At 44.8% G+C, this 144,179-nt stretch overlaps 1 protein-coding gene across 1 annotated transcript; it reads right to left on the minus strand.

Annotated features, from left to right (window-relative positions):
* Positions 1–28,755: 28,755 nt before the first annotated feature.
* LOC144769537 (CD209 antigen-like protein A) lies at positions 28,756–118,471 on the minus strand. Its single transcript, XM_078653679.1, has 7 exons — positions 118,378–118,471; positions 104,462–104,545; positions 91,742–91,828; positions 91,155–91,241; positions 58,518–58,669; positions 38,196–38,296; positions 28,756–28,912 (listed from the first exon to the last, which is right to left on the minus strand). Exons 1-7 carry the CDS (start codon positions 118,469–118,471, stop codon positions 28,756–28,758), a joined length of 762 nt encoding a protein of 253 aa, XP_078509805.1.
* Between the last annotated feature and the right edge of the window lie 25,708 nt (positions 118,472–144,179).

The raw sequence follows: 144,179 nt of genomic DNA on the forward strand, positions 1-144,179 counted from the left end.
GGATTGAATCTCCGACATGCAGATCTGCATGTGATGGTGCAGCCAGGGTGTTAGTGGAGAGCACGTGGTACCTCATGTGCACCAGGAGGAGAGGTGAGACTCAGATGCGCAGTGTGCATGTCGTGGTGCGACTAGGGCATTAGTGAAGATCGCCTGGGTCATCGTGTGCACCAAGAAATGAGGTGGGTCTCCAGCATGCAGGGTGCATTTAGGGGTGCAGTTGTGGCACTAAAGTGCCTGAAGATCGTGTGCACCCAGAGACGGAGCACGACTCGGACGTGCAGAGTGTGTGTCAAGGTGCCAGCCGAGGCATAGTGAGGTGCGCCTGGTCATCGGAGGCCGGAGGAGGAGTGAGTCTTGGACGCCACCAGAGGTGCTGGTGATGAGAACCGGGAAGCTGTGAGCACCGGGGAGCGAAGTTTTAACAGCGCTGGAGAGGAGGGCCACGTGATCGGGCCCTCGAAGGCAATGTGGGGTGGCACCAATGTTGGGAGGAAGGCTTTGTGGAAGGAGTTTGTGCTGAACATTGGCCGCCTGGACCGGCAGCCCCGCAGGAGCTGAACTACCGGCCCGAGGGCACCTTGCCCATAGTGACAAGGTTCTGGAGTGAGGCCAATCTGCTGCTGCAGGAGAGGAGAATGGGGTCGCACCCCCCAGGTAAAGTAGATCATCACCTTTGGTGGGGTGCGGGCTCGGAGAGACACTCTCTCGGTCTCTCTCTGCTGGCAGCTGTGTGCGCCTGTTGCTTCAGCCCAGAACTCGGCCAGTGCTGGTCCCAGATAGGGCAGTACAGGGGCCAGGGCCCGGAGTGGAACTTGAGTGTCATTGTTGATCCCTGTTGGGGGCAACCGGTTGCATAACTTCTAAAAACAGTTGCATAACACTTTGCATATTTTGTGCTAATGAACTATCGAACTATTGGACAATGTCTGACACTAGTGGTGCTTAACGAACTCAGGGATTAGTGCGCTACGCACTAAGTTATGTTTCTCTTGCAGTATACAGGATCCCAGCGTAGCACACTGCATTGTTTGTTTATTGCACTGTACTGAATTGCAGTGTGACGCATTATCTTATTCCTTCCTTGCACAGGGCATGCTGGTGGCAATATACATTGAATTGTCTTCCTATCGCACTGTACATAATTGCAGCGTGACACATTGCTGTATTTCTTCCCTGAACAAAACATGTTGGCTGCGAACCGAGTTGCATTATCTTGTGTTAACTCAGTACATGATTGTGACGCTACACATTGATTGTTTCACTGTGGCACTGTACAGGAACCCATTGTTAAGTAGTGCAGTATGTCTTGTATTTCGCAAAGTGTGTCATTCTGGTGATACGACATACATAACCTGTTGAGTACAGTAAAAAGTCAGCTTAACTGTTGGTTAGAAGGTGTGGCTGGGGATTAGAACCGCCCAACCCACCGGAAACAATATTACCCATTGTACATGTGTGGAAGTTGTATTGTGTGGTCATTCTGTATATCTTTATATATAAAGTATTCTCATTTTATACAAACTTGTGTGAGGTCCATCTGTGGTGACAGCATTCGGATTGCTGTAGGCTGGTCGCACATACTGAACCCTTGTGCCTTGAAGATAAGCCTGGCTGCTCTTGTCAAGCTACTAAGGGGGTGAGCAAGGCTGTCTTGTCTCGGACGGTGTCCTTTCTTGGCCTAACGTGGGAGCGTGGGGGTCCGGCTCGCGCACTTGACAACAACAGTTCGCGTGGGAATGCCTGCTTCTAACAGACAGGCACATCCTAATTCAGGTGCAAGTGTCAGCTCCTCCTTCTCACTCTAGCTCAGGAAGACTCTTCAGCCTGCTGATGGGCCATCAGGATATGCATGGCACATCTCAGCTCCCTTTGTGGGTGACTGTTTACAGGGAATGCCCAAAGCCCAGCTGTCACCCAACCAAGACGTGTATTCTAAGGAAAGTCAGAGGCACAGAATTGTTAAAAACTAAAAATGCCAACTTTGTAGTTTGAGATGAACCCGAAATGCATTGGGGTATGTTATTCATGTTTAATTGAATGAACTGTTATTGTATTTTACGTTATTTGAAATAATTTACACTTGTGTATGGATATACTGCATTCATGACTAATGAATTGAAACAATTAAGTGTTTTATGTTGCACATAAAAAGAACCCATACTTTTGATGAATGAAGATAACTTTGAGTATTATTCGGTATTATTTAGACACAATAGTCAGAGATACGGCAACTTCATTAAATTAGGCTTTTTCAGCCATTGTAGCTGTGCGACACGTAGTCTTTGGTTTCCAAGTACTCCCTTCTTCAAACTTATTGCCTTTAGGGAGTAGGGTACACTCCCAGTCACACGTGCACACACGTAAGAACAAACCCTTTATTGGTTTCTAAGGATTAATTACAAAATAATCATATTAACTAACTGATAAAAAATAACCGGTGTGCAGATCCATCTTTTTCAATTATCAACTTTGTAAAGGTGCCATCCATTTGCAGACCTGCAATTTAAAAAACAACTTCACTAAAAGATGTGTTTTTAAATTGTAAGTCCAGAGACATCAAACTTACTCTTCCTATCTTTTCCCGATTGGAAGTTACACTTGTAAAGTGTCACAAGGCAGCTCCAATGCTAAGCTATGGGAGGCTGTTGTGAAAAACAAATGGAACAGTTTTTCACGACCAAATACACTGCACCCTGCCCATGTGGCTAACTAGGGCCTACCTGAGGGGTGCCTTATATGTTATAAGAAGGAATATTTAAGCCTGACAAGTAGGTCAACTTGCTATGTCGAAATGGCAGTTTAAAACTGCACACACAGGCTCTGCAGTGGCAGGTTTGAGACAGGTTTGAAGGGCGACTCATATGGGTGGCACCATCAGTTCTGCAGGCCCCACTAGTAGCATTTGAATTGCAGGCCCTGGACACATGTAGTGCACTGTAGTAGGAACTTATTAGTAAATCAAATTTGAAAATCATGGAGAAATCAAACGCCTTTAAATTTTAGAGAGAGAGAACGTGCACTTTAGCACTGGTCAGCATTGAAAAAGTGCCAGAGTCCTAGAACTAGCAAAAACAAAGTTCAACATACAGTAAAAACAGATATTCAGAAGGCCAAAAGTCAGGGGGAACCACCCCAAAACATGCCAGGTCTAACAGACCCCATTTAGGGTCCAAACCTATTTGATGCAGGAACTTAATGCATTTTCATCTATCCAACCCCATGCATTTTTGTTTTATCCACCATTTCATTGTGATGTGACTTTCATTTATCACCGTATGAGAGCTTAGGCCCACACCAAACCCTGGCACTGGCTCTGTTTCTTGTGCAAATGTAATCTGGTCGTACATACAGGGCCATCTGCGTCCTGGGTTGGGGGACAGCTGCGTAGAGAAAGAATAATGGGTCTCAATAAAGAAAGGAAATTAGTGACTGCACCACATTCATGAGACTCAGTCACAAAGAGAAGTTAGGATTCAGCACCTGCTGCTTTCCCACAGCGCCTGGGAGCATGTGTTTGACTTTTTGTAATTTAGATAACTGTCTAAGTCTCGAATTTCAGACATTCTCCAAGATATATTTAGGAAATTCCATGTTCTCACTAGTAAGTACGCCTAATGATTTCATGAGAAAACTGTTTTTTTGCGGAGTGTAGTGAGAGCATACACATTGCATGCATGCTCATTTTGTTCACTTCTCAGTAGTGCACTTTGGCACTGAGCCCACTAACACCCAGTTTCCACGTTCATTGTGAGGGAGCTCACTCCCTGGGCCCTGCCCATGGCCCGCACTCATCTGCAAATAGGTCTGCGCTTCACAAGTCCATTTACACACGTGTGAACTAATGGCAGCTCTAATACTGAAGAATAAACTTATGTCACTATACTGCTGCCAAAGTGCCAGCCAGGATTGTCGAGAGTGCAGACATTCTGGAAGTGGGACAAAAACATTAACAAAACCGCCAATGCAATCACATTCCCCAAATATTTGGAATAAATCCATGGTCCTCGCACTTACACAACCCTTACAAAGTTTGTTTGACAAACCTGCCTATCAGCAATACACCTGGTTACTAATTCAAACGTTCATCTAGATGAGAGCACAGAGGCACGCCTATCAGTCATTTCCGGGAATACAGGAACACGTGCCATTTGGCTGAACTCCCAGATTGCTATGATATCTTCCAAGAAGGAGTCCTAATGAAGCATGCAAGCTCACTGTACAAACGATAATAGTTAGTCCAATGCGCATGGTGGTATAACAAACAAGCAATGGCAAAGCCAATAGCTCACACCTGTGCTAGAGCTATTGGGTTTGGCAATGTGTTTTAGCCATGAGGTAGACCACGCCCCTAATTGGGTATTCCACATTCCTTTAAGAGGGTTGCCACGCCCCTTTTAGAGCACCCCCTGGTTTTCTTCCCACTTTAAGCCCTGTGTAACCCTGTTCAGGGTGGGAAGCCGTGATCTACTTTTGTGGGGGTTCAAGAACTCATTTACATTACTACTCTGGATCGCCCATTCCCCGCCCACTCTTCATCCCTAGAGGTAGATCTAGTTACATTAAAATGTAAGTGTGAGTAAATCAAGGAGTGTAAAACCAACGTCAATGAATTGGCAGAGTGATTTGCACTTGAAAAGCAAAATTTTACATTTGTAAGTTTGAGCTCCATGTGAAAATTTGAGAATTGGTCCACCATCTATATGCTTTATCATGTAAATTGTCTGAAGTAAGTAACTGGTCTATCTGAGACATGGGAGCCACTGAGCAGACTTTTGTTGTGATTCTATTCTGGGTGCTTCTCGAGGGATGCTTCTAAGTCTGTACAAAAATGTGAGCCATATCCTTGTAACTCGCGGATAGCTCTGCTGTCAGAAGCGTAAACTGTAAGATCAGACTAACCCGAATGAAGGATGCGCCAGTAGAGTAACACAAATTGACGGGGCCCTCTTTCAGTAGGTGACGAGGGGATCCTGAGACACTTAGATCTAATGTAGGTTTCTAGGCCTCTGGATGAATAGGAGCCCCCTGAAGGGCTGCACCCGGGAGGCGCTAGCATTTTACCCCTGGGCTGTTTTGCCAATGGTGGGAACTAGTGTGGTTTTTGCAACATCCGCTCTGCTTTCAAAGGCAAACAACTGCAGGACCAGAGCAACATGAAAGATGTCTGGGGTGCATACCCTGTGGAATGTGTGGTCTTTCCGGCCAGAGTGACAGCTCTGCTTTCAGAGACATAAGACAGTGAGAGCACCTTGTAGAGCGGATCTTCAGACAAGTCTGAGATAATCTCTGAAATACTAGTCCAATGACTTTTGCAACAAACGCTGTCGAGATGAATTAACATTGTATTTGATGTGTGAGACTTATGAGCATAATTTAAATGGTAGAGTAGGGGTTATGCCATCCTTTGGTAGGAAAAAATTCAATTTCGCAGAGGTCTGTTCTGTTTGTGAAAAATGTAAGAATCTGCACAATGTTCAGCAGTTTCTATCTTACCTCAAAACTTATTTGCCCTTTTTTATACAGAAATATTAATGAAATAATCACATTTCCCCCCCAAAAATTCACAGCTTTATAAAGGCATTCTGAGGTCCAGCATCCCTTAAGCAGTCATGGGTAACCTCTCTGATTGGAAATCCCTCCCTGAGCTCTGCGCCCCTGTTATGGATAGGCTGATCATGGATGTCGGATTTAACCACTACTCCCTAAACCACGAATTCCTTAGCCACGATGGCTAAACAACGATCAATCCCAAACCATGACTTTTTTTATGACGAGTTCCTCAACCACGAAAAAATATTTACATTGCTCATTACACATTGACACCATATTTTTCTTTTAAATCATAATGAAGAATAGATTATTTTAAACATTGTATTTGTGGGGGGATACCCCTCACGCCCCCATCTTCCCTTTTTGGCTGAGACTCGAGCATTTCTATTAACCTGTGCCTCCTGACCTAGCTGGCAGGATGAAAGCTGACTGCATGACCCTGTGCTCCTCAGAGCCCGCCTGCCTGACGGCTGCAGTGCTGAGTGAATCATGCCAGGGGTCAATGAGCTTGTCAGGTCAGGGGGTGCGAAGGGTAGTGATGTACCATGCAGAGTGTTTCTCTGGAGCAAGGAGTTTTGGGAATGTGGAATGTCAGGCCTTGGCAGTCTTAGATTGTTAGTTGTTTAAAATAGTTGTGGTTCTGGAAAGTCGTTGTTAAGGAATGTTCGTGGTTCTGACTTCGTGATTCAGGTAACTCGTAATTGAAACTTCGTGGTTAAGGTTGTTTCCCTTTTTACACATATTTGTATTATAATGCTAATATTTTCACGTTGGTGCATTATTTTGTTATGTTTGACTGCTTAAAGTGCTAAAACCCATCAGGTATCAAAGAATAACTGCACGTTTATTGATTACATAAATGTGAAACTACGTCTCAACTTCATGTTTTCACAAATAACAAAATAAATATGTACAAATACAGATAAGATGGCAAAATAATATACCCACTACCTGTACTGGGTCCAGTCAGATTCGTAAGAAAAATCTTAGTTGAACCCTGGGTAGTTGTGGCTCTGAGCAGCAGGGTCTATCAAATGAACAAGTTGAAAGCCTTAAAAAGTACCAAAACAACCAAATAATAAAGAAACAAAACCCAATAAAATCCATTGTATTTTTATCTTTTATCTATGAACACGTGAACAACAAATCCACAAGAGGGTTCTGAAGATAAGAAAAGGGACAAGAAATCATTGCTTTTCATGTTTACATGATCTTGTAAATCTGGGGCAGCGTACAAATCCATGGGTGTTCCGTGGGAAAACCCACTGCAACGCCCATGTAATACCTCCCGAGCACAGAGTAAGGAAACACAGCGATTTGCACTGCCTTGTCTTACTCCATATCTATGAGGCCAGCAAAAGCCAAATATAGTGTGTTTGCGTGACCTGACAGATAAGATTTTGTAATCTGATAAGCCAGAACGTTACAAAAAAGCGAGGCTCCAGGGGCGCAGGGGGCTCATAAATAAGCACTTAAGTTACTTAAGGTGCACGATTTTGTGTGAAGAAGGTGCCATCTTGTCAGGTGAGTGGCAGGGTGCAGACCTTTGATCAGCCGTTTCCCAGTGACCTCAAACAGTGGCCTACGTGATGCATTACACTGTCAGCCTCACTACACTGTCCTGAGCATTTCCTATGGTCCTGTTTAAACAGATATCTCCTCAATTCGGGCAGATCCTAATATCAGTCCCCGCAAGAGCTGCAGCACAGCACACCCAATCAGGTCTGAACCATACTGCAACAACTTCTCATATATTTATTTGTCAAATTATATGACTTTTTGGACTAAAGCTGAGCAGTGCAATTAACCTTTGTAATTTTGGTCCATTTGTATAAATATGCATCACTTATTCTGGGGCATTATCTTACTTACTGGGGAGCAGTAGAACCTTAATATCATCCCATTTAAAGGCCACACCGCCTGTGCATCTCCTTCTTGCAGTACATCCTTTTGTACTCCATAATGGCCTCAGAATTTGCAGGTGTATTTTTGTTTGTGGAAGACTTCAGTACCTTATTGCTTCAATGTGGTTTAGCAACTCACAGCAGATACTGAATTCTGATATTTGTGCATGAATGGACTTAATTGCCACACACAAATACAACTGGTATATTTAGACCCCCAATTAGTGTTTTCCTCTGGTCTAAAATACATGATCTGTGGCTTAACGTGAGGGCAGAGTAACGTAATGACTCATGTTCTTTGTAGTTAGGATGGGATGGAATAGGCTTAAAATTGATCCTGGGTAGGAGAGCAGGGGTGCTGCTCCTAGTTGGGAAATCCTGACTGGGTGGTTATCTTTCGATGACTAGATGACAGAAAGGATCAATGCTCAAGGCTGGCAGATGTAGCTAGACTTTCCTACAGTCTGCTAAAGCAAGACAAACCTTCCAAGAGCGAGAGAGAGACTGCACACTGCTTGTTGACACAGCGAATGGTAAATAATAAGGCAGGCAGCAAAACATGGAAAAATCCTGAATAAAGATTGTGTCACTGGGCCACAACATTTGTGCCATATAATAATGTTGTATTTTGTTTTTCACACTGTTGCCTTGTCTGCTGATTTGTACTTAATAGAGCAATTGGAAAGATTACATTAGCTCCCTTACAAAACTTAACAGAATTACTTAATGAAGTGGCTTGAATATCAAAGCACGACAAATGCAGAAGTGAGTGAAATGAACAATTACATGCACATATAACATTTTACTAAAGTAAATTGCCCTTTTTGCAATGTTCTTCTTTGTTGAGATTTGTTTAATCTACATCGTACACAAAAATTGTCAAATTAGGTCGCTCATTAGGTTTCACCTGCACAGCGCTTGTGCTGTTCTTAGGAACCCTATTGTAGACATCTTGTTTGCGCTATATAAAACTTTATAAATAAAATAAAAAAATATATACCTTCTCTTCCTTACTGGTCAGTGTGCTTGCCACTTTACTTTTCCTCCGTTGTATTGGCTGTATCATTTTCTCCCTTCTGTATTTCTCTTATCAGTTTCCTGATGCCCACATACTCATTCCCATCCACTTTGAAGACTTGAACTTTTTTTTCATTTGGTTTAGGCTGCATAGCGTTTTCTGTTTACTTTTTGTTATTTTTCCCTGGCTGCATGCATTTAGAGCGTGCTTGTATTTTGTTTTTTCTCTCGTCCTGTCTGCACGCATTTCGAATCAGCTTGTTACGTTCTTGGCCTCTGACATCTTTCAACTAATGATGTCATTTTTGGGACCATGTATTTATGCCTTTGAACTACTTATCTAATTTGTTCTACTAAGTAAACTGTGAAATATTGTTGTGGCAGCATCATGCATTTTATGGGTGTTAGACCTGGCATTTTTGGGGTGGTTTCCCCCTATCTTTTTGCCTCTACCTCCTGTATTTTTGATGCTGTGCTGGATTTCGTTTTTTCTGGTTTAGATGCTCTGGACACTCTGCCACTGCTGATCAGTGCCAGAGTGTAAGTGCTCCCTAGGTAAATTGCTATTGTGATTGGATGTACATGATTGGCATAGTTGTATCACCATGAAGTCCCTAGTAAAGTGCACCTGGTGTGCCAGGGCTGGTGATGACAAATGCTGCTAGTGGGCCTGCAGCACTGATTGTGCCACCCACACGAGTAGCCCTAAAATGGTGTCTCAGGCCTGCCACCATGGCGCCTGTCTTCAGTCTGTGAACTGCCATGTCTTCCTGGTCAGTGTCCCCACTGACCGGGAAAAACCCTTCCCTTTTTGTGCACATTGGTCACCCCTATGGAAGGCCCAAGGTACCCCCTTGGGCAGGGTGCAGTGTATGTGAAAGGTAGAGCATGTACTTGTGCAGGTGACATGCTCTGGTAGTGAATTACAGCCATTTTCGTTTATCACTGCTGCAAGGCTATCTTGCTTCATAGGCTATCATGGGGGATGCTGGCTACAGTGGCTACCAGCATATCTTCCCATAGAAGCAAGATAGGACATAAAAGTCTGGTATCCCTGAATTTAATAACACATCTTTTAGGAAAGGTGGTTTTTAACTCCTGTGTTTGAGAATAACACTTTTAGAAAGTTGCTGTTCTCTTGTCTGACCTTTCTGTGTGCCTTGGCCTGTTTGTGTATTGACTGTCTGGTTTGAGAGTGACAGGGGCTGGGGATTCCCCAGGAGGCTGGCTGAGTCAGCCCTAGGCTGGATGACTGCATTTGCAACTTGAGTGGTGGGAGGAGATAGCACCTGGGCCTGAATAGGGCTGTGCCTGCCTTTCACAATGCTGGCTCCACGTCCTGCTGGGCGGCTGTCGACCCTGCTCCTCACTCTGAAAGGAAAGAAGAAGCCAGGAAAACAAAGTGCTCAAGAAACACCCAGAACTGGTTCAGACCGGGCTCAGAGCCCTCCTGCACAAAGGGATAAAAGACTTTTAGGGGTATAAGTACAGGACCCCTGACAACAGGAAATTAGATAATCCTGGAATCAAGAAGGAACCTCTGCCAAGGAGAAAGCTGACTCTGAAGAAGGAAGACTGTCCTGCTGTTTCTATGCTGGACTGACCTGCTGTTGCTTTGCTGCCAAGGAGAGGGGAAATACTTTGCTGTTGTGCTGTGTCCCCTGTCTTGAAGGAATCTCCAAGGGCCTGAGAAGAGCTGGCTCCCTGTTCTGAAGTCCCAGGAACAAAAGCACTTCAATCCCAGCTTCCCTAAATTCTCCTGACAGAGTTCTGTCCTTCCTAGAGTGCTTGGGCCAGTTGTGGTGCCTCTGGAAGTTGTACCTGTGCTGGGAAGCTGCAAACTAAGCTTGAGAGACTTTTGCAACTGAAAAGTTATCGCATCGCTCGCTGCGAAGCGCATTCCCAACAGAGCGAGGAAATTCCCGTCGCTACGGAGGTCGATATCGTCGCAGCACCTGTTGCTGCTGCCTAGGACGACGCATCCCTTGATTACGGGAAGATCACCTTCGCTGCGAGCTTCATCGCAGAGCCTGTCATCACTGAGGGAGATCGCCGCACCTCTTGCTTGTGGACCGCATCACGTCGCTGCGAGCATCGTCGCAGAGCCATCGCATCGAGGAGCTGCGAGAGAGAGGATCACCGCTGGATCGCGCATCGTCACCCCGGAGATCGTCGCAGCCCCTACGAGAGCATTGCGTCGTACCTTTGCGAGAACAAACTTCCTACGGAACCTCCGCACCGGAATCCATACAAGTGGCCTTCCTCCCCATACAGACCGGATTCGTCGCAACATGCAGCGGGGTTGTCGCATCGCCTCCCCAGGCTTTCAGGAGCAACGCATCGCTTGTTTTCCACCGCACCAGCTTCTGCTTTTGGAACTTTGTCGCAACTAAAGGTACTGTTGTCACAACGTGTCACAACTGTGAACTTTTCACGCATCTGTGAATTATCGTAACGCAACTTTAAGAACTCTATCGCGACCATATTCTTGAACTGTGTATGTTGGATTTTTAATGCAAGGCTCCCTCAATGGAGTGAGCACCTCCGTGCACTACTTGAAGACCATTGGTCTAATTCCATATAAATCAAAAAATATCAAATGTTAATGCCAAACGTAGTTTTTAAACAGCTGTCACATTTTATTCATGTGTGACCGGTGAAAATCCATGAATTTATCCACAAAATAAACTGCGTTCCATGGGTGAATGAGTTGCAATCATTAAATTATTGCACATCACATTGTGCATCCCAATGCATTTCGGGACCAGCCCTTCCTCAGGGGCCAGATCTAAGGAAACAATCCAAATGAAAACATTTCAATATCCTATACCGATAACTCCTAACTTGAAAGCATATATCTCACAAACTACATTATACTGTGTATTCATACACGTGAATAAAATAAAATACGTCATGTGAACCAATAACGTTATCACGAATGCATATATAAACATGCTGAATAAACGTGCTAATGCTGATAACAATAAAGCTGGACATAATTGTAACCAAACCAAGTTCGCCACAAACAAGAGTGAAAGTGCAGGTGCTCGAAATATCCCACAGTAAACATGCTCCGTTTTCAGGAGAAAAATGTGTGTTACAAACAAATGTAACCAGTGCGTTTAAAATACCCTCGTGCAATACAGTCTGTGCCTGTCAACAGACAGGGGCTAAATAACAATCCCCCACTCGGTACTTACAGATTGCGGATGAGCAAGCGACTCAGCAAGGAGTCGTCAAAAGCGGTGAATCGTCAAGAGAGTAAGAGCGTTAGTGCTCCTTAAATCAAAGGTCCGTGAAAAATGCATGCAAGAAATAAACGAAGGACTACCCCATGTGCTGCAAACACCAGTCATCACCATATTAGCGGCCATCTTAGAGTGGTGAAATAAACATAGAAGCACAAAACAATAAAAACATGCAAAAATGATGGATCAATCAACATATAAAAGAACGAATCTGTAACAAACATAGAGATACAAACTCCAGTACTCATATAAAGCTGATGTGAAAACATGCAGAAATAATAGGTGCATCGACAGATAAACATACAAACATATAAAAGACATGTAGATACGGAGTTAAGCAAAGATATATTTAGAGATAACACAAAAATTCCATGCGGTCATTGAGGCCGTTCGGTGCCATGGTGGACATAAAGCGAATCCAAAAGTTCTCTCTTTTCAATAGAGTGTTCTTGTTGTTGCTGGTGATTTTAACCTGCTCAAGAATTAGAAACTTCAATTGCGCCACACTATGTCTGTGTTCCAAAAAATGAGTAGCCACACTGGATTTCATGTTTTGTGTGCGTATATTGCTTTTATGTTCCAAGATTCGTACTCGAATCTTTCTCTCCGTGTGACCAATATAGCACTTGCCACAAGGGCATTTGAGCATATAGATGACATTGCTGCTATTGCACGTGGCATTGACTTTCAGTTTTATGGTATGTCCCTTCAAAGGATGAGTCGTTTTGTTGCCTGGGATACAGTTCCCACAGTTACTACAATTGTAGCAGGGCTTTAGACCATTGTAAATAAGCGAGGATGAAGTTGCTGTTGGGTGGTTCAATAACTCCTTGACATTGCGGCCTCTAGTGAATGCAAACATGGGTGGTTGGTTAAACAAACCATTGAAATCAGGTTCCATAACAAGGATGGGCCAATGTTTCCGAATGATGTGTTGAAACTGATTCGACAGTTTAGAATATTTCGAGAAAACCACCATTCTGTCTGAAGTTTTTTTTGGTTTGGATTTCAAAAGTTGTGCTCTCACACATTTGTCGGTTCGCTGCATGGCTAGATCCAAGATGGGTGTGGGATAGCCCCGTGCTTTCAAACGTTCCAATGTGTTTCTGAGGGCTTGTTTACATTCCTGTTCTTTAGACACTATGCGTTTCACTCTTAACAGTTGTGCATAAGGTAAATTGTTTTTAAGGCCAGGTCGATGAAAACTGCTGTAGTGTAATATGGAGTTCCTATCGGTAGGTTTACGATAAATCGTCGTATACCAGTCTGTGATGTCACGATGTATTTCAACATCAAGGTAGTGGACGCATTTATCACTGTATTCCCAGGTGAACTGGATACGTTCATTAACGTTATTCCAAGACTCAAGAAAGGTGGTAAGGGTTTCAGTAGAGCCTGCCCATAGCAGGAAAATGTCATCAATGTACCGAAGGTACATTTTTCCATGTAGTAGCCAGTCATTTTGAGATAGAATATGAGACTCTTCAAACACTTGCATATAGATATTAGCATAACAAGGAGCTGCCGAATTTCCCATGGCAGTCCCGTTCAGTTGGAGTACCCATTTGTCTTGTACGTTGAAGTAGCTATGATATAAGGTGTACATGGTCAATTGCATAAGAAAAACTTGTAGGTCTTGATCCAAATTGGAAGTCATCAGTGTTTGTTCAATCGCTTCCATCCCTCCATCATGGGGGATGGAGGTATAGAGTGAACATACGTCCACCGTACACATAATCAACTCGGTGTTTCTGAGGATATTCATAATCGGTTCAAGTTTGACAAGAAAGTCTGTGGTATCACGTACATGTGACTTTGATTTCAGAACAAATGGTTGTAAATACTTATCCAGAAATTTACCCGTATTCTCATGGATGCTGCCTCTGGTCGACACAATTGGACGGAATGGAGGTTGGGTCGCATGCTTATGCATCTTAGGAAGCATATACATCGTGGGAGGTTTAGGGTTGATGGGAGTGAGATATCTTCTCGTCCTGTCGTCGATGGTGCCATTGTCAAAAGATGTATTGATAATTTCAATCAGTTTCTTTGAGAACTCTAAGGTAGGGTCTCCAGGTAGAAAATCATATACATTAGAATCATTAATGTGAGCCTCAATGTTTCGTTGGTAAAAGGCGGTATCCATAACCACTAATGCTCCACCTTTATCAGCATTCATGCAGGTAATCATAGGGTTATCCGCGAGATTCTTTAGTATATCCCTTTCTTTTTTGGACCAGTTTCCATGTTTCACATGGGATTGGAAAGGTAAATGAGCTATTTCTTGTCTCACTAGATTCTCAAAGGCATCAATAATTTTGTGGCTCTGGGGAGCCAAAAAGGTACTATGCGGTCGGAGACCTCTCAGCATATCATCATCAAGTTTAGGCGTCTGGCAAATGTTCTCAAAGTAATGTCTCAAACGGATATTGCGTATCAGTTTGAAAGTACTGACTTCCAATTCCAAAGTGTTGGACGAAGTGGTTGGCACGAAGGATTGACCCTTTTGTAGTGTTTTGATTTCCAGAGTCGACAATGTGGTAGCCGAAATATTGATGACCAAATTGTCATCTGGTTTTATTTCCGTCTGTTGTTTCTCTTGGGTTTGGTTACGGGTAAGTTTTTTCCGGTTACCTCGGTGGGTTTTTCCCCCCCGGGGTCTCTTTGTTGTTGGCCCGGTTCTAAAAAATGAACCGCAGATTCAGTGGAGGTACTGGGTGTCTGAGCATCTACATCAGATGTCTCTCGGGTAGGACGATTTCTGTTTTCATCCTCAGAAGAAGAGGTCTCATTCCCTGAGAACGGATTATAGACTTTGTTAGGACGTCGGCGGGCATACACCTCTGCCCAGGTGTACACCTCGCCGAGCTTGTAGTCTATAGTGTCTCTTTTAAATTTCCGCAGTTTCCTCTCTTGTGTCTCCCTGGTGTGTTTTTCAATTTGAGACTGTAAATCTTCAAGCATCTTGGTAAATTCCTCGATTGGCATGGCTTCGTCCAGCTCCTTCTTTATGCTAGTGATCTCTTATGCTAGTTCTTCTAGTGTCTTAGAAAGTTCCTCGACGATCAAGAGGATCAAGTCGAGGGAACATTTATTGAGGATAGAGTACCAACGCTCAACAACGTCCTAACAAAGTCTATAATCCGTTCTCAGGGAATGAGACCTCTTCTTCTGAGGATGAAAACAGAAATCGTCCTACCCGAGAGACATCTGATGTAGATGCTCAGACACCCAGTACCTCCACTGAATCTGCGGTTCATTTTTTAGAACCGGGCCAACAACAAAGAGACCCCGGGGGGGAAAAACCCGCCGAGGTAACCGGAAAAAACTTACCCGTAACCAAACCCAAGAGAAACAACAGACGGAAATAAAACCAGATGACAATTTGGTCATCAATATTTCGGCTACCACATTGTCGACTCTGGAAATCAAAACACTACAAAAGGGTCAATCCTTCGTGCCAACCACTTCGTCCAACACTTTGGAATTGGAAGTCAGTACTTTCAAACTGATACGCAATATCCGTTTGAGACATTACTTTGAGAACATTTGCCAGACGCCTAAACTTGATGATGATATGCTGAGAGGTCTCCGACCGCATAGTACCTTTTTGGCTCCCCAGAGCCACAAAATTATTGATGCCTTTGAGAATCTAGTGAGACAAGAAATAGCTCATTTACCTTTCCAATCCCATGTGAAACATGGCAACTGGTCCAAAAAAGAAAGGGATATACTAAAGAATCTCGCGGATAACCCTATGATTACCTGCATGAATGCTGATAAAGGTGGAGCATTAGTGGTTATGGATACCGCCTTTTACCAACGAAACATTGAGGCTCACATTAATGATTCTAATGTATATGATTTTCTACCTGGAGACCCTACCTTAGAGTTCTCAAAGAAACTGATTGAAATTATCAATACATCTTTTGACAATGGCACCATCGACGACAGGACGAGAAGATATCTCACTCCCATCAACCCTAAACCTCCCACGATGTATATGCTTCCTAAGATGCATAAGCATGCGACCCAACCTCCATTCCGTCCAATTGTGTCGACCAGAGGCAGCATCCATGAGAATACGGGTAAATTTCTGGATAAGTATTTACAACCATTTGTTCTGAAATCAAAGTCACATGTACGTGATACCACAGACTTTCTTGTCAAACTTGAACCGATTATGAATATCCTCAGAAACACCGAGTTGATTATGTGTACGGTGGACGTATGTTCACTCTATACCTCCATCCCCCATGATGGAGGGATGGAAGCGATTGAACAAACACTGATGACTTCCAATTTGGATCAAGACCTACAAGTTTTTCTTATGCAATTGACCATGTACACCTTATATCATAGCTACTTCAACGTACAAGACAAATGGGTACTCCAACTGAACGGGACTGCCATGGGAAATTCGGCAGCTCCTTGTTATGCTAATATCTATATGCAAGTGTTTGAAGAGTCTCATATTCTATCTCAAAATGACTGGCTACTACATGGAAAAATGTACCTTCGGTACATTGATGACATTTTCCTGCTATGGGCAGGCTCTACTGAAACCCTTACCACCTTTCTTGAGTCTTGGAATAACGTTAATGAACGTATCCAGTTCACCTGGGAATACAGTGATAAATGCGTCCACTACCTTGATGTTGAAATACATCGTGACATCACAGACTGGTATACGACGATTTATCGTATACCTACCGATAGGAACTCCATATTACACTACAGCAGTTTTCATCGACCTGGCCTTAAAAACAATTTACCTTATGCACAACTGTTAAGAGTGAAACGCATAGTGTCTAAAGAACAGGAATGTAAACAAGCCCTCAGAAACACATTGGAACGTTTGAAAGCACGGGGCTATCCCACACCCATCTTGGATCTAGCCATGCAGCGAACCGACAAATGTGTGAGAGCACAACTTTTGAAATCCAAACCAAAAAAAACTTCAGACAGAATGGTGGTTGTCTCGAAATATTCTAAACTGTCGAATCAGTTTCAACACATCATTCGGAAACATTGGCCCATCCTTGTTATGGATCCTGATTTCAATGGTTTGTTTAACCAACCACCCATGTTTGCATTCACTAGAGGCCGCAATGTCAAGGAGTTATTGAACCACCCAACAGCAACTTCATCCTCGCTTATTTACAATGGTCTAAAGCCCTGCTACAATTGTAGTAACTGTGGGAACTGTATCCCAGGCAACAAAACGACTCATCCTTTGAAGGGACATACCATAAAACTGAAAGTCAATGCCACGTGCAATAGCAGCAATGTCATCTATATGCTCAAATGCCCTTGTGGCAAGTGCTATATTGGTCACACGGAGAGAAAGATTCGAGTACGAATCTTGGAACATAAAAGCAATATACGCACACAAAACATGAAATCCAGTGTGGCTACTCATTTTTTGGAACACAGACATAGTGTGGCGCAATTGAAGTTTCTAATTCTTGAGCAGGTTAAAATCACCAGCAACAACAAGAACACTCTATTGAAAAGAGAGAACTTTTGGATTCGCTTTATGTCCACCATGGCACCGAACGGCCTCAATGACCGCATGGAATTTTTGTGTTATCTCTAAATATATCTTTGCTTAACTCCGTATCTACATGTCTTTTATATGTTTGTATGTTTATCTGTCGATGCACCTATTATTTCTGCATGTTTTCACATCAGCTTTATATGAGTACTGGAGTTTGTATCTCTATGTTTGTTACAGATTCGTTCTTTTATATGTTGATTGATCCATCATTTTTGCATGTTTTTATTGTTTTGTGCTTCTATGTTTATTTCACCACTCTAAGATGGCCGCTAATATGGTGATGACTGGTGTTTGCAGCACATGGGGTAGTCCTTCGTTTATTTCTTGCATGCATTTTTCACGGACCTTTGATTTAAGGAGCACTAACGCTCTTACTCTCTTGACGATTCACCGCTTTTGACGACTCCTTGCTGAGTCGCTTGTTCATCCGCAATCTGTAAGTACCGAGTGGGGGATTGTTATTTAGCCCCTGTCTGTTGACAGGCACAGACTGTATTGCACGAGGGTATTTTAAACGCACTGGTTACATTTGTTTGTAACACACATTTTTCTCCTGAAAACGGAGCATGTTTACTGTGGGATATTTCGAGCACCTGCACTTTCACTCTTGTTTGTGGCGAACTTGGTTTGGTTACAATTATGTCCAGCTTTATTGTTATCAGCATTAGCACGTTTATTCAGCATGTTTATATATGCATTCGTGATAACGTTATTGGTTCACATGACGTATTTTATTTTATTCACGTGTATGAATACACAGTATAATGTAGTTTGTGAGATATATGCTTTCAAGTTAGGAGTTATCGGTATAGGATATTGAAATGTTTTCATTTGGATTGTTTCCTTAGATCTGTCCCCTGAGGAAGGGCTGGTCCCGAAATGCATTGGGATGCACAATGTGATGTGCAATAATTTAATGATTGCAACTCATTCACCCATGGAACGCAGTTTATTTTGTGGATAAATTCATGGATTTTCACCGGTCACACATGAATAAAATGTGACAGCTGTTTAAAAACTACGTTTGGCATTAACATTTGATATTTTTTGATTTATATGGAATTAGACCAATGGTCTTCAAGTAGTGCATGGAGGTGCTCACTCCATTGAGGGAGCCTTGCATTAGTACCTTGGTTTTCACACTGTTAGAGCAGACAGTGTTTCCTCTGTTGCACACTCAGTGTTCAAACGACATTACCCGATTTACTTTCAGCTGTGCGAGTACCCACGCCTTGATTGTCTATGTTGGATTTTTGTCATTTTGGTTTTGTGTAGTTTAGATTAAATACCTTTATTTTTCTAAACTGTTGTGGAGTCAGTTTGTGGTGTTTTCACTGTGTTACTGTGAGTGTTGGTACAAACATTGCCTCTGGTTAGCCTTGACTGCTCGTGCCAAGCTACCTAGAGGGTGAGCAGGGGTTATCTCAGAGGGTTTCCTCCTTACCCTCACTAGAAGCAAGGGTCCCTATTTGGACAGTGGTACCTACATCTGCCAACTAGAGCCTCCAGTTCTAACAATGGGTATTTGCTGAATGTAGATTTTGGTTTCTTTAAAAAATGTGCCCTCTGGTCCTTTTACAACACATTCTGTGAAATATTTTCGTGGAAGCAGCACTTGTTTTATGCCTGTTTTTTTGCTTTAACTTTGGGCCTTTCTTTAATTCATGTCTCAAACGCCTTTCAAATAAAATTTTAATTTTTTGGTACCTTCATTTTGTGAAAATATTGTCATGGCCGGAGCACACATTTTTTGCTGATTGCATGTTCTTTTCCAAATATTTTCCTCCAGTGCCTTTAAAGTACGTATTTCGTTCTTTACCACACATTCTGTGAAATATTGTTGGGACAGCAGCACACATTTTAAGCATAAGGGCTGTCTACATATTATTAACCCTGGGCGTAGTTTGCGAAGTAGCGCTACGCTTAGCTACATGAAGTGCACTTCGTGAGCTACGCGTAGCTCTAAGCGAACTGCGTAGTGCACTGTTCGCAATGATTGCACAGTGCTGAATGCTTGTCCGCACTGTGCAATCATTGAAAACGGCATCTTGTACTGTGCGAGCTGTCTTTTACTGCTGCTCGAGTAGATTTTTATTCAAGCGGACGCTTTCTCACATGGACTGGTAGTTTCTCATTGCGAGCGGTCACAAGCATACGCGACCACTCGCAATGAGAAACCTGACCTTCCCGTGATGTTGCTGATCGCGAACGAGGAAAAAGTCTCGCCGGGATGTCATTTTGCTTGCTTTCTTGCAGTCGCCAACTTGATGTTGAGGACCGCGAGCAAGCAAAAAATGACCGCTGCACCACGCTATGCGTATTTGCACTGTGCTACTTGCCATTTGCGTAGTGCGAAGTAGCGCAAACTTGGCAAACTACGCGAGCGTAGCATAGTGCTTTGCCCAGGCTTACATATTATGTTTTTTTCACTTTTTTCACTTAGAAGCCTTTAAACTAATTATTTCATTTTTTGTACCAGGCATTCTGTCAAATATTGTCATTCAGCAGCATGCATTTTATGCAAATCTGCTCTCTTTATGTTTTTACCTTGGCTTTGTCAGTTTATTTAAATTATAAAAAATTTTCCTCACACACCTTCTAAAAATGTTTCTCGTTTTTGACACCATGCAATTTGTCAAATATTGCTGTCACAGTAGCACACATTTTATGTGTGTTTGTTGCAGGTGAAGTCCACATTTGAAAGGGCTTTTTAAGCTAACCTGTGGAGAAACAGGTCCTAATAATTTCACAGTGCGTTCACCAATCAACCACTCACACTTCACAAGGATAAGCTTGCTGCCCCATTTTCCTGCGTGCATTGAAATTAGTAATAATACAGGGCGTTTACACTGTAAGGAGCCAGGTGCCTCAGCAGCCATAGCCAGTGCGTAGGGAACAGTCCCCCAAGAAATTCCACGGTTACCAGCAGAGCAAGCTTCAAAGGATTTCATTGTCTTCTTTTATTCCAGACTTGGTTTTTTTATTTAGTGTTGTGGGACTAGTAAAATGTTTCAGCTAGGCACATTTAAAATGTTAATTATGTATGTTCAAAAGCCTTTAGCCTATGTTTAGCATGTATGCACTTTGTAATAGATTACATTTCATTTTTTTTACAAAACAAAGAGGATGCGACAAGGAGTATGCAGTCGCGGAAGAGTTTGTATTTTGGTTAAAAAAGACAATAGTTATGGTACATAAAAGAGGACATTTGACTAATTTTTCAGATCGCTATCGCTGTGCATTTAGAGTGTGTTTGTTAACACCATTTATTTTATGTTGTTTGCCTCGTCCTGTCTGCAGAATTATTTTTTTGGGGTTGTTTGTACCATCCTGTATGCACGCATTCCTAATCTGCTTGTAGGATGTATATTTTCTTTAAACATTCTTGCCTCCAATGCATTTCAACTTATTGTCTTGCTTTTATGGGCATGCCTTTTGTGGAAAATTATTGTGGTAGCAGCCCGCATTTTATGCATTTTTGTTGCCTGTAGGTACTGCTTTTTAAAAAAACTGTTTTATCTCACCAATTTATAATTAAACAAGTAACAAAACAATATGTTGCCTTTCTTAAAAACAAGTCCTAACACTTCAGCACAGTTTCAATAACTTATATTACACAACTATTCACTAAGCTACAACTTACAGCAGAAAACAACTTTTTATTAATCACATAGACAAAACCCAATGCGTTTACCAGTGCTTGTTCATAGCCCCCTTTTTAATTAATATATTACAAGATTCATTTAGACATTGATAGCCTTTATTGGATTTTTCTGTGAGTAGAGGACCACCATTCCTTGATTCATTAAGATTGCTAGGCTTCCTGCAGCAAAACACCTACGAGCAGTTCAAAGGCATCAAACATAGATTCACTTAATAGAGGAGGAGGGTGGTCAGAACACTGTAAAAAACAAATTGGTTCCCAATTTTAGGTTGATGAATGCATTTTAAATGTATTTTTGTGTATGGCATGAGACTGTCATTTTTTTGTCTGTGCAAAAAAATCTCATCTTTAACCTCTAGCCTACTGACTTAGAAAAGTGGAAATATAAAGTGCATGCAGAAATGTAAAAGGTGTTTCTGTGTGTATGAGGGTATACGAAGGTATGAACATGTAGTATTTTAATAGGATGAACCTGTGCTGGACTTGGAGGTACATAGCATGATCCTTCAATATTAAATAGTATGCTTCTCTCTACTTACCAGCAGTTCGAAAGTATGCAGATTCAGCCTTTAGGAACTGAAATGTTCGATGCAGAATGAAGGGAGGCATGGGGGTTTGCCTATAAAGCCACCAACCACAGTCTATTTTATTGAGCCGATGGTACTTCAGTAGGTGCATAGTATTTTGCCCTTTTACCCTTTTTGAAAACAGGGATAATTATAGATGTTTTCCATGACTCTGGTATATTGTCATGGGTTAGAGCATTAAAAACCCTACAAAGTAATCTAGACCAAAAATTAGGAAAACATTTAAAGGCGTCAGCAGGAACACCATCAGGTCCTGGCGCCTTTTTTTTCAGAGTGCAGTCTATTGCTTGTAGGACTTCTGCAACCTCAAAATGCACTTGATTTCCATCAACTGTATGACCAACCGGGCCCCCGGGGCCTCCACTGCTGTGGTCTGAATAAATGTCACTAAAATGTTTTATCCAACCTTCATCAGTTATGTTAGTTTCTAGAGGAGAATTCACCTCTCCTGTGAAAAAAGGTTGGTTGACAATTTTCCAAAATTCTCCACTGTTTTTCAATATTACTGGTTCTGATAGTTGGGACCAAGCTTCATCTTTGATCACTTTTTTCCTGTTAGCTATAGCTTTTTTATATTGAGCACTACAGGTTGTGATATGGGCGGGAACTTTTGGGACTGCCTTCAAAGCGCTTAGAAGTGCGCAGTGTGCTTTTGTGCATCTGTTATCAAACCATCTTTGAATGGGCGTTGTCAGCTTTTTTGAACCAGCAAGCAGTCTTTGATTAATTTTGCTGCAGATGCAACCGAAAGCGAGTACCACTTCCCTATTATCTGCCTCACTGGATGAGCACACCCCAACCTCAACCGCAGCATCAGTGAGTACCTCTTGTACGAAGGATTCTGGGATTATACTATCCCATTTCAGTCTACGTCCCTGATCTTTCGCTTTGAATGCTATCCTATTGTCGCAAGGACCAACTTTACGCGAGAATAAGTCGATATTTACTAAATCCATGGTGACAGGATTATGATCACTAAACGCAGAAACCACAGTTTTATACATTAAAACTTTACCTAATAAAAATGATGAAATGAATATGTAATCAATAATAGAGCCATTGTCTGTTCCCTTAAAGGTAGAGGTCCTGACCCCCCCCTCCCCACACCCACACTCATATAAATTCCATCTTCCTAGGAAGTTTTCTAAACATTCCCCCTGTTTATTGTGTCCAAGATGGATTGGCGAGCAGTTAGGGGGGGATTCTTCTTCATCGCAAACACACGTTAATGTACAAGGGTGGATGTTGAAGTCCCCCATAAAAACAATTTCAAAAGAATGTACATTTTCACTATAGACTGACAAAAACTGATCCAATTTATCTAGACTAAACAAGGTACAGTCAGATGCATTGGCATTATAAAAATTTATAAACAAAATATTAGAATGATCTACTGAGGTAAGTTCAACAATTAAACAATGATCAGAGCCCGAGTCGCATTTCTTCAAGCGGCCTTTTATATCAAGTTTAAAAAGACTTAGTAGTCCTCCCTTGGCTCTTCCTGCAACACTGGGCACTGCTGGGATACAAAAATAACTGTATCCGTCCAATGAGAAATTATTTTGTGTGTCCCAGGTTTCTTGTAAAGCAATGATGTCGAACTTACTAATAAAATCTGACCATGCCAGAATACCCACTTTTGCCTTAATTCCTGCAATATTCCAAGTAAGTATACTAAAAACAGATTCATATTGCCCCTCATGGCTATTGTTTTTGAGCGAAAGTCAATCATTTTGGTCCAGGGAAGATAAAGGAATATAACGGTTGGATAACATAAGAGGTTGAGCAAAAGGATTTAGCTGAGCTGGATGAACTATACGATTCATCGTATTTCGGCTTCGCTCTTGGCCCCATCTATTATTCATATCCCAATTGTTATCCCACCCAGGTGCAGGGGTCCTTGGATAGGTAACATTCTGTCGTTCACCATAAAAGAATTTTAGTGTTAATGGGACGACAGTACCCTGTCTGTGTTGGGGCGGAAGTAAATTAATGAGAATATTTGGCAGGACGCCTGGATGAGAAAAGCTCACTGCCACACAATCCCCTTTAAATTTTTTAGGTCGATTTCCTAGCCAGGGAACCCTCTTTGCGGACTTAATGTCCTGAGCCAGTTGCTGCTCCCCCCCCAGAAACTAGCTTCATATTGTTGATAGCCATTTTAGAGCCTTGTTTGACAAAGAAGTGGGTGATTCACTTATACCACCATCTAGGGGTGGGACATTGGCTAATACAAGCACAACAGGTGAGGCTTCAACTATAAATTGTAAAGGGTCCAATTCCTGAGCTTGTACTGGCGGGATATTAACAGTTAGTGTATCATCACCTTTACCAGCTATCTGGTTAACATTTATTATTGGTGGCTGCACTGGTGGGTTAGTATGCGACAGATCCTCTGTTCCCTCACCAGCAACATTTACCCCTATATTGTTGCCCAGATTAGCAACCAACGTGGTTATGTTTTCTACCCCCCCTGCGACCTTGTTTTGCAGTCCTTCCAGTTTTTTAACCTCAGTTTGTAGCTTATCTATTTTAGCTACTAGGGGTTTGATGATAGCTTTGATTTTACCTTCAATCAATTCAGCAATTTTTAGAAACAAATCATCATCAACAATATATTTTACTATCCCCTCCTCATTATTATCCTTTAGTTTTGCCTTTGGAGTAGTTGCCCTCTTCCTCCTTACCCCAGACCGCAGCCCTCCCCGCTTTGGCTGGTTCTTTACACAAGTACGTACTGGCCGGGGGGTGTGGTCTGAGGTAGACTGTTCTTCGTCTGAGAGACACAACTGTGCCTCCTTTTCAGAATCAATGTCCGTCGCATTTTCAGCGTCCACAATAAGTATCTCGGGGGCAAGCACTTCATTCTCAGGTGATTTGCTTGTGCCCTGATTAAAAGGGAGGCTAAGGTGGTCATCGGGATCAGTCTCCAAAGATGATATATCATCAGTAAGAGGAAGTATAGTAGGACTCAGACATTGTAGATCTGGTGATTGACTCAAACCCAAAGACTCTCTCCTTTGTGTGTTAATTTTTTTCACAGTTTGGACCAAGTAATTATCCATAGTGTTGGATGTGATGGCAACAGTTTTTTTAGACATCCTAACACTATACCCCAATGTCTCTACGGACTCCTAAATCAAATTGTATATGGGGACTTTCTCAGGGCAACTAAATCTTACTTGGACATGAGGACTCTTTCGTCGCTTCCGGCAGCTTTCCTGGCCCTGTCCCTGTCGCTTCCTGCCGCAGAGGGCCATAGAGGGCCCGCCCTTTGCCCCGGCTTAGCCCCGGGCTTCCCGCTCGCGTACCGCGCCCCGGGGACTACATCACCCGGCAGGCCTAGCGGCAGCGGCGCGAGGCTTCGTGGCTGTGGGAGTCTCGGCGGTGGCGGCTTGAAGACCTGGCCCTTCTTTTGACTCCTGGCGGTGGCGGCGTGTCAGGTAAGGTAAGTGTGTCTCCCCCGCTCTGCCGGGACGTCCGCAGTTTTAATGCGCCAACTGGCGCTCTCTCCCCGCGTCTAATGCGCGCCGCCGCTAGGCCTGCCGGGTGATGTAGTCCCCGGGGCGGCGGCGCGAGGCTTCGTAGCTGTGGGACTCTCGGCGGTGGCGGCTTGAGGACCTGGCCCTTCTTTTGACTCCTGGAGGTGGCGGCGTGTCAGGTAAGGTAAGTGTGTCTCCCCCGCTCTGCCGGGACGTCCGCAGTTTTAATGCGCCTTCTGGCGCTCTCTCCCCGCGTCTGATGCGCGCCGCCGCTAGGCCTGCCGGGTGATGTAGTCCCCGGGGCAGCGGCGCGAGGCTTCGTAGCTGTGGGACTCTCGGCGGTGGCGGCTTGAGGACCTGGCCCTTCTTTTGACTCCTGGCGGTGGCGGCGTGTCAGGTAAGGTAAGTGTGTCTCCGATGGTACTTGAAAAGGTCCATAAAGTTATTAAGTTAATGAAAACTTTAATAATGGCAACATTTAGAAAAGAAGGGTATACTGGTGATTTTTTGTGTACGTGTGCGCAGTTGTGTGTGAGTGTGTTTGTGTGTGTGTCTCTCTCTCTCTCTCTCTCTCTCTACATGGACATCTAAAAGAGAGATTTTAGCTGTATAGAGTCATCAATGTTTTGCCCTCACCACAAACATCAATACAATTTCTAGCCGACTTATGAATGTCTTCACTGGGGCATCATTAAAGTTTGAAGATGTTTCAAAATGTGTGTGTGGTGTGTGTATTTGTGAAAGTGCATGTTATGCACACGTGTAGGGGACACATTTGTATGGAGACATCAGGTTCATGTCCTTTTAACCAATGTTTAATTGATATCCTTTCTAACCTACTTAATAGTACCTAGAGTAGTGGATGTGATTTTAGAGGGAGGATGTGACTCCTAACAGGTGACAAAGGAAACCCTAATGTTCTCAAAACTCCAGTGGGCTTGAGCCATTTAGGGATCCTGCATTTATTTATCTTTTTCTTGGCCTATTCTCCTTTACTGTGAATCTGTGATTCTTTGACTCTCACTCAACAAGTACAAAGTATCTCAAATACTGCAGCTGCACATCACTATCCAAAGGTTCTAGGACTGCGCTATTGGGATTCAGCAATGCAGACAGAAATGGTAGGAAAGCGTAGCAGCACACCCTGCCGGTAGATTTCTCACATGTTCAAACGTTCCCACCAAAAAGTGTAGTGACAATTTCCCTAATAAACCTTTCTAGGGAGATTCCACTAAAAAAATCAACTTCACAGGAGAAAACATCTTGTAATAGTGAATTTTTCAGAGATTTTCTTTCACTAAAATCTACCTTATGTTAATTTTTCACTTGGATGTTTTAAACATGAAGAAGTTCAGCAAGTTGGTGAAATAAAAAAAAAAAAACACTGAGCAGGCATAGGCAAACTTGCAAACCTTTCAAAGCCACTAGTGACAGGCTTGCCAAAGTGAATGCTGAGAACCCTTGAGTGGCTTCTGTTCATCTCACTGGTCTGTGACATGGATGTGGACTGGGAGAGACAATGCAGGTGGTTTCTTGAGAAAGCTTCCTGGATTTAAGGGGAATGCTGGGGTACTGTAAGAGACTGAAGTAGAATGTGTTTGTCAGCTGGAGATATTTGAGCCCCTCACTACATTGACCATTTGACTTAGATGCCATCGAGTTGGGAGTATGTTATGGATCCACATGTTGTTTTTCAGTTGAATGAATTCAAAATGTACATTGGCTTGAGCTTGGAACCCATCCTTTGCACAACATGAGTGACCCTGGCCTTACAGAAATGGATTTTACGCATCATGTGTATTTTATAGGGGCTAATATGGTGCCACTGTGTGCCTGTTTTGTGGGTGTGATTGAGTCTTATTTGTAATTACCAATCATACAAAAGGAGGTGTGTTGTAGGAATTTAGAAGACCTTTCAGTGCATGAGACTATTTGTCTTTGGTGCTTCAAGGCAAAGTCAAGTATTGCTCATCTGTTTACCAACACGGTCTTGTTTACCCAAAGGTTAGAGGGGTTTATGGTATGGAAGAGATTCTTTCCTATACCTTTTATATTCTTTGTTGTTTCTTTAGGCAATGCATTCAAACATTTAACAAAAGCACACACTTTTTGAAGAGCATAAAGACTGTTAAGACCAAGGGCCTGATTTGTATTCTGGCAGACGGCCCATTGTTCTGCCAGGACGACAGACTAAATTACTATGTTGCCCTGGTGAAGGGCCCACCCGCCAGATTTATATATGACCGCCAAGATGGCAGTATTAATAAAGCATTGACAGGAACCTCCTTCACAGTGTTTCCCGTCAATGCATTTCTCTGTTTGGTGCAGGGTTCCGTCTCCCATGTAGAAGGGAGCATTTAGTAGTTTTCACTGTCCCTTACCACCAGGTTTTTCCTGACGGTGATTGGAAGTGAAAACTGACCTCTAATTCTACCCATCTAAATCGTGTGGTTGAAAGTACAGGCCTGCCTCCAATGGCCCTTACTCTACAGGGACGCCGGACGGGTTTATTCAGAACAGAGACTGAGTAATCTGCAACATGTTAAACCTATGGTCCATCTGCATCTAAATCAGGTGGGCGGACTATTATCTTGGCGGTAAGCATACTCATTCATCTTTGCGACAGAGTATGCCAACTACCGAGATATAAATCAGGCCCAAAATTATATAAAAACACTTTGCAAATGTTAACACGTACCCATAGCTTCACATTTGATTGACAATAAATGACAAGACAACCATCCAATGCCAGTACCATCAAAAAATGATATTAAAATTACAGTTTAAAAAAACAGGACACATATACAAGTTTCTTGCATAAAACATTATCATTGTAAAAAACACATTTTATTTTAGTTTGTTGATGGTATATTTTCTGAGATATTTTCTTAGTTATGGAGTCCTTTCGGAGGATGAACACAATGTGAGGGTGGGGTGCACATATTTTGTTGATGAGTGTATGGAACACTATTGACAAATGCATTTGCGAAGCTCTCCCTGCTGCTGCTGATGGCTGCCGAGATAGATCAGTTCTAAGGACAGCCATAGGGACCCCTAAAGGACATAATTTTGGCAGTGAGCAGCCCATATTAGGAGGTTCTGAAATCACCCTTTGCTATTTGGTTTCAACTTTCATTGTTGAACTTGATGCTCTCCATTTGCCTTCTTCCCTGTTTTTGTTTTACTGTGGTCAGGACTATTGGAGAAGACGGCGTGGCCACCTGCTATGTTTCAGCACAGCAAATGTTACTTTATGTGGAACATGCACTTCTCGGCATCAAAGCAAAGGGCACGCATGCGCACACACTCACACACACACACACATACATACACATACACAAGTAGATCCTACTGATGGCTTGGACAGCAGCAAAAAGAGGTTTAAAAATGGTTGACTAGGCCTACTATAAGTCAGGTGACTGAAGAGCGCTTTCACTGGAAATATAGTTCAGAAAGCAGCTTTTTCAAATGTTTAGCTGGAAGGAAGAAAACAAATTACCACATTGTTCATGTGCCCTAATATTAATCAGATGTGGTGTAGGAAGTACAACTCAATGAACACCAGAGGGTGCCTGAGCTATGAGATGCCGGGAGAGGAAGGCAGAGAAAAAACTGTCAGAGGAGAGTGCAGTATCCTAAAGTCATGACTGTTTTTGTCTTTACAGGAGTTGTGTCTTTTGTGATTTTGTTTCCATTGAACCTCATTCAATGGGCTAGTGGTGGCCGTATACCTCTTCATGTTAAGCCGGTAACACGCCTGCTGGTCGTTTGCACAGGCTGCGTTTCAGAAGCTGGCATTGGCTGTCATTCCATCCACTTGAGTTGTAGAACACATTAAAGAATCCCACACAGTTCTCCACTCCACCATTATTGTTAGGCTCATCATACTGCCAAAAACTGCAAAGAAGACAAAGTTATTTACAGACAACAATCCACGGGAGCATCTGATCATCTCACTATACCGGCAATTGCTTGGCATCAGGAACAGCTTTTGGCTGGTCTTCCTGGGTCCAGACCAAGGTGGGCAATCTTCAGAGGGGCACACAGGGCTCTCTGCATTTAGATAATGCAAACAGCAGCGCCCCTCTCACTTTGGTTCCAGTAATTCAGTGAAAGTGCTTTGAATCATTATCATGCTGCAGACGTTTATAACACCCCATCTACTCCATTCCTTGCTCTCCCATTACCTTCTCACCCCCTGCCACCAAACATCAACAACACACCAACAACAATTTGGCCCCAGTGTGACAGTGGCAAGATGAGTGAATCAGATGAGTTGGGGAAGGTCTGAAGAGGTTCTTGTTCAGAGGCCAGTCACTGCTCTAATGCAATCAACCAGGGACTGACCTGATAACACAAAAGTCTCCCCCCCCCAGATCCCCTGCACTGCTTCATAGCAATGGAGGAGCCACTATAATCTCAAGTCAGATGCCTGGCTCTGGCTCAGCTTCAGGTCCTCTTGGATCTTTGAGTCCAAAACAAGGTTGGCGTTCATGTGGCTTATGCTTGCCACCACACACTAGCCTCATGCACCTAGAACTGAAGACAATGCACTAACATTTGATGTAAAACAGGAAACAGAAAATGACGCCCATATGGTGGCTGATTGTACAATGTGAAAAAACACTTTTGATCAATCCTAGCTGACCTGCACACAAATTGTGTGATCCTATGCAAATATCCTATTTCAGAGTCACCTTTTTTGTCAATATTACTAATGAGAGCTGCTTCAGGCATTCGTGTTCAGGACGTCTGCTGTACAAAAACCTTTTGGTTTGATTTCATAGACTGCTCCACTTAAATATGAATCTAGGTCACATTTAGGGTATATGGCCACCAACTTGTCTCTTAGTTCACTATGGAATTCTCATCAAAGTGGTGGAGGCAGAAATATTCAAATTGTCACGTCTAACAAAGTATGACTTTTGAACAATACTGCCAAATGAGGGGATATAATCAGATGTACTATGGTGAAATGATTCTGTGTGTTAAATAAAAATAATTAAAAAAAGGCTTTATAGCATGTTTGCCTGATGTTTGTTGCATGATTTACATGAAAATATTTTCTAGACTGAACTCATGCACAAGCTCTTGGAGTTAAACCAGTCCCTTGGCTGGGGCAGCTCTGGCTCAGCTTTCATTTTTAAATCTTTGGCTCGCCCATGTCTACTCTCTCATTTCGAGCTTGAGTTTTTTATTGACTTTAATAAATTTCTGTCTTATTGTATACCTTCTGCCTGAGCACATTCCTCGATGAGCCACAGACCTGATGGAACACCTTCACTTCAAGATACTGGCCAGCCCCACCTCCACCCTCCAAGGAACCCTCATCTAGCGACCCCACTGACTTTTCACCAACTCCATCACGGACATCATCTCCCCGCATGCCATCGAGTCCACCAACTACACCCTACTGGGAGACCTCAACTTCCAACTTGACAACCAACTGGAGCCCAGCGCCACATCCTTCCTGGACAACCTCCACAACATTGGACTTTGCCAAATCGTGACTAAACCCACGCACTCAGCAGGCCCCCCCCGATCCCCTCTTAACAACAGGAAACTCCATCACCTTCAGCCACACCACCAAACTCCCACAACTAAGCATCGAAGCGTCCACTTCACCTTCAGAACACCCACCATCCACAGTCACCAGCTCCTGCTCCCACAAAAAAACTGGACCAGAATCACAGACGACCAGCTAACCTCATCACTCAGCAACTCCACCCCAACCATTGTGGAAAACGACGACCCCCAACACCGTAGCCCAAACCCTGCATAGATGGATCTCTGACAGCGCCAACACCATAGACCCCTCAAGAAAAACAACAACACCCACGCCAAGAAAGCTAGATAGTTTACCAACACCGTAGCCCAAACCCTGCATAGATGGATCTCTGACAGCGCCAACACCATAAACCCCTCAAGAAAAACAACAACACCCACGCCAAGAAAGCTAGATAGTTTACCAACAAACTCCGAGAGACCAGATGCACTTGCCGCCGCCTCGAAAAGGCCTGGAGGAACATCAAATGCACAGAAGCCCACAATAACTCCAGAGCCGCCACCAATACCCACCACCAACTCATCAGGAAAACGAGGAAAAAAGCGATTGAAGACAGTATCTCCACTCATGCACACAACAGCAAAGAACTCTTCAACATCATCAAGGAGTTTGCCGAACCCACCAGTGAGTCCACCAACATGCCTCCCTCACAAGACCTCTGCGACAAACTCAGCACTTTTTCAACCCCAAAATCAAGAGCATCTACGACAACTTCGTCAAAGACAACCAACACACTGAACCCTCACCATCCACCCTGAAGCCAGTGATCTACAACTGGGCAGCCCTCACCACTGAAGACACACTGAAGACGATGAAGTCAATCCACTCCGGGGCACCCACGGACCCCTGCCTCCACCACATTTTCAACAGAGCCACCGATACCGTCGGTCCCATGCTCTGCCACACAATCAACCACTCCCTGGAAACCGCCTCATTTCCTGATGACAGGAAACATGCTGAGATCAACCGCCTCCTGAAGAAACCCTCGGCGGACCCGACTGACATCAAAAACTACAGACCCATCTCCCTGCTTCCGTTCCCAGCGAAAGTCATTTAGAAAGCCATCAACAGCCAACTTGCCACATTCATCGAAGAGCACAACAGCCTCGACTCCTCCCAATCCAGCTTCATAAAAAAACACAGTACGGAAACCGGCCTCCTCGCCGCAACATCCCCACCCTACTGGACAAAGGAGAAACAGCAGCCCTTATACTCCTTGACCTCTCAGCACCCTAATACGCAGTCTCCACGATGCAGGGATCCAAGACAAGGCCCTCGACTGGATCCGCTCCTACCTCTCTGGCAGAAGGCAGTGGGTCAGATTCCCCCCTTACCTCTCTGACCCCACATCAACCACCTGCGGAGTCCCCCAGGGATCCTCCCTCAGCCCTAAGTTCTTCAACGTCTATATGGCTCTGCTCGCTCCCATCGTCAGTACCTACGGACTCAACATTGTGTCATACGCAGACGACACCCAACTCATCCTCTCCCTATCCAATGAACCCGATACCAGCAAACACAACTTTCAAAAAGGCATGGAAGCTGTCGCCAAATGGATGAAAAACAGGTGCCTACAACTAAACACCAACAAAAAGGAAGTGCTCATCATGGGCCCAAACCTTAATGCTTGGAATGACACCTGGTTGCCCCCTGCCCTCGGAAGCCCGCCCACCCCCACGGACCACGCATGCACGCAACCTGGGAATCATCCTGGACTCAGAGCTCAAAATGGATCGCCAGATCAACTCCGTCTCATCCTCCTGCTTCCCCACACTCCATCTCCTACGTAAGTCCTTCAAACGGGTCCCCCTTGAACACAGAAAGGCCATCACTCATGCCCTGGTCACCAGCAGACTCGACTACGGCAACGCACTCTATACCGGAATAAATAAAAACCTCACCCGCAAGCTACAGAACATCCAAAACGCCACTGCAAAACTGGTCCTTAACCTGCAAAGACACTGCCACATCTCCCAGCACCTACACACACTCCACTGGCTCCTCATCGAAGGTAGAGGCACCTTCAAGATGCTCACCCAAACTCACAAGGCCCTCCACGCCACTAGACCAGCAAACCTGAACAGCCGACTCAAATTCCATGCACTCCAAAGGACCCTACGGTCAGCCCAGTTCTCCTACGCCGTGGTCCCCCGCACCAGGAAAGACCAGATCGGGAGGCCGCTCCTTCTACTTTCTTGCCGCCAGAGCCTGGAACGACCTTCCACTCCACCTCAGACAGACATCGCTCCCCATCTTTGCAAGAACCCTCAAAACCTGACTCTTCAACATACCCACCTTCTTGATGGACTGGAACCTGCAAACCCCGCCCCAGAGCCTTGAGACCCTTACGGGTGAGTAGACACACTTAACAAACACCTTGATTGATATAAAGATGGAACAATAACCTTTATTCATTTTACTGTCTCATTTTTATTCACCAGCAGAAGCGAGGGAGTCAGATTTAATTGGGCCCTAGGGCATTAACAAAGGCTGACTCTGCTTTGCATCCTAAACATTGTGTTCACTATTCTGCCATCGTTCAGCTTTGAGAAATGGTGACGAATCACTGCTGCCTCCGCTGAAAGGCTGTACAGTCATTGGTCAGTATCTGAAACAAGCACGTGGATTCATGTCCTTATTTGGCACCAGTGCACAGACATCTGCCACTCCCAGCAAGGTACCAATTTGCCACCCCTTTGCCCTTTGCCCTAAACCAATAAAGCCGGCCCGTGCATTCCTTTCAAACAAAGGGAAATGAGAAAAAAATTAAAAGTTCGAGCCCATACTGACTAGTTTTTAGAAAAATTCACTAAGGGACTCTTTAAACACAAAAAAAAACAGGAACATTTAGGGAGTGAGGCACCGATGCCTTTTACATAGTAAGGGGTGTGTCTTAAGTTGTGAATAGAAACGAAAGAGGGGTGATTTTGGAGAGCAGCACCTCCTTGCTGCAAATTGATAGGAATAGGATGAAGAATGCTGGATGCGGAGGTCAGGAAAAAATATTTGTCGCTTCTCAAAGCAGTCTGGTTTCTCAGTCTGCTGGTGCCCTTGGCAACTTCTTTGAAATATTTTAGTATACAAAGTTCTCCATGTGTCACTTAGTTTTATTTGTGTTTAACGCCTTTATTTTGCATTCGGAATGCAATTTTGTTTTGATAATTATAAAATGTTGTCACTATACAGCACAATAATGCATTTTGAAATATATATGCATGTTCCTATTTCAAAAGGAGACAGACAGTGTCACAAGGGTATTGCTACTTTATTTACCAACTAGCAGCCCGTCCCGACGTGTTCGGGAGCAATCAGGCTTCTGGGCCCCCGCCCGCCCCGACGTTGTCTCAGGCTTCAGGGCCCCCGCCCACCCCAACATTGTCTGTGGGTCCCCCTGAGCGCACCCGCCACTTTCAAGGCCCCCAATGAGCCGCACACGGGCCGCTGCACCTACCTCAGCCGCCGCTCCTCCCCGCCTGTCCGCCGCTCCTCACCGCCTGTCCGCCGCTCCTCACCGCTCCTCCCCGCCTGTCCGCTGCTCCTCCCCGCTCTCATGTCCGCCGCTCCTCCTCGCGCTCCTGTACGCCGCTCCTCCCCGCGCTCCTGATGTCAGCACGCACGTCGCGGCCGGCGCTACTTCCAAGGGACTACTTTTTTTAAAATCGTAAATATTTTAAAGAACGTATATTTTATTTTTTTATATAGCCTATGTCCATCTGCAGACCCTGACAATTACAACGATGTATCGGGTGTTTGGATTGGTGCTGTAGTTCCTGAGTTTACCCGCCTCAACGGTTCAAAGTTCTCTCTTTATAATAGTAATAATGATATATATATATATATAAAGTCTAAACAGGAAGCCCCAAATTAAAGCAAAGCCACACGAAGTTCAGATCAGCACGTTTATTTGCATCCATTTCACTGCTCGCTCCTTGACAGGTTTCAGAGCAATCTTTGAACATCTAAAGCCTGACGCGTTTCAGGAAATAAACCTTTCTTCAGAGGCATTGTTCACGAAGGGCTGGAAGAGCAGTTTTTGGAGGTGTCTGCTCATATAATCACTGGCACCTGCCACAGTGGGCGTGGCTAAATCGCAAAGCCTTCTGTGCCTTGTAGTACGCTGGCCCTCTTCCCACAGTGGGGCCACTCAACAGTCCTTGCAATTTGAACCAAGTATTCACCAAGTGGAGTAAAGTAAAGCGCTGTTGTCATGTATTCCTATAGGTTCTGAATCGATCCCCCTATTCCTGACCCTATTCTGGTTAAACAAACTAACAAGTTAACTAGCAGTCAGCCCATGAGGCAGAAAACCCCCATGATGCAGATACCGTTATCTGACGCAGTCACACTACGGCACAGGAACGTGTTATCTGATTAAGTCATAACGCTTGCGATCTAATTAGACAAGCGATATTCCTCCAGCCCCTGATAAGGCATACGGAGTTCTCATAACAAATCAAACCTATGACAACCTGGAAAATCCGTGCGGCCATTGTTTTGATTTCACAGAGAACTTCAGCAAAAGAATGTGCTAACGACCTGGTCGTATGACATCTTTATTGACGTATCTATGTCCATCCTTACGTCAATCTCGGCACCTTAAAGGTATAAATATTACCGATCTTGCCCTATGCAAACACACGCGGTGGTGACGAGACGGAGCAGCCATACTTGCCGAAGCCCAGAGCAGAGCAGACCCCGCTGGCAACAGCCCCGCCTTCCTGACGCGCTGAGAACGAGACGCGCTGCTTTCTCCTGCCGAGAAACCCAGCACCGGCGCTTCCGGGTAGCCCTCGCAGGCAGCCTGGAATATCGAGACCAGAGAGAGAGATACCATCCCTCATTCATCCTAACTTCCAGGTACAGAACTGAATAACCCCTCACAGAGAATTCTTAAGTTAGTCACTTGGCAAAACAAACTTAACTTAAACTATAACTTTCTATTCCCGCCCACGCATCAGGCTTAGGTCAGGTACACGGGGTAGGCGTATTTAGAAACACCAGTTGAGTACGTTTAGTCAAATGTATATGTGTATGTAATATATTTTATTCATTTTAAACATCATATGGCTTAGAAACCATATCAATGTTTTTACAGTATTATTTTATACTATTGCTTTTAATGTATGCACTTTACTTAACTATAAGTATTGCAATAATATCGATCCATTTCTCTTGTATGAGAAAAGAGACTGATCAATAAATAACACCTTTTTATTGAACACGCCCGTCTCTTCCTTTTCTCTACAATCTGATGAGACTAAGAATGCACGTACTGACTGAGTAAAATAAATTGCCTTTTGTTCACACGACTCTCGAGATATACTCTTGATTAGGGGAGAGCAAAGTTGTCATGTTCTATGGTTGTCAGAAACTAAATCCCTTCTTGTCTAATCAGGGAAGTTAAGTCCTACCTGAACATTCGAGAAAGTTTCTAGCGAACTCTGAGCTAAGCTGGCAAACCCAAAACTTTAAGTCTAATATCGACAGTAGTAGACCTAGTTAACGTCTGGTCTAGGCCTTTACTATTGTAGGTATTATTCCAATGCGCAGAGCCTATTGGGATGATAGGAACTACACTACACTGTAAGCCCTCAGATTGCGCTTTGCAGCAGTGAATTCGTGCTCAAGGCAGCACCACCTGCATTGGAGCTGCTCTTGTCTTCATTCCGTCTTTGCAAGCCCCTTCTCAGAGCCTGCACGAACCCTTCGTAAGGTGGGCCTCGCTTCTCGACTGGGCAAACAGCCGATATCCATAAAGTCTAAACAGGAAGCCCCAAATTAAAGCAAAGCCACACGAAGTTCAGATCAGCACGTTCATTTGCATCCATTTCACTGCTCGCTCCTTGACAGCTTTCAGAGCAATCTTTGAACATGTAAAGCCTGACGCGTTTCAGGAAATAATCCTTTCTTCAGAGGCATTGTTCACGAAGGTCTGGAAGAGCAGTTTTGGGTCGCGTCTGCTCATATAATCACTGGCACCTGCCACAGTGGGCGTGGCTAAATCACGAAGCCTTCTGTGCCTTGTAGTACGCTGGCCCTCTTCCCACAGTGGGGCCACTCAACAGTCCTTGCAATTTGAACCAAGTATTCACCAAGTGGAGTAAAGTAAAGCGCTGTAAGCCCTCAGATTGCGCTTTGCAGCAGTGAATTCGTGCTCAAGGCAGCACCACCTGCATTGGAGCTGCTCTTGTCTTCGTTCCGTCTTTGCAAGCCCCTTCTCAGAGCCTGCACGAACCCTTCGTAAGGTGGGCCTCGCTTCTCGACTGGGCAAACAGCCGATATCCATATAGTCTTAACAGGAAGCCCCAAATTAAAGCAAAGCCACACGAAGTTTAGATCAGCACGTTTATTTGCATCCGTTTTACTGCTCGTTCCTTAACAGCTTTCAGAGAAATCTGCGGCTGGCGCTACTTCCAAGGGACTACTTTTTTTTTAATCGTAAATATTTTAAAGAACGTATATTTTTTTTTTTATATAGCCTATGTCCATCTGCAGACCCTGACAATTACAACGATGTATCGGGTGTTTGAATTGGTGCTGTGGTTCCTGAGTTTACCCGCCTCAAAGGTTCAAAGTTCTCTCTTTATAATAGTAGTATAGATCTGCTGATTAATCTCCGTATGGGACTGAAATCAGTTCTAATTTTTAATCATTCCTCATATATTACTAGAAAACCCGTCTATCTGTCGTTCAGTTCCTTTATTTATTCCATGCCTCTAGTGATGGGTATTTTGAATATACATATTTTGGGCTAGGCACACTTAGATCCCGACTCCACGTTGCCCCAAGAGCAGTCTGGGTACCTCATTCTTCCATGACCATTGTGCTTTGGGCAAAGGGCATGGCATTGGTCCTAGCCATGTGCCAACCACCTCTGATACCCAAGCCTTCAAGCTATGGCCTGAGGCGAAATCCAGTGTACTCGAAGCACATTGGGTTCTTTAACAGTGCTTCTTTTGTGAAAGCAAAAGATATGTGCTGTGGCCCAAAGTTTTGCTCAGAAGCCCGTGGCGTGGCAGCCACTATTAATGGTCATAGTATCAAATACAAAGACTAAATAGTCTTGTTCCACCTCATCTCTCACTCATTCACATCCAGCAACTCCCTGCTCCTTTTTCTCACACCTGCAGCTTCCTGAGTTCGTCCTTTGTTACTGTTTTTTTCTTCTTTCTATTCCTGCTTCTTTCCCCATTTTGTGTTTTTCTCTCTCTTGTTCTGGGTAAAAGTCTGATGAGGAAATCTAAGTGCCAATCCCAACAATGAGTGTTGGTGGCCCCGCCGCAACCACCGGCTCAAATTAAGTACTGTTCTTCATCTACCTCTGCTCTCTCTTGCCATGTCATCAAAGCCTGTAGGAAACAAGTGGCTCTGGGTGCAGAGGATACCTTCTGGCCACCTCCTGCCCCCACTTTGCAGACTGAAGGCCACAAACGTCAGCAACTAGGCACAGTGGGCTCTTGATGCATGGTGTGGTCCTCACCCAGTCCACCGTCCCCGAAGCACACTGGCCATTTCAATTGCTTTTTAGTGTTAGCCTCAAGCCCCTCTTATTCCCAACAGCTTGTTGGGCGTGGTCTCATCGAGCTCACTTTCAAGAAACATCTCCTTACATACCTGCCACCTAACAAGGTCCCATCCTCCCAGATCCACGAACCATTCTGTGCCTTGGACAGACCCATCCAAGTTGGCCCCTGGCCTGTGAGTTCTATAAATGTCTGAAAATGAAACAGGAAATTATCAGTTTAAATCTTCACATGTTTATAAACATCTGAGAAAATGCTTGTTTGGAAAACAGTAGCTTCCCCTAAGAGAGTTTATCCCTAACAGGACATCACTTACAACCGATCTTTGAAGAACTTACAATCAAAGTAAATCTGGTGCTGGTCGCACTCCCTGACTAATGTCATAGCTCACGAGGAGATCTCATTTACTAGACGGAATCCCAGGCTGGCAGCTACATTTGCTGAGAAGCGTGTACTACAAACACTAGGGTACAAACTGAACGGTTACACTCAGATTCTCTAGGTACATACACTGTGAGAAACCTGCGTTTTTGGGGGAATAATTAGAAAAAAGTGCTGAAGATAAAAGCATCAGTTTTTTTTCCTGCAAATGGTATCAACAAAGGGATTGAAGTGCTGAAATCACAAGCTTCTCCGATTTCAGGGCCAGACTTTGTGAGAAAACCAAACTATTTTACACAGTTTTGGCATTTTATTGGGACACAGCCTATTTTTTATATTGTTTGTGCTTTCAACCTTCTTCCAGTTAATGGTAGAAATGGGTATGAGAGCAATAATGGATCCTGGAAGGCTATACATTTAACGAAAGTAGACAAAATTCTGAACTCAGTGAACTCAGCAAGGGGTCATTTGTGCAGATCCTTCAAGTATTTTTATAGAAACTTACAGTTGAATATAGGAAAAAAGGAAAATGAGTTGAAAAAACAGCCATTTATGCCAACATTTTCACCTGTAACTTCTTCTAAGTATTAGATTTTTGAAGAAATATACTGTTACAGCCACTGGACCCTTCTGGTTGTGAGGATATATAGGACTTGTAGGTTCACCAAGAACCCATCTAACCCAGACCCAATAACTGAGCAACATATTGCAATTTTTTTTACTGTGTACCGGGTATATAGCAATTAATTTGGAAAAATATAAAGAGTGAAAAATTGGTATGTAAAAACACCTATGTATTTCTGAAATGGGAACAAAATATAGAGTTTGTAAACAGTAGCTATTTACACATCTCCAAAATTGTGAGTGCCCATATTAGCATGTGAATTATGCAACATTTTTCAAAGGGATTTCTTTTTTACACATTGTCTTACATTTGGAAGGCATAAATACATTGAAAGTCAATAGGTAATAACAGTTGCTCTACAATTATGTGTTCCTCTAAGTCTCCCGATAAAAATGGTTGCTCACTTTTGTCGGTAGTTCTAGTGCCCGCAACAGGAAACGGCCCAAAACCCAAAGTGGACACACCACATCTTGACAGTGAAAACGAATCCTTTTTTTGCAAAGTGCCTGGCTGTGGATTTTGAACTCTAGCTCTGCCGGCACTTAGGAAAACCTAGCAAACCTTTACATTTTGAAAATGAGATACTTCAAACTTTGTAAAAAAAAAAACACATGTTCATCGGATTTCTGGGATGGAAAGTTCTGGAACCTGCATGTATTCACAAAATTCCACCCACACTGCATTCCCCAAATTCTTCGATAAAAATTATACCTCATTTGTGTTGGTAAGCGTAGTGCCCGCCGCAGGAAATGGCACAAAACGCAACATGGACGCACCAGATTTTTACAGTGAAAACTGACCTTTTTTTTGCAAAGTGGCTAGTTGTAGATTTTGAACCCTAGCCCTGCCGGCACCTAGGAAAACCTAGCAAGCCTATGCATTTGTGAAAACTAGACACCCTGGATAATCCAGGATGGGGTTACTGGTGTTGCTCTCACCAGATTCTCTTACCCAGAATCGCTTGCAAACCTTAAACTTTGTAAAAAAAAAAAAAGCAAATTTTCTTCACATTTCTGTGATGGAAAGCTCTGGAATCTGCGTAGATCCACAAAATTCCACCCACCCTGCATTACCCAAAGTCTTCCAGCTAAAAATGATACCTCATTGGAGCTTCCCCCCGTGGTGGCAGATGAGGGGCTATTGCCCCATCTGTTTCCTGGGGGGCGGGGGGCAGAAAGACTGTAGCATTTTTGGGGGGGCATTGACAAGGCCTCTCTGGGCAGCCCCACCCCTACCTATATAAAAAAAATCCCTGGCATCTAGGGTGCTTTCTGCCCCCCCCCCCGCCGGGGGGCCAAAATAATGGAATTTTGTGGGGGTAGGGGTGGGGGCATTGTCATGCCATCTTGGGCAGCCCCCATCCCTAAATTAATTATGATAAAAAAACTTCCCCCTAGGGGGTTTTCTGCACACCCCGAGGGGCAGATTGGGGGCTGCTGCCTCCCAAGGTGAGCAGAAAGACTGAAAGGTTTCTGGCATGGGGGCATTGGCATGCCCATATTGGGCAGCCCCCACCCCTAATTTACACAATAAAATAAATCCCTGGTTTCTAGTGGGCTTTCTCCCGATGGGTCAGAAAGACTGAACCTGTCCAAATTATTATGGGAGGGGGGAAAGGCCCTTGCCCAATAGACCACTCCCCCCTCCCTGGTTCCTAGTGGGTGGATGCATACTTGGGGATCACCCTCCTGGGGTGATCCCCAAGCAGGGATCCACTAGAGAGGGGTTCCATTGGAACGGGTCCATCCTATGCACATGAGCACTGGTGCATCGGACCAAAGGGGTGACAAGAAGAGTCTGTAAGACCCAGCTCATTAGGTTCATATAGTCTTAAAACATGGAAATGTGACGTTGGGTAAGAAGTCTCTGGTGTAGGATATCTTGGCAACTTGAGTCCCTGCACTTGAGATTTGTGCCACATGTCATCTGATCTGCTTGTTTATAGCTAGATCGCCCCAGCAGACTACTCCACTCGGCTGCCAGCAAGAGTTCGCCCACAGTGATCCTCCTTCAAGAGTGAAGTGTTTCCCTTGTCTCTCGTAACACTACCACTAACACACATTCAAGGCTGGTCCGCCAGAAAGGAACTGAAGCATCATCTGCAAACATCATTTCAGGAAGTTCTGGAGCTAGTAAGGCCATTCTCATAAATGAACAAGTGTGACCTGTACCATTTATTCATAAATGCCAACCCATTCTCAATCAACTCTTCCTGATTATAGTGTGGGCCCCTTGGTGGCTTGGTGCTTAGGTTTCTGTAGGAAGGCTGTCAAGAGATGTGATATTATATTTTCTCTTACGCAAACAGGTTAAAATGTTGCGAAATGGATTTAGCTAAAGTATACACCTCATTATTACACTTTATTTCAATTAAGCACGCAATATGCAGTATCTCAAATTTCACAAAACTAGAATGTGAACCGCAAACCTGATCACAGATTTGTATGTTTCTATCCAAATTATATTTGGTATATCATTTTGGTACTGACTGCATATACCAAACCCGAAATGCTAATTAATACAGAAGAACCTTGTTATTGAATATGAACATGGAGTTTACAGCAGAAAGCTAAGTCTCACTTCACCAGGCAGCAGAATTAAAAAGTAAAAACTGTGCAAATCAGTACTCGTACTGCTTAATGGATTTAATACCTGTTCCCTCTCTCGCAGGGTAGGCTGTCCTACACTGATAATGCTGATCTGTGAATGCAGTCATGTGGTAACTGTTGGAGTGGGTGTGATCCAGTTGCACTACAAATTACTCTGGAACACTCTCTGGTGGATGTACCATTTGTTCCTGCTTGGCAGTGTAGAGGGAAGAGGTTGCTTACAAAAACAATTTACGGGCCCAATAGTTCATGACCCCAAAGAATCAAAGACTTCAGGTTCTAATTTTAGTCGATTTATTCCAAAAAAGCCTAACTCCTACAACAAAAGTGTTTTTCTAACTAACAGAACGTGAGAAAGAACAAAATCCAACATGCACATGAAATTCGAGCTAACACATTTAAGCCCCCTAAGAGAGCTCCCAGGTAGAAAAGCATTTCAGGCCTACAGGCCTACTAATGCAAAAGCAAACCTATGAGCAAAATTAACAGGTTGCAGTATAAACATAAAGACAAACTCCAGAACCAGGAAGCAGGCAATGAGTCCCCTCCACATCTTGATCAGACTGCATCGGAGGTTCATAAGTAAAAAAGATTAGTCTATCCCTACACTCCCTGTAAAGTAACATCCCAACTTAGCATTTCCCACGGCATTTTCAGGAAAAGGTGTCAGTGCATGAACACTTCCTAAGAAGTGCACTCACATTGTATGGGTCAAGCAGCATAAAGCTACAGAGCTCATTCTAAGATGCTCCTCTCCTTCTCATGTCCCTCCTCTTCTCCTGGTTCAATTCTCAATTCCAATACCAAAATTACAAGGCACGCCCATTATGGTCTTGACTTATTCCCCTGGACATCTTCTCCTAGGTGAATTTCCCTTTAGTTTCGATACTCCCAGCTCCTGGCTCGATGACCTTGATTCCCAGGCCTTCTCCAGTGAGAAAGAACACTGTCTCAGGTGATCTGCTTTTCTCCCACTCATTGTATCCTCTCTTTCATAAAGCCTTATTCCTAAAGCAAAAGCATTATTCTAACTAACAATGATGAATTCTCCACCGGCAAAAGAACGTGAGAAAGAAGAGAATCCAACATGCACATGAAATTCGAACTAATACCCCTAAGGGAGCTCCCGGGGAGGAACGCTTTTCAGGCCTACAGAAATCAGCCAACATAAGTCAATGGCATACAAATGTCATGAAATTACATATAAATGAACACTTTACTGAGCATCTGTAAATCAAAATGTTACATGAGCACATCAAATACATCAATACTTGTAAGTGGCATACACAAACTCTGCACATTAATGTTTTCAGCTAGACACAAATTGCAGTGCAACATTGATTTCTTCACGCTTCTGTAAATGCAACTCTAACACATCATTTTCATGTTATTACAGTACACATTCTAACACTCCCATGTTAATACGACAAAAAACATAAATGCAGGTGCGAACTACCCATGATTATGATGCAACCATACAAATGAAAAGAGCACAATTGCGCTCTAACGCGCTTGAGCAGAGCCCTCTGGGAAGACTAGAGGTTTATCTTTAGTTAACGTACAGCCAGTAAAAAGCTGTAGTAGAGCTTCCTCTCACTCTGCCTTTTGCTTGTAGTTGGATGGAAATCAGCATTTTTATAGCCTGACTTCACAGCATAGCTGTCACCAGACAATTATATGAGCATCACTAGAGAGAAGTATTGGCTCCACCCACATGTTGCGAGGCAGGAGTACATTTTGATTGAACAGAAGTTGTGAGCTTCCACAAAAAAGTGTTTACCCGCCACACAAATATTCTCATGTTGTCTATTTATCCAGCTGCCTTAGCTTGAACTTACAGGGGCACAAGACATTGGAATGCTATTTAAATATCTTAAATATCTAGATAATTGATGTTCTTTTTCTCTGACACCAGCACAGATGTGTGTCATTAACCTGCATGGATTTGTAGGTCTGGCAAAGAACCCGGTATGAAAGCCTACACAGGGAATATGGAGGGCCCTTTTTCCTGTCTTAGATGCAAATGGTGCAGCCAAGCACAATCAGACTGGGCACACAAAGAAACTGACAACCAGCCCAAACTGAACTGCATTTACATCAATGCCAGATCTGTACCTAAGCACTCCCTAGAGATCTGGGACACAATAAAGGAGACAAACACGGACTTAGTTTTCATTACTGAAACCTGGCTGGATGACAACAATTCTTCTGATATCGCTAATGCTTTACCTACAGAATATAAACTATTAAAACAAGACAGACAGGGATGGAAGTGAGGGGGACTTGCCATTCTGTTCAAGGACTGCTTTTCCTCTCTCCCTGTTATAGTGGCCTAACTAGGAGAACATGAAATATCATCATTCCAGGTATCTAGGGGCGGCCATATAATAGTTGGCGGAGCAGAAATGTACAATCCACCAGGATATCAATCAGACTTCAGTGCTCAATTATGTTGTGTTATTTGGGATTTCTAAAGCGCGCGGCTACTCCGAAGAGTGTCCTTGCGATAGCAATGGGAGGTAGGGCTAGTGGGGTCACGACAGAGGGCTCACAGAAGACAACTATTGTAGAAAAAGAAAAGTTTTCAGTGATTTCCTGAAAGGAAGGACGTCATGTGTCTGTCTCAGCTCCAAAGAGAGACTGTTCCATATCTTTGCTGCCTGGAATTGAAATGACCGACCACCAATTCGGGCAAAGGAAAAATTAGGGACGCAGTCTAAGTGCAACGTTGCAGATCTCAAGGTGCGACTTGGGTGATTAAATTGGACTCTCTCCTGAGATATGGGGCCCCCAGCCCGTGAAGAGACTTAAACGTCAGGACCATAGACCTAAATATGATCCTCTTTCGGATTGGGAGCCAATGCAAATATTTCAAATGACTAGACATCTGCGTTCTAGGACCGAGCATGAAGATAGCCTTTGCTGCAGAGTTCTGCACAACCTGCAGGCGTGTTAGTAGATAGTCCGGGATTCCCAAGTAAAGACTTTTGACGTAGTCCAACCAGGAAAGAACCAATGCCTGGACTACAGTTTTCCTGTGCATTACAGTAAGGAGGTGCAGAAATTGCCTAAGCATTTTCAGCACTCCAAAGCAGGAGCCAGCAACTAATTGTACTTGGGAGTTCATGGAAAGATTGTCATCCATTCTTACTCCCAGATTCTTAACTTACTTTACCAAGGCTGGGGGACGGGGGGGGGGGGGGGACATATCCTGGGGCCACCAATTACGCCATATGGTGTCTGGGGGAAGACCAAAAAGGACAATTTCAGACTTGTAGGGGTTACACTTTAGTTGGTGAAGTTGAAACCAAGAAAATACTTGTGAAAGACAAGCCGTTGTCGTTTCACCATTTAGATCTGACTTTCTAACACATGTAAAGAGCAATTGAGTATTGTCCGCGTACTAAACGATTTTGGCTCCATAAGCTTCAGCCAGATCTGCTTGAGGAGACATATAAAGGGTAAACAGTGTGGGACTGAGAATCGATTCCTGCGGAACACCCACCTTAAGTGATGGAATAGAAGCTGAAAAGGGGGGGACTGTTTGCCCCCTATTTTCTAGAAACAAAGTAAACCACTGAAGTACCGTATTCCGATACCCGCACTCCATCAGTCTGCTTAGGAGCTGTTCATGGGGTACGGTATCGAAGGCCGCAGAAAGATCTAACAATATCAATGCGGCCTTCCCTCCCTGATCTAGTGTCTCCTTGATGACTTCAGAGACGTTTAGGAGTGCGGTTTCGGTACTAAAGTTGGATCTAAACCCTGATTGGCTTTGATGAAAGATGAAATTGGATTCCGCATAGGTGGTAATCACTTTATTCACATATTTTCACAAAACCTTGTGAAAAAAAGGAAGCAGGGATATTGGTCTATAGTTGGAGGCTTGCTAAGGGTCTGTTCTAGGTTTTTTTAATAGGGGCAATATTTTTAAGTGGTGGACCCTTTGGCTGAAAGTGAGAGATGAAAGACGCTTGACATTCACCTTCTGGCCTAGGCATCTCTAAAAAAGTATCCTGTATCAGTTTTATTTTCTCATGAAAGAAAAGGCCAAGGGCCAGATGTAGGTAGCCCAATACGGTTCGTAAACGGCCGAAAATCGGTATTTTCGGCCGTTTCTGACCGGTATTGTGCTTTCGGCATGTAGGGGACTGAAAATCGTCCGATTCCGTAAATTTACCGAATCGGTAAAGTTACCGAATCGGTAAACACTCCGAATCGGTAAATTCACCGAATCGGTAATTTTGCCGAATCGCAACAGTTTGCGAATCGGTAAATTTACCGAATCGGTAAATTTACCGAATCGGAGTGTTTACCGATTCGGTAACTTTACCGATCGGTAAATAAGAAGTGGTAACTTTGAAATTTGAGATGTAGGTAAGCTCTGAAATACCGAATTTGCCTAAATTTCTGTATTTAAGAGTCTGTATTTACCATGGATTGAAATCAGATGGTAACCAGGTGCAGCCTATTAAAATGGACCCAAAATGCAATACTTTTCTCACAGTGGCGGCATTCTATGTCATTTCGAGGCAGCTACGGCTACAGGAGGTAGGAGAGAGGGAATGGCAGAGACAGGAGCAGGTCTACAGACAGAGGATCACCTTGTTCATGCTCACGGAGGCAGAGATCCTCCAGAGATACAGGTTGGACACAGACACCATCTTGGACCTCATCAGGGACCTCCACCCACTGTTGGAGCATACTACCCCAAGGGCGCACGCCATTCCACCCCACGTGCAGGTGCTGTGCAGCCTACATCTGCTTGCATCTGGGAGCTACCAGAGTGTGGTTGCTGTGGTAGGTGGGGTGACCCAGAGCAGCCTGTCACGCTTTTTCCACAAATTCCTTGACGCCATGTTACAGAGGATGGACCATTATATATCTTTCCCTGCAACCCATGCTGAACTGCTCCAAACAAAATCTGACTTTTATCTGATGGCGCGTTTCCCCAATATCATTGGCTGCATTGATGGCACCCACATTCCCATTTGTCCCCCTGCTGCCACCGAATACATATATAGGAATAGAAAGTCCACCCACACCATCAATGTGCAGGTGATCTGTAATGCCAAGTGCGCCATCACTGACCTTGTGGCAAAATTTCCTGGGAGTACCCACGACTCCTTCATATTTTCAAAACAGCGGTATCTATGCACGGCTGACAGCAGGGGAATTTGGTGAAGGATACCTGCTAGGTAAGACACAGTGTGCGACCCCATTAACACCTATTGCAGAAAGAAGTACATGTATGCATGTGAGTAATGTATTCCCATTTCTTTTAGGAGACAGTGCATATGCCCTCCGCTCCTTCATCCTCACCCCCTACCTCAACCCCTCAACACCCAGCCAAAGGAGATATAACAGGGCCCACAAGAGCACAAGAAACATTGTGGAGCGTACCTTTGGTATATGGAATAGCAGGTACAGGTGCCTGCATAAGAGTGGAGGTGCCCGGCAGTATACCCCCATCACCTGCTGTAAAATCATTGCTGCCTGTGCCATGCTGCACAACCTTGCTGTGAAGAAGGACACAGAGATGGAGTTGTCAGACTTTGAGGATCATGACGATGAGGTTGCTGTGCTTGAACCACAACCTGCTGGAGTGTCAACACCAAGTGATGGCAGATACAGACGTGAGGAGATTACACGCAACTATTTCTGAGTAAGTAATGAGACAAAGACATATGTAGAATGCTAAAACACTAGTTTAATTTTGTAATGACGTTGGTATTTTAAAGCACAAAAGTGCACCAGAAAGCATTTAACAGCAATGCTCACAGTTCTGGACCAGATAAACATGCACTGTGAAATTTATTTCCTTGCTCGCTTCCCAGTAACACTAGTAGATTGTTCAACCTGCTCACTGTCTTGCTGGCCTGCGGCCTCAGCATGGCGCCTGCTCCTCCAGGTTTCAGTTATAGGGGTGCTTCCAATGCTGCTCCTGCTCGTGCTCTCCTCACTTATAGGCACATCCAGAGCAGCTGTGTGTGCAGTTTATGCATTTAACAGCGCCTCAAGGGCACTGGTCATCCTGCCCATGCCCCTGGTGACCTCATTTGTGTTTTGTGTCATGGCCTCCTGCATGTTGGAGCTTCTCCTGCATAACAGGGATGTGGCTGTGGACAGGCGGTTGATGGCTGTACTTTGGACATGTGCTCGATGCCTATCCCTGTGCCTTTCAGCAAAATCATTGTCTATTTGGTGCATAGTAGCTGCACCGAGTTGTTTATTCCCCGCATCCCTGCTGCCATCTCCTTGTTGACCTGTACCATCTCCTTGTTGACCTGTACCATCTCCTTGTTGACCTGTACCATCTCACTGATGCCCTTTCCTATCTCTCCCATGTTAGTATTCAGGGACCTCAGCTGTCGTTGGCATGCCTGGATGGCTTTTCCCTGCATCCTTTGTATCCGCACCATGCTCCCCTCCAGACCAAGGAACACACTTCCACCCTCAACTGGTGCATCTGCTGGCCTTTCTTGCACTCTGCGATGTCTTGCTGTACTTTGGCCCATCCCTGCACTGGAGTGTGTTGTGCTAATCCTCACTGCTACGGGCAAGTTCTGTTGTCCGTCACCCTCCATGTCCGCTGCTACGGACTCAAAATCGGGCAGTGGAGCCACAACATGCCTCCTGCCTGGTTGTGATGGGGGTATCACAACATGCTGTGATGCTGGCATTTCTGGTGATAACAGCAGGAGAGGGGACTGTGATCTGCTAGGGGACGCATGCAACTCTTGGCCCATTTCTGTGTCTTGGGCAGGTGGATGGCTACTTGATGCAGCTTTCTCCTGTGGTAAGTTGAGGGTACTTTGTCCTGCATCCTGACTCTCCTCCCTCTCAGGTGGTGTCCCTTCAGCCTCCTGCGAGCACCTGTGAGACGTTTCACCTGTGGACATATGAGCATACATTAGCTAAGCGCTACTGTCTCACAGTCACTACAATTAAATAATTATCACATTGGCCATGGTCTGCATGCAGTCATTACATGTACTAATTGGTTGGTGTGCTGTATGACATGTCCTTACATTTCCTGTCTACATATCTCATCATGCATGTGCCCTGTATATTGCTAGCAGTACTGGACTTGGGTTCACTTGCCCACTAAGGGTACAGGTAAGGGTGTTGCTGTTGGGGGGAATGCAGTGCATTTGTCTTACCTTTGTTGCTTGCAGCTCTGGCCGAGCTGTCTACTTCTCCCAGTCCGCAGACGCTCTCTGGTTCCAGGGTTGAGGCCACCATCTCCTCCAGGTCAGTCAGGGGTGGTGCTGGGTTCTTGCCTCCGCCTGTTTTAGATGCCTGCTTGTGTTGTTCTGCCATTTTCTTCTTGGTCTGGCTCCTCAGGTCATAAAAACGTTTTTTCAGGTCATCTATGTCCCTGGTGGTTACCCCCACGGCATTCACTTTCTCCATGATGTCCAGCCAGATTTTTCTTTTGGCTGATTCAGCCACAGTGAGGGACTGCCTGCCAAACAATTTGTGGTGCACCTTGACCACCTCCTCCACAAGGACCTGCAGCTCCATGCTGCTGAATTTCAGCTTCCTTCTCCTCTCAGGCTGCTCTTTTTCTTGGCTGCTTGTCAGTTTTCACTTTTAAAAGTGCTCCAAACCCTTTCTGTTGCTCCTGCACTCTGCTCAGCTCCAACTGCCTTTCCAGAAGCTTCTAATTAGTTGCAGCTGCCTGTGTAGCCACTTCCTGGTAGGGAGGGGGATGGTGGTGGCACCTGATTGGTTGCCTACTTGAGTTTCACTTTTGTTTGCTTTCCGATTCGGTATTTACCGATTCGGTAAATACCGATTCGGTATTCCCTATTCATTCCTATGGGCCTTTTGGCCCATAGGAATGAATGGGGAATACCGAATCGGTATTTACCGATTCGGTAAATACCGATTCGGTAAGTTCCGATTGTGCGATACCGAATTTTACCGATTCAGTATTTTTTACAGAATTTTTACCTACATCCCATTTTCCGATTCTAAAATATCGAATCGTTAAAATTCAGTATTTTAGAATCGGTAAAAACGATTTACCTACATCTGGCCCTAGATGATTAGTCCAGGCTTCTGTGGGCGTAAATATACTAGTTGTTACACAGGGGGCTAAAAACTCTTTAACTTTAAATTTCCTTACTCTGGTTAGCTGAGCTATTTTAGAGGAGAGGAAGAGTTTTGTTCCCTTCAATTATTTCCTTATAATATTCTTTTATTGCTAATTTGTATATGATTTTAGCCGTGGGGTCAAAGTATTTTCCGCCAAACCGTCTCCAAACGTTTACACTCCCTCTTACAAATCCTTAATGCAGCTGTAAACCAAGGTGTATAAGCCCGTAAGGCTTTGCCACAACGCTCCGTGAGAGGGGCAAGCTCGTCTGCTCGTAGTTGGAGCCAGTTTTCAAGTTCATCTGCATCATCCTCCACCTTACTGTGGAAGGGGATAGGGTGCGTAGTTAAAATCTTGAAGAGAGAGCGTCAGCCATTATATGGCTAAACGGCCTATAATACTGAGACGGAGGTCTTCCCTGAGTTTTACTGGGGTTAGATACCTTCCTACACATAAACTCCAACCATGCATGGTTGTTCCATACTAGCGGGACTGGGGCTAAAAATACCATTTTATCTGTGGGAAAGACCTGGTCCAGAGTATGGCCTTTCTCGTGAGTTTTTTGAAAAATTACTCACTCAGTTATTCCCCTCATGCTTAAAATACAAACATTATGTAGCAATAGGGGATTTCAATGTTCAATTTTATGAAGAAAATAATTCTATGGCAAAACAACTGGAAAATTACATGCAGTTTCTGCAATCAAGACAGTGAGACAGTGAGTTTACTGTTTTCTAATATAGAGTCCACCCTTGTCCAACAGGTCAGATCTCTCACCTGGACAGACCACTCATTAATTTCATTCTCGTTCAGCCTGATGGCATCCCCAGTATACACTCACACGCCCTTGTCAGTGGCAAATCAAACCTGGTGGTTGGTCACTCCTGACTCATTTCAACTCCACTCCTCCCTTAATGATCCTAAGACAGTAGGTGCACTCCCCGTCAACATGGGAGTAGTAAGCTTTCAAACTGAGATCTTACAAATACTGGATTAGTGTGCACCTTGAGTAAATCAAAAACCTAATAGGAGAACACCATCAAAGAAATGGTATTTGCCTGAACTAAGGACACCAAAAAGAAGTTGTTAAATGCTGGAACACAAATGGAGATTGTCTAAACAGGATTTGGACTGGCTGGTATATAAGGCAGAGTTGGAAAGCTACAACAATGCCATTAAGAATGCTAAGAAAATCTACTTCGCTAAGAAAATAAATGAGAACAACAACTCGCCCAAAGAATTGTATAAAATAGTAAAAGAACTCAGCATACCAGTATGTCCCAAAACTTGCCTCCTTCAGAAGAATGTTGTGAGAAGATTAGCAATTTCTTCCCTGACAAAATTAGCGATATATATGTTTCATTCAGTATTAAACCCTCAACAGACACAATAGATTGGGATTACATGGTTCCCCACCCTGATGCTCTAGCTCGACTGGAACTTTTTTCCCCTTTAACAGAGGAACAGGTTGCAAAGGCAATGGGGGAAGTCAAATAAGGGTCCCTACTTGATCCATGCCCGCATTTAATTTTTTCTTGGATTATACTGGCATTATATCCATATGTAACCCAACTATTCATTCAATCTTTGGACACTGCAGTTTTCCCGGAAACTTGTAAGAAGGCCATTGTGACCCCTTTACTGAAAAGGGCAGGCGCGGACGTCCGCAACCCTGCTCTTTATCGACCAATCTCCTAACTCCCTTACCTATCTAAAGTTATGGAGAAGCTGGTTAAAAAAAAAATATCAAACTATCTTGAAACCAATAGATTGCTAGACCCTTCTCAAATCAGCTTCAGAGCCACCAACAGTACGGAGGCAACTCTCCTGGCTGTCCTAGACAATATAAGATCTTTAATCGATCAGGGGAAAGCAGCAGCCCTGATCCTATTGGACCTGTCGGCGGTGTTCGACATGGTCTCGATTGGACTGCTGCTGAAAATTCTATACATGCCAAAGCCCTTCAATGGTTTAGCGATTTTTTGAGCAATAGAACGCAAACTGAACAAATATGCACGTTTTCCTCAAGCCTAAAACCTACCGCTATAGTGTCCCGCAGGTAACCTCCCTAAGCCCCACACTCTTTAACGCCTGTGTATCATCTTTGGCTAGTATCAGTGAGAAATGGGGTTTCAGCATCTTCTCCTGTGTGGATGACACACAACTGGTCATTGCCCTTGAAGAAAGGCATGAGGACACCAGGATCAAGTTGAACAGCTGCCTCTCAGAGATGGCGACCTGGATGTCAGCTCACTGCCTGAAGTTGAACGCCAACAAATCAGAGATCCTGCTCTTTGGCGGAGCCCACTTAATCTGGAATGCATCTTGGTGGCCCCAGTCATTGGGAGCCGCTCCTGCACCCAAGCAGTTTGCAAAAAACCTGGGTACCCTTATTGATAACACTCTGACCTTGCAGGACCATGTCCGGGCTTTGTGCGGAAGAAGCTTAACTGCTCTATAGCTCCTAAAAATACTTTTCCCTTGGATTCCTATGGAATGCAGAAGAACAATCACACAAGCCCTACTTATTAGCAAGCTGGAATATGGTGAGGCATTGTTCGTGGGCATGGCTGATTATCTCTTCACACGCCTGCAGGTGATACAGAACACAACTGCCAAATTAGTGTGCAATAAAAAAAGATATAGTTCAGCATCTGAATGCAATAGGCAGCTCCATTGGCTGCCCGTACATACAAAAATCCTGATTTAAGCATCTGAGCCATGCACATAAGGCCCTACACCAATGCGGTCTCAGAATTCTCCAAAACAAAGTCCAAATCTTTGCACCTACAAGGTGTCTGGGTCATGTTATCTGGAACTGGCCAAGACAAAACATATCAAGAAAGCAAGAGATGGAGGCCAAACCTTTTCCCACCTGGTTGCAGCACAATGGAATGAGCTGCAGCTTGATCTACATCTCACTGATGACTACATGGCATTCAGAAAGAAGCTGAAAATCCATTTGTTCCCTAAAGCCTAAATGTTGTATATAGTGGCAGTAACCATCATCCCACCTCTTCCCTAACTTAGGATCTCGCCTCGCTAGCACTGTGATATTCTTTTCGGATAAATGTAGCTCTCTATAAATAAATAAACAAATAAATAAATAAGTAGCTGGTAGTGCTTGTCCCAGGGTTTGAAGTAATGTCTTTCTTTTTTTAGCACTCTTCAGTTTTGCCTGACATTTAGAGTCATGAACTGTGCATCCACACCCATTCCCACTGTGCCTTAACACTTTCATGCATAATCACAAGCAAGGTAAATTTGAGGGCAATCATGATTGTTCCTATCAGGCCGGTGTTTAATAGAGACCTGCTAGGATGGCCAGTCGTGTAATAATGAAAATGTCTATATACTACAGGACTTCAAAGTAATAACAGATGTTAGAATTTAACAATTTAATATATATGGAATGATGGAAGGCTGAGTCTGACTTGCCAGAATTCAAACTTGTTGCCTTTACCCTTTGACCTTCGACCCTGCTTGCAGGCACGTCGCCCCCACACTGCTGCTTGTCACCTTTGCTGCCTCCGCATTCCTGTGCTTTCTTGCCTTCCCCCAGCCCGTGCGCCAGTTCCCCCGCCCCCCACTGCTCCTGATCCGGACCTTCCCACCGCTGCCTCCCTGTGGCCCCGCCCCCCCTGCACACCACCCATTGGTCTTCCCGCTCCCGCCTCCCAGCTGCTCCTCCCTCCCAAGCCACCTCCTCTGCAGGCCGCGAAGCAGCCGCGCCATTGGCGCGCCGAAGGTGCGCCTAAGGCAAGCCCGTCTGCGCGCTTCCGCACCTGGCCTGTGCCCACCACTAGAACCCCTGGACCCCGCGAACACCACAACACTAGAATCCACTACGACGCCAGCACCATCCACGCACTCAACGCCGGCCGAAACCACACCTGTTTCCAGGCCGCCCTGAAACAGACCCACGGAACCTTCTCCTGCCACACCTGCAGCTACACCTGCGACAGCACCACCAAGCCTCCAAAGACTGGACCCAACCACCTCCACTGCACACTCCTTAACACCCGCTCCGCATGCAAACACGCCGTCGAGCTCTGGGATCTGCCCGACATGGCTTTCCTGACCGAGACCTGGTAGAACGACTCCTCGGTGCCCGAGATCGCCATAGCCATCCCGGACGGCTACAAGATCACCCGCAGGGACCGCGCCAACAGAATTGGAGGAGGAATAGCCATCATCCACAAGTCCACCCTCAAGGTCACCACCAACGCTGATGACACCCTCAACACCGCCAAACACCTGCACTTCCGGATCCACACTGACCCCAACACCACCCTCAGAGGAACACTCGTCTACAGACCACCCACACCCCGGGCTCAGTTCAGCAACTCCATCGCCAACCTCGCCAGCACCCAAAAACTCGCCTCCATGGACTACATCCTCCTCGGGGACCTGAATTTCCACCTTGAGAACAACAACGACGCCAACTCCGCCACCCTGATCGACAACCTCGCCAACCTCAGCCTCAGACAACTCATCACCGCACCCACCCATGCCACTGGCCGCACGCTTGACCCCATCTTCTCCACAGGCTCTCACATCGCCTTCGAGCACACCACCGAACTCCACTGGACCAACCACCGCTACATCCATTTCACCTTCAAGAAACCAACCACGCACAACCGCGACCAACAGCTGCCGTGCAGCTACTGGGGCAAAGTCACAGAAGACCAGCTGATCACCTCCCTCGGCAAGAAATCCACCAACTCAGACGCCGCTGCTCGCAACCTCAGGCAGTGGATCAACGACTGCGCCAACACCCTTGCCCTGCACAAGAAACCCTCCAACAGCCATGCCAACAAGAGAGCCACCTAGTTCAACGATGAGCTCCAGGCCTCCGAACGCGAATGCCGGAAACTGGAGAAGACCTGGCTCCTCGAACGCACACCAGACAACCACGCAGCCCACAAGGACACCACCGCAGACACCACCACCTCATCAGACTAGCCAAGAAATCCTCCTTCAAAGGCCGCTTGGATAACAACGCACATGACAGCAAAGAGCTCTTCAGCATCGTAAAGGAACTCCCCAACCCCGGCGTCAACGCCAACGGCATCCCGCCCTCACAAAAACAGTGTGATTCACTAGCCATCTTCTCCCACCGCTAGATCGCTGACATCCACAACAGCTTCAACACCACGACAACCCAAATACGCCAGACTCCACCCACCCTGTGAACACCACCAGCAACCACCGCCTGACCTCCTGGACCAACGTCAGAGACGACGAAACACGCAAGGTCATGAACTCCATCCACTCAAGATCTCCATCTGACCCGTACCCACACCACGTATTCAACAAAGCAGACGCAGCCATCGCACCCCAACTACAAAAGGTCATCAATATCTCCTTCGAAACAGCGACATTCCCGGAAAGCTGGAAGCACGCCGAAATCAACGCCTACGCAACGTCTACCATCGCACTCTAAAGACACGCCTCCTAGCCTCCAAGCAGCACCAGCCGCAAGGTTAAAGATACGGGATGTGACCGCCAGGGTGGCGGTCACATCCTAATTGCACCGGAGGGACCGCCACTGCCCCTGCGGACGGTCCCTCCACCTCGGGGGTGGCGGAGGGACGCAGGTCCGTCCGCCATCCTAATAGGCCTCTATGTTTTTACTGGTCAAGACACATAGTGGCAGGGAAAGGATGGTTTAGGCAGTGCCCTTTGCACATGATGCTGTCTTTGTGGTGGAATAATACAGTTCCTCCTGCAAACAGTGATACGCAGGGGAGTCTTAACTGTCTGTGTTCTTGTAGGGGTCTCACTAGTAGCATGTTTTTCCAGAAAGGCCTTGTTGGACTTGGCCCTTTTGGCAGGGTCATCCCTAAATTTTTGCCTTTCTCCTAGCCTTTTTTTCTGACAGGTTGTTGGTGGCTTTAGGATTCTGGGCACTTTAGCACTGCTGTCCAGTGTAAAGTGTGTGTGCACTCTATGTTAAACATGATATGATTGGTCTACACCTATTTGGTATATTTGATTTACCTGTCAGTCCCTTGTAAAGTATTATCTCAGATACCCAGGGCTGGTAAATTAAATCCTACTGGTGGGCTTGCAGCTCTGATTGTGCCACCCTCCAGCAGGGAGGGCTTGCCTCCCTGCTGGAGGGCCCTGTGTGCTGGCCTCCCTGGACCAAGCAATGCCCCTTTGACCCTGAGGGACTCTCGTGCCATGTGAGTGCTTTTCTCTTGACTTCCAGGAGAGAGGAGCATGTTTGCCTGGATTTGTAGTGCGGAGCTGCACCCCATTTAGAGGGAATCCCTATGTGGGGAATCCCCAGCATGTCTTTGTTAAATCAAAAGGAAGAGGGGGGTGTCGGGTCACATTGTTGGTGCTCTCCCCCTGTGGTTGCTCCTAAGGCACAGAGGTGCCCTTGCCTCTGTCTTTCCCCGCTGCATCGCACCAGCGTGGGCAGCTGCAACGTGGGGCACATTTGTTTTAGTTAGTCCCAGAGGGGTTTGAGAGGCACTGTGGTGCCTTGCGAAAGCACAGGCAGCTGCACAAAGGGGGCAGTTTTCGTTGTTGGAGAGTCCCAGAGAGAGGCTCAGGCGGCACAGTGGTGCCAGTGCTGATTTATTTTCTCAGCTGCACCGCAATTAGCGGCAGCTGCAATGTTTAGGCCCAAGCCTTTGTTAGGAGTCCCAGTGGGGACCCAGGAGGCACAGGGGTGCCAGCGCAATTGCACCCTTAGATTCTGCTGCAGTGGCAGCCTGCCCTGACCTGACCTTTGGAACATAGGGCATTTTGAGCCCTCTGAGAAGGCCAGTTGGCCAAAAGGTCATTTGGGTTGGTAGGGCGCCAGGCCCTAATGTGATTTATGTGTACCTAGGATAATTGTGAGTTATGCACCGTGATTTATGCCTCTGATGTTTATGTTTAGGAGGTTATTGCATAATGTGGTTTATGCTTGTGAGGTCAGTGCCTAATGTGGTTATGCCTAATGTCATGCTATGATTTTTAGGATAATGTGATAATGCTTAGGGCATTATGGTACCAGTAGTTACTGGTTGTGTGTTGCGTTTACTACCTGCATTCTGATGGTTCTGACCATGGCCTGATTGGCCCTGTCATGTGTGTATAATCCCCTGTGAATATTGCCTAGTGCCAGTTGGCACAGTGTAAATGTGTGATTATGTTTCTAATGTGTTAATGATAATACAAAGGTTAGTTTCAAATAACCTTGTGTGGAGTTTCCTTTGTAGTGTGCCTAGTGTGTTGCTGTTGTGTGTGTGTGGTATGCAAATGCTTTACACATTGCCTCTGGGATAAGCGTGACTGCTCTTGCCAAGCTACCAAGGGGGTGAGCAGGGGTTATCTTCAGCGTGTAGCTCCCTTGCCCTGACTAGAGTGGTGGTTTCTGTCTGGCTTAGGCACAAGCCCTAGCCAACCAGAAATCCAATTTCTAACAGGCCTCTTTTTTAACAATTTTGGTAAAATGTTCGGATGAGATAACAGCATCGAAGAGGACATTGCAATATAATAAAACTATTACGAAAAACAAGTTAAGTGATACAGCAATCGTAATATTGACATAAACTAAATAGGCATATCAACAAAGATGAACAGCATTTTTATAAACAAAAAATATACATAATAAAGACAATCTGAACATTAATACAAATTAAGCTGAAAACGAAATAACATATAAAAAAGAATAGGATGAACGTGATCAACAGAAAAGAAAAGCAGAAGAAAGAATAGGATCTGATATAAAACATCCTAATTATGAAGTTTATTTCATTGATATAATCAAAAGAATGATCAAATACTTCCGAGGTGATTTACTGAAGTAATAAAACTAAAGAAATGTACTATCTTCTTGTTTTCATATAGTCCAAAAAGTTCAAAAGAACCCATAAATCTTTTAGGGAAGGTGAGGGAGATTTACATTTAAGACTACAATTCACTTTATACCATAAGCCTCATTTCAATCCATATAAACTGAGAGTGTATTTTAAATTTGTAGGTATAATGGTGTTTCCAAGTGAATATACATGACATCAGCAAATCCTGGGTGAGTTGACTAGGCTTGTGAGAAGATTCCACCACCTGTAGACCAGTAACATAAAATATAATCTTTTGGAATGACCTCCAAACTGTCATTAGCATCTATGATGTTCAAGGTATTGCAGGTGAAACAGATTCTGCTTCAAGCACATTCCCACAAATCTGTTCAAGTATATTGGATTAATCTGTGTGGCCTCAGCCTCATCTCTTCTGAAACTGGAATTGCAGTAAATAAGCAGATAATTATATTTGTAGTTATTTCAGCACAGCGTAAATTTACATAACAGTTAACAGTGTACGTTTCATAGTTATGCATATTTGGTTTTCCTGCATTACAGTTTCATCTGTAAATATTTTGCTGCACTGTGACACGACCAGCTGCGGCCCTTGCAGGTAAGAGCGGTGAGGCGGTGAGGCCAGGGGTGGGTGGGATTTCGATAAATGACCACGAGGGAAAAGTAATTATTTATTTAATTTTCCCTCTTGGGCTTCTGTCGAATCCTCCCCCCAACTGCCCCACCGCTCTTACCTGCACTGGCCGCGGCTGGACCCGACAAGTATGGCACTTGCCTAAAAAATAAGATGATGATGTTCAACAAGTCTCCACACACTGTGCATTGGCTTTAATATATATGCAACATTTGGTCTTCAATGTAAGTGTTTCTTTACATCTTCCTCTCTGTTTTTAATTACTGCAAGCTGAGAATCCATATGTCTGCAGTTATCTCTGCTGGCTGTCCAGTTGAGTGAGTCAATGGAAAAGAAATAACAATTTCCAGAGTGGTAGATCCAGTTACTGGGACAGTAAGTACAGGATGGTGCTGTCAATGCAGAAAATAATAACATGTTAACAGGCATAGTATGTTAATTGAAATCATTTTAAAAATCAAAATCAAAAGCACTATTCATTTATTCCTGCAGAACACCTATGCATTTTAATTTCAATTATTCACAGTTTCATAGATCTCAGAAGGATGATATATTGCTATTGTTTCTGAGCTATCTCATGCTGACAGAGTAACAGTAAAAAAATACATACAACTTAATCTTTTTGTGATGTGCTTAATTCTTTCTTTATTGGCAAAAGTATTGTCATTAAAGTTAGCATTTCTCCAAGTCCCTCTCCTGGTAACCAACCAGGCACGGCCAGAACTTCTACTCTTTGACTGAATACCTATTATCAGCAAGGAACTCTTCTTTAACCCCTTCCATGCTCATGACGAGCTCAGCTCGTCATGCAGTACAGTGCTCCTGTGCTCATGACGAGCTGAGCTCGTCATGACCACACCCGTTTTTATTGCTGTCCAGCACAGCAGGGGATTCTCTCTAGCAGCGATGCGGTTAACCTGCTGACTAAATTAAATCTGGCTCTCCCTCTGATAGTTGTCCCCCTCAAGTCCTAAAGGAAGCATTTCTTGTGCTCCTTGACCCTGCTCTATCTTTACATAATGACTCACTAACACACCACCTCATATCTATAGCCTTTAAAGAAGCAATTGTAGTCCCACTTCTTAAAAAACCGGTGCAGACCCAATTGTTCTGACATATTATTGTCACATCTGCTTCTTTTTTGGCCAACGTGCTGGAAGCCCATGTCACCAACTGCCTCTGTTCTTTCATTGACCAATCTCATTTTCTCGATCCAAACAAAGCTGGCTTCCGCCCTTTTTGCTCTACTGAGACAGTAATTCTGACCATGCTGGATAAAATATGGGAAGAGGCTGACAAAAGGACCACACAGGCACTGATTGATCTCGATCTATCTGCTGCCTTTGACACTGTCAACCATGAACTTCTGGTGCATCGTGTTGAGGCCATGGGTGTTCAGGCAACAGAACTTGAATAGTTAGTGGACTTTTGCGATTTATGCTTCCAATCGTTCTGACTCTCCCAATACAGATCACCTAAAGTCAAACTGACCTGCGGTGTGCCTCAGGGATCATCCCTGTCCCCCCACCGTTTAACCTGTATATTCTTCCACTGGTACAGTCTTTGAGGAAAATGGTCGTGGGCACCTTTTACTATGCTGATGATATGCAACTTATTTTTGTAATCAACAAAACTCTGGACTCAACTTCAAATTTCCAAAAAATCATGTTGTTCATCCGCAACTGGATGAATAGCAATCATTTAAAATTAAATCCAGACAAGACAGAACTTATTCTGGTTGGAGGCTCTCAAAACCCATGGAACTCCAACTTTTGGCCTGCTGAGCTAGGCACCCCTGTGGTATAGTTCCTAGGAATCCCCAGGACCTGCGCATTTGGACGACCTACACTGAGGGCTTGGTATCCGAACCGACTCCGGACAACCCCACAGGATACATCAGCCATTAGACCAGCTAGCTATATAGTGCCACTACCACTCCCCTGTAACCTACAGTGGCATAGGTAGTTTCTGACAAACACTGAACATGCCAATCCTGATTCCTCAGGGGTCGTGGAAAACAGTAAAGTACCTTTCGCTCAGTCATTCATGCTCACTTGTTCTCAGGAAATTCTCAGACTGACAATTGGGACGTATTCAATAAGTATTGATTGGTCAAGCGTCAGTCACATGTGAAACATATTTGCTGCGACAATCAACAGACAGAAGCATACAAAAGTGATTGCAAATATCAATATGGAAAACAGTAGATACATTTCTACCATAGCGCTAAAAAGATGAACATGGGTAGCTCATATAACACAGTAGCAGTTGCGTACTCCTAGAATGCACACCTTACCTAAATTGCTTTAATGTGCCTAACCTAGATATGTAGGTGTAGCATGTATATGTGCATATATGTGTGCTAAGATGTAGCCAAGAATCCCCTAGGGAAGTACCAACCCCTCCAAATTATACTAGGCTAAGGTAGAAGAGCCCTTCACCTAAGCCGGAAGGGTAGGGAGGTATTCCCAGGTGTGGATATGTCCTCCCTAATTCAATACTAATCTCCAAAGGTATCCCATCCAGTGTAATGAAAGCTCAGCACTAAACACTTGTGGCGTCAACTGCTCAAGCAGGGGGAAGGAAGCAATTCCTTTTTGTTAAATAACCCTCACACTTTCTATTAGTGTTATGCTTCATCACTGGGTTCACCCTGACTCCTAAAGTTCAGGGTGGGCTCGACCATATTTCAGGGAGCACTTAAGAGAGATAGGCCAGGGAGTCTAAAGATTAAAACTCCTCCTCCGTCTCCAGGTATCCCTTTAATAATGGAGTTGCAGAGGATATTAAAAAGAAGTAAAAAGTGGGTCATCAGGAGGTAATGGTCCAATGACTCTAATACCATGCCAACATGTTTCAGCCCTAATACGTGGCCCATATGATTCCTGGGCTTTCCTTCTTGGGTGTTCAGTGGGGGTGTTTCCCTATCTTGTTCTCAACTTCGGGGGCAAACAGCTGCACTCTCATGAAAATGTGGAAGGGATATTTATCTCCTAACCAGTTCTGTAGTGTTTTTTGTCCGGTTGTAAGAGAGAAATATATTGAGAATAATCATATTTGTACGTTTTGCCCTGCACACAATTCACCCAAGTAGCTCCAGCATACTGGATGCTGCAATGTGCTCTCATTCCCTTAAATGTTTGTGATCTGTGATCAAACAAGCTTTCTTGGGATCGTGCTGTTCTATATAGTGGCAATTAGCTCCATTTGACATTTAGTCGCATCTAGATATGCAAGTCCATGACACTATACTGTTAAAAACTCCTTGGTAATACTTTCACTGCAGCATCACAAAACATTCCGCAACTTCAATCTCACATTTACACTTCAGGGCATGAACTTAATTTCCTTTTCACTCGTGATTGTTCTTACATGCCGAACATCTTACCCTATTCAGGAGGATTTACTGTGTCTCAAGGGACTGCGGTTAGTGTGGGTAGCCTTGTAGTCAAACTCTGGGTAATTGCAAGTTTGAAGTAGAACCGGACAAAAAGACAAGAAGAGACTTGCTCTGTTAAGATCATGTGACCCCAGCCTCAAATATGTCATTCTAATAAGGCCCCTTCGCAATCAGAAGAAGCCTCATATCTCCACTTACTTCCTCAAAGGTCCTGAACCTTCCCCACACCTACTTGGTTCCTGTGTCTCCTGGCATTTGCAGTTCCACCTGCTGGGGACGCTGCTTATGAATGCATCTCGTCCGCACATAGAAGAGCCCTACCCCCGGCGTGTCTGTATGACATCATTTCCGTGTGTCCCAGTTGGGACTACAGAAAATAGGTTGCATCATGGGGATGAAGTCCCTATCACTGAGTAACCATGGTTATTGGCATACACCAGAATTTTAAGTTTGTGCAGACACATTTATTTCACTTCTCAACAGAATGGGCAGAAATTTGGTGGCTGTGATTGCTCGTTTGATTGTGCTCCAATGCTCACTTATTTGTACCTTCACCTTCCTAGTGGTCATGCCAATGTATTAGGCCTTGCAGTGGCACATGATCATATATACTGTGTTCTCTGTATTACAATGTGTATGGTCCCTTTGTTCCCATATACAAGCCAGACTCAACTCTACCCTAGTGGTGTGAGTGGGGAACCAGCAAACCACACACGAGCCACAAGGGTAATGGACTTTCACCTGTGGTTGGTCCCACAGCATAAGTTGGGTATTTTGTTTCTGTTACTAACTGTCAGTGTGAATCAGAGTGTTCCTAATGCTTTTGTTGCATCTAAATGAGAACATGGGTTTTTCAAATGTCAGTTTGTTTGAAGTGAGTATATGCCATTTGTTGTTAATTATTTTCTTTATGGCTTTGCCGAATTGTAAGTGGTGACACATATTAGTACTTCATTTTCTCTCTTTGTATTTGTTTCTAACAGGGCTGCCCGTGGTGTGTTGTGAGAGCTTTTTCATGCCTGCTCAATCACCTTCTTAGGGTATGATTTCTCCCGTAGTTTCACAGTGAGTCTATCAGCCTTCTTGTTGTAATTCTCAGGATCCAAGCTGCTCCTGCGTATTCCTTGGTACTGTCCGATTGGGAGGTTTTCCCTCAGTGATCATGGGTGAGCACTGTTAAAGTGTAAGAGGCTATTGGAGTGTGTTGGTTACTCTCCAATTTCCCATTGCAGAAATGACACCCTCATGTTGTTGGTTGAAATTGTGAAGCGCAAAAAAGGATTGACACTATTTATCCAATCCCAGAAAGATGCTGTACTGTCTTGATCTCCATGCTGTATGATAATTATTTATTTATCGTAACCAGCTGCGGATTCTACCTTAATATGGGTTATTCGACCAAATGTGTTCCTCCTCTAGCTGGCTCATGTACAGGCATACTAGGGGCAAAAGTGCTGCCCATTGAAGTCCCATGTACTTGTTGATAGGGTTGGTCAAACCTAAAGAAGTTCTCCATAAGTGTCATAGGCATGAGTTCCATGATCCACAGGGGCCACCGAGGGCCAATCTTGTGCACGCAGTATATTCTCAATAACACATAAACTTTCCTCTATTGGAATACTGGTTGTTAGAATCCCCAAGATCCCTGATTGGCTGAGCAGGGACCTGTTAGCCCCAACATTAGGGAAAAGACAGGTCGCCTCCAGAGATAGTACTGCTCCAACCCCTTGGTACCTTGGCTTGAGCAGCCAGGCTTATCTTCTAGGTTAATGTGTAAAGTATTTGCAATTATGCTCACAGCAATTAAAAAAACCCACCACAAATAGACTCCACACAAGTTTCACAGAAAACAAGTATATATTTATAAAACGCTATACGATGCGACCACACAATACTAAACTAACTTATGCGTCAGGGTAATGTTACACCTGGCCTATTAATATTGAGCTAAACTAAACGATATTACGTAATCCTAATGTCGTAATATGCAGTTCAATATGCAACAGTCAGGTACTTCACAACATGAGAATAATGCAAACCGTAATATGGTTATCTTGCGATTTGCACTGTCACTGTAATGCAATGCATAAAGCAACAATGTGGTAAACTGGTATGCCCCCATAATGCAATGTATGATGTCCCCCTTCAGGTACTCTGGTGAGAAAAGCAATGCAACGTGTAATGCAGTTAACAGGCAATTCGTTATGCGAAATGAATGCAATGTGGAAAACGTATAACCGGCAGTTCGGTATGCAACACTAAGGCAAAGTGTCATACCACAATCCGGCTGTTCGCGGTGCAGGATTCAGACAAGGCGTAACACATCTATCAGGCAGTTCGTTATGCAAACCTAGTGCAATGCGTATCACACCTATCAGGCAGTTTGTTAGGCAAACTAATACAATGGGCAATACGACAAAACAGGCAGTCCGTTGTGCAGAAATAAAGCCATGCGCTATACAATCATTAGAGACTCCGCTACGCAGAAGTTATGCAATACATAAGTTACTCCAGCACCGCTCACGGTGCCTCCGGCAGTCTCTCCGCCACTTGTGCTGACTTGCGGTTAGTCTCCGGCCACAGCTGCTCCCCCACAGGGATAAGATAGAACACATTAACTGCAGCTTCGCACTCAGGCCCGGTGCTGCCACTCCCTTGGCACACGGGTCTCAATCAGTGCCGAAGCAGAGGCTTGCACTGCAGAACAAAGAGAGAAGCCGAGAGCATCTCCCTCCGAACCTGTGCCCCACCCCAGGAGTCAACACGCATTATCTGGGGGGTGCGAAACCACTCTCCTCTCCTCGTCCAGCGACTTGGGCCTCCGACTTTCCAGGCAATGGGAAGATCCCAGGCTGCACACTACACCTGCACTCAGATTCACTAAGGCTCACAGGAACTCCAGGTGCATGTTAACCAGACCACTCCTCACGAGTGTCTCAGGCTACGCACGACACATGCACGCAGCATTGCTGAGACACACTTGATCTTCTTTTGCCCACGATCACAAGGCACAACTTGCGCAGGGCTCAGGAAGTAGAAAGCACACACACTCTGCATCGCTGAGACACACTTTTTCCTCTGGTGCCCTGCTCACAGGGCAACTCTTGCATAGGCCTCAAGCAGTAGAAGGTACACACACTCAGCATCGCTTGAGACAGACTTTATCTCCTGGTGCCCCCGATCACAGGCTACCTCCAGATTGGGTCTCAGGCTGTGAACAGCACACGGACACAGCGTCACTGAGACTTACTTGGCTCCTCGGTATACACGTTCACAGGACGAACCTCTCAAAGGACTCAGACAGGGCACACTCACACCGCATCTCAGAGTCTCGTTTGGAACTCCCGGTGCTCAAGATCACGGGCACAACTTGCAAAGGTCTCAGGCTAGACAGGGCACACCCACCCACAGCGTATCTGAGAGTCTTCTCTGGAAACCTTTGTGTTCCTATGTTACCAAACATAGAGCCAGCTCACTTCAGGCCCTTGGGGATAGTTACTTCAGGACACAGCAAACGGCAACGTCCTTCAAGCAGGGGGACACAGCACAGAGCAAAGTCCCTACAGCCTTTCCTTGGTTAAAATTGCAAGCTGCAGGCCAGCCCCAGATCACACAGCAAGAGCAGTCTTATCCAGCAGTCCTATCCAGCAGGGCTGATTCCGACAGAGGCAGAGACCCCCCGTTTTATGCGGCCCAGAAAGCTATATAAGTCACTACCATAAAGGGCTTATGACTTCCATAGTGTCGAGCATCTAGGCCTTCTGCATTTTGTATTGCATCTCTTTCCCTACATATCACATTGATTTTAGATTCTCCAGCAATCATGGCAGGGGCGTAGCTAGAGCTTGTGGCGCCCGGGGCTATCCTTCAGATTGCCGCCCCCCTTGGGGGGTGCTGGGGAAAAAGGACGGCGAGCACTTGAAAGAGGTCCGAGAGACACGTAGTATCGCCGCTAATAGTTACCTCGATCATGCAAGTTACATGCACATATATGACACGGCCCAGGACTAGATAGCCCCGGTCCCCAAAACAGTGTCCCCTTGGATGGACCGCCCCCACCTAGCTGCGCCGATGAAGGAAAAGCAGAAGGAAACCCAAAACTTATATCAGTTCTACCTACCCTGTTTGTGACATCTCACTCATAACATCACAGCTTGTGCAGGACCCTTGTACCCTATCTGCCCCGTCCATGACCTCAGCAATGTCTGCAGACCGGTCCACCACACTGGGTTTGACCACAATTCTCTTTGCAGCATCTTCAGGATACTACAGGTGAGTCCTGCAGATGGGGCAGAACCAGGCCGGATGAGGGGGGAGAGTACTTAGTTTCTAAAATGCCGCAGTGCTTTACGAAAACAGAGAGAACCACCTGCTGGGGGTGCAGAAATGTGCAATGTAATGCAGCTTTTCAAGCGATATGGCAAAAAATTGCATAGCTGCCAAGGTTTCAGATTACTATGTGTGACATTTTCATAATGTCAGAGTAATTATGAGTGACATTTCAACGACTATGAGTGACATGTTCTCGCAAGCAAAATCAAGCAATGAAGACGAGGGAAACATATAAATATCAGAAATTACACCCATTTGAGCAACAAAAAACTCTAAGAACAATGTAAAACTGCAACAAAGCACCAGAAAGGAAGGGCACTAACCTAATATCCTTGTCACCTGATTATAGTGTTAAACAAATGTGTAACCATGATATTAAACAAGTCATTCAGTGGCAGTACTTTATTAAAGTTCTGTGCACACATCCAATCACACGTGCAGTTAAATACAAAAAATAATACTTTCTGGATGCAACAGATTGTCATTTGCATTACAAAATAAACACTATACTTTTAAAGTCCCTATGTTTGGAGGGTAGTATCGGGGACTGATGGGAGCCACACATGCCTAAAATCTCCCCAGAAGCCTAAAATCTCCCTAGATGCTTCTCGGTGATCATGAGAAGTTATTAAACAGCTTGCTGGCTGGCCTTAGTTCCCATAAGTGGCTCGCAATCACACTTTCTTCCCTGATTTTAGTGAGAAACTCATAAGTAAAGCAGAAAATTGTAAAATATATTTTTTCAATTTCATTCTGCTGCATCCAGAGGAATCATCTTTGTCTCCTACAATGGACAGCTTGGGTATTTGCATCAAGAAAGCTCACAGGGTTGAGCACTTGCTGGAGTGATATGTGTATTCCATGACCTGGCCTTTTGGGCCACTTGCCACTGTCTGGCCAATGTAGACAGGTGTTGGTGGCTGCACTTCCATGATGTGGCTTCAGATGCAGAGTTATACTCGGGGGTACGTAGCTCGTGAATCACCAGACACACAACAGGACATTCAAAGGAAATGTATGCATTAAAAAATTCAAACTTAGTTAAAACACAAAAAAGCACTACTTTTTCATTCTTCCAGAGCATCTTACTGATCTGCAGTTTATCCAGCAACGTGATAAAAGGTAGCGGACTAAACCAAAAATACATAATTACTGCAAACACGGTCACTTGCTGGGAGACTGTTCTATAGCTACGAGTGTGGTGTAGGTTACATTTTCTGAGATTATAAATACACCTGTGGGGGTACCGGCGGAGGAGACATGTCTCTTTTTCTGAGCCTTTTACTGCACAAGTGGGCAACCTGGTGGAATAGGTTCAGTAAGTACTCTGTGTCTATAATTGTACACTGGTCACCCACAGAAGGGGCAGGGGTCTTGTCTGGTTTCTGACCCTGTTATCACACATGTGGGTTAGAGTCGCTAAGTGCCCTGTGTGGTGTACGTTTTGCAACTTCGGAAAAGTATACAAAAAAATTCAATTTACCTTATCACATAATTTAATCACCTCTACCACATAATATGAGCCTCCATTACCTTAGGGCCCCTGACTCTAGATGCAGCATGTGCATGGTGGCCTTGCACTTCTGTTTGTTTCATCTTTAAACCTGCGAAAGCCTGCACTTGTTTGTCGTGATAGGGTGTGGGAGGTCGTGCTAGCTTCCCTCTCACTGGAAGACCGATAGAGGAGCCCAACAGTGGATGCCTGGAGCCTCTGGAGGAACAACATTTCGTAACAAAATCTCCAATTAGTGCTCCTCAGTGTGCCGCCTGTTTTTAAACGTGCCGGTCGCTTCACAATAAGTGTTTATGAGGTGGATTTGTAAATACATGCGGATAATGGGAACAAAAAACGTGAGGACGGAGATGGGATTCAGGTATACGCGTGTGACTGCAGATCTTCAGCTTTAACAGGGCAAACAGCTGCAGATAGATAACCGCGGAGCGTGCTAAGCCACAAAGCGTTTATAATTTGTAAAACACATTGAAATAGAGTGAGATCCCTCACTCCTGGCACACCTGACTCACTTAATACTGGGCCCCAACGACTCCCGCTGCAAACGCCGTCGCCGCCGGAGGCATGATTCAGAGACCCACGCATAAATGGGGCCACGGGAAGTATTTCCTTACGGTGATATACAGGCGAAAATGCGAACTGCCATTTTACAATGATCAAAACCATGTTTGTCGAGCAATGCAAATCTGGTTGTACATAACTCAGTACGATAACGTCACTCAAAAGAAATTATTTAAAATTAACCTGCAGAGCAGAGCCTTCACCACCACAAGAAAGCCCTCACCTGCCAGCAGGCCCGGCTCCAGGAATTTTTATTTGGGTGGGCCAATGGTGCATTAGGGTGGGCCACTACGGCAGTCGCGGCTGGCATGACTCGCGGGGCGAGGGGGCAGAGGGTTCACACGGGGCGGGGTCACTCAGGGTGGGTTTTAATTTAATAATGATTATTATTAAAAAATGTAGCTTACCTTTCCGCCTGCCGGGTCCCACGTCTTCTCGGCTCCGGCTCTCCTGCCTCTGGAGCCAGGCTCCCTCCGCAAAGCCAATCACAACACTGCAAGCAGTGTTGTGATTGGTCAGGACACGGCCCAGCCAGGGGCTTATGTGGAGGCCATGTTCTGTATGCAGGCTGCACTGCAGCCAATGCAGCCTGTATGGAGAAGGACAGAGTGGGCATGACTAGTTTGAGCGGCCCCAGAGGGCCGACCAAACAGTCTTTGTGCACTCATGACCTGACTGCTTATTAAATAAACAAAAACCGAAAGGGCATTACAGGGCCGGCTTTAGCACTAATGCCAAAGTCTTGTTTGGCGCCCCACCAATGACCTCTTTCTCCATAGATACCATGACTACCACCCTCCAACAGTGCCCTTCATCCCTCTGTAACCCCTCCCTCATAGGCATTTCATTTTTTGTATAGCGCTACTCATATCAGTGTAGGGTGTCACAGTACTTCACATCACACACACATTATACAGAGATAATGAATGATGCAAGTAGGTAAATCAGTCTATAGGGAATGTCACAGAAGCCAATGAGGATTAGAAGGTGTAGGACTCACGTCATCCATACTAGTGGGCAGTATATTTTAAGAAGGTATGGTCTGGAGAAGAACAAATTCAGGGTTTAAAGCATACCCTAGTGGATGGTGGGTTGGCTTTACTAATACTTTACTAATAAAAATGTATATCTGCCCAAGCTAACTCTTTTTAGCAACATTAGAATAATGAAAGACTGAGGAAGTTCTAACTATATCGCAACACAAACAAAATGTGAAGTTCTAACTAAACCATTCAGGTTTGTATGCAGCTCTTTGAGGACAGTTCATAGGTCACTGTCCTATGTTAGGATTGTAACTTCTGAGCTGCAAGTAAAACAAGAATCACTGTGACAAAGACAGTAACACACTCAGCTATCCCTATAAAATATCGGGGCATATTATCAAGGACCGGTGTTAAAATTATCGCCGTTTTAACGTCAGGAAAATGCCGATAAAACGGCGATAATGGGCTTGTAATACGCCCTTGTTAATTCCCATAGAAGCCCATGTTAACATCAGAACATGGGCTTCTATGGGAATTAACAAGGGCGAATTATCAAGCCTATTATCGCCATTTTATCTGCAGTTTCCTGCCGATAAAACGGCGATAATTTTAACACTGGTCCTTGATAATATGCCCCACAGTTTATCTGCATTTCAAAACTACCAACTCTCCAGCAGGATTAGTAATCATCAGTTATCTGGACATTTTTATTGTTGCCTTACATCCATGGTCAATATAATGATGAAAATGATTTAAATGAAGCAAACACAAAGTATGTGCCTTGCTGGGCCTTTGCAGATTTTAAAAATAAGAACAAATAGTCACACATTTTCTTTCCTACTTTGTACATAGAACTCTGCCTCATAGACCGATCTGATAAGCAGCTGCAGGGGTCACGAAAGGTGAATTAGGATAAACAAACTTTTTTTCTCCAGCACAGAATAGAAAAGGAAATATCCAGGCAACAAGAGTCAAAGAAAGAATTTGTCCCCTTCGCCATGCCCCTATTATACCTGCACAACACAGCCCACCTTACTAAAAGGAGATGAGCTATTGGGGTGCCTGTGAGAAAGGCGGGCCCCCCTTCAAAAGGTTATGCAAAGTCTTAGGTAATTGTGAGGGTTAGGACTGAACGCAGGGTCTCTTCCCTTGAACCCTCTCAACCGACCTGAAAGGACATCTGCATGTAAACAGAGGCCAAGTTGGCTGGGGTATGAGGACTAAGGCGCCCATTTTGCAAAGACTTCCCATACCCTTTGTTAAAAACAACCATCCCAGATGTGGTAATGGGTACCTGGAGGTACCTCTGTGTGAGAGTTCAAGGAGGGGGTCTAATGTGATTTAATTTATGGAATAACTTGAAGCATCATGATGACAAAAAAATAATTATTTTTTAGAGGCAATGTAAGGTTGTTGAGTTTTAAAAAGTGTACTTTTAACGGTCTTATAAAAAAATGTCTGCAATAGGTACAGTCTGGTTAGCTATTACTACTATGTATTCTTTGAAAGCACTTGTTTTATCTTATACAGGGCTGCTGAAATTATGCGATAATTATGTATTTGCCACATAATCCACCACCTGCAGTATAACATGCAGATATAAAAAACAATTGTTTGAAGCTAAAATGGATCAAAAGTTACTAAAAAACATGGTGACGTGTCTGTGCGCATTTGAAGCCCCTTTCAAAGGGTAACTGGCCAACTTTCAGTGGCTTATTTCTGTATTTGGCTGTTAAATTGGAACTAATGAGATGAAATCTTTGCCCAGACAGTACTACCAAGTAAAAAAAAAAGTCAAAATAATTAACTTCTACTAGTAAAAAATGTGCTGCATTATACTGCATAATTTGTCTATGGTTCTCCCCTTCCACATAATTCCATTGGCCCTGATCACATAATCATTGTGTGGCAACCTATGTTATACAGTGTTTATTACAATTTTAGAACAATGCCCTACATATTCACATTGCTTTCTTTTACATGCTGGGACCATAAAACTATAAAAATACACATGTCACTGTTATGCACTGCACCATCCTTGATTCAATTTTGTGACTGTTCTCATACAGACATCTTCGGGGATCACATTAACCAAGTTTCATGATGTGCGTGTCCCATCAATTAGTTTCATGTGCATTTATTTAACACCTCATTACTCAGTTGTAGGCGTGAGCATTATTTTAAGTGCAGTTGCTGAACGTGTAAATACAACAAAATACTTATCAAATATTGTGTTGTTTTTAGCAAAGCTGTTGACTTTAAATGAAAACAGCCTGGAAACGCAAAACAAAAAAAAAGTTGCTCTTCCAGGACATCTTCATTCTTAAGTACTTAAAGAGGCCTTTGCGCCCTCCTGGGACTGCTGCCATGGGACACACAGTTTGAAGACCTCCGCCCTAAGGCCAGGGCCGGAGCTCCCACCACATGCTGCGACTGCTGGGTTTGGCCCATTGTCATTCTATATGTGACAATGGGCCGCGATAATCTGTGCTGGGCAGAGGCTGCAGCAGCCTCTTGAAGTCGGAGCAGGAGAGCCAGCCCGAACACTGATGGGGGCGGGGGGAAAACGGCTCACATCATGTTTGGGTGGGCCAGGCTCATGTTTGGGTGGGCCTGGCCCACCCGGCCCACCCTCTAGAACCGGGCCTGCCTGGCAGGCTGGAGTGCGTTGCAGCACTGGGGACTGGAGGCAGAGCTGATGTACGCGGGAGCTTCCATAGTTAACCAACGCCCGCGCGTTGGAACTCTGGCCCAAGTCAAGATGGGGTCAGGAGAGGCGCTCGAGGGCTCCTGCAGCTCTAACGTGCGGTGCTGCTGCGCCTGCGCAGAGGAACCATGCTGGAGAAACGCTTCCAAAACGGCGGCCGCGCTGCACTGGTCCGTTGCGGCGGCCTTTATAATTTATTTGAGGACACTGACTGACAAAAGTCAATGTCCCCAAATAAATTATAAAGGCCGCCGCAACGGGCCAGTGCCACGCGGCCGCCGCCCTCAAAATGCTGCCGCCTGGGGCGGACCGCCCCCCCCCCCCGCACCCCCCTAGCTACGTGGAGCTTTAGGAACTTTCCATTTTTGATCCTGCAGTCAAGTTGTTCAGTTGTTCCCTCGTCTCATAGCGTTTAAACCCTGGGACTGCTAGGTTATTTATTGACAGATCTCCGGCCTTGACGGATTCTATCACGATACCCTGACCACATTGGCGTTCCAATTTAGTAGGTTTATGATCATGTATATACACTTGAATGTTATTTGATACAGAGCCCCTCTGACCACATTATATAAATTGCCTATTGCCTATTATCTACAAAGGAAATTATGACTACTAAGTGAATTGCATCAGCTGCGCCCTGACGAAGGAACTGTTGGCAAAGGTTCCAAACCAAAACACACGTTGGCGCTGTTCTCTGTCTTGAAATTATCTTTGTATTCTGTGAATGATAACTGTTTTTTGTTATATTATTTAGTGTGCTTTTGTACAATTTATTTTTTGATAAGTTGGATTATGTATGGTATGATTGATGCTTGTGTGGCGTGTGGTGTTGCATTTTTAAAATGTTCTCTGTATTGTTTTTGCTTTGGGGTTTCTCTATTTTTGAATTCTGTGTAGTAATGATTTTTTATATAAATGAATTTGCACATATATATTTTTTCTAAACTAGACTTTTTGATACAATAAAAAAATTTATGAATAATTTCTTTGTGGGACAATGTTGATGTTTCTTATATAGTATGTGTTACCTATGTATTAATGGTCAGGGAGAGGGTTTCGTTTTTGTTTATAGTTTCTTCCCTGCCATCCCTCCGGACATTTAAAATCCCAGGGACCCTCTGTAGTTTTTGAGTTTTTGACTATTCAGTAGTCTATTCAGTTGTTTTTTCCTCAGCAAAGGATCCTCTTGATCCACGAAGTAGCGCTAGTCTTGTTCACACTTGATCAAGCCATTCTCCAAAGTTCAGGGGCTTCAGCTCGCATAGTTATACCCCTCAATTTATTTGAAGTATTTGTGTTACAGGGGGCACTGACCCCTGCTCAAACCAGTTCTGGGTGCCTCCCTACCAGTGACACCTTCTGCCTTTGATTAGCGGGGGTCTGGATTCTTAATCACTCAGCAGGAGATGGGACAATTGTTTTATAGCACCAGTCCAGGCCTTTTCACCTCTAGGCTTACTCCTCCTCTTCCTACACACCAGATGCAGGTCAGCCTGTGCTGTCTCACCCCCTCCCCTGGGTTAAGACATTCCCAAAATCCTATCACTTACAAATCCAGCCAGTCAATCCACAACCAGGCAGAGACACACAGAAATGTTTAAAGCCCAAAAACCCAACCATTTCTAAAAGAGTGGCTTTCAAACACACAATGCAAAAGCCATCTTCATAAAGAGATGTGTTATTGCAGGGTGAGTTCAGGCATACTAAACTTCACCTTTTCATCTTAAGACCTTGGGGAGAAAGGCTGGAAAACATATTGCACAGCCTCCCCATCCTATTCTAATGGGCAAGATGGCCTTTCAGCAGTGAAAATGAAAAGGAGATTATTTCACTGCCACAACATGGCACACACCGTGGTACATGTCCCAACTTTCACATGCACTGGGGTACCCTAGACCTACCATAGGGGAGCCTGATGTATATGGAAAGGGAAGGGCAGGGTCTAGTAAGTGCGTGCCCTTACCAGTACAACATGGCAACTGCGAGCAGGCACTGTTCCCTTTCCAAGGCTACTTGAGTGGGTGGCATATTAATTACTGCAGGTCCACCAGTAGCTTTTGCATTACAAGCCCTGACACACATAGTGCATTTCACTAGGGACTTTACTAGTAAAGCAAACATACCAATAATGGACAACCAATCACCATTACACTTTACACAGGGAACATTTGCATGTTGACACTGTTTAGCTGGGTCAAAGTGTCTAGAGCATCTAAGTTGGCAACACATTTCAGAAAAAGGTCTAGGGGAAAAGCAGAAAGTTAATGTCCCACACCGGTGTTTTGGGCCTCCACGTCCAAACAAATCATAATTTCATTTAGGTCATGGTCAAACTCTTCTAGGATATTGAGCAGATGCTTCGTGTCCCCTATATGTGATCTGATTTTAGTCACCAGGGGTCGTAATAACCAGTCTGTATACTTTGAGAGAGGTTGCAAATTAGATCTGATGCCGGGAGACAATGGGCCGGCCTGGTGGTGGGGCTCTGCCCTTGTGAACAAAGGGGATCTGGGTTCTTCGATGTATAGGAAGTCTCTGATATTTTTTGTGTTCCAATTACTCTCTAATGCTTCAGCAGTGATTGTGGATATGGTTTTCTGTAGACTTGCTGTGGGGTGCCTGTGTAGTTACCTTTAATGTCTCTCATCTGAGAGGAGTGATAGGCATGCTGTCCTATAGGAGTTAAAGTCCTGTATCACAATCGCTCCACCTTTATCGGCTGGTTTAATTACTAGGTTGTTTTGGTTGTCTAATGAATCCAGTGCCTTTTATTGTAAACGTTCCATCTAGTTTGTGATGACTCTATCTCCTTGGTGGCTGCTTCCTCAAATGCGATGACCTCGGAGGCGTTAGGAATAGGGGTGGACAGAACATAGACTTTTGTCGTAAGGGGGTATTCCCCATATCCTTTTCTTGTTTAGGTTTCCCTTCAAAGAATGTCTTCACACGGATCTTCCTGAAGAACTCACTTAATTCACAATGGGTTTTAAATTTGTCGATGTGGGTGGTGAGGACAAAGCCAAGGCCCTTATTAAAAGCCCTAGTTCTTCTGCGGTGAGATCCTTGTCCGTAAGGATGACAACTAGGTCTTCTTTGAGCTCGGGCCTGCTTGTTGGTCCTTCACCTGGCTTCTTGTGTTCATTACTCTTGTTTTGTCATCATATTGAAATCTCCTGTTGCCTCATCTTCTGCATCTTCTGCGTCTGCCTCTTCTCCCACCCGGCCTAAAAAAATATTGCTGGTTTTGGTTAGGCTGGAAGTATTGCATATTGTGGTATTTGGGGGGGGTCCTTGGAACTGTTGTGGGCCGTGGTACATCTGTGGTGTAGGGTATGTTTGATTACAACCCCCCTCTTCTCTGTCTTCTGGGTTTGTCTCTCCCGCTCTTGGACGAATTGTCACTTGACGAATCCTTCTGGTCTGAGTATGTGGATCCTGAGTAACTTCTATGTGATGAGCCGGTATCTGTGTCCAGCTGTTTGTTAAAGTTGTCCCTAACACATGGGTAGACTCTTTCATGGGAACACTTTTTCAAGTCCTTTTGCAACTTGTTGATTTTGCTTTTCATGAGGTAGTCTTTGTGTTTACTGATTTTCTTGTTGACCTCCTCCAGTTTCTTCTTAAATACTGTTATCTTGATTTTTGTGTTCAATGAGTCCTCACTCGTTTTGATGTTGACGAGTAGTGCTTCAGACAGACGTTTTGCAGTATTAATAATTGAAATCAACCAATCTTGAATGTATCTCTACGCGAAAAGGCACCATTCCTTCTTGAAAACAGGGTCTTCTAGGAAAATTCTAGGTTCATTGGTGCCTAATAGGCCTGTAGGGGCAGCATTTCCACGTAAATATTCCATCATAATTGCTCCATGCAATGGGATCTTCATTTGATTTCTTTTCAGCTCCTTAAGTTCATCCCAACTGTGGGATTGGTTTAAGCGTTGGGTGATATTTGTATCTGACCAAAGAGATGGTGCTGCTAGAATTGTTGATTGCAAAACCAACAGTTGATGGACAGAATGCAGAACAATGTCATACATTCACCCCAGTACAGAGATCTGGGCCGAAATCCATCGTTTTTTTGCACTCCACACCACCCTAGTTCAGACATGGCCATATGCAAATCAGCCTTGACCCTGTGCCTCTTGGGAACAGTCCAGCCCGAACTGCCAAGCCGTGTCTTTCCTGGACCGGAATTAAGCATCCTAGGACCGGTTTCTGTCTATCAGCTGTCTTCAGCCAGGATAGCTTGACTCCAGTGGTGTGGAGAGCATGGGACTCACGTCTGAGCATACCCATCCCACTCGGGGTGACTTATGTAAAACCAACAGTTGATTGACAGAATGCAGAACAATGTCATACATTCACCCCAGTACAGAGATCTGGACCTACATCCATCGTTTTTTTGCACTCCACACCACCCCAGCTCAGACATGGCCATATGCAAATCAGCCTTGACCCTGTGCCTCATGGGAACAGTCCAGCCCGAACTGCCAAGCCATGTCTTTCCTGGACCGTGGGTGGTGTGGAGTGCAAAATTGTCCATCAGTTGTTGTTTTTGCATTTGTCACCCCGAGGGGGATGGGTATGCTTAGACGTGAGTCCCATGCTCTCCACACCATTGGAGTCAAGCTATCCAGGCTGATGACGGCTGATATCCAGAAACCGGTCCTTGGATGCTTGATTCCGGTGCAGGAAAGACATGGCTTGGCAGTTCGGGCTGGACTGTTCCCATTAGGCGCAGAGTCAAGGCTGATTTGCATATGGCCATGTCTGACCTGGGGTGGTGTGGAGTGCAAAAAAACGATGGATTTAGGCCCAGATCTCTGTACTGGGGTGAGTGTATAACATTGTTCTGGATTCTGTCCATCAGTTGTTGTTTTTGCATTTGTCACCCCGAGTGGGATGGGTATGCTCAGACGTGAGTCCCATGCTCTTCACACCACTGGAGTCAAGCTATCCAGGCTGATGACGGCTGATAGGCAGAAACCGGTCCTTGGATGCTTGATTCCGGTCCAGGAAAGACATGGCTTGGCAGTTCGGGCTGGACTGTTCCCATGAGGCACAGGGTCAAGGCTGATTTGCATATGGCCATGTCTGACCTGGGGTGGTGTGGAGTGCAAAAAAACGATGGATTTAGGCCCAGATCTCTGTACTGGGGTAAATGTATGACATTGTTCTGAATTCTGTCCATCAATTGTTGTTTTTGCATTTGTCACCCCGAGTGGGATTGGTATGCTCAGACGTGAGTCCCATGCTCTCCACACCACTGGAGTCAAGCTATCCAGGCTGATGACGGCTGATAGCCAGAAACCGGTCCTTGGATGCTTGATTCCGTTCCAGGAAAGACATGGCTTGGCAGTTCGGGCTGGACTGTTCCCATGAGGCACAGGGTCAAGGCTGATTTGCATATGGCCATGTCTGACCTGGGGTGGTGTGGAGTGAAAAGAAAACGATGGATTTAGGCCCAGATCTCTGTACTGGGGTGAGTGTATGACATTGGTCTGCATTCTGTCCATCAATTGTTGTTTTTGCATTTGTCACCCCGAGTGGGAAGGGTATGCTCAGACGTGAGTCCCATGCTCTCCACACCACTGGAGTCAAGCTATCCAGGCTGATGATGGCTGATAGCCAAAAACCGGTCCTTGGATGCTTGATTCCGGTCCAGGAAAGCCATGGCTTGGCAGTTTGGGCTGGACTGTTCCCATGAGGCACAGGGTCAAGGCTGATTTGCATATGGCCATGTCTGACCTGGGGTGGTGTGGAGTGCAAAAAAACGATGGATTTAGGCCCTGATCTCTGTACTGGGGTGAGTGTATGACATTGTTCTGCATTCTGTCCATCAGTTGTTGTTTTTGCATTTGTCACCCCGAGTGGGATGGGTATGCTCAGACGTGAGTCCCATGCTCTTCACACCACTGGAGTCAAGCTATCCAGGCTGATGACGGCTGATAGGCAGAAACCGGTCCTTGGATGCTTGATTCCGGTCCAGGAAAGACATGGCTTGGCAGTTCGGGCTGGACTGTTCCCATGAGGCACAGGGTCAAGGCTGATTTGCATATGGCCATGTCTGACCTGGGGTGGTGTGGAGTGCAAAAAAACGATGGATTTAGGCCCAGATCTCTGTACTGGGGTAAATGTATGACATTGTTCTGAATTCTGTCCATCAATTGTTGTTTTTGCATTTGTCACCCCGAGTGGGATTGGTATGCTCAGACGTGAGTCCCATGCTCTCCACACCACTGGAGTCAAGCTATCCAGGCTGATGACGGCTGATAGCCAGAAACCGGTCCTTGGATGCTTGATTCCGTTCCAGGAAAGACATGGCTTGGCAGTTCGGGCTGGACTGTTCCCATGAGGCACAGGGTCAAGGCTGATTTGCATATGGCCATGTCTGACCTGGGGTGGTGTGGAGTGAAAAGAAAACGATGGATTTAGGCCCAGATCTCTGTACTGGGGTGAGTGTATGACATTGGTCTGCATTCTGTCCATCAATTGTTGTTTTTGCATTTGTCACCCCGAGTGGGAAGGGTATGCTCAGACGTGAGTCCCATGCTCTCCACACCACTGGAGTCAAGCTATCCAGGCTGATGATGGCTGATAGCCAAAAACCGGTCCTTGGATGCTTGATTCCGGTCCAGGAAAGCCATGGCTTGGCAGTTTGGGCTGGACTGTTCCCATGAGGCACAGGGTCAAGGCTGATTTGCATATGGCCATGTCTGACCTGGGGTGGTGTGGAGTGCAAAAAAACGATGGATTTAGGCCCTGATCTCTGTACTGGGGTGAGTGTATGACATTGTTCTGCATTCTGTCCATCAATTGTTGTTTTTGCATTTGTCACCCCGAGTGGGATGGGTATGCTCAGACGTGAGTCCCATGCTCTCCACACCACTGGAGTCAAGCTATCCAGGCTGAGGACGGCTGATAGCCAGAAACCGGTCCTTGGATGCTTGATTCCGGTCCAGGAAAGCATTGTGTTGTGCTCTTGAGGCGGAAGCCGGGAGCGAGCTACATTTAAAAAAAATTATTACTGTCACTTATTTCCTGTGTTTTTAAGCACTTACCCTTCTGGGAACGAGTTGTCCGAGGCAGCGGAGTTAGCGCTGAAGCGGCACCTTAATCCCAAACACTCCTTGGCGCCACTTCGCCAAGACCGGAGGCCACGCCCCCTTTGGAGGCCACGCCCACAGCCGACCACTACTTAAAGACGCCGATTTAGGGCACCTGGTAAAGTATTGTGTTGTGCTCTTGAGGCGGAAGCCGGGAGCGAGCTACATTTAAAAAAAATTATTACTGTCACTTATTTCCTGTGTTTTTAAGCACTTACCCTTCTGGGAACGAGTTGTCCGAGGCAGCGGAGTTAGCGCTGAAGCGGCACCTTAATCCCAAACACTCCTTGGCGCCACTTCGCCAAGACCGGAGGCCATGCCCCCTTTGGAGGCCACGCCCACAGCCGACCACTACTTAAAGACACCGATTTAGGGCGCCTGGTAAAGCATTGTGTAGTGCTCTTGAGGCGGAAGCCGGGAGCGAGCTACATTTTTTAAAAATTATTACTGTCTCTTATTTCCTGTGTTTTTAAGCACTTACCCTTCTGGGAACGAGTTGTCCGAGGCAGCGGAGTTAGCGCTGAAGCGGCACCTTAATCCCAAACACTCCTTGGCGCCAATTCGCCAAAACCAGAGGCCACGCCCCCTTTGGAGGCCATGCCCACAGCTGACCACTACTTAAAGACGCCGATTTAGGGCGCCTGGTAAAGCATTGTGTTGTGCTGTTGAGGCGGAAGCCGGGAGCGAGCTACAGTTTTTAAAAATTATTACTGTCACTTATTTCCTGTGTTTTTAAGCACTTACCCTTCTGGGAACGAGTTGTCCGAGGCAGCGGAGTTAGCGCTGAAGCGGCACCTTAATCCCAAACACTCCTTGGCGCCACTTCGCCAAGACCGGAGGCCACGCCCCCTTTGGAGGCCAGCCCATAGACGACCACTACTTAAAGACGCCGATTTAGGGCGCCTGGTAAAGCATTGTGTTGTGCTCTTGAGGCGGAAGCCGGGAGCGAGCTACATTTTTTAAAAATTATTACTGTCACTTATTTCCTGTGTTTTTAAGCACTTACCCTTCTGGGAACGAGTTGTCCGATGCAGCGGAGTTAGCGCTGAAGCGGCACCTTAATCCCAAACACTCCTTGGCGCCACTTCGCCAAGACCGGAGGCCACGCCCCATTTGGAGGCCACGCCGACAGCCGACCACTACTTAAAGACGCCGATTTAGGACGCCTGGTAAAGCATTGTGTTGTGCTCTTGAGGCGGAAGCCGGGAGCGAGCTACATTTAAAAAAAAATTATTACTGTCTCTTATTTCCTGTGTTTTTAAGCACTTACCCTTCTGGGAACGAGTTGTCCGAGGCAGCGGAGTTAGCGCTGAAGCGGCACCTTAATCCCAAACACTCCTTGGTGCCATTTCGCCAAGACCGGAGGCCACGCTCCCTTTGGAGGCCACGCCCACACGGTCCCCACCTCGGAACAGTATAAATCATGTGCACATTCCGGACGCGCAGCGAACGAGCGCAGCGGGCGCGACGTTTGCGCGCCGAAGGCGCGCCAAAGGTAAGCCCGTCTGCGCCCGTCCGCGACCGACCGGGGCCAGGGGCCACCCCCCCTGCTCAGCCTGCATGCCAGACCATCTCCTACAACTCGCTATCCCTGCATCAATTAAACCAGACAGTTGGGTCATCCTGCCTACACGCATGGGACCCCTCTATAAAACACTCCGCCTGTAACCAGTGTGGATTTCAATTTCTACCACACGCTGAAAAGAAACCCATATCATTTTCTATGCTGCTGCTTAATTGCCGCTCACTTCCGAAACACGCCATGGAAATCTCCCTAATGTTAGAGGAGATAAGCCCAGATATTCTCTTCGTCACAGAGACATGGCTACAGGAACACTCTGAACCTGACTTGGTACAAGCACTACCACCTGGATACCAAATACTCCGCCTTGATTGTAAAAAAGGCATTGGCGGTGGCCTAGCAGTCATTCACAAAGCAGAATATGTAGTCACGAGCACCCCCGTGAATTTTCCAGACAGTGAATGTCTTCCGTTTTTTATAAAACTCAGCCCCACACATACCTTTTCTGGTATGCTTATATACCGCCCGCCAGGATCACAAGGTCAGTTTCTATCCGATCTTGCCTTTATAGCTGCAAACCTTGCACTTAGTTCTGCCAATTTCACTATCTTGGGTGACCTTAACATCCATCTGGATGACCTGAACGACTCCTTCGCCAGAGAACTATCCTCCAGCTTAAATGCCCTCGAACTACATCAACATGTTTGTGGCTCCACTCATTTAAAAGGACACCTTTTAGGCCCTATCTTCAGTAACTGCCAAGATCTTCACGTTGGAAACCCTTCCCCCTTCCCTGGTCCGATCACTTTCTTATTCCCTTCACTTGGACCCTGCCCCACTGCCTCCCTCCCAAACCCCCGAAGACTCAACAGTCACGTAACTGGTCAAAAATCCCTTTACCTGAGTGGCAGGACCTTCTGCAATGCACCAAACCCACCAATCCACTCAATCCTACCCAAGGTAACGAGAACTATAACAGATGGATCACCAGCACCCTAGATCGAGCACTCCCACTAAAAAGTACTCACCCCAAGCGGGGCAATCCGACAGCCCCATGGTACACAACTGATCTACGGGAAGCCAAGCGTGCCTGCAAACGAATCGAGAGGAAATGGCGCCTCGATTACCTACCAGCAGACAAAGCGAGCTATAGAACAGCTATTAAAAACTACAAAGCAGACATTCAACTAGCGCAGGCCAAATACTATGAACAAATAATTGAGAAGGCAGCGTCTCAACCTAAGGAGATTTACCGGATAGCCAAATCCCTTCTGCAACTTCCCGAGACCCCAAAGGATCATAAAAACACTCAGACCCATTGTGAGGAGAGAGCGAAGTTCGTCCACCATAAAATAGAAGCCATAAAGTAAAAGGTAAAGTCCACATTTGTAAAGCGCACAATCACCCGTAAGGGTCTCTAGGCGCTGGGGGGCCGTCGGGAAGATTAAGCGAGCTATTGCCCAGAGTCACATGGTGCTGGGCTAACCTGCCGCCGGAGCCGGGGATCGAACCGTGGTCCCCAGATTCCAGCGTCAGTCGCCCTGGCCGCGGCGCCACACCTCATCAACTCCTCTTTTCCCCACTCCGCCACCTCGCCCACAGACTCGCCCACAGACTCTCTCAACATAGTCCCCACGACAATCCCTTCTAATGTTCTCAAAAGCTTCCCTCCACTTGACCTAATTAACCTAGAAAAACTCATGAGACAGGTCAAATCTGGATCACCTGTCGACCCAGCTCCCCCTAGGGTTCTCACCCAGATAACCCGTCAGATCTCACCTACCATCCAAGACCTGCTCAACTCCTCCCTCCATACCGGTATCGTCCCGACCCTATGGAAAAGAGCAATGGTCAAAGCCTTATTAAAAAAAAACAGCCTCGATCAATCCAACCCCTCTAATTACCGACCCATATGCCTCCTACCATGGCTCAGCAAACTCCTTGAGAAGCATGTTAACTCTGTCCTCACCGACTTCCTGGAAGCCAACATCATACTGGACCCCTCCCAGACGGGCTTTAGGCCCCGTCATGGAACGGAGACTGCACTGATTGCAGTGAAGGAGGAGGCAAGAAGGATCTTGGACGGTGGCGGGTCTACGGCCATCGTCCTACTCGACCTAAGTGCCGCCTTCGACACTGTTAACCATAACACCTTACTCCACCGCCTTGATAAGATAGGAGTGTCAAGACAGCACTCACTTGGATGAGGTCCTTTCTCACAGACAGATCCTTCCAAGTATTTGAGAGGGACTTCACTTCTTCCAGTAAACCTCTGAATTGTGGGGTGCCTCAGGGCTCCTCCCTGAGTCCTACCCTTTTTAATGTTTACCTTGGTCCTCTAGCTGATGTCGTCCGCCCCTTCGGTGTGAAAATTGTCACCTACGCGGACGACACACAGCTAGTGGTAGCACTGGACCCTCCCCTCAATTCCCATCACAGTCTATACAAATGCTTGGAAGCTGTCGCCACCTGGATGTCAGGCTCTTGTTTGAAACTTAACGGGGACAAAACAGAGGTAATGCTCCTTGGAAATAACATCATGAAATCCATTGATCCCATCTGGCCCCTCTGTTTAGGAAACCCCCCGCAACCCAAGGAGCAAATCAAGAGCCTTGGTATCTGGCTTGACCAAACTCTCACCTTCAACCACCAAGCAACCAAGCTTGCCGCCACTTGCTTCGGGCTGTTGAGATTACTTCGCAAGATTCTCCCTCTCCTCCCGTTCCACTCAAGACGGATTATAGTCCAAGGACTAATCCTCTCCCGTCTCGACTGTGGCAATGCCCTATATCAAGGGGCCCCACAGTCCACACTTAACAAACTTCAAATTATTCAAAACTGTGCGGCAAGAATCCTTCTGGATATCCCTCGTCGAACCTCAGTCAAAGCCAGATTGAGGGACCTCCACTGGCTCCCGGTGAGAGCCAGAATTGAATTCAAGAGCATGTGCATTGCACATCGCTCTTTCTGGGGAACAGGCCCCCTCATCAACGGCCCCCTGGTGAAAGCCTATCATTCTTCTCCCCCACTCAGATCCGCGACCTCCCACCTCATCTCAGTACCTCGCATCAGAAGAGCCAGATGCGGAGGCCGCTCACTTTCTTATAATTTAGCCAGAATCTGGAATTCTCTCCCCCTCCCAATCAGATCAGAATCCAATCTACTCACCTTCCGAAAACATCTTAAAACCTGGCTTTTCAGCAAAACCTCGGTCTAAATCTTCTCTTAGCTCCACATAATCCAGCCCCTCCTGCCCAACCCAATCTTTTGCAGCGCTGGGACGCCCCTGGGTAGCCAACGCGCTTTATAAATCCTCCTTCCATCCCATTCCAAAGACATGGCTTGACAGTTCGGGCTGGACTGTTCCAATGAGGCACAGGGTCAAGGCTGATTTGCAAATGGCCATGTCTGACCTGGGGTGGTGTGGAGTGCAAAAAATGATGGATTTAGGCCCAGATCTCTGTACAGGGGTGAGTGTATGACATTGTGCTGCATTCTGTCCATCAATTTTTGTTTTTGCATTTGTCACCCCGAGTGAGATGGGTATGCTCAGACGTGAGTCCCATGCTCTCCACACCACTGGAGTCAAGCTATCCAGGCTGATGACAGCTGATAGCCAGAAACCGGTCCTTGGATGCTTGATTCCGGTCCAGGAAAGACATGGCTTGGCAGTTCGGGCTGGACTGTTCCCATGAGGCACAAGGTCAAGGCTGATTTGCATATGGCCATGTCTGACCTGGGGTGGTGTGGAGTGTACAAAAATGATGGATTTAGGCCCAGATCTCTGTACTGGGGTGAGTGTATGACATTGTTCTGCATTCTGTCCATAAATTGTTGTTTTTGCTAGAATTGTTGATGCCATGTCATCAGAGTACCCAATACCTAGTAGTTCAGTCATGTTGTGAGTAGAGTGTTGGTTCCCAAGAGAACTAGTGAGGTGCATGTATGAATGAAGTTTGTGGTGTATTTTGATATGAAAGGGTATGTGTTCCAGGGACTTAAACTTGGAAATTTTCCATGTACTTACAGCTGTCCACTGGACAGTCTATATTATACTAGGCTAAGGTAGAAGAGCCCTTTACCTAAGTCGTAAGGGTAGAGAGGTATTCCCGAATGAGGATACGTCCTCCCGAATCCAATACTAATCACCAAAGGTATCCCATCCAGTGGAATGAAAGCTCAGCACTAAACTCTTGTTGCATCAACAACTCAAGTATGAGGAAGGAAGCAATTCCATTTTGTTAAATAACCCTTACACACTCTATTAGTGTCATGCTTCATCATCAGGTTCACCCTGACTCCTAAAGGTCAGGGTGGGCTCGACCATATTGCAGGGAGTACTTAAGAGAGATCGGCCAGGGGTCTAAAGATGAAAAATCCTCCTCCATCTCCAGGAATCCCTTTAATAATGGAGTTGCTGGGGATAATAAAAATAAGTAAGAAGGGGGTCATCAGGAGGTAATGGTACTATGACCCTAATGCCATGCCAACATGTTTCAGCTCTAATTGGTGGCCCAAATAGGTTCTGGGATTTCTTCAGGGCGAAATGAGGTTCTCTCCCCGAGTCTTCAGTGAGGGTGTTTTCCTATTTTATTCTCAATAGAAGTCGCAGAAATCTGCACTCTCGTGAAAAGGTGGAAGGTATACTTATCTCCCATCCATTTCTGTAGTGTTTTTTGTCAGCCTGTAAGAGAGGAATATAGTGAGAATAATCATATTTGTATGTTCTGCCCTGCACACAATTCACTCATGTAGTTCCAGCATACTGGGTGCTGCAATGTGCTCTCATTCCATTAACTTGTTGTTATCTCTTATCAAACGAGCTTTCCTGGGATCATGTTGCCCTGCGTCTCCCGGCATTTGCAGTTCCATCTGCCGGGGACGTGGCTTATAAAACAATCTCATCCGCACATCTACTCGCTGTTCATGGATGTGGGCCCGACCCCGACAGGTCTGAATGACATAATTTCCGCGTGTTCCAGTTGGGACTGCAGAAAATAGGTTGCCTCATGGGGGATGAAGTTACTAACACCGGGTAACCATGGTTATTGGCATACACCTGAATTTTTAATTCGTATAGACAACTTTATTGGTTTGTAATTTCATTTTCATCGATCGTTTTTTAGGTTCCGGATATGAAAACCCCATACTTGGCCAGATACTGTGTGATGTGACACCTGTAGTTTGTGTAAAATGCTGGTGCGAGCCAAGAACACGTAAACAAGTTACATTGGAGGAAGGGCACACATACATAAATCATTATTATTGTGCTTATTCCAGCCAACTCACCTTAAAACATCAGAAGAACGTTACCTCATTACTTCAGAGAGGGTGTCTATTTTTACACCTGGAATGTGATATGCTACATTTGGTCAACCATACGGTATATTGTGTATCTCTGTCTCGTAGACCCCTAGTGTTTCAAAGCATGAATGGGGTATGGTTATCATGATCCCTTGGGTACCAACTAGGCCTGGCAGTGAACTTTGCTTCGTTCGTGGAGTTTTAAAAGCTTTCTGCACTCCCCGGAGCTTGCGGAGGGCAGAAAACTCCGCTTCGTGATGTGCAGTGTAGTTTTTCCCTACTCGCGATCAGGAATGGTAAGTTCACAAACTGTAATTTCACGAGCGGGAGCTGGCGCTCAGGTAGAATTTCTACCCGAGTAGAAGGAATACCAGCACAAACTGCAGTTTGCACCACACTCCATCACTCATGGTAATTCGCTGAGATTTTTTGTAACTTCGAGGAGTTCCCCTCACCTGATGGTAAAGAACGAAGCACCCCGTCTCTGCCCCAAGGAAGACACCCTGCGTGGGATGTCAGACTGCTGCTTGTTGAAGATTCAGTATGCAGGACCCCATGTCAGCTTGGAAGAAATTCTACTCCGATTATTAGGGTGAAAATGGGTCTTGTATACTAGAGTGGTCACTAGAGGGTTTCTTCTAGGATCAAAGTGTTTTATAAATCATTTTGAATGTTGTTTAAAACAAATGCGATCCTGTACAGCGGGCCAGTTGTCCAGAATGATGAAAAAGTGGTGACCCTTGTACAGAATACCTATGCAGTTCCTTAGGGATTGTTTGTATACGTCGGGTACAGTTATTATAATAATACTAAGAAGCAATATGTAAAATAGCCTGGTCTCAAAGAGACGGGGACCAAACTACTGGGTAAAAGGTCACTAGTCAGAACCGTTATTGTCGTGTGGATAGGACAATGTATGTAAAAGAGGTCATACACGGCAGGACTAGCCAAGAGAACATGACAACCCCCCAGCCCTCTACCTCAGCGTAGAGCATGGAAGTCCATATTGATAATAATCTTTCAATGAAGCCTCAAGTAAGATTTGTAGTTTTTTTCTACTTCTTCCTCCTTCGGCAGATTAGAAAAATTGGAAGATACCTTACCTTTGAAGCTCTTCTTCAGGTTGTTCTCTCACTAGTCATTTTCATATCGACCATGCAAACTCACTTTATTTCAGTCTTCCAGAATACCTAATAAAGAGACTACAGCTGGTACAAACCCAGGAAGCCAGACTGATCTACCAACAGCCAAAAAGATGCCACATCACCCCCCTGATAAGGAAACGCCACTGGTTAAAAGTGAAACAGCGCACTGCATCTAAGGTCGGGTGTATTATCTTCAAACGTTTTGCAGCACCTGGCCTGAATTTTGATTCTTCACTCATCCACAGGTATACCCCCGCTCAAAACCTGGGGTCCTCACACCTCGACATCTTGGTCATTTCCTCCTTTAAAAGGAAGAAGCTAGGCGGAGCCAGATTTTCTGTTCTGGTCCCTCGTTTCTGGAACTCAATGCCACTTAACATCAGATCATCATCGTGCTATCTTAGATTTAGCCTACTCTTAAAACACTGCTGTTGTCTCAGGTATGTGCTCTCTATAAATAATGTTAGCATAACATATTATAACATGACATTGAGCAGAGAACTAAATCATTGTCTGTGATTCTATGACCATATTTCACCCATATCAGAGGACTCATAGTTGCATAGTACTAACGAATTCTGCATGGTGGCACCCCAGGCTATCTCGACATAGGTCTCCCAACCTACTGCTCACCTGCAAGAGGGACACCCTCATTTATTGACCTCTGACTCCTGCTGAGCACTGGAGATAATTTTATAGTGTACCACAGAGTACCAGACGCATGGCAGTGACTTGTGGATATATTGTGGATATATTTCACCATCTGATTAGCTGTCATCATTTAAAAGGCATGTAGGGGTAAAGTTACAAACAATGCGTCGGTAAGAACAGCAGTTATTGGACAACAAACGTTTGGACAAAATAAAGAACAGGTGGCCACCCTAGCAATGAAATGCAATTCAAATGCAGTAATTCTACTATGGACCGCAGCAACAAGCTGCTTTATTATTGCAGGCGTATTGGAGTCGAAGTGCCCACACATTAAGTAGTACAAGAAACTGAAAAGAGATGTGATGTAATCAGAAAGAAGATGGATACTTCAAGTAGATTACTTAGGTTAATTTATTAAGATAAGTTGTTAAGTTATAAATGATAAACCCCCATCAGGAGCAGCTGTCCTGCTGCTCAGCCCTCACCCAACTGACATTCACAACCATTCACATTCCATTCATCAACATTCCACATCTCATGCATACTAGCTGAGCAGCAGGAAGACTCAAAATACAACATATCTCCCTTCGTTAGGGGAGCAACTGCATTGAGCAATAAAAAGGATGACATTTTTTTAACAGTGCATGCAATAAATTTTAACTCATCTCGCGCACTACAGTCTGAAGAGGGCATTACTTCCTGAAATAAACAACTAACCTACATTCTACGCCCATGTGCCACAATTCATACCAGTTGGCCAGACAAGTATAACAAGGAAGGCACACAAGAACAAACCTTAACACCATACATATTAGGAAACAACATGCCCACCTCAGACGAAGAACAAGCACTCACATAGCTCACTCATGCGCCACAAAACAACGTGCACAACACAGACCAAGAACAAGCACTTACAAGCACTTACATAACTCATTCATGCGCCGGGAAACAACATGCACACCACAGACCAAGAACAAGGACTTACATAACTCATTCATGCGCCGGGTATCAAACACCACACAATACCCCCAAAAAAAACTGACCATATACGGCATGGTCATCTCATATACAGGGTGACCACATACAACATAGCACCCACACACAGAAACCAATGAGTTGCCTAACAACCAAACCCAACTCACACACAACATTAGTTGTGGAACAGCTCTGAGTGACTTAAATACCTACAACCAACCAACACTAACAAGGGGTGACCACATACACATAGCCCCCTTAAAACAAGCTAATGAGTTGCCTAACACCTTGACACAACTCACACACAACATTTGTTGTGGAACAGCTCTTGGTGATTTTATCACCCACAACCAAACAACACACAAAAAAACCAATGGGAATTGTCCAAAACGTAGGCTCTTTTGACCCCGTAAATTGACTTCCAATTAATGTAACACCTGGACGTTGTGCCCACATGGTATCTCAGACCCACTTCCACTGCTGGGTCGTTCATCATGTTACAGCTTCAACTGGACGCACAGAAGCCCATCCATTACTAGTTCCATCGCCTTCGTAATAGCTTTCTCTGGATCCACACCCAACTTCCATGACTGTAACTTAACCCAATCGCAGCACGAACAGTGCTTTTATATATTGAACATTTTCCTTTTTCAGGCACTTCTGGGCTCACAGGTCCACTACTATACAGCTTCTTCTTTATTCACAGACTCGCTGGTGTTTTAACTCTTCAAAACGGTTTTCATCTGTGCACCTAGCTATTTAAAAATTGTTTTCCATGAGCACTGTTGCCGTTGTGTTTATGTTGTCAACCCTCTTGTAATCCCATTAGCTACACATGCTAAACTGAAAACGATGACAGTACCTGTTTCTCCACACAAACGGCAAGATTAGCGCTAAATGTCAATATCTCGACTTGACGATGTATGCCTAGACATACAACTAACAAAAATGGAGGCACGCAGATCGACGTAGAGCCGGCTGGTTCTCGGCCATAACAAGCACCAAATCAAGACGTGCCATGCTAGCATCAGACATGAAGTGCTGTTTCGTCACAGAGGCCACCGGTGAGGTAAACCTTTAGAAAAGTAAACAATCTCGTCTCATGCTGAATTATGAATGAAAACAGCAACCGTTATCCAAAACCACCGAAAGACAAAAGTACATATTTCCCTTTTATTTTCCTGTTGCTTTGCACTCCTGGTATCTTTTCAAAAATCACAGCGCCGTCTCAACACTTTCCCATCAAATAGGCTCACATATACATGGTATTCTTGAACTTTCCTCACCGAGGCTCGATTTCTGCCTCCGGACACAAACAAACCAGGCAGCAGCTCGGTACTTCAGACTCCGAGGCCCGATTTTACATCAGAACCACACTGCAGTTGGCAATCTACACGGAGGCTCGATTTTGCCTTGCCCCCGGACAACAAAGAAACTTCACATGAACCGGTAGCTTGATCACGCTAGATACCACAGTCAGATTAGGGTTAATTGTCATCAAATACTTTGCTCCGAGGCTCGAGTTAGTGCCCCTGAACCATTTCCAATCTGTTGCTAATTAGCCCCTTTGGTTAAAGCACGATTTTACTTTTTCACCATATTAAAGCTTGTAAACACTTCACTGAGGCTCGATTTTATGCCCCCGAACAACAACCAAACTAAACCATAGCTGGTAATACACAAATGTATCTGGCAAACTTGGGTTTCAGGGCAACCGATGACCGGGTCACTGATGGGGTTTAATTGCCAGACAGCATTCAGACACACTTTTAAATACCATTAAAAATCAATTACCTTGAGATTTCACAGTTTCTGATTTTCTGTACCTTTCAAAATTTCCTTTCCCAACAAGCTTTGACTTCTCTTTCCTTTTTGAGTCAAGTCTCTGTTTTGTTTCAATTTTCCTAGAATTTGCACGCACGGGTTCTTCATCAAAATGTCGCCAAATGATGTAATCAGAAAGAAGATGGATACTTCAAGTAGATTACTTAGGTTACTTTATTAAGATAAGTTGTTAAGTTATAAATGATAAAACCCCATCAGGAGCAGCTGTCCTGCTGCTCAGCCCTCACCCAACTGACATTCACAACCATTCACATTCCATTCATCAACATTCCACATCTCATGCATACTAGCTGAGCAGCAGGAAGACTCAAGATACAACACGATGCTTGCCAACCAGCCCGGAACTGAGTGCACTATTGAAAATGAGGACTTGCACATGGGCAAGGTCATAATGCTGTCTTTAACAAGCCAATCAGTGGTGTAACACAGGCCCCTGCAGCCCCGCCGTGCAGGGGGGGGGCAAGCTCCAGGGGACCCCCAGCACATTACTCTGGCCGGAGAGCTCATGATTGAGTCCAGCGGGGGCCCCTCCATGTGCCTTGCAGTGCCTTCAGTTTTATTACGCCAGTGAGGCCAATCGATGAAGACTTTAAACCAACAGCGCCATATGTATGTACATTGTGTATATTTATTTTACACTAGCAGTCTGGTGAAACAACTAAATCTGTTTCAAAGATCAGACCTAAAAACATTATCTCAATAAATTACAGCGTGGTTATCATGAGTAGTTTAATTAGGATTAAGCCATAAACAATACACTTTACTTTGTCTTATTCCTATCAGTAGGAGTATACGTGGTCTTGGTGCTTATAGCACACGATAAATTACCATTGTTCACACAGACATCCGTCTTCAACATTTGAGGTGTTGAATTGTCGATCCCTTTTTTAACTGTAAGAAAAAAAATGGATGTAAATTGACAAGTATATGGTGACAGTGAGCATCATTTTCTTGACTATCAAGTGGCACTTTAATATGTAGGAGTGATCCTGTTGCTGAGAGAAAAAAGGAATGTGTATTTGCCCACATTAGGTAGTTGTTATGTTGAGGTTTTGCTAGTTCTGGCCAGCTCAAATGTTCCAGCTGATGAGGGTGGCCTCAATAAAGAGGTTAGAAGGTAGCCCAGCTCATTCTACTCTTGGGCCACTGACTAGGAAAAGACTGAGTCACCCACAGGTATTACGTACTTATGCATCGAATGTCTATCCTTCATGGAACACCAGTTGGCCATTGCTACCACTATGTATGGAAATGTAAAGGATTTTTTTTTACAAGAGTCTGCAATGTGTGAGATGTTCTTAGGAATCATAACACTGTTACCAGTTCCAATGAGGATTTCAGCAGCACCCTTCGGCATTTTTGTTTTGTATTAAGGTACATGCATATGAAAGGCACTTACATTGTAAATAAGAGGGTGAGTACAAGTATGATGGTGATGAGTAGGGTCACAGTGGGAGCTATTATCCTCCAGAGGCGAAGCTTTCTCTCAAGGTCCTTCACTACTGTAAAAAATAAAATAGAATTGGCAGATATCAATCTCTGATCAACAGCTATCAGCTCATTCAGTGGCACCCTTCATCCAAAGAATTACTCAGACCCAGCAATTCCCTCTCACTTTCCATTTCTAGAGGCATATTAGTGCGATTCTATAACCTACATAGGTTGGCGCACATTAACCACAACCTGGTAATGAAGTCGGTATTTCCTGCCCGAGTAGATACCACTGACTTAAATGGTGTCTCTGGGGGTTGTGATTAGCCCATTAAACATCACTGTGATGTGTGTTTTAGCTGTTACTGGGCACATAATTCATTGCAAGTAATATGGAATGATAGCCTCAATTGCCAATTGTACACCTGAACTCTGCCTTCAGTATGAAGCAGCATTTGCCTCATCCTTACAGGTGAACCTTTGCCACTGGGGTCTCGGTTACAGTGCCCAGTCAATTGTAGTACGTGCTACATATTCCCAGTGGTCAGCCAAGCACCCCATTCTTTCTGCTGGAGGGGCAAAAAATAGGTGTGGATAGGAGAGGCTACTCCCCTGGGCTGCTGGTTGCAATCTCTTTGGGTGGCATGGCACACCATGCGACTTGAACAATCAGAATAATATTCATTTAGAAGCAGGTATGGCTTTAGCCTTTGGCATCTGGCTTTATATGTCTTTTATTAGTTATTGTTCCATAACATACAGCAGCCTCCAGTTTCCGATAGAGATTGAGCCCGCACCTTGGATCAATGGGTAGGTAATACCTCTTCCTCTACCCATATTGTGTCACTCAAACCATGCAACTGTTCTCTGGTAAGGTGCACTGCTGGGAGCAGCATCTTAACTGGTAGTTTTAAAGCACTGTTAAGCCTCAAACGCTGGCCTTCTCTTAGCCCCTATATCCAAACGTTTTCATTGAATCAAACCCTCTCCTATTGCATGCTCTGTCCCAGATAAATCACAGGGGCCCTTCCTATCCATGAGCAACACCAAAGTCATGAGTTCTCTGCATCTTCCCAGCCAAGAAGTGAAGAAGGTGCCAAAGAGGAGCCCAGATCTGAACACGTCCTGGTTTATTCCATTCTTGAAACACAGCTATGGGGAGATTGTTGCAAGAAGGATGCAGCTATGCATGTTAGCTATAGAATTCCCATGTTTAAAGTCAATTATGCAAAAAGCGGCAAGTGGCCCTGTGCCCTGCAGTAAACCTGCTGCTCTGCTGATAAAGATCTGTTTCCTTCCCTTCAACACTAATGAGATGTTTCCCTGTGTGTAAACTTGGGCATGTTGTAAAACGTTGTAACAATTCATGATTACAGATCTTTAACCACATAGGGGCTCATTACAATGCCGGGCGTAATACCTCTGCCCGACACCGTCTCGGTCATGGGATAGACAAACACCCGGTCGTCCGTTCCAACCGCCCCATTAGGATCCGACCAATTACTGATCGGTCACATTACTATATTTTTTAATGGGACTGTGCATTCTGGCTGTAAACCGGCCGGAATTCATGCTCCCATTGTAAAATGGCAGGCCCGGTTCATCCCTGCACCTGGTAGCAGGTATCTCAAGTGCATGCCACAAGGTGCAGGGATCAACAGGGGGGCACTATAGATGCCCCCTTGGCCTCCAACCAGAGGCCATGCCCCCAAATGGGCCCTGCTGGGGGCTCCCAAAGACGATTTCTAGCATGGTTTCCATATCTAACATGTCATTGTAATCTCAAGGGTGGGATAACTTTATGCATTCCGACTGGCGGAAGGGGTTCTCTGAGCCTGTTGGAAGCCTGCCAAAATGACCGGTCGGATTTCTTTCCGACCGCTTTCATTGTATAATGAGGCAGTTGGAAAGCAATGCAACTGGAACATTACAATGCAGTTCGGAAGGCTCAGACCAACGGTCGAAGCCTTCGGAATCGCATCGTAATCATCCTCTTAATGATGTTTAAATTTGCCAAATTGAATAATGTAGAATACCTAGTTTTTGTTTTGAAACTCCTAATAGCATATTATACAAGTCTGGCTTTATATGGCCTCATTCTCTAGCACATATTTAGAGCAGCCACTCAACCAATTCTCTCGTTCGACATCTGTCTAGTGTTTCTTAGCCTAAGGTACCTAAACCCTAAATTGGGCACCAGATAACAATCTACATGAAGCCACCAATAATCTTGTGATGAAACAGACCAGGTTAGTCCTTGTTTGCCAAACACTTAATTTTAAGGAGGCAGCTGTGCGGATCACAGAAGTAAAACTGGATGCCCAGCTTTGGCAAAGGTTGTCACTCAACTGTGCAGTCAGGTTGTATGATGGAACAACGACTCCCTAAACCACGCATGCCTGAACAAACACGGTCTTAACAACGACTTTGCCTTAACCACGCATGTCCTTCCTACGCATGCCTTTACAATGAATTTCCTTGTAAAGGCCTGATTGATTAAGGTATATGTATGGTAAAGCTCACCCCCCAGGTCTCCTGCCCTGAGCCCTAAAACTCGTCCCCAGCCCTACAATCTACCCGTCCCAGCCCTAAAAACTACCGACCCCCCCAGCCTGAGCCCTAAAACCCAGTCCTGGCCCTGACCCCAAAAGCTGGCCTCCCAGCCCTACAAACACCCCTGCTCCCTACCCTGAGCTCTAAAACTACTCACCCGCGTCCGTGCACTAGAAGGTAACAGGCAAAAAAGCTTTATAGCTTCCCCATGGGCACCACACAGGCAAAAAGCAGGAAATTATTCCAAGTATCTCCAACACCTCCCACCCATTTGATCAGGGCTTAGAGCGCTGACTACCTTTGCCATGCATATTCCTTTTTATCACCTTTACAATGATTTTCGCTGTAAAGGCAGCATGGTAAAGCATACTCATTGTTAAACCTTGTGTGATACAGGCTATGCGTGGTTAAGGTAGACATCATGTAAAGTGCCCGTTGTTAAGGTAATACATGGTAACAACCGTAAGATAATGGCTGTTTCCCAAATAATGACAAAAATAGATTCATGCCAAAAAAAGAATAATTTATGATTGAAGCTAACCTAGTAATAACAAATACTAATTGAATCTTAATGAAAAGTATGTAACAAATGAAGTAGTACTTCTCAAGTATTGTATATTTTATAGATTCACATGATGAATCTTCCCCGTCATAGTGGTGGGAGTCCCACAGTAACAGTAAAATAGCACTTTTAAAACTCAACATTCAAATGCCTATAGGAATTCACTCGCGTTTAGCAACCTATTACCTTTGTTTTAAAACATCCAAACTCCAGCCAATCACAGCATAGACCTCTATGGTCTCCTTCACCTGCACGGCCTCCATACCTCAGATTTCTTTCCACACATCGTGTGTTAAGGAGTCTCCCTAAGCACTGCTCAGTCGCAGTGTTTCTACTGTTGCTATTTTGAACTTCCAGCTAGCAGTTCATTTCTTCACTTCATATCTTTTTCTGAGGTTCAGTCTAGGAGTGTGAGTACGTATTTTTCTTCATTATGTCAGAGTCTAAAAAAGGGTTGTTTTGGCAATGTAAGACTTTTGTAAAGTCCAGACTATATTCTGAGGACCCACATAGGGAGTGTCTTTATTGCCTGTATCCAGATCATAAGCCCAGAGCATGCAAGTAGTGTCATACTTTCTCCACAAAAACTCTCAAAGACCTTTATTTTAAAGGTTTTATATAGCTAGACCCGGAGGTATCAGAGCGCTTTACATGAGTATCATACAATAGTTGCAGGTTACATCGTTGCAAAGGTTACACAGTTATTAGAGCCTGGCAAAATAGTTACATGGAAGGTCGATACAAACAAAAAGGACATGTGAAAGGGCAAGGAGAGAGATTCAGGGGAGGGGGTAGGAGCAGGGGTAGTAGACAGAGTTAAGGAGGGAAATAGGAGGGGAGGGTGAGTGACCTTGAGGATATGCTGCTTCTCTGATTGTAAAGGAAAAAAGAGGCAAAAGGCTCTGAGGCTGAGGAGAAGCGACATACCTCCTCCAGAAAAAGAAAGGAAGAAGGGTCTTCCTTTTCACTTAAAGACCCTAAAAAATACAGGTCTCGGAGGAAAGAGAGGGTTATGAATAAAAGGGCATAAAAAGACCAGCCCGGTCCCTCGTTTTCTCACCAGAGGGATGGTACTGCTCCACAGTTGATGCCTCATACTACTTCCAGGGAATCATCATCTGAGAAAACCCGCTAATCAATGTTCCTGTAGATGAAGGAATTGGCATCTACAGTCTCTGTCTCCACTGAAGCTGGCGCTCCATCAACGGTTTCGACTGCGACTACGCCGACGGTCAAGAGTGGGCCAGGTCCCAGGTCCCAGGAGCATGCAAAAAATGTACAGTGGGGCCCCTTGGGGCCCCTGCAGCCCCGGGGACTGCCTCCCCTCTGGGGCTTCAGTTATGTTTTGCAAGGGACACACAGCCCCCTGCAGCCCCGGGGACCGCCACCTCCCCAGGGCTCTATTTTTAAAAATTATTATTCTGTGTGGGGGGCCTCAGGCCCCCCCACATGCCTCGAGGGCCACCACCTCCCTTTGATAAAACAAATGAAGGGGGCATGTAGCCCCCCACAGCCCCGGGGACCACCCCCTCTGCGGGGCTCTCATTTTTGAAAGAATAACCTGTGTGGGGTGGCTCGAGCACCTGCACATACCCCAGGGACCACCAGCTCCCCGGGGCACTAACTATGCAAATGTAAGGGTCCGTTACAGACCCCCGGGGACCACCACCTAATGGGGCTTTGAAATGGTTGGGAAGGGGGGGCGTGTGGGCCCCCTCATGGAGCCCTTGATGGCTCTGGGGACCGCCAACCCCCAGGGCCAGCTCCTGCGGTGTCCAAGGGTGCCCACCCGGGGCACTGCTGTTTGCTATGACAGGGCAGGAACATGTCTCCTGCTCTGTCATAGCATACTTGCTTTGGATTTTGGAAGCGAGAGCAGGTTTCCTTCTCTCTCTTTCAAAATCCAAAGCAGATTGCTTTTCAATACGGGGAGCTGCAAGCCACGCATCCCCCCTCCCAAAATAATTTTTAAAAAAGGATGGCAAGGCCCCCGGGGGATGGCGTCCCCAGGGCTAGAAGTGGCCTGGGAGGGGGGCCACACAGCCCCCCTCCCCTTTAAAAAATACATTTTAAAAAACACGGCCGTGGGGGATGGGGTCCAGGCCAGCCATCTCCTTGTCACTACCCATGCACTCCTCCAATCACCCAGCCAGTTCCATGTCCTTATCTAATCTCTGCGCCAAAACACAAGCACTTATAAATTCACCATGCACTCTCCTTGCAGTACTCTGATCAGCCACTCACTACCCATGTACTCATGCAATGACCCAGGCACTAACACATGCACTGCTACAATCCCCTGAGCACTACTGATGCAGTCCAGCCATCTTCTTATCACTACCCATGCACTCCTCCAATCACCCTGCCAGTTTCATGTACTTATCCAATCACTCCTCCAAAACCCAAGCACTTATAAATTCACCAAGCACTCTCCTTGCAGCACTCTAATCATCCAGTCACTACCCATGTCCTCATGCAATGACCCAGGCACTAACGCACGCACTGCTCCAATCCCCTGAGCACTACTGATGCAGTCCAGCCATCTCCTTGTCACTACCCATGCACTCCTCCAATCACCCAGCCAGTTCCATGTCCTTATCTAATCGCAGCGCCAAAGCACAAGCACTTATAAATTCACCATTCACTCTGCTTGCAGTTCTCTAATCACCCAGTCACTACCTATGTACTCAGGCAATGACACAGGCACTTAACACATGCACTGCACTGCTACAATCCTCTGAGCAGTACTGATGCAGTTCAGCTATCTCCTTGTCACTACCCATGCACTCTTCCAATCACCCAGCCTGTTCCATGTCCTTATCTAATCACTGTGCCAAAATACAAGCACTTATAAATTTACCATGCACTCTCCTTGCAGTACTCTAATCATCCAGTCACTACCCATGTACTCATGCAATGACCCAGGCAATAACACATTCACTGCTACAATTCCCTGAACACTACTGATGCAGTCCATCCATCGCATTGTCGCTACCCATGCACTCCTCCAATCACCCAGCCAGTTCCATGTCATTATCTAATCACTGTGCCACAACCCAAGCACTTATAAGTTCACCATGTACTCTTCTTGCAGCACTCTAATCATCCAGTCACTACCCATGTCCTCAGGCAATGACCCAGGCACTAACACATGCACTGCTACAATCCCTTGAGCACTACTGATGCAGTCCAGCCATCTCCTTGTCACTACCCATGCGCTCCTCCAATCACCCAGCCAGTTCCATGTCCTTATCTAATCGCTGCACCAAAGCACAAGCACTTATAAATTCACCATACACTCTCCTAGCAGTACTCTAATCATCCCGTCACTACCTATGTACTCATGTCATCAGTGATGTCATCAGTGATGTCACTGACCATATCATGAGTGATGTAATATGTGACATCATCAGAAGTGCATTGCGGGCGTGCGAGTTATAGTTAGCTCAACTAACTATAACAGGCAAATTTCTCTGGTTTTATATGAGCCAATTGTCTAACTAATTAGAACGTCCCTGAAACCTATGTTTTTTTAGTGAACTTCAAAGGTTTGTTAAATGCTAATTCCTAACTATAACGTCTGTAAAACCTATGGTATTTTCAGTGAATTTCAATGGTTTTTTAAATGCTAGTTTCATATTTTAATGTTTATAAAACCTATATTTTTTCTTTTTATTGTAATATTTTGGAACTCTATTATACTTCTTTTTTTAACTTTAAAAGTTATGTAATGTTTTATATCTTCCCCCAAACATATGTATATCATTTATTTTTTTAAACTGCACTCCCATACCGGTAGTGTACCAAGCTCCATCACCATGCAAATCCTATCCGCCTTATTGCTAAACTCATAAATGATGCGCATTTCGTATCCGACGGGTTTATGAGGTCGCGCCTGCTGCCACTTTGGTATCCGACGGGTATGCATTACCAAGCCATGCGTTACGTCATGTACATATGGGATCACGCCCGCTGCGCATTGCGTATGCGACGAGTGCACGCTGCGAGGCCCTGTGTTATGTCATAGATGTATGGTGTCGCGTAGGGTACGCCATTCCCTCGGTTTTTTTTTATTTCTCAAAACTAAATCTAAATAACTTTAAACTGTACATGAGAGCGAGCGATAATCTAATATATTATAAACATTTATATATTTCTAACTGTAATAAACGTATAATATGATAAATATATTTTCTCAAAATTGCATTCGGCCTCCTTGCGCCCTCGATATGTGATTGCCATGTGACCTTAAAAAAAGCAATTGATTAGTTCATAACATTTCCCATTGTAACAGTTGGAGGACCCCACCCATTGTAGTCATTCTCTCTACAGCGTTTGATGAGACACACCCCTTCTGCTTAAAGAGCTTTTTTGATTTTTTTTTTGCTGTGTACACATATCTTATACTGCACACAACATGCAACAATCACCTTGATCAATATTCATGGTCTGTGCATTAACCTTCCACGTGTGATGGCCATGCGTCTCAAACATTACTTCAAAAAACAAGTGTGTGTTACACGATGCCCCTGGTGTGTGTGTGTGCACATTATTGGGCTGCCTTTCGGCCTGCGTATTGTTGGCTCGAAGGGGTATCATCAGGCACGGGCAGCGTGCACATCCTAGATCATATGTGACAAACAGTAAACAGCAATGTGTAGATTTGTATTTCTGTATCCTCTGTTGTCAGGCTTTACCGGTATGGTAGTGTGTCATATGTGAGACTTTCGGATTCACGTTTGACATGCATTGCTTGACTGTAATGAACGTTATCATTATGTATGACGTAGCCTCTCTGCTGATCCTCCTTCCATCCGAGCACATTCACATGTGTGGGCTTCGCGATAGCAACACTTTCAATAATACCGCAAACCACTTACATGCGTGTCTGCGCATATCAACAACCTTGACAACGACATGTGATGTTGGCCATTCAATGTTTTTTAACAGCATCTCATCAGTGATAGTTGTCGCCCTCCCGCTACATGCTACATTAATGTAAACTGCACATTTTGCGATGTCAATACTGCAACAGAAACACACATGAGTACACTTCCTGGCCAGACAGGAACTGAACAATGCCCAGGTCCCCGGAACAATTATTCACACTCCTACGCTGGCCTGGTGTACACAAGCCCAGACCACTTTGAGTACGTATAAATAGGATAACGATGAGGCCAGATGTCCCAGTTCTTTCACACTGCCTAAGGTGATATGACCGCATCCACCTCGCATATCACAATGCGCAATAAAAAAGGGATCCATAAGGCGTACGCCATCCTGGTAATCAACACTGGACATCCATTGTGTACCCTACTGAACATAGTGTTTCGAAAGGGATCCATGAGGTGTACACCATCCTGCAATCAACACTGCATCCGAATTGTGAACACTGCTGCCCGTCGTGTTTGGACACAGAACAATGACAGCAGGTGAGCAGGGGAGCCTTGGTGCACAGGGGCTGCAATTGAGCAGGGTGCTGCGGGAGGGGTGGGGTGCATCAGCCTGGCTGCACAGGTGCGAACAAGCGATATTGCCTTTGGTAATGATGTGATCTCTGACCTCATTCAGTCACATGTCTGTCTCATTTTAAGGACCTGCTGCACCGTACTGTAGGCCTGAGCCAGCGGGCAGCGCTGCCCTACAGACACGTGTTGAGCGCAGTGCTGTGGGAGGGGTGGGGTGCATCAGCCTGGTTGCGCAGGTGTGAACATGCGATGTTGCCGTGCATAATGATGTGACCTCTGACCTCATTCAGTCACAACTCTCTCTAACTTTAAGGACCTGCTGGACGGTACTGTAGGCCTGAGCCAGCAGACATCACTGCCCTACAGACACGTGTTGAGTGCAGTGCTGCAGGAGGGGTGAGGTGCATCATCCTGGGTGCGCAGGTGCGAACAAGAGAAGTTGCCTCCTGTAATGATGTGATCTCTGACCTCATTCAGTCACTTCTCTGTCTCATTTTAAGGACCTACGAGACTGTACTGTAGGCCTGAACCTGCGGGCAGTGATGTCCTACAGACACGTGTTGAGCACAGTGTTGCGAGAGGGGTGAGGTGCATCATCCTGAGTGCGCAGCTGCGAACAAGCAATGTTGCCGTGCTTAATGATGTGATCTCTGACCTTATTCAGTCACATCTCCCTCTCATTTTAAGGACCTGCTGGATCGTACAGTAGGCCTGAGCCAGAGGGTAGCACTGCCCTACAGACACGTGGCGTTGCCTTTTAGGGCACTGTAGTGAGCTGATTACTAAGTGTACATGCACACAGGCTTGCGCCACTGCATTACACACGCACATTATGCTTCTAGCATGCGCTCTGTTCATTTGTATGTAAACATTGGCATAACATATTATTATTTAACCTTGTGTATTCTCGTGCACTCCAACTCCTCTTTGAACCACGATTACCACTAACAGTTGGTAGATTGTACTTCAAGAAGGAAGGATGCACTCAACTGGTGTTCTCTATTAAGCTTCAAATAAACCTTCATTTTCCTTCAGACGTTTCCTTCCACCATTATATTTCTTCTCCTTTTTCAGACCCTGGATTTATTGCGCCGAAATGGGCAGTGCCGGTGCTCCCCCATGATGATGCCCGGGGCATTCTGGCACCTTCCCTCATGGTATCAAGACACCGTCCCCAACAGGAGACCTGCTGTGCCACCCTACAGAGACACCCCGGAGTCGGAGCTTGCACCGGCACGTTGTTGGACACACCGATGGTGGCAGGTGAGCAGTGAAGCCTCAGTGCGTAGGAACTACATTTGAGAATAGTGCGGGGGAAGGGGCTGGGGTGCAGCAGCCTGGGTGCACAGGTACAGGCAAGCGATGTTCCCGTAGCTAATAATGTACTCTCTGGCCTCATTCATACCTGTTTCATTTTAAGGACTTGCTGGACCGCATTCTTTCTCGCGGACACCCGTGTCCTAGGCACACGGGTGAGAGGAGGTAAACATTGAGGGCTGGGTGCAGTAGACCAGCTCTCTGTCTCCTCCTCTCTCTGTTCTTTTGACTCTCCCTCCCCATCTCCCTTCCACCCACTCTCTATCTGTCCCATTTTCACCATCTTCCTTTCATTCTGACTACCTTTCTTTTTCTCGTGGACATAGCACACATACTTATGTTTCCTTTTTGTCTTGCAGGTTTTGTATGCTACTTCCAGAGGAGTCCAAGCCACTTATTTCATGTTATACTGTTGTTTCTTCAAATAAAGTTGCGTTTCCATTTATTTGTGTTGTTTTAATAAAGGTTATTTTTTTACCAATAAATGAGTGTATACGTCTTCTTTTTCTGACAACACTTGTCTGTAGTTTATTGTGAAAATCGTCTGTTTATAGGAGGTTATGAGGGAAAACATTTGTAATTTTGTGGTGCACCTACCAAATATAAACCAACAGACTATTACATAAATGAAGCCTTCGGAATTCTACAACTGCAAGGGTTCTATGCGTGTATCACTTTATTACACCACCATGAGTAGTGCCCGTGTGATTACAAACCAATAAGGCACTGCCTAGGAACACCGAGGCTTCAAGGACTGGCGAGGCCCACCCAGCATATTTAAGTAAAGCCCCGGAGGGTGGCGATCCCCGGACTTCAGTTGGCCTTGAAGCCCCCCGACCAATTAGTAAACAATACCCGAAGAGGTGGCGATCCCCTAGGCTGCGAAATATTTCTGTGCCCTCCCGCGCCTAATTTACATGTAAGATGAAGGTCCCCGGACCTGCACGGACCCCACAATATAATAATAGGATTGGCCTCAGAACATTACCCACCAGGGGGCTCATTTAAATGAACGGGTGAGACACCGCTTCAATTTTTTTTCCTCAATTTTTACCATCCAGATCCGCTTTATTGAAGCAAAACAAGGTTTTCCTCCTTTCGCTTCAATGAGCCAAACAAGGATTTGCTATTACAGGATGGAAGTCATGCTCCCGCCCTGTAATAGCAAACATAAATGCCCCGCGGGACATTGTATGAGCTGCGCCTGTGACGTGGAGCTCCCTAGGGCCATGATGCATTGGTTACTGCGTAACTATAGAATCAGTATAAACGCATACTAACACTACTTGCACAGGTGTAGTACAGCAATCAGAGTGTACTGAAGAGGCAGAGGAAGCCCAAAATCTAAAAATATAAATCCTACCAGAGGTCGGATGACATAGTTCACTGAGCCGATGACCCTGGGATGAGTAAAAACAGCTTCAGAAAGAAAACTGGTCTTGCACAACACAAGCAAGCTTGAAATATTGGTGAGTGCTGCCTTCTTTTTCCCTTCTCCCACTCGTCGACAAATGTATTTCCTGAAGAGGCAGACAGCAGTGGATCCAAGAAGTAGATTTATTGCAGGAAAACAGACAGCTTAAACAGCCACCAACAGGACCAGACAGCAAGGCAACCATCTTCTCCAGCACCGTGTACAAACTTCCCAAGATTCACCTCATGACAGCCCTATATTCTAACATTACATACTTATAATCTAGTAGCATTACATATAACATTCTACTATGACTTACATTGCACATGACTTTACAGCAATGAGCTCATGGTTTCATCCACAAGACTTGAGAAGGTGGATGAAACCATGATATTCTGTCAAAGAACCCATATCAGCCCCGCGAGAACCAGAAGAACGGTCACCCAGGCTCTCGTCACCGGCAGGCTGGACTACCGCAATGCCCTCTACGTAGGAACCACGGCCAAACTTCAGAAGAGACTCCAAAGCATACAGAACACCTCCGCATGCCTCATCTTTGACATCCCCAACCACAGCCACATCACCACCCACTTGAGGAACCGCCACTGGCTCCCCGTCAACAAGAAAATCACCTTCAAGCGCCTCACCCACGCTTACAAAGCACTCCACGACGTCAGACCAGCATACCTCAACATCGACTCACCTTCTACACTCCCAACTACCAGCTCCGCTCCGCGGAGCTCCTCCTTGCCACCATTCCACGCATCCACCGCACAATCACCGGTGGCAGATCCTTCTCCCATCTTGCCGCCAAGACATGGAACACCCTCCCCATCCACCTGCAAGAGACCCAGGACCTGCTGACCTTCAGGAGACTTCTCAATACCTGGCTGTTCGAGCAGTAGCAGTCCCCCCCTCAGCTCCTTGAGACCTTCACAGGTGAGTAGTGCGCTCTACAAATGTTTGATTGATTGAATGAGTCCCTATGAGCCCCAATCCATGCTAGCTCATAGTGCTGTACCTGCCTTCCCAACCTTCATAGAGCGACAGGTAAGTTATCACCCCAGAACACCTGACTCTGGTCCCCTCAAGGAAACCATTGAAACAGATTGTCAACCTTTCGTTTTCTCACTCATGCATGTCATAAATAAACAAAAAAGACACAAGAAGAGTTTACAGTGTTTATTGAAATGAATCATGCTCTATTATAAAAAGATCTGTGCTTCAACTAGAAAACATATGCATTCCAACAAAGTGAGGAGCGTTACACGCAAACTATAACCAAAAAGAAGTCCTACCATGGTGAATTAATTATCTGCCTCAGCCTACTCCCACTAGGGATAAACATTGTTATATTATAGGTCTCTGGGTTTAGTGATGAACCTCATACCTGCTATGCATAGGTAGTTGTTCTCAGGCAGAGGATCTCTCTCTCGTCTGGACCTTTGCAGTTCTAGAATGTCTTCTCTCTGTTTTCAAAATGGCAGGTCTCGATGTATATGTTACGAGGCTGCTTCTTTAAAAACAGCAGGCATGAATGTTTGTTGTGTCTAAGTGCCAAGCTATGTATGCTAACCGATCACATGAAGATAGGCACAGTGTTCTTTGAGCTTGTACAAGATGTTCAGGCAGCTTGATACAATAACAAAAGCACGTGCAGTGCTTTTCTAAAATAATGTCATAGCACACAAATAAAGGTGCCAATCGTAACGTGTACAAGGCAAAGCAGCCTAAATGTGCAAACAAACTAAAATACGAGCAAACTGAGAGGGTCCTAAAAGAATCAAATGACAGAGGGTTCAGGACTCACTCATGTTAGGTCCAGGTGCAGGTTTGTGATGGTCGGAGATTATTGTGCCCCTATGGCTCTGAACAGGAGTTCAGGAAACTAGCCCATGGAGCAACTCTGGCAGTCCTGGGTTCTGGTGAAAACACAGGGATCACTCGCAGAGCTAACCTATGAGGGTTCAAGGCAGGCTCAAGCAGCTAAGCAGTCCTTCCAAATACAGCAAAGCAGTCTTGAAACGTGTATAGCAGGGCAGGGCACCAGGCAGTCCTCTAAAAGTCCTTCCGCGGGTCCAGGAGTCAACTGAAGTGAGGGTCTGATGATTTATCGTTATACCTGGTGCCTTCTTTGAAGATGGTAGAAGTTTCTTTGAAGTGGTTGGAAGTTCCTGACTTCCCTTCCCTGGTTCCAAGCTGGCTGCAGTGACAACATGGAGGTGTTGATCCCTTTGTTAAAAGGCAGTGTCCAGCCTCTTCAGTTGCAAATGGCGCTGTGCCCAGCTCCACCCCTCCCCATCCTTCCAGTAGATGGCCCATTCAGGCACACCTAATTAATCCCTCTATTGTGTGACTCTCTTGGAGGAATTCACAAAGTCTAACTGTCATCTACATCTAGTCATGTGACCCAGGTTGGCTGATGGCACCAAATGGCTAAGTGTAGGAAAATGAAAATAAAAAAAGAAAATAATATTATAGTAAAATACATTTTCAGGCTCCATGCTAATCTAAATGGGTTTTTTACAATGAGGCACAAATATACATATTATAAAGTGGCCAATTGCATAGAAGCTATTTGCTAGAGGTGGCAAAAAAGTTCTTTTCTGCATTTTCTGAGAAGTAAAATGACTCGGTGTCAGAAGATTTTTCACACTGTGTAATTTTCTCAAAGTCACAACGGGTGTAAATAACATGCCAGTAGCACAATTCCCACCCACCCTGAAATTAAAGAATATAAATCAATCAAAAATCGCTTTATTCGATTTAAAGAATCATTGGAGCATATATAAAACACCTCCTTAAAACATTTCAGTTTTAGCACATCTAATGCAAATGTATAAAAACAGATTTTCAAAGATAGAATACTTAAACCAAAGCATATAAAAATTATACATTTTCCTTAGCTAAAGCGTTACACTGAGATCATGAGTTCTTTAGAAATTGTTATAAATACAGTATCTAAATTACTATTCAGTGGACACAAAAAACTTTTGAGTATTTAAAAGATTTAAAATGTTTGCCCTTTCTTATTCCTTATGTAACTGGCAGCCAACAGAAATGCACTAGCGCCCAGAACCACAAATTGAGAGCTATCAGATTTTAATATTCTTATTACCTCTAGATAGCTCCTACTATTCAGTCTTCTGCACAGGGGCATAATCAACTTTTAGGTGTTACATAAGCTATGCAGAAAAACAAGACATGCGCAATATCCTCGTTCGCGCCTTATAGTCACAACGTGCATCCCTTTCGATCAAGTCAGACTTTACCCATTTGGTTGTGAAGGTGTTGACTTGGATTATCCCATACCTAAATTTCAGGTATAGTGCTTTTGCCAATTGCGGTTCGATCTCGTCTATGAAAGACTCAAAACTCTGAGTCTTTTTAAAAGACAGAAATTGTGATGTCAGTCTCCCTGGCTCGGGATTTAAGATACTTCTGTGCAAAATAAATTCCCAGAGACGTTCCTGATCTCTCTCTTTGAGTCAGGAATCAACAGGTTCGGGTTTACCCAATAACGGCTGAGAGTCATTTACGAACATGGGCCAGCCAGGGCAGAGTTACATATACATCCAATTGCGACAGAGTCTGTCTATAAATCTCTAATTCTACTGTTGTCCATACTGTAATCCTGTAGGCCAGAAGCCTCCAAACAGCAATATGGTCAAGCCTTTTTATCCCAGTATTGGATGTGAGTGGGGTCATCGGGGTATTTTTTGGAAAGCACATGAACATTCTAAAGGGAAGCAGATTGCGCTCTGGCTGTATAAACTTCTAGTGCTGGAGTAATAGCCTCAGATATGGTTGAATGCTGCTTCTTCACGATAGGAACAGAATTCTGCATTAGCATGGTATTGGATTTATTTATTTGTGTCTTCCATGTGAGTTTTGAATCTATTGTGACTCCTAAATAGACAAAGTTTGGACTACAAGATCGCAACTATCCTACACCTCATGGAGATGAACAAAAGAAAAACAGATGGATTGAAATTGTTTGCAATAGACTGAGCCCAGCCACCAGAATAAGAAGAGAGTGACATTATTTCTGAAGCAAAGAGAACTCAAATGGATATATGCGTTGTCTTTTCTCTATGTTTGATGAATTAGTAAAGATACAATGCCACTTTTTATTTATTAACATTTCCATATCAGTTTGTGTGAATGAACATTTTTTAATCCGACTGCTTACCCATATGAATAAACAAGTAACAATACTTTTGTTTTTTATTTCCACACTGTACATCAAGGATGATTTATATTGGTAGTACAGAATGCCAATTAAAACTATTAGAACTATTGAAACAAACTGAATAAAACTTAACTAAATCTCTTTTTAGAATAATTCACTATTATAAATAATCCACTGCAATACTGAAAGACCTTGTGAACTTTGATTCTAGTGGTTTCAAAGTAGGATTCTCCCAGGACACAATATCAATCAATCAATCAAATCAAATATAACTTTATTCGGATTATTACGATCCATAAAAGCATTACAATTAAGAAGATTTTCAATGAAATCTGATTTAACAAAATACTTAAGAGCAGCGAAAAGGAATTTCGACAGTGTATACAGTACTATTAATTTTAAAAGTTTAGAGGTTTTTCCGATGTCTGTATATACATTTCAAAAAATTAAGGACATGGTAACATGTGGCTTCAGTGTCCAAAAGCTGCAAGCTCAACATGGCTGTTCTACATTGTCTGAGACCCCAAGATTTCAAAAGGGTCAATAGCCAGAGTTTGCGGTGTTCCTGATAAAATTTACAGAACAGAACTGTATGAATAGTGGATTGACCTGATATCCCATCACATGGACATGGAGGTGAGTTTAAATCCCAAACATTTGGTATTGGGAAGACCACCAGTCTGTGAAATGTGTTCAGTCTGAATCTTATCAGGAGAAATCGTTCGAAGGTACCAATATCAAGGTTTAAATAGGGCTGCATTGAGAGAGTAGATTGGACCAGCATGGCATGCTGCACTGACTGTTTCCCAGCTTCTACCTGGAGTCTCAATTTGGACAGGTGATCCAACGCTCGCTTTTTTAAATTTTCATGGGCGAGTTCTCCAATTTTTTCGGGATTAAGATAATATTTTTCCATTCCAAGGTCGCAAAGAAAGGACCGAATATAGGCCAGCCATTTGATTTTAGAAACGTAGTCCAGAGACATTGCATCCGCCATTATTGTTTTTGTAAGGTCGTTTTTATCTGACATCCAAATACGTCGCCAAAGAAGAAGCGGTTGGATTTTAGCAAGATCTTCAATATACGGTGCCCCCAGTTCTAAGTGGCAGGCGTAAACAGAGGAAGTTTTGGGTGCAGATAGGATGAATCTAAAAAACTTATTTTCTGCAATTTGCAGGGAGGTAACGTCCGTGTATCCCCATAGTCCTGCTCCATATAAAGCTGTAGATTGGCACTTGGCTTTATATATGGTTAACAGTTCCCTGGGTGGACGTTTTCCTAATTTTTGAGAAAACGACACCAATGCGGCTAGTGCTCTTTTGAAGCAATGTTTTCTGGCTTCTACTGCTGGTTTCCAGGAGAGTTTGTTGTCTATCATGACCCCCAAATAACAGTATTCGTTTGTTGGGTCAATTTTTTGACTTTCGAGGTAGATGGATTTTTGTTGTTTATTCCCGACCCCAGCCTTCATTACGAAAGTCTTTTTCACGTTTATGTGGAGGTCAAGAGTTCTCATAAACTGGAAATATCTGTTAAGGGACCTTTGGAGTTCACGGGGAGTTTGTGCGAGAAGGACGGCGTCATCCGCATACAGCAGGGCGGGGATCGGGCGGTGTTTGGCCAGTGGGAGGTCACGGGCACCCTTTAATAGCTCAACCTCCAAGTTGTTGGTATAGAGGGAGAAAAGAAAGGGCGCCAGGACACATCCCTGTCTGACTCCTCGCTCTACTGTGAAGGACGCCGTCAGTTCGCCCTTTATCCCGTAGCGAACTCTTGCGGATGGATTGGAATAGAGTTCCCTTAAGAAGTTCAGGAGTGGTGGGTCTACCCCCATCTGTGCTAGGAGGGACCACAATTTTATGTGGGAGACGCAGTCGAAAGCCGCGGACAGATCTACGTAGGTCATATAAAGTTTTGCTTTCTTTGCATGCACATATTTCCCGAAGATTATTGATAGGTTTAGGGCTTGTTCCACAGTGCCTAGTCCTTTTCTAAATCCGAATTGAAGGTCGGATAAAATACCTCTTTCTTCCGCCCAATCCTGGAGTCTTTCTAAAATCACTCTTCCTGCTATTTTCCCCAATGAGTCCAGCAGGGAAATTGGACGATAGCAGGCTGGGTCCGAACGATTACCTTTTTTAAAAATCGGCACCATGATGGACTTAGTCCAAGACTCCAGAATTCCTATTTTTGCCGTAGCGCTGCAGACCCTTGTTAGGATTGGTGCCCAAAAATCTGTTTGGTGTTTAAAAAGGTCTGCCGGGACACCATCCGGCCCTGGAGCTTTCCCTTTTTTGGTAGAGTTCAATGCCACAAGAATTTCAGAAATTTCAAAATTCATATCTATCGGGTATGGTGGGAATGTTTTTTCCTCTTCTTCCAGGTCTTGGTCGTTGATTGGTTTTTGGAAGATGCTAGTAAAGTGTGATACCCAAGTTGCAGCATCTATGGCGGCTTCGATTCTTGGGCAAGTGTCATCCGCCAAAAAGGGAGTTCTTATGATTCTCCAGAAGGCTATAGAGTTTTTTTCCTGGGCACTGATGTGGAGTTCATGCCACAGCGCTTGCTTCAATTCCTCCTTCCTCTTTTTCCTTATTTTTTGATATTCACTTCTAAGAGTGGCTATTGTGGTGGGATCCCTTTCATTTTTATTTAAGGCTAACTTTAGTTTTGTGTGAGCCTTAGTGCACTCTTGATTGAACCAGCCATTAGGCCGGGATGAGCCAGGTTTTTGTTTCCTTGTAAGTAGCGCCTTAGTTTTTTCCATGATTTGAGCAAAATTAGTTAAAATCTCCGTATCGTTTGTAGCTATGTCCAAACAAATTTGAATTTGAGGATGGACTGTTCTTATTAGCTCTTTGGTGAGTTCCTCTGGATTTATCCTCTCCCATTTTATAGTATAGCCATTTACTTTGTCTATGTTGATATTTTCCTGAGTCAATGCATTGGCTATTACTACTGGGGAACATTTTTGATGAATTAATGAGACTTCCAGAGTTAGTATTGCATGGTCACTTTGGGAATTCGGTAACACTTCAAAACTCTTTACTCTTAATTGTAAGGAAGCTGATATAATTATAAAGTCTACCGTAGTTTGGTAACCTCTTCCTAAATAGGTAGGTGCAAGTGAGTTTTCCCCGTAATCCAAGGTGTTTACTATCTGGAGATCCAGATCGGATAGGAGATCATTCATTTGCCTTCCCATTTTGTTGTGCGAGAAATGGGTAAGTAAGAGGCCATCTTCGGTCACCATGCCAGGGCACTTTCTATCTGGTTGGGTACAGGCGTGAAGATTAAAGTCGCCTGCCCATAGTATTGTTGCCGGGCCTCCTTCTCCTTGCTGCATTCTAAAAATAGTTAGTTTTTCATGGAGGTGGGCCAAAACTCTCTCAAAGTCCAATTCATCCAGATTATTGTAGAAATTAATAATGATCATTGACTCTCTTTTCTGGAAGTAAAGGCCAAGGATCTGCAGGTTTGGTGCTAGTTCAATAACCTTTATTCTAACGTTTTGGATAGTATTAACTATGTAAATACACAGACCTCCCTTTGGTCTGCCTATGTGACCCGGCTGCGCAAGAGACGAGTACGTTTTGTACCCCTGCAGGTGATATTCTTGCAGTGACCATGTCTCCTGTACGCATAGAACTTGATGATTACACGTGTGGTACAGTATTGTCCCATCCTCAATTTTTGTCTTTAATCCAGCGATGTTCCACGAGATCAAACTCAAGATTGTTAGGCTGTCACTTGAGCTTTTTGTTTTTTTTAGTTCATTTAGGATCTCGGGAGCTGATGTAATTTCTAAGTCTGGAGGGACCGTGAGTTCCAAACGATCTGTATGATTTTGGGAGTATTCCTGAGGTTGAGGTAGTCAATCGACACCCTCCAGGGGACTATATCTGTTAACTAATTGGAGACCATTCAAACTATCCCAGCGTGTTGGGTCATTATGCTTTGTCCTATGATCCTGACCAGTCCATTCGGCCCTATCTCTGCCTTGATGGTTTGGGCCTAATGGATTAAATGGAGGAAGCCAACCTTGCCGCGGCTGTTGCCATAAGTGGGTATTGTAGTACATGGGTTGCTGAGGTTGCCACCATTGTTGGGTGGTATGATATGGATGATGAAATGGATTGACAAGGGGTTGGGGAACAAGATGTGAGGGTTGAGGAAATAGGACAGGTGGTTGCCAGTGAGAGGCTGGATGTTGTAAATTTTGCGAAAGACGTGACCTGTCAGAGTAGTATTGGGGATGATGCGTATTATATTCAGAGGGATTTGTGGGGCCAGTACTTGGTGGGGGTGGATATAAGGGGAAATTTTGCCTTGGGGATGGGGGTAGGAAGTAAGATAAGGGAAGGGGATTTATTTTTGTGGCAGGTCCTCTATTGGGCGAGTTGCAAATATAGTTTGATGCCCCTATCTCCCTGAATTTGAGACTGATGACATCCCCCGCTATTGTCTTCGTACTTCTACCAACCCAATCTCCTCTACGTGCGGAGAAGATATCACCCCTAATGTGGGCGGGTAGTGGCCTATGGAGTTGAAGCCACTGGGCACATTTGTTCCTCAGCTCAGCAAAAGATTCTCTTGCACCCTCCTTCAGTGGGGGAACTGCTGTTAGTACTACCACGAAGGGAGCGGCTTCCGGGGGTAAGTTAATTATTTTAGGCCGAGGTTGCTTAGTCTTCAGAGCTGATGACTTTTCTCGGGAGGGGGTCTCTGTTGGAATAGTAGCATTACCTTTTGTTTGTCTGTTATTTGTTTTTGACTGACCTTCTGGACCTGTTTGTATAGCAGAGGAAGGATCTTCCGCCTCCGGAATATTTTGGGGGGCAACCGGATTACTCCCATTTTTAACTAGCGAATGTATTACTGTCGTTTTCTTGGTTTGAGAAATATTGAGCTTATCTATTATACCTGTTGTTTGTTTAATGCTGGATGGTATTTTTTGGAATGTTTCCTTTGCTCCCTGCGTTGGGGCAGGACCATTCCTGCTCAATTTACAGCTACATTTAGTATTGATTAATGTCGTGAGTCTGTCCAACTTTGATATAAGTGGTTTAATCTGTGCTGTAATTTTGGCTTCAAGGTCGGATTTTAGGTCCATAACCATATTTTCCACCCAACAGGGGATACCTGCTGAGGAATTTAGGGTAGGTGTAATCAGATTATGGTTCTTTGTTTTTGTCTTAGGTTTTTCCCTGATGGTTGGCATCGCCTTGGGATGGGTGAAGATATTTTCCCTTATTTTTGTTGTATCTAGGGTCGTTTCTGGATCCAATGGTAAAAGATTACTAATGGCACTCTGGTCTAATTCCTCGACCGGTGATTGACAGGCTTCTAGGTCTGGGGATGCGTCGAGATCGACGTAAGATTGATCAGAGTCCGATTGAGTTACTGACAGATCTACGGAATTGGGGACAGTCATCGTAGGAACAGTGGTTAAAGGCAGTGGTAAGGAACAATTGTTAGCCGCCTGGTGAACGGGAGAGTTTGCGGTGGCAAGTGAACCAAGCGAAGATCGTTTTGCCTGCAAGAGGTCCAAAGAGACTCTTTTCTCCAGTAAGATGATGCTTTTGTCAATGGTATCATTGACCCTGGATATGAAAAGGTCTATAGGGCCGGTCACTTGCGTCACCAAAGTCGCTTTCTTAGACGCACTTCTTGTTTTGGGACGCATCCTGAGTCCCGGTAATGTACGTTTGTTTTCGTGGGGGCCTAGGGGGGCGACGTGGAGTGCAGGGTGACAGGGCCGGGGCCGTCCTCTGCCGTCCTCGAACGGCCTCAAACGGCCCTGTCTTTGCCCTGTCTTCGCCCGAGCTGCGTCCCGCGCTGCGGGAGGGAAATGTTGTTATGTAGGAGGTGCAAAGGGCGGGGGGCGGGCCAGCAGGGAGAGCGGACCGGAAGCTCTTCCTTGGTCTTGCAGGGACTTCTGGGAAATGAAGTCCCCGCACGCTCGCAGCCCCGGTGGTCCCTCGCGCCCCTTACCGCCTTGAAGTCTTGCTGCCGGTATCCTCGCCTCAGTCCTTCAAGATGGTGCCTCTACCAGCACCCACCGGCGAAGCGGCACCCGCGAAGCGGGTGCGGCGAGAGGTGGGCTTGGGAGACTGATGCGCTGCTTGACTGGTGCGTGAAACTGATGCCTTCCGCTTGGCTACAGAGTAGGTAGGTGTCCCACGAGGTGGAGGGAGAGGAACGCTTTTAGCTGACTTGGATGGGCGGGGGGCGGGCCAGCAGGGAGAGCGGACCGGAAGCTCTTCCTTGGTCTTGCAGGGACTTCTGGGAAATGAAGTCCCCGCACGCTCGCAGCCCCGGTGGTCCCTCGCGCCCCTTACCGCCTTGAAGTCTTGCTGCCGGTATCCTCGCCTCAGTCCTTCAAGATGGTGCCTCTACCAGCACCCACCGGCGAAGCGGCACCCGCGAAGCGGGTGCGGCGAGAGGTGGGCTCGGGAGGCTGGGAGACTGATGCGCTGCTTGACTGGTGCGTGAAACTGATGCCTTCCGCTTGGCTACAGAGTAGGTAGGTGTCCCACGAGGTGGAGGGAGAGGAACGCTTTTAGCTGACTTGGATGGGCGGGGGCGGGCCAGCAGGGAGAGCGGACCGGAAGCTCTTCCTTGGTCTTGCAGGGACTTCTGGGAAATGAAGTCCCCGCACGCTCGCAGCCCCGCTGGTCCCTCGCGCCCCTTACCGCCTTGAAGTCTTGCTGCCGGTATCCTCGCCTCAGTCCTTCAAGATGGTGCCTCTACCAGCACCCACCGGCGAAGCGGCACCCGCGAAGCGGGTGCGGCGAGAGGTGGGCTCGGGAGGCTGGGAGACTGATGCGCTGCTTGACTGGTGCGTGAAACTGATGCCTTCCGCTTGGCTACAGAGTAGGTAGGTGTCCCACGAGGTGGAGGGAGAGGAACGCTTTTAGCTGACTTGGATGGGCGGGGGGCGGGCCAGCAGGGAGAGCGGACCGGAAGCTCTTCCTTGGTCTTGCAGGGACTTCTGGGAAATGAAGTCCCCGCACGCTCGCAGCCCCGCTGGTCCCTCGCGCCCCTTACCGCCTTGAAGTCTTGCTGCCGGTATCCTCGCCTCAGTCCTTCAAGATGGTGCCTCTACCAGCACCCACCGGCGAAGCGGGTGCGGCGAGAGGTGGGCTCGGGAGGCTGGGAGACTGATGCGCTGCTTGACTGGTGCGTGAAACTGATGCCTTCCGCTTGGCTACAGAGTAGGTAGGTGTCCCCAGGACACAATATCAAAGGCAAAATGTGAAATGTCTTCATGTGATCGCAGCTTGATGTAATGTGCAGCCCTCTGTTTCTTCCTAGTTAGGTTCACATTATATAAATACCACGGATCACTGACATAATATCGACCTCACAAATATCGAGATACAAAAATATCGAGTCAAAAATATCGATTGACAAAATATCGACTCCCTATCTTCAAACAGGTAAGTACCAAAATATCGACTCCAAAATATCGACTTACAAAAATATAGACTGTCAAAATATCGATTTTTTTAAATGTCTTAAAATTAAGTTAAAACTAATATAGTAATAAATATATTTAATATAAACTTAGAAAAAATTATTTAAAAAATGTAATTTTAATAAATAATTTATATAATTAAAAAAATTATATCACCAAAAATAATACATATATATATATATATATATATATATATATATATATATAAAAACATATTATTAAATAAACATATATACCATTTTTAGCGTAGCATAGAAAATGGTTAAAATTTATTGTTACAACTAAAGTGAGTTCAACATTAGCAAAAGTGTTGGATAGCGTAGAGGTAAAATTTACTATTCCCACTCCAGTGGGTGCAACAGTAGGGAAAGCGCTGGATAGCGTAGGGGTTACAATTAATATTCCCACTCCAGGGATGTATGACGTTACAACGCATACTTTTACAACGCCTACCATTACAACAAAACTTTTACAACGCAAAAACCTTTACAACGCATACATTTAAATGTGCTGGACTTGTAAAGCTTTTACAAGTAAAAGATTTTACAACGCATATGCCTTTACAACGCATACCATTACAACGTAAGTATTGGTAAGTATATAATAATTTTTTGAATATAAATTAATTAAAAATATTATAATATAATTTAATTTTATTTAATTTTATTTAATAAATTTAATTTAAATGTAATTTTACTTTATTTTTACAAAGTACCCCTGTACCCCAAAAACCCAAAACTGACCCTGAACCCTAAAAATACCCCTTTACCCAAAAACTGAAAACTGACCCTGAACCCTAAAAATACCCCTTTACCCAAAAACTGAAAACTAACCCTGAACCCTAAAAATACCCCTTTACCCCAAAAAACTGAAAACTGACCCTGAACCCTAAAAATACCCCTTTACCTGAAAACTGACCCTGAACCCTAAAAATACCCCTTTACCCAAAAACTGAAAACTGACCCTGAACCCTAAAAATACCCCTTTACCCCAAAAACTGAAAACTGACCCTGAACCCTAAAAATACCCCTTTACCCCAAAAACTGAAAACTGACCCTGAACCCTAAAAATACCCCTTTACCCCAAAAACTGAAAACTGACCCTGAACCCTAAAAATATCCCTTTACCCAAAAACTGAAAACTGACCCTGAACCCTAAAAATACCCCTTTACCCAAAAACCCAAACATATAACATTTTAAAAATAATTATATACTTACCAATACTTACGTTGTAATGGTATGCGTTGTAAAGGTATCTGCGTTGTAAAAACATGCTTTGTAAATGTATGCGTTGGTAAAGTTTTGGCGTTGTAAAAGTTTCGTTGTAATGGTAGTGCATAGTAAAAGTTGCGTTGTAAACATTGCATACCCACTCCAGTGGGTGCAACAGTAGGGAAAGTGTTGGATAGCGTAGGGGTTAAAATTACTATTCCAACTTCAGAGAGTGCAATAGTAGGGAAAGTAAATACTTCACAAATAGATATAAATAACATAAATAGTAATACCAATTACAAATAATTAAAATATTTTACAAGTGTATACAATATATTAAATATTTATTTATAAATACAAAATATAATTATTTAATTATAAAAATTGCCTACTCATACTAATTAATTACCTATTAACAATAAATTTAAAAATTAATCAATTAATTTTAATTAAAAATTATATTTTAATTTATTTCCTATTAATAGTTAATTAACAATTAATTCAAAATAAATACCAATAAATTAAATGACATATTTAATTAATCAGAATTAAATTACTTCCCACCCTATTCCCCTATAAACCAACAACCCGCTACAGAAATTAAATTAATGAAATTAATATATTTATCAAGTAATCAATTAAAATTATTTACCAATTATATTTTAATTAATTACCAATTATTATTTAAGTAACAATTAATTCTAAATAATTAACAATGAATTAATTAACATATTTAATTAATTATAATTAAATTACTTCCCACCCTATTCCCCTATAAACCCACCACCCGCTACAGAAAATAATTTAATAAAATTAACATATTTATAAATTAATAAATTTTAATTAATTACCAATTATATTTTAATTAATACCCAATTATTAATTAATTACAAATTATTTCTAAATAAATATCAGTAAATAAATAAACTTAATTCCCACCCTATTCCCCTATAAACCCACAGCCCGCTTCAGAAAATAAATTACCAAAATTACAATATTTATCAATTAATAAATTATAATTAATTACCAATTATATTTTAATTAATTACCAATTAATAATTATTTAACAATTAATTCTAAATACATATCAATACATAAATTAACATATTTAATTAATTTTTATTAAATTACTTCCCACCCTATTCCCCTATAAACCCACAGCCCGCTTCAGAAAATAAATTACCAAAATTAAAATATTTATCAATTAATAAATTATAATTAATTACCAATTATATTTTAATTAATTACCAATTAATAATTATTTAACAATTAATTCTAAATAAATATCAATACATAAATTAACATATTTAATTAATTATAATTAAATTACTTCCCACCCTATTCCCCTATAAACCCACAACCCGCTACAGAATAATATTACACAAAAAATTAAAAATATTATTAACTTACCTTAAATTGGATATTTTTGTTGTCTATATTATGTCTAGTCGATATTATGTCCATTCTATATTTTTGATTCGATATTATGTCCATTCTATTCGATATAAATTTTTTCTAGTCGATATTTTTGTTGTCTATATTATGTCTAGTCGATATTTTGTCCATTCTATATTTTTTACTCGATATTCTGTCCAGTCGAAATAAAAAACTCGATATTATGACTGCCCACCAAATACCACTACATACATGTATCTGTCACTCGGACCCCCATGCCTATGGATTGTGGGCAAACTGGAAATGCAGATGTAGTAAGTTAATGTGGAATTGCAGATTCATTTTTCCTTCACATGGAGTAATTTTTCTTATTTGAAGAAATCTGGTCCCATAAATCGATAATAATGGAGATGTTTGGAGCTGTACGCAGTTTTTACCCTGTAGTCTTTAGCCCACACGGCATTACAGTACAAGTAAGTACCATGCAGGTAAATACTACACATGCCCAATCTGGGACTTTATCTCACCGTATGTTATCACACAGGTGAGTCATTTTCTGTTATACATGACATAAAGATTGCATAATAAACAAATTGAATTTAAGGATTAAGGGATGGGTAAGGATGAAGGGATGGCTAAGTTTAATGGAGAATAGAGATAACGCTTTTTAATTTATGCTTTTGTTTTGTGAATTTGTGCCTAGTTTTCTCAATCTGTGGACAGAATTGATTTGACCGCTTCCATTTCTGTCTTTGGCATATGTAAGAATATACAAAGACAGGTTCTATTTTTTGGGGGGTCCGACAGGGAATTGCCCTCCAGACCTTGAAGTTCGGAACAAGTCTACGTGACCATTCCTTCTTGTCCAACCAGACCATGAGTTTTCCTGTCTTATCGCTCATCTTGTATATTAGCCCCTGAACTGCTCTGCCCATGGCCCTCGCCTGGTCTGTCGCTAACGCCGTGTATTCCTATTGCTTAAGTTTAAGAAGATGGAGTCTGCCGGGTGTGACATCCGTTTCCAAACCTGCCTTCAGCCTCCCCACCTCCACCTCCAGCTCCACCAGCTCTTTGCGCTGTTCCTTCTTCTTCCCGAGATGAGAAAGAGGGCCTGACCCCATATCACTGTCTTGAATGCCTCCCAGAGCACCTGGGGGGACTCAACCGAGCCCTTATTCACATTAAAGTAATTCTCAATAGCTTTAAGAAGCTCCCGCCGGATATGGGGATCGCGCAGATACCAAGAATTGATGGGGGCTACACGACCCACCTGCTGGAAACCGAGCGTCAAATGGAGCCATATTGGCGAGTGATCTGAGATGCCTCTGGGAAGGTGTTTGATCTCCCGGATATGGGAAAGTTGGGAAGCAGGTAAAAGAAAATGGTCAATTCTGGATAGACTCCCGTAAGCCCCTGATTGGAAAGTATATTGAGAGGTGTCAGGATGAAAAGCCCTCCACCCATCCGCCAAACCCAAGGAATCTAAAAATTCAGGCAACCAGTAGTGCGAAAGGGGGAAATCACGCAGGGGGTGCCGGTACACATCTCCAGCGACCATCGAGTTAAAGTCCCCTCCCAGCACCAAGGGGCCTTGTGGGATTTCCAGCAACAGCGTACCCAGGTCCCTCAAAGTGGAGGCCTGAAGGCCAGGAGGCATATAAATTGAAAGGAAGGTGACAGGATGGTCCTCTCACATGCCCGAGACCCTTACATATCGCCCTCTCGTATCTGACCAGGTATCCTGCACTACAAGTGGTAAGGATTTTTTCATCAGTATGCCAACTCCCCTGGAGCCCGTGGTAAAGCGTACATGAGCCATCAAGACATAGCCCCCCATATGCAACGCTTTACATGTGTTGCTGACTAAAGGAGTTTCCTGCTGCAGGACAATGTCGGGTGCCTGGCGCTTAATGCAATGAAGAACCACGCTACGTTTGATCTTGTCCCCCAACCTATTGACATTCCAACTCATGATTTTAACCCCACTGTCCCCAAATGATGCCATCTCTAAGTTTACTGAAAATCACAAAAAGCAATGCTGCTCTCCTAATCAATGTACCCATAACCACTACTGATGCAATCCAAATTACAACTAAAGAACTAAACAAACTCCCCCTACACCCCCTAACACCCCACTGCCCTGCCCTCTGGGCTTAAAACTGCCCAGGAAAAAAATTGCAGAGTGCCAGTCACCCCGGAAAACTTCAAGGAAGAAAAGAGAAAAACCCTGTAAGGGGGGAGGCAGGGTCCGTCACACCAAAACCCAAAAGGTCAACATATTACCCGTACTATACATATACCCCAGGTCCTTTCGAAATCGCGTACCACTCGACCCGAAGTCTAAGAGGAGCTCCACACCTAATACCATCGCCCACCCCACACTGCAAACAATAAAAGTCTAGCCACCAGCAGGGTGCTGAGTCACTGCAAACAGTGCGTGTCCAACCGCTAGGCGTGCCACTTCTCAGGCCGGTTGACTATTGTCGGTGCCACCCCTGCCTTGATCAGCCGAGCTCCTTACACCCCTGCTTTCGACCCAATCCGCTGCTGCTTCCGGATGGTCGAAAAACCACGTTCGCCCATCCTCCTCGACCCGGAGACGGGCCGGGAACAGCATGGAATACTTCATGTCCTGATCTCTGAGAACACGCTTAATTGACATAAATGATTGTTGTTGTAGCTTTACCCGTTGGGTGAAGTTCAGAAAAAAGGAAATATCTGAGTTCTCATAGCGCTGGGAGGCACCAGCTCTGGAGTTCTGCAGGATAACATCCTGGTCACTGAAGTTCAGGACCCACACCAACATGGGCCGCGGGGGAGCGCCCCGTTTGGGACGGCCGCCCGGGATCCTGTGGGCGCGCTCTATGACAAAGAACTTACTAAGGCCTTTTGGTTGCAAATGTTTTAAGATGAGGTCCTCCACAAAAAGGTCTGATGCTTGCCCCTCCGACTTTCCTGGAACCCCAAGAATGCGTAGGTTATTTTGACGCAGGCGGCCTTCGTAGTCGTCCAACTTAAGGTCATTTAACTTGCGGAAGTCCTGAAGCTCCCTAACCACTCCTTGGAGCTGCGAAACATCCTCCACCAGGCTGGCTGCCGTGAGTTCCACTTGCTTGACCTTTTCATTGAGCTTGCCCATGTAAGCGCTAATGAGGTTAACCTCGATAGCCATGGTGTCTAGGGAAGTCTTGACTTGACTTGATCTTTGAGCGAGATTTCCTGCTCCTCCTTGCCCATTCCCCCAGAGCCAAAGTCCCTTGGCGCCCTGCATGCTGCGCCTCACTGGGTATGGTATATCAGTCCAGTTTGTTGGTCTGCGTGGTCTTGGAACCATGGGCCCCCGTGGTCATAGAGCAGTCCATCATGCCCTGCTCTGAACCGCGTTAGATGGAAGGTCGTCTAATGCAGCAAAGCTGCACGGGCAGGACGTCAAGGACCCCCCCGTGATCGGGCAAGGAAGGCAGAGACAGGAACTACGCAGGATGTCCTTCACAGTCGGGGATGCGCTGCCGTCGTCAATCACCGTACGGCCAATGTCACCACCTCACATGCCACCATGCACCCTACTGCCTCCTTGTCATGCCACAGCAGGACTTCGCCTCCACCACCGGCTCCATGGCTCCTTCGCAGGTGTAGTGGGCGAGGGCCGCTCAAGTATTCCTGCAGAGAAGATTGCTCATGACTGTTAAGCCACTATCCATACCACCAGGGCAGGCAGCATCACTGTCTCTGATGGCACCCAGGGAGCCATCAGAGTCTCTGAATCCAGTCTCCGAAATCTCCCCACTCCACCAACACAGGGTCTTACAGTCCAGTGCGGGGGGAGCTCAATTGCAGAAATCTGAATTTGCGGGGAGGGTCCCCTATGGCTCACAGCGGCCAGTGGTGCCCTGCCACGCAACAATGGCCTGCCAAGGACGTCACATTGGAGGTCACATTCAGCAGGGGGCTATGGGCTACAGATTCCGATACGAGCCCCAGTTTCACATTTTCACTGCGGCCCCCCTACTGCACAGGGCACAGCTGCAGGCCAATTTTTTCGGTTGCGGTATCCCCACTGCTGGGCACCCTCCGGACCTCAGAACAGGCGGGATGGGCTCCGCTAACATTCCGCTCTCATAAACTGTCTGAGTATACACCGGATTTATTGCCAGGATAGATGCAGGATAGGTCGGACGACAGAGCAGTCTCAATGCACTGCAATCTTCCCTGGACTGCACTCTTGACTCCCTACAAAGACAGTTTGAGGTAAAGCAACATTAAGTGTGCTAAGGTGTCCTTCATTAGCATTTACAGACGTACCCCAGTCAATGTGCCTAGGTCATTGCCACCACAGTGCACAATCATGAGGTCAGGGGGTTAGCGATGCAAAAAGGTTTTCACCAAAGGCATCAATTGGCGCCATTTTAATCCTGTCTTTGAAATCCATTTAATATCTACATTTTATGAAGATAGGTCTTTGTCAATATCTCTGAGTTCAGGATACCTTTTGCACCAGACAACATAGCTTTGTCCAACAATCCACACAGTCAGCATCTTAAATGGATATCTGGAAGTAGTGAAAAGATGTCTGTAGCTGAGGTATTCAGTTGGTAGTATGAGAGGTATGTAAAATGATGGACAAGATGCAGTTTTAAAAAAAGTAGAGAATTGATTGGCTGTTTAAGAACCTTGTAAATTAAAAAATAGGGTGCATGTTACTTTCTTTAAAAAGCATGCTTTTTATTGGTTAGTAAAAAATGCTTAAATGGTATAGTGGATAGGATAAGCTCATACTTTTTTGAAATGTCAGCCACACCTGCTGTTTACATTTGTAACATTGTGTGGTGAACTTGAAAATATGGTCAACTTGTGACCTCTGAGTTCAGTTACATATTCCATGCACTGTTATTATGGAAACTGGCTTTAAGCAGAATGGGGGAAGGGTTGAAACTTAACTGTGGACTTAAAATGTGAAATTGTAATTTATATATAAGTGAAATCTTATTAAAGTAAGATTTCCCAAGTAGTATCTTCAGAAGTGGTGTATTCTTAAAAAATAGTGGTATTTTTATTAGTAATATATTTTTTCATTCCCCTATGGAGTCGCAGTTCTATCGCTTCGGTGCACGGTGGAGTCGCGACTTCAAAAATTCCAGAAGCAGTTTGGGTACTTTTAAGAGTCAGTTGGTAAGGGTTAATATCTGTAACCAATAGAAATGTCTTTTACAATTCGAAATAATGTAGGAAGCAATGTGATTTGTTACTTACATTTATTTGTGCGGAGAAAGAGAGGGAACCTTTTCCATTACTGGTTTTACCTTGCTGAGAGCAGTGCATTACATTTATTGTGTGCATAAGAAAATATTTTCAGAGTTTCTGATATTTTATATTCTACAAATCAATTTGGAAGGTGAGTTTTACATTTGTGATGTGTATTATGTGTTAGTTTTGTTTTTCAAGTTAAATAATTAATTAAGAACTTTGATGTTTGATATATATGTTTATATATATAATATATTTTTTTTTAAATGTAGAGACATTTATTGTAGTATGTTTTATATTAGTTAAATGTTATTTGAAATAGATTCTTTTATTTAGCAATTTTTATTAGAACAGGGAAAAGATAATAAGGGAAACATTTTAAATTTTAATTTACACAACATATGGCTTGACCATGAAAAGGAGAAAAAAATCGATATATTTAGAGGAAACTAGTTAAAGAATTCATACAAGTACATTTTTCATTTGCAAATCAGGTTCCCACAATCCTAACTTAAAAAGATCCTACCTAAACTACTTGATTCAATAAATTACATTAAATAGAGTTGAAAATATTGAAAGTGCAAGGTACAAAGTGCAGGTGCCAAGTGCAAATATAGAAAGATCCATGTGCCTGTTATATATTTTTCCCCCTTTCAAGGAGACTACTCTTTTATACAAAGTGCCATGTGCCTATATAGCTTATAAGTTAACTAAATTTTCAAGTTTCGGCAGAAAATCCATAAGGAAAAAACCCCACCATATACCTTTAAATCTTACTACCGTCCCTATACGCTTTGCATAGGCCTCCTCCAATTTATACGTCCTAATCATTTTATGAAACCAATGTTCAATGATAGATTGTGTACTGGATCTCCAGTTTTGCAGCATAAGTGACCTAGCAACTGCTATGGCGATTAATATAAAATATTGCTGATTTTTTGTGCAACATTTCACTGCTGCTGAAGAACCAAATAACACCAACATGGCTGATGGACAGATTCCCAAAGATAAAATGATGGATATTTCCTCAAACACCCTCTTCCAGAAGGATTGTAAACTATCCCCTCTCCCCCTCTCTGTTACAGCGAAAACATTTATTTGGACAAGTTGAAAACATTTGAGACAATTTGAAAGGAGTAAAATATAATAGCCATCTGGATAAAAAAAAAATATTTTAAAGTTGGCCCCTCTAAGAGCTTTATTCGCTAATTCATTAAGCTGTATCCATTCTTTGTATTAAACCTACAGCCAGTCTCCGAATGAATTATTTGCATTTCCTTTATCAGGACCTCTTCTGAATTGGCTTTTTTATTGAGCAACTGATATCAGCAGCCAGCCCCAACCAATTTATTTGTTATTTGCCTGACAATTGGCCTCTTTTTCTCACCCAAAATTGCATAATTATTTTTAAGAAAATTAGATATCTGTGCAAAGCTCAAAAATGCAGTATTTGGTGTAGTTGCCTGCACAGATGCCATTTCCCAAGTAATTAAAGAATCAAGATTAGATAATCCCCAAAATGAAGATAGCCTAATTCTTGCCAATCCTGCAGAATCCTACTAGAAAGTTTAAGACCTCCTACTACCTCATCCTGTATTGGGGTATAAGCGTGAAATAAGGGGATATTCCATGATTTAGCAAATGACTGCATTCTGTCCATCAGAATAACAATAATCTTATAACGCGTTTTTTTAGGGAGTTTTGCCAGCCGTAAAAAAGCTGGAAGTCTGATTGCACTTTCATCCAACATATGTACCAATAAAAAATGGTCAAAAACAGAATTTTCCTTACCCAATTGTGAAAATAAATTAAGTAAAAAGCCTGATAATAAGTTAAGAAATGTGGGAGTGCCATTCCACCTGATTTTACATCGAGTTGCACGATAGAAAGCTTAACCCTCGGTTGTTTATTATTCCAGATAGACTTCCTTATTAATTGATCAAGTTCCTTAAAATAATAGCTCGGGATTTTCAAAGGCAGAATAATAAACAAAAACAAGAATAATGGAAGTACCGTAATTTTAACCATTGAACCCCTTCCCACTAAAGACAGTTGCAGCAGCGACCAATTATCGCATAGCTTTTTGACTCTTGACAGCAGACTAACATAGTTCAAAGAAAATAATTGCCCAAAATCATTAGTAACATAAATTTCCAGATGTCCAATTGGGTGCCTCGGTTTTAGATAAATAGCAGATGGAAAATCAAAAGCAGAGGTATTAAATGCTAAAATTTCAGTTTTTGCATGATTAACTTTATATCCTCCAACTTGTGTAAAAATTTGGATTTCGTCTAACACATTCTGTATGTTATCTAATCCTGCCTTCAAATATAAAATAATATCATCTGCATATAACTTGATTTTTGACATTTCATCTATCGGAGGGACTATGCCTATATTTTTCCGGATCTTCTCAGCTAGGGGTTCGATAAATAGTGAAAATAAAAGAGGAGACAACGGGCATCCCTGACAGGTACCTCGTTTGATAGTAACCTTTCCAGTTGCTGAACCATTAATCATTATTGTTGCTTCTGCCCCTCCGTATGTTCGCATTAACATATGAATAAATTGTTGAGGAAAACCAAACTTTGATCAAATAAAAAATACCGCATTCCAATCTACCAAATCAAAAGCTTTTTCAGCGACCATCATCATAATCACTGCCTCTGTCTGATTAGTAGATAAGTAATCTTTGGCTAGCATTACGAAATAAGTATTAGATGCCATTAGACGTCCGGGGATAAAACCGTTTTGGTCACTATGAACCAGCTGTTGTGCACAAAGTGTTATCCTTTTTGCCCAAATTTTCATTAATAGCTTATAATCAGTATTTAACAGACTGATAGGCCGATAGGAACTTGGGTCGGCAGGGTCCTTATCCTTTTTACAAAAAACTATTACTACAGACTCTTTGAAACTTTTAGGAACCTTGATACCATCTTTAATTTAATTAAACAAACTTACTAAGAAAGGAAGCAATTCAGTCTGAAATATCTATCTTTGGCATTCGCCATACATTTTTAATAATTCCTGTACCTCAGAAATTTGAATTTGTGAATTCAGAGCATCTGAGAATTTCTGTGAAATCACTGGTAGCTCTAGTGAATCAAAATATCTCTCCAAATCTGCCTCATCTACCCCCTGCGTTTCTCCATAAATCTGCATAAAATGTGAATGAAATACCTCACCGATACTCTGCTTTTCCTCCACTAGGAGACCTGTTACAGTATTTGTTATTTGGGAGATTAATTGGGCGGCTCTTTGTGTTTTTGTGGTCCAAGCCAAAAATCTACCAATCTGCTGACTCTCCTCGTATAATTTTTGTTGATAAGCCTTACTTCCTGCAATTTCTTCTGTTTAGAAAAAATCTTTTAGATTTTCTATTGCTATAACTAGACCTTGCTGCTGTGCTTTTATTATGGGCACTGAGGAATCCGAAAGGGTTATCCTTAGTCTTGCCTCCTCTACTACGGTTTGAAGTACGGTGATCTTATGTCTCCGTACCTTGTTGATTCTTGCTTTATATGAGATAAACTGGCCTCTGATTGTGGCATTAAAAGCCTCCCATATCGCACATAATAATGGGGCCCTCTCTAGATTGTTTTGAAAAAACTCCTTAATAAATCGTCTAGTTTCTGTTAGCCAGGTCATATCATGTAAAAGAGTTTGATCAAACTGCCATCTAGGTCTATGTCTCAGTGTCTTGTTTAATATTAAAGAGAAGGAAACTAAGGAGTGATCTGAAAAAGAGTTGGTTACTATTTCAACTGGACCCCCCACAGCTCTTTTATCAACCAAGAAGTAATCCACACGCGAAGCTGATCTGAATCTCCCAGAATAGCAAGTATATTGCAAAAGAGTGGGATTAGCTAGTCTCTTCTTTTAGATTATTAATTATTTTTGCAGTTTTGGGTTTCAGTTCACGCTTTGTTTAATTTGATGAATCCAAAAATAGATTCTGGATAAAGTTAAAATCGCAACGTAGGACCACAAGGCCTTCCATACCCATTACTAATTGATAAATTTGAACAAGTGCTGCAGAATCGTCCTCAATGGGACCGTAATAATTTACCAAATTCAGCAATATACTTTGAAGTTTAACTTTTACCCACAGCCATCTACCTTTCCCATCTCGCTGAACATCTTTAACTTGCCAATCCAGTGTACTCGAGAGTAACCCTGGGCGGGCAACTTCGCTACGCCCACGTAGTGGGCGTAGTGTTGCCTACTTCGCCCTTTGCGAAGTAGGCGAAGCAGGCAACACTACACCCACTTCGTGGGCATAGCGAAGTTGCCCGCCACCCGCCTCCCTCCCGCCCTCCCTAAATGCTTAAATGAATATATAAATGAATTATAAAACCACTTACCTTGTCCGCCGCGTCCCCGGGGCTCCCGCTCGTCATCGCGCCGCCGCATTTCTCACGAGAAATGCGCATGCGCGGGCGGCCGCGCATGCGCATTAGGATCTAAGACGGCAGCGCGATGACGAGCGGGAGCCCCGGGGACGCGGCGGACAAGGTAAGTGGTTTTATAATTCATTTATATATTCATGTAAGCATTTAGGGCGGGAGGGAGGGAGGCGGGTGGCGCGTAGTGGGGCTACGCGAAGTGCGTGGGTGGGCGCAGTTTTTTGCTCACTTCGCGTAGCTTCGCGAAGCCCCACTACGCCCACTACGCCCAGGGTTACTCAAGAGTAAAATCCCCACCCCTCGAACAGCCAAAGTGGCAGAGGAAAAGATTGCCTGAGAGTACTTTTTAGGAAACATTATTTTTGGGTCATCAGATCTAAAATGAGTTTCCTGTAGAAACACTATATCGGGAGAGAGTGAAGTAACCCAATTTAAGAAGGCAACCCTCTTACATGGGTTAAGTAATCCATTAATATTACAAGATATCAGTTTCACATTCTGCATTTAAATCTTTTGATATATAAAGTTAAATGATCACTATTACCATGGCCTGCCTAACAATGAATCTATAAGATCAAATCCACATTTTTCTTTTCCTCTCCCATTCTCAACCCCCCCCCCCCTCTAGAGAGGTGAACCACCACCACACTAACCACCTCTTGTTACCCCCTACTATTTGTTTGGGTGCCATGGATTTGCACCTGGGGTGATCGCTCCCCATCCCCGGCATAGCGATGTTGACTGCATCCAAAAAATAGAAAATACACACCCTAATTACATACCCTAAAAAAAAACATTCACTCAATAAGTGCGGAATCATTCTTTAGTCCATCAGTTCACTATGGCTTTGAAATTTCCCTAAGGAGATCTTGCGCTTCTTCCAAGTTAGCGAACGTATGAAATTTCCCCTTGACAAGAACGCGCAATTTAGATTGTTGCGCTATTGACGCCTGTGCGCCTTAAGCTTTGAATAAAAACAGCATCTTGACTAATTCTTTCCGTCTGCGAGCTGCTGCTGCAGACATATCAGGAAAGATTCTGCAGATCTTTTGACTGGGTGTGAGTGTTTGATTGGTTCAGATGCTCTGTCCATCACCACCCCCCTTTTGTACCGCTTTGGCCGCCATAAGTGTGGCAGGGAATGCTCAGACGTGAGTCCCTTGCTCACTTTGCCACCGGATTCAAGCAAGCCCGGCTGAAGACGGCTGTAATGCCAGAAACCGGTCCTCGGAAGCTTGTTTCCGGTCCAGGGAAGGCATGGCTTGGCAGTTCGGGCTGGACTGTTCCCATGAGGCACAGGGTCAGACTGATTTGCATATAGCCATGTCTGAACTGGGGTGGCAGAGTGGGCTAAAGAACGGTGATGGATCAAACCCAGATCTTTTGACTGGGTGTGAGTGTTTGATTGGTTCAGATGCTCCGTCTATCACCACCCCCCTTTTGTACTGCTTTGGCCGCCATAAGTGTGGCGGGGTATGCTCAGACGCGAGTCCCTTGCTCACTTTGCCACTGGATTCAAGCAAGCCGGGCTGAAGACGGCTGTAATGCCAGAAACCGGTACTCGGAAGCTTGTTTCCGGTCCAGGGAAGGCATGGATTGGCAGTTCGGGCTGGACTATTCCCATGAGGCACAGGGTCAGACTGATTTGCATATAGCCATGTCTGAACTGGGGTGGCAGAGTGGGCTAAAGAATGGTGATGGATCAAACCCAGATATTTTGACTGGGTGTGAGTGTTTGATTGGTTCAGATGCTCACGTCCATCACCACCCCCGTTTTGTACCGCTTTGGCCGCCATAAGTGTGGCAGGGTATGCTCAGACGTGAGTCCCTTGCTCACTTTGCCACTGGATTCAAGCAAGCCGGGCTGAAGACGGCTGTAATGCCAGAAACCGGTCCTCGGAAGCTTGTTTCCGGTCCAGGGAAGGCATGGCTTGGCAGTTCGGGTTGGACTGTTCCCATGAGGCACAGGGTCAGACTGATTTGCATATAGCCATGTCTGAACTGGGGTGGCACAGTGGGCTAAAGAACGGTGATGGATCAAACCCAGATCTTTTGACTGGGTGTGAGTGTTTGATTGGTTCAGATGCTCCGTCCATCACCACCCCCCTTTTGTACTGCTTTGGCCGCCATAAGTGTGGCAGGGTATGCTCAGACGTGAGTACCTTGCTCACTTTGCCACTGGATTCAAGCAAGCCGGGCTGAAGACGGCTGTAATGCCAGAAACCGGTCCTCGAAGCTTGTTTCCAGTCCAGGGAAGGCATGGCTTGGCAGTTCGGGCTGGACTGTTCCCATGAGGCACAGGGTCAGACTGATTTGCATATAGCCATGTCTGAACTGGGGTGGCAGAGTGGGCTAAAGAACAGTGATGGATCAAACCCAGATCTTTTGACTGGGTGTGAGTGTTTGATTGGTTCAGATGCTCCGTCCATCACCACCCCCCTTTTGTACTGCTTTGGCCGCCATAAGTGTGGCAGGGTATGCTCAGACCTGAGTACTTTGCCACTGGATTCAAGCAAGCCGGGCTGAAGACGGCTGTAATGCCAGAAACTGGTCCTTGGAAGCTTGTTTCCAGTCCAGGGAAGGCATGGCTTGGCAGTTCGGGCTGGACTGTTCCCATGAGGCACAGGGTCAGACTGATTTGCATATAGCCATGTCTGAACTGGAGTGGCAGAGTGGGCTAAAGAACGGTGAAGGATCAAACTCAGATCTTTTGACTGGGTGTGAGTTTTTGATTGGTTCAGATGCTCCGTCCATCACCACCCCCCTTTTGTACCGCTTTAGCCGCCATAAGTGTGGCAGGGTATGCTCAGACGTGAGTCCCTTGCTCACTTTGCCACTGGATTCAAGCAAGCCGGGCTGAAGACGGCTGTAATGCCAGAAACCGGTCTTTGGAAGCTTGTTTCGGGTCCAGGGAAGGCATGGCTTGGCAGTTCGGGCTGGACTGTTCCCATGAGGCACAGGGTCAGACTGATTTGCATATAGCCATGTCTGAACTGGGGTGGCAGAGTGGGCTAAAGAACGGTGATGGATCAAACCCAGATCTTTTGACTGGGTGTGAGTGTTTGATTGGTTCAGATGCTCCGTCCATCACCTCCCCCCTTTTGTACCGCTTTGGCCGCCATAAGTGAGGCAGGGTATGCTCAGACGTGAGTCCCTTGCTCACTTTTCCACTGGATTCAAGCAAGCCGGGCTGAAGACGGCTGTAATGCCAGAAACCGGTCCCCGGAAGCTTGTTTCCAGTCCAGGGAAGGCATGGCTTGGCAGCTCGGGCTGGACTGGTCCCATGAGGCACAGGGTCAGACTGATTTGCATATAGCCATGTCTGAACTGGGGTGGCAGAGTGGGCTAAAGAACGGTGATGGATCAAACCCAGATCTTTTGACTGGGTGTGAGTGTTTGAATGGTTTAGGTGCTCCGTCCAACACCCCCCCCTTTTGTACTGCTTTGGCCGCCATAAGTGTGGCAGGGTATGCTCAGACGTGAGTACCTTGCTCACTTTGCCACTGGATTCAAGCAAGCCGGGCTGAAGACGGCTGTAATGCCAGAAACCGGTCCTCGAAGCTTGTTTCCAGTCCAGGGAAGGCATGGCTTGGCAGTTCGGGCTGGACTGTTCTCATGAGGCACAGGGTCAGACTGATTTGCATATAGCCATGTCTGAACTGGGGTGGCAGAGTGGGCTAAAGAACAGTGATGGATCAAACCCAGATCTTTTGACTGGGTGTGAGTGTTTGATTGGTTCAGATGCTCCGTCCATCACCACCCCCCTTTTGTACTGCTTTGGCCGCCATAAGTGTGGCAGGGTATGCTCAGACCTGAGTACTTTGCCACTGGATTCAAGCAAGCCGGGCTGAAGACGGCTGTAATGCCAGAAACCGGTCCTTGGAAGCTTGTTTCCAGTCCAGGGAAGGCATGGCTTGGCAGTTCGGGCTGGACTGTTCCCATGAGGCACAGGGTCAGACTGATTTGCATATAGCCATGTCTGAACTGGAGTGGCAGAGTGGGCTAAAGAACGGTGAAGGATCAAACTCAGATCTTTTGACTGGGTGTGAGTTTTTGATTGGTTCAGATGCTCCGTCCATCACCACCCCCCTTTTGTACCGCTTTAGCCGCCATAAGTGTGGCAGGGTATGCTCAGACGTGAGTCCCTTGCTCACTTTGCCACTGGATTCAAGCAAGCCGGGCTGAAGACGGCTGTAATGCCAGAAACCGGTCTTTGGAAGCTTGTTTCGGGTCCAGGGAAGGCATGGCTTGGCAGTTCGGGCTGGACTGTTCCCATGAGGCACAGGGTCAGACTGATTTTCATATAGCCATGTCTGAACTGGGGTGGCAGAGTGGGCTAAAGAACGGTGATGGATCAAACCCAGATCTTTTGACTGGGTGTGAGTGTTTGATTGGTTCAGATGCTCCGTCCATCACCTCCCCCCTTTTGTACCGCTTTGGCCGCCATAAGTGAGGCAGGGTATGCTCAGACGTGAGTCCCTTGCTCACTTTGCCACTGGATTCAAGCAAGCCGGGCTGAAGACGGCTGTAATGCCAGAAACCGGTCCCCGGAAGCTTGTTTCCAGTCCAGGGAAGGCATGGCTTGGCAGCTCGGGCTGGACTGTTCCCATGAGGCACAGGGTCAGACTGATTTGCATATAGCCATGTCTGAACTGGGGTGGCAGAGTGGGCTAAAGAACGGTGATGGATCAAACCCAGATCTTTTGACTGGGTGTGAGTGTTTGAATGGTTTAGGTGCTCCGTCCAACACCCCCCCCCTTTTGTACCGCTTTGGCCGCCATAAGTGTGGCAGGGTATGCTCAGACGTGAGTCCCTTGCTCACTTTGCCACTGGCTTCAAGCAAGCCGGGCTAAAGACGGCTGTAATGCCAGAAACCGGTCTTCGGAAGCTTGTTTCCGGTCCAGGGAAGGAATGGCTTGGCAGTTCCGGCTGGACTGTTCCCATGAGGCACAGGGTCAGACTGATTTGCATATAGCCATGTCTGAACTGGGGTGGCAGAGTGGGCTAAAGAACGGTGATGGAACAAACCCAGATCTTTTGACTGGGTATGAGTGTTTGATTGGTTCAGATGCTCCGTCCATCACCCCCCCCCCATTTTGTACCACTCAGGATCTGCCTGACCTGAAAGGAAGGAATCTGTAACCAGTGTCCTGACCAGTTTGGCTTCGAGAGGTACCCCTCCAGTGGGGAGGGTGCAGTGCTCTGGAAGGGGGTGCAGCGGGAGGGAGTCCTCGCCTCTGACCCCAGTGCAACCTGAGGGTTTAAACCCTCGGTTGGGAGACCAGTTACTGGAGAAAGGTCCTGAACTGGTAGGAGAGTTGTGTTCTGAGGGCGCCTTTCCAGGGAGGAGAGTGCGAGAACCCAGAAGGCGAGGTAGGGAGAGGAGATCCTCACCCTTGACCCCTAGTCTGCCTGAGGGTACAGACCCTCGGCTGGTGGGCCAGTGTCAGGATGCCCTACCTGACTTGGCCAGAGGGAGAGTGGAAGGAAGGTGCCAGGCACCTGGGGCTACTGCCCCCCACTCTCTGATGCCACAGAGGTTAGAGAGGCATGTGGCCTGGCTCTCATCACTGGCAGCTGTCAGTGACCCCTGTTGTTGGTTGTCCTGGTGGACAGGGTTGCCCCTAGAAGGGGGGCAGGAGTCTCACCCTGGGGGTGGACTGGGCCACACCGTTGTGCTGGCCAGGAGGGTACTGTGTACCAGTGTGGGCATATCCCTGAGGGAAGTCCTGGTGCACCAGGCAAGTGTTTCACCGCAGGGGTTGGTCCCTGGGTGGGGTAGCCAGGTTCAAGTGTTGTCTGACCTGGAGGCTTTGGAGCCTAGGTTTGAGAGCCAGGGCCGGGGTATCCCCCCTAACCTGGAATACCAGTTGCAGGATAGCACCCCTGAACTGGTGGGTGAATGGTGCGGGACATCTGCCACAGGTGCCCTGGCTATTCTAGAAGGGGGTACCGCTCCAGGTGGGAGGGTACAGAGCCCCAAGGAAGAGGAGGACCGGGTGTGGGGAAGCCCACCCCAGCCTTCTGTCTAGACGCTGGATACAGGTCCGGGACTGGTGGGTCAGTGCCAGAGTGTCAGACCTGACCTGATAAGAGAGGGAGTGGATAAAGGGTGCCAAGCACCTGGGGCTACAGCTCCCCACCCTCTGACGCCACAACGGTTTGAGAGCCCTGAGAGGCATGAGGCCTGGGTCTCATCCCTGATCACTGTCGGTGGTCACTGTGGCTGGTTGTCTGTCTGTTGGGACACACCTGTGAGTAAATTAAGGTTAGGTGCTGCACAGGTGGTGTCCACAGGTAAGGAGAAGGGTTCCACATGGCTTGGCATGGTGGACCCTGAGTGTATGAATAGAGTGATCCAACTGGGTTTAGGACGGCGTAGAACAGAACTGCCCTGCTGTTTGGGCCAGTTTCTGTGTTCTATCGCCTTAAGCAGTCAATCCCATCGAGGTATCGTTTGGTCTACCCTGGCTTTAGGCTGGAAGGGGGTTGTGTTGGAACTGGCCCTTCTTGCAGGGTCATCCCCAAACGTTTTGCTTCTCCCTCCCCTATTTTTCCTGACCCATGGCTGTTTTCAATAGGACTCTGCGCACTTTACCACTGCTGATCAGTGATAAAGTGCATATGCTCTCTGTGTAAATTGTTATTATTATTGGATATACATGATTGGCATATTTGTATCACCAGGAAGTTCCTAGTAAAGTGCACTGGGTATTCCAGGGCTCGTGATGACAAATGCTACTAGTGGGCCTGCAGCACTGATTGTGCCACCCACATGAGTAGCCCTAAAATGGTGTCTCAGGCCTGCCACCACAGTGCCTGTGTGCAGTCTGTGAACTGCCATGTCTTCCTGGTCAGTGTCCCCACTGACCGGGCCAAACCCTTCCCTCTCTGTGCACATTAGTCACCCCTATGGAAGGCCCAATGTACCCCCTTGGGCAGGGCGCAGTGTATGTGAAAGGTAGGGCATGTACTTGTGCAGGTGACATGCTCTGGGAGTGAATTACAGCCATTTTCATTTTTCACTGCTGCAAGGCTATCTTACTCCATAGACTCTCATGCGCGAAGCTGGCTACAGTGGCTACCAGCATTTCTTCCCATAGGAGCAGGATAGGACATAAAAGTCTGGTATCCCTGAACTCAAACTTTAATAACACATCTTATAGGAAAGGTGGTTTTTAACTCCTGTGTTTGAGAATAGCACTTTTAGAAAGTTGCTGTTCTCTTGTCTGACCTTTCTGTGTGCCTTGGCCTGTTTGTGTATTGACTGTCTGGTTTGAGAGTGACAGGGGCTGGGGATTCCCCATGAGGCTGGCTGAGTCAGCCCTAGGCTGAATGACTGCATTTGCAACTTGAGTGGTGGGAGGAGATAGCACCTGGGCCTGAATAGGGCTGTGCCTGCCTTCCACAATGCTGGCTCCACCTCCTGCTGGGCGGCTGACGACCCTGCCCCTCACTCTGAAAGGAAAGGAGAAGCCAGGAAAACAAAGTGCTCAAGCAACACCCAGAACTGGTTCAGACCGGGCTCAGAGCCCTCCTGCACCAAGGGAACAAAGACTTTTAGGGGTATAAGTACAGGACCCCTGACAACAGAAATTTAGATCATCCTGGAATCAAGAAGGAACCTCTGCCAAGGAGAAAGCTGACTCTGAAGAAGGAAGACTGTCCTGCTGTTGCTCTGCTGGACTGACCTGCTGTTGCTTTGCTGCCAAGGAGAGGGGAAGGATTTTGCTGTTGTGCTATGTCCCCTGTCTTGAAGGAATCTCCAAGGGCCTGAGAAGAGCTGGCTCCCTGTTTTTGAAGTCCTGGGAACAAAAGGACTTCACCCCCAGCTTCCCTGAACCCTGCTGAGAGAGTTCTGTCCTTCCTAGAGTTCTTGGGCCAGTTGTGGTGCCTCTGGAAGTTTTACCTGTGCTGGGAAGCTGGAAACTAAGCTTGAGAGACTTTTGCAACTGAAAAGTTATCGCATCGCTCGCTGCAGAGCGCATCCCCGACAGTGCAAGGAAATTCCCGCCGCTACGGAGGTCGATATCATCACAGCGCCTGTTGCTGTTGCCTAAGACTACGCTTCCTTCGATTGCGGGAAGATCACCATAGTCGCAGAGCCTGTCATCGCTGGGTGAGATCGCCGCAACGCTTGCTTGCAGACCGCATCACGTCGCTGCGAGCATCGTCGCAGAGCCATCGCATTGAGGAGCTGCGAGAGAGAGGATCACCCTGGATTGCGCATCGTCGCCCTGGAGATCGTCGCAGCCCCTACGAGATCATCGCATCGTGCCTTTGCGAGAACAAACTTCATCCGGAACCTCCGCACCGAAATCCATATAAGTGTCCTTCCTCCCCATACAGACCGGATTCGTCGCAACACGCCCGCTGCTGCAGCGGGGTTGTTGCATCGCCTCCCCAGGGTCTCAGGAGCAACACATCGCTTGTTTTCCACCGCACCAGCTTCTGCTTTTGGAACTTTGTCGCAACTAAAGGTACTGTTGGCTAAACATGTCGCAACTGTGAACTTTTAACGCATCTGTGGATTATCGTATCGCAACTTTAAGAACTCTATCGCAACCATATTCTTGAACTGTGTATGTTGGATTTTTGTTGTTTTGGTCTTGTATAGTTTAGATTAAAGACCTTTATTTTTCTAAACTGTTGTGGAGTCAGTTTGTGGTGTCTTCACTGTGTTACTGTGAGTGTTGGTAAAAATACTTTACACATTGCCTCTGGTTAGCCTTGACTGCTCGTGCCAAGCTACCTAGAGGGTGAGCAGGGGTTATCTCCTACGGTTTCCTCCTTACCCTGACTAGAAGCAAGGGTCCCTATTTGGACAGTGGTATCTACCCCTGCCAACTAGAAACCCCCAGTTCTAACAGTCCCTGAAACCTGTGTTTTTTTCACTGAATATATGTAGTGCACTTTACTAGGGACTTACAAGTGAATTCAATATGCCAATTGGGGATGAGCCAATATTGCTATGTTTTAGGAGAGAGAGCACAAGCACTGTAGCCCTGGCAAAGTGTGCAGAGTCCTAACCAGCATATACAAGATCAGACAACTTGGAGGAGGGAGGCAAAATATTGAGTGAAAGGCCACCAAACCAGAGACGTTTTAAGGCAGGGGCAAAGTAGGCTCTGGCCCATGGCCCCAGCCTTTCAGGGGGACCGCTGAAAGATCTGGCTCTGATTTCCACACAAACCTGCCCTGATGACATTGAATAATTTGCAAACATGGATCATTTTAAATACCATCATCACGCAATTAATCTTTATTCGGCTTAAGCAGCCATAAAAGACTACAAATAAGAAAAACATTCAGCACATTAAAAATATCACATGAGGGATATATAAATCTTGTCAATACATAGCATTTCTAGTGGGCTTTACAGCAACTAATAGACCTCCAAGTTTCCGGATTACTTAAAAACTATAGCCTTCAAATGAGCACATTTCATAAAATTCAGCATCTGGCGACAATTCATTGCACCAATTCAGATTTGCAAAGATATTATTACAATATGTATAAGCCGTCTAGCCGATATATTAAAAACAAATCCTAAAAGACCAGGGTCATATGACTTCTTTACGTACAACAGTTTCACTGGGCAGCTCAATGTTTTCTAATTCATATCTTTTCTTAATGGCCAAATATACTTTTATATAACTGGCTATTGCACTACAAATGTCGGGGTGGCCAATGATTGCAAATATTTAAAACCATCAACATATGTACAAGGGCGAATTTTCTTTAACAATGAAATTATAAATCTACTCCTTGCAGTTTTATATAAAGTGCAAAATAAAGTAAAGCGCACAGTGCTTTGACTTGTGAGGTTGCCACATGGAAAAAGAGAGAGATCTTACACCCCACCACACAGGCATGGAAACGCCAGCTAAAATGCACAGTACCTAACTGGATTCTATTTAGGTAAGATCTAGTCTGCGAGATAGTGGTGAATGTTAGATAACATTGCAGTGGTGCAGGGGACAAATACATCTGGTCGATTTAATCTTGATGAAGATAACGTGTGTTTCCCCTTGAATGCAATGCCTCTTTGTTGATAATTTTGGCATTCAATGGAATACTTTTAGGGCTATCATTGAAGTGCCCAAGTCCTATTTCATGATATTTGTCTTTCAAGAAGTGATGCTGTGGTATTTTGGAGAGAGTTGGCCAAGTTTTTACAGGATTTTATTATTTCTCGTGAGAACATTAGTTCTTCTGAAAGCCACATTTTCGCCCACAATAGTAGATTTGCACACGCTATACGATCTTCCAACTGCTTTAGACCTAATTCATCATGACATGGGCGGTTAGGGGCACTATTAGGCGTCATCATAAGCCTTTTAGTGAATTTATTTTCCACTAATATGTTTCAATGTAAAGGCATTTGGCTTTATAAAGAGTAAGTATTTCCCTCACAGGCTTAGGACCTAATTTGCAGGCAAAATGAAAAAGCCCATCCACTGCCCTGGTTGCATAGTGAGCTCTTGCTGTCACAAGTGGGTCCGAGCTTAGTTTATTGTTAAAAAATTGCCCAAGTACATAAACTTCTCAACCTTTTCTATTCTCTTGTCCTACGCTATAAAGATCTTAGTCTTTGTTCTCTGGACTGCAGACCATGATGTATGATTTAATAAAATTAACATTAAGATCAAATGATGACATAAAATCAATAAAAGTATCCAGGGAATTCTGAAGGCCATTCGCTGTCGTGGCCATTAGCACCGTGTCATCAGCGTAAGATAGCAAGGGGAAAGATTTGTTACCAATCTTGGGAAAATCCAGATTTCTTTTTAATAGGGAAGCCTCCAGGACATTAGTGTAAATTAAAAACAAAAATGGGGCTAGGTTGCACCCTTGCAGGATGTCCTCTGTTGAAGCTATCTCTTTAGTTTCTTCCCTTTGAGTTCCATATCTTATGGAAACGGTTGTGTTAAAATGTAGCCTACAGATAAGCGACACCTGAGTTTTTTCCACTCCTAAACTTTCCAGCAAATCCCACAGTTTCTCTCTACTAACAGTGTCAAAGGCACTAGACAAATCCTTGAAGGCCAGGTGGATCGAACCCTTCCTGACCTTCACGTATTTGCTTTCTAAATACCATTGCATTTGTTTTTCACCACCATGTAACTTCTATAAAAAGAAGTTCCTTTTAGATCAAAACAGGAGCTCATATATGCTAAATAGCAGTAGATTGTAGCGAATATGTAAAATAATATTAATAAGCTGCTGCTATATTACAATCATAAAAACACACATCACTATCCCTGAATATTACATGGAAACACAAGAGAATTTGGACCAGTCTGCCTGTGTAGGGTCAGTAACTTTATAAAAGAGGTTATGAGAAAGCTGAAGTGGATCATAAATTTAAAGCTGTTCTGAACAGGGGTCACCAAAATATGTTGGGCCCAGGGCCCCCAAAATCCGCCAAACGCTATCAGGACCTATCAATTAATCAGAGTGTTCCTAGTACTGATCTTCAAAAGAAGGATCATTTTCTGTGAACCGAGGACCCAGTGGTCATTTCACCCAAATAATTGATCGAGTTCTTTTTTGCTTCATGGTGCTGCCATCTAGTCCTGATGAAGACCCCTTTAAAATATTTTACAAATCGAAGCTATGTGTAGAGATGTCATGGTGATTGTTGCCCAATGTGTGGAATTCTCTTGTGAGAGTTCTTGGGAAAGCCAGTTATCGAAAAGTTCTGAAGGCTACTAGAGGCTAGTTTCATGCTGGGGATGCTGAGAGAAATAAAGCTACTTATGAAGAAACCTGTGAAAGGCTCTTCTTTACACTATGACATGTAGAGTGGTATTGCCATTCACTCAAACTCTGCTCTAAAAGAGTCATGATTTAAAATCGTATTGGAAATATGCCTACAGTGTTTCTGTTTTATTTTTGATAAGTACACCTAGTGCACCATCACTCACATGCCACGTTCTCTGTCATTCACTTTACCACCCAATGTATAATCATTGAGATATATATTTTGGATTTAGTTCATTATACTACGTAATACATTCATATATTTGTGTTTGTGATGATTGTTTAGGCCAAGGTAGCTTAGGCTTTTTAGCGAATAAATGCACAAAGAAGCTCTCCTCAATGGTAGATAAGGCGAGCCTTGCTAAAAGAAGCCATGGCTGGATGATCCTCATCACATATGATCAGCTGACACCTCAGAGCTACTTAACTTGTACATTTAATGCACGCACCAAACTCAGATTTTTAAAATTAAGACTGGGGGTGATTAACCTGTCTTGCCACTTCCCCAAATGGAAAAGAGAACAAGCCCCGGAGACATGTCGATTTTGCGGCAAGCATAGGGAAGATATAATTCATGTTGTGTGCCTGTGCCTTAGCCTCCTGAAAGAAAGAAGGCTTCTCCTGCGGAGGGCCTGGAACAATAAGGAAGTCAGATCATGCAGATCTGCTGTACTGGCCTGCTTCGACCCACGGAATACATATCTAAACTGCACACTGATGAGGTTTATGGACTGTGTAGAAAAAAAACTAGGGAAGGGGAGATGCCAATCGCCAGCTCAGCCAGAGGCACAGATGCTTGGACCCCCATAAGAAGGACAATACTGCCCTATGGGCACCTTGAGAAAACTGGACAGAACTCTAAATGCACAATTAACACAAACAAAGGGTAGTGCACATTGGCTGGACACCTTCAGTCCGCTAAATACAAACCTGGCAAGTCCCATCTTGAACGAGACCGTTTCCGCAGGTGCAGGGCAGAAACAAGAGAGTTCGGATACATGGTGGGCTGGGCTTTCTGTTTTTACTTTTATTGTTATTCAACAAGTGTTTCATTTTTACTATAATTCAATCAATTGAATAAGTATCAAAAATGTTTTATCTTTTGTATTGTGCAGGTACTTTTTTAAAACCATGCAATAAAGTGTACTTACTTACTTACTTACGTATTGGAAATATGTCTACAGTGTCTCTGTTTTATTTTTGATAGGTACACCTAGTGCACCATCACTCACATGTCACGTTCTCTGTCATTCACTTTAGCACCCAATGTATAATCATTGAGATATATATTTCGGATTTGGTTCATTATACTACGTAATACATTCATATATTTGTGTTTGTGATGATTGTTTAGGCTAAGGTAGCTTAGGCTTTAGGCTTTCTCCGAGGGAACCCTTTTTATTTCAGAATATTGATTACCCAGGTTCTCAGGAATACCAGGTTGCCCCATATTTAGTTCTGGATCCACAGTAATCATGGAGGGCAATGTTAAATCTTGTCTAAACATTGAGCCCTCTCAGGTCCTTGATAGACTTATAAATTCTACTGGTTCCTGCAGGAAGGGGTTTCAAGTTTCAGTCAGAAGTTGCATCTCCCCTCAAGAAGAAGAGAAGTGCAACGGCAATAGCAGGGTAATATGTGTCCGCACAGCTCCACACCCTCCATTCCTTGCATGGTCACAGGACTACCCCCGACACGAGGGTGCAGTCTAGGACCTTGGGTCCTCATGAACCCTTCGAACCTTCCTAGACAAGCCAGGTGCCGCTTCTCGTCACTGAGTCGCAGGCACTGCTCAGAGAGCTGGCCCGCTGGCACAGACGCGGGGGCACCGCGTGCATTTGACGCTTGCTTTTTACACACCAACACGCACTTGGCGGTTTTGTGGGTGGCGCTGTTCCACTTGAACCGCATTTGGCATAACACCACCCAATACACGTTTGTACTATGTATTTGTATAATACATGTTTCCGTTTACACTGGCTATTCGCAAACAGTAAATTAGTATCAACCAGATAATTAACTTTCTTTGAAAATAGGCGTCTCGGTAGCAGAAAAGACTGTATTGCTTGAGCCCACCTTACAGAAGATATGTCAAAACTGTTTTGGCAGAATGACAGGTGTTTTGGATTGTTGAATTGGGGTGGTTGAAAAATCGATGCGAGGACCCACGGATAGTTAAACTAGAAGCAGGGCAGGATTTGATCATTGAGGCTTCCTTAATTACTTCGTGCTGTACAATTCACCTTACAGGGGCCGAAGAAAAAAATGGATTTCAAAAGGGCTCATTTGCAGTTAGAATCGATTAATAACACTGAAATTTGCTTTAAGGAGCAGCTGGTCCAGAAAAGGCCTGTTACCTAGAGAATAATGTGCAAAGGTTAGACAATATTAATATGTCTCAGATATATTGCTTCGTGTACTAACTGATTTATTGGCAAGGGTATCCTCTCTCATATGTCCAACTCTAACCGAATCAAAGCCTCCAGGAAGCTCAATATTGAGTGAAACGTGTTAGACTCCGCTCCATCCGACATCGGAATCAGGCCCCAAGTTGTACATTTCTGACTGTGAGCATGCCCACTTTCTTCCATCCATTAAAAAGGCGCACATGGTTCTGGGTTGAAGTTGACTAACTATTAAACTGCCCATGACCCTTTACTCACTACTGTTCTGCGGTTTTCCATTCCCCTTCAAGATTATTCATTTCCTAGTTTATTTAATATAGAAAAAAAACATTCAGGTGAAATGTGTCTACATTCAACACTGTGCTTCAGAAAATGTGTGTTCCAGGAGTTCTAATTTCAATTAATTTACAAATTGTTTAATGCCATCAAAATGTTCCCAATATTCAGAATTGAGAAAGAAAGGAAAAATTAAAAAATTAAGACGCAGATATACTTGGGGCCATATGTATCAAGCCTTTTGGGAATTGCAAAGGCCGAAATTCGCAGAATTTTGGCCTTTGCGAATCGCAAACGTCCTTTTTGCATGTTTTGGGATGTATGAAATATTCCCAAAATAAGGAATTGCAAAGTTGTGTGATTCCTTATTTTGCCATAGCATTTAGGGAATCGCAATTTTGCGATTCCTTAAATGCTATGTATGTAGCATTTTTGGCTAGCGAATTTTGGTTAAGATTTTGCAAATTACCACCAACTTGTAGTTGATGGTAACTTGCGAATTCTTAAAAAAATGCACAATTTGGCATTTTTGAAAGTGGCATGTGATGCACACACATTCCCTGATCTATGCCTTACACCATATCTAGGAGGTCATGAAAAGCCACGGGTCTGCACTCTGCTCTGGCGGAGCATCATAAAAAGTGACTCATCAGCAGTGCAAGGGGCTTGTAACTAAGCCCATAGGAGTTTATGCTGAATTATGTACCTCCTGTGCACAGTCTACATAGGACAGCGCCAATGTTGTCTTAAGAATTTCAGGGGCCAGGGGCAACAATTATTTTGGGGGCCCTTGTTTGAAACAACTTTAAATGTCATTTCTCATTTTCTGCTTATTCAAGCCGCATGATGGCAAACAAAATGGAATCATATGGTGAAGGTTTGGATAGAGAAATAGTGAAATGAAGAAAAGGTTCACTTTCTCAGGGGCCCATTGGAAGTCCGGGGCCCTGGGCAATTACCCACTTTACCCAGGCCTTAAACCGTGCATAGGACAGCACAGTATCTCATATGTGCCACAGCACGAGGCTCTGTGTTCTGTGTTACATCCATACAGGGCCGGACTGGCAGTACTGGGCATCGGGCGTTTCCCGAAGACAGGAAGAGTAAGGTTTTGATGTAATGGGGGCCGGTTTTGCTGCAGTGCTGCCATGTCGGCCCACAGTAACAAAAGCAGCAAGCAAGCGCTCCCAGGCTCCCGGGGCCAGGCGGGGGCCGATCCAAGACAATTGCCAGGACTGCTTTGGTGTCCCAGTCCGACCCTGCATCCAGATTTAGCGCAAACCCGGCAGCAGCTGCCATCGACAGGTACTCCTATGAATCTGCTGCTGCGCTATTTGCTGCCAATTCTCACAACACAGCGCTTCAATTTTTCATGCAGCGCTTCCGTGCCTGAAGTGCAGGACATCTGCGCAAGTGTCTTACCTTGTAAAGTTGCCTCATTCCCGGAAGGCTGCTCCTGCTTTCGCGGTACGTCTTCTAGCACGGAGTAGACGTTGCTGTCTTGGTAGTTTAAGTCCTGGTAAATGGAGGGAGCCGACATCTTTCAACTCTTGGGCAGCAATGCAGGGAAAGAGGATCCTTCAAAAGCAACGCACCGACTGCCTCTGTGCCGACTCCAAAGCGAAGCACGGCTTAAGTTCAAATGCTCTCGCGTTAAAAAGTCAGGTTAAATATCCGTTATCTCAGCGGCACTAGGCGCTTCTCAACGGACCTGTCAAAAACTGGCACAGAGAAGCGAAACCAACAGCCCAAACCTCGGTTAAATAGCAGGGTGTGTGCTTGCTGGACAATGACACAACAAGGCTAACGAGATGGATGCAGGAAATCACCGGGTAACGAGATTAAGTGCGGTAAACATCTCAAAATTTGGAACCAGGGCCTCTTGCAACAGCATGTTTCCCTCTCTCCAGGAAGCACCAGCTGTGGAGCCAGAATTACCTGTCACGGTTGCTCCGGTCTAAACCCGAGGACAGAAGCTCACAAGATGGAGAGATTCGCAAAGTTTTTGGGAGTCCGGGGTAGAACGTTTTGAGTACCAATTGGAAAATAAAGGAGGGACGGTGACGTGCGCTTAAATATGTAAACGTGATTAACAATATATTGCATTTTACCTTTCGTCTTTATTAATACAAACCATATTTTCAAGTGACGATTACAAAGGCATAGAGCAGCAAGCATACAGACACCCGGGCACAGAAAGACATACCATACATAAAAGCACAAACGACAACATTGAAAGAGACACTGACAATATATAGGGGCGTAGTTGATGAATGAATGTGAAAAGGATGCTGCTGAGTGAATAAATGCGTGGTTTTCACTGGATAGAAGAATGCATCCGTGTCTGTGGACAGTGGATCCATGAATGATGATTGATGAGTGTGCGAGTGGCTGGAAGGATCAGGGCACAACTCATTGCTTTACGACCTAGCGCTATAAAAGAAATAAAATAGTGCTACTTAAATTATTTGTGTAAATACTGGAACAGACCAACCCATCTCACAGTCTTACAGTGTCTTAATTTATATACAGACACATGCCTATCTTAAGTACCTGTGAAGAGAAGGCAAGCTGTGTGCCTTTGTTTCCCACTGTGGAATTTACATTTAAATGCGAGGTTTCAAGCTGCCCCCAGTCAGCACAAACAACCGTGACAGGTTCCTAGCAATGGAGCACACGGCCACACTTGATAAAGATATTTTGAGGATTCGGGATTTATGACTCATGCT

Source organism: Lissotriton helveticus, chromosome 7 (genome assembly GCF_964261635.1).
Source record: "Lissotriton helveticus chromosome 7, aLisHel1.1, whole genome shotgun sequence".
Lineage (NCBI taxonomy): Eukaryota > Metazoa > Chordata > Amphibia > Caudata > Salamandridae > Lissotriton > Lissotriton helveticus.

Excerpts from the sequence above, each read along its gene's own strand:
- LOC144769537 (XM_078653679.1), bottom strand. The coding sequence starts at position 118,471 with ATGGGGTCAGGCCCTCTTTCTCATCTCGGGAAGAAGAAGGAACAGCGC. Across the intron at positions 104,546-118,377 it reads GGTGGGGAGGCTGAAGGCAG|AACAGAGAGAAGACATTCTA; the intron begins GTTTGGAAACGG and ends TGCCATTTTGAA. Across the intron at positions 58,670-91,154 it reads GGATGTCTGTGTGAACAATG|CACCATCCTGTACTTACTGT; the intron begins GTAATTTATCGT and ends CTGCATTGACAG.